The 141060-nt window shown below is 36.2% G+C and overlaps 25 non-coding genes across 25 annotated transcripts; all 25 read left to right on the plus strand.

Moving 5' to 3' along the window:
- Window positions 1–3028: 3028 nt before the first annotated feature.
- Window positions 3029–3100, plus strand: TRNAD-GUC (transfer RNA aspartic acid (anticodon GUC)). Its single transcript has one exon. It is a non-coding gene; the product is annotated as a tRNA-Asp (tRNA).
- Window positions 3101–7391: 4291 nt separating this feature from the next.
- TRNAD-GUC (transfer RNA aspartic acid (anticodon GUC)) lies at window positions 7392–7463 on the plus strand. The gene has a single exon. It is a non-coding gene; the product is annotated as a tRNA-Asp (tRNA).
- Window positions 7464–20103: 12640 nt separating this feature from the next.
- Window positions 20104–20175, plus strand: TRNAD-GUC (transfer RNA aspartic acid (anticodon GUC)). The gene has a single exon. It is a non-coding gene; the product is annotated as a tRNA-Asp (tRNA).
- A 619-nt stretch (window positions 20176–20794) lies between these two features.
- Window positions 20795–20866, plus strand: TRNAD-GUC (transfer RNA aspartic acid (anticodon GUC)). Its single transcript has one exon. It is a non-coding gene; the product is annotated as a tRNA-Asp (tRNA).
- Window positions 20867–24339: 3473 nt separating this feature from the next.
- Window positions 24340–24411, plus strand: TRNAD-GUC (transfer RNA aspartic acid (anticodon GUC)). The gene has a single exon. It is a non-coding gene; the product is annotated as a tRNA-Asp (tRNA).
- Window positions 24412–30720: 6309 nt separating this feature from the next.
- TRNAD-GUC (transfer RNA aspartic acid (anticodon GUC)) lies at window positions 30721–30792 on the plus strand. Its single transcript has one exon. It is a non-coding gene; the product is annotated as a tRNA-Asp (tRNA).
- Window positions 30793–33560: 2768 nt separating this feature from the next.
- Window positions 33561–33632, plus strand: TRNAD-GUC (transfer RNA aspartic acid (anticodon GUC)). The gene has a single exon. It is a non-coding gene; the product is annotated as a tRNA-Asp (tRNA).
- Window positions 33633–34951: 1319 nt separating this feature from the next.
- TRNAD-GUC (transfer RNA aspartic acid (anticodon GUC)) lies at window positions 34952–35023 on the plus strand. Its single transcript has one exon. It is a non-coding gene; the product is annotated as a tRNA-Asp (tRNA).
- Window positions 35024–36372: 1349 nt separating this feature from the next.
- On the plus strand, window positions 36373–36444 carry TRNAD-GUC (transfer RNA aspartic acid (anticodon GUC)). Its single transcript has one exon. It is a non-coding gene; the product is annotated as a tRNA-Asp (tRNA).
- Window positions 36445–39923: 3479 nt separating this feature from the next.
- TRNAD-GUC (transfer RNA aspartic acid (anticodon GUC)) lies at window positions 39924–39995 on the plus strand. Its single transcript has one exon. It is a non-coding gene; the product is annotated as a tRNA-Asp (tRNA).
- A 2021-nt stretch (window positions 39996–42016) lies between these two features.
- Window positions 42017–42088, plus strand: TRNAD-GUC (transfer RNA aspartic acid (anticodon GUC)). Its single transcript has one exon. It is a non-coding gene; the product is annotated as a tRNA-Asp (tRNA).
- A 1319-nt stretch (window positions 42089–43407) lies between these two features.
- Window positions 43408–43479, plus strand: TRNAD-GUC (transfer RNA aspartic acid (anticodon GUC)). Its single transcript has one exon. It is a non-coding gene; the product is annotated as a tRNA-Asp (tRNA).
- A 20427-nt stretch (window positions 43480–63906) lies between these two features.
- TRNAD-GUC (transfer RNA aspartic acid (anticodon GUC)) lies at window positions 63907–63978 on the plus strand. The gene has a single exon. It is a non-coding gene; the product is annotated as a tRNA-Asp (tRNA).
- A 4145-nt stretch (window positions 63979–68123) lies between these two features.
- On the plus strand, window positions 68124–68195 carry TRNAD-GUC (transfer RNA aspartic acid (anticodon GUC)). Its single transcript has one exon. It is a non-coding gene; the product is annotated as a tRNA-Asp (tRNA).
- Window positions 68196–69512: 1317 nt separating this feature from the next.
- On the plus strand, window positions 69513–69584 carry TRNAD-GUC (transfer RNA aspartic acid (anticodon GUC)). The gene has a single exon. It is a non-coding gene; the product is annotated as a tRNA-Asp (tRNA).
- A 7715-nt stretch (window positions 69585–77299) lies between these two features.
- Window positions 77300–77371, plus strand: TRNAD-GUC (transfer RNA aspartic acid (anticodon GUC)). Its single transcript has one exon. It is a non-coding gene; the product is annotated as a tRNA-Asp (tRNA).
- Window positions 77372–80849: 3478 nt separating this feature from the next.
- TRNAD-GUC (transfer RNA aspartic acid (anticodon GUC)) lies at window positions 80850–80921 on the plus strand. The gene has a single exon. It is a non-coding gene; the product is annotated as a tRNA-Asp (tRNA).
- A 10600-nt stretch (window positions 80922–91521) lies between these two features.
- On the plus strand, window positions 91522–91593 carry TRNAD-GUC (transfer RNA aspartic acid (anticodon GUC)). Its single transcript has one exon. It is a non-coding gene; the product is annotated as a tRNA-Asp (tRNA).
- A 7031-nt stretch (window positions 91594–98624) lies between these two features.
- Window positions 98625–98696, plus strand: TRNAD-GUC (transfer RNA aspartic acid (anticodon GUC)). The gene has a single exon. It is a non-coding gene; the product is annotated as a tRNA-Asp (tRNA).
- Window positions 98697–100738: 2042 nt separating this feature from the next.
- TRNAD-GUC (transfer RNA aspartic acid (anticodon GUC)) lies at window positions 100739–100810 on the plus strand. Its single transcript has one exon. It is a non-coding gene; the product is annotated as a tRNA-Asp (tRNA).
- A 7435-nt stretch (window positions 100811–108245) lies between these two features.
- Window positions 108246–108317, plus strand: TRNAD-GUC (transfer RNA aspartic acid (anticodon GUC)). The gene has a single exon. It is a non-coding gene; the product is annotated as a tRNA-Asp (tRNA).
- Window positions 108318–115321: 7004 nt separating this feature from the next.
- TRNAD-GUC (transfer RNA aspartic acid (anticodon GUC)) lies at window positions 115322–115393 on the plus strand. The gene has a single exon. It is a non-coding gene; the product is annotated as a tRNA-Asp (tRNA).
- A 2042-nt stretch (window positions 115394–117435) lies between these two features.
- TRNAD-GUC (transfer RNA aspartic acid (anticodon GUC)) lies at window positions 117436–117507 on the plus strand. The gene has a single exon. It is a non-coding gene; the product is annotated as a tRNA-Asp (tRNA).
- A 12721-nt stretch (window positions 117508–130228) lies between these two features.
- TRNAD-GUC (transfer RNA aspartic acid (anticodon GUC)) lies at window positions 130229–130300 on the plus strand. The gene has a single exon. It is a non-coding gene; the product is annotated as a tRNA-Asp (tRNA).
- Window positions 130301–138743: 8443 nt separating this feature from the next.
- TRNAD-GUC (transfer RNA aspartic acid (anticodon GUC)) lies at window positions 138744–138815 on the plus strand. The gene has a single exon. It is a non-coding gene; the product is annotated as a tRNA-Asp (tRNA).
- Window positions 138816–141060: the final 2245 nt, after the last annotated feature.

A 141060-nucleotide genomic window follows, 5' to 3' on the forward strand; every position in this document is an offset into this window, starting at 1 on the left:
ATCGATAGATATTTATTTCAATGAAATAATTTCTTCATAAAACTGATTGTTTTTGGCTAGGAATTTCTGTATTGTAATAATTTAGGAAAAAAGATTACTTGTCCTAACCAAAAGCAGCAATTCTGCCTATTACAATACTGAGAATTGATCGAGGGCATGCCTTAACCCCAGGGAGGTGAGCACTGTTTAACTGAAGCCAATAAGTCCTCGTTAGTATAGTGGTCAGTATCCCCGCCTGTCACGCGGGAGACCGGCGTTCAATTCCCCGACGGGGAGGCGATTCCTTTTGTTCACACAATTAAATAAAATGATGTACTTTCTAACATTGTAAAATATATCTGTCATTATCCTTGCCTATTCCGATTGAGAAAAAAGGTTGAATTCACTGATGGCCAAAATGCTTACTGATGTGTTAACTGAAATTCAGAATATGCTCTGAATATTTCAGCATGCACAGGCGTACCATCAAAACCAATTTACGTCTACAATCTGTTGGAAAATGAGATGAAGCAGTGGTGAATCCTAGGCTGCTGTTCCACTCGATTGGCACGATTTACAAGTAGAATGACTGCTTTTGGTTAGTAGTGACCCCTGGTGGCTAATAGTTATAAGCTGCAAATGGTAAAGTGAGCTGATTATATATATATATATATATAAATATATATATTGATGAATAGAAAGATAGCTAGATAGAAAGATCGATAGATATTTATTTCAATGAATATAATTTCTTCATAAAACTGATTGTTTTTGGCTAGGAATTTCTGTATTGTAATAATTTAGGAAAAAAGATTACTTGTCCTAACCAAAAGCAGCAATTCTGCCTATTACAATACTGAGAATTGATCGAGGGCATGCCTTAACCCCAGGGAGGTGAGCACTGTTTAACTGAAGCCAATAAGTCCTCGTTAGTATAGTGGTCAGTATCCCCGCCTGTCACGCCAGAGACCGGGGTTCAATTCCCCGATGGGGAGGCGATTCCTTTTATTCACACAATTAAATAAAATGATGTACTTTCTAACATTGTAAAATATATCTGTCATTATCCTTGCCTATTCCGATTGAGAAAAAAGGTTGAATTCACTGATGGCCAAAATGCTTACTGATGTGTTAACTGAAATTCAGAATATGATCTGAATATTTCAGCATGCACAGGCGTACCATCAAAACCAATTTACGTCTACAATCTGTTGGAAAATGAGATGAAGCAGTGGTGAATCCTAGGCTGCTGTTCCACTCGATTGGCACGATTTACAAGTAGAATGACTGCTTTTGGTTAGTAGTGACCCCTGGTGGCTAATAGTTATAAGCTGCAAATGGTAAAGTGAGCTGATTATATATATATATATATATATAAATATATATATTGATGAATAGAAAGATAGCTAGATAGACAGATCGATCGATATTTATTTCAATGAAATAATTTCTTCATAAAACTAATTGTTTTTGGCTAGGAATTTCTGTATTGTAATAATTTAGGAAAAAAGATTACTTGTCCTAACCAAAAGCAGCAATTCTGCCTATTACAATACTGAGAATTGATCGAGGGCATGCCTTAACCCCAGGGAGGTGAGCACTGTTTAACTGAAGCCAATAAGTCCTCGTTAGTATAGTGGTCAGTATCCCCGCCTGTCACGCCAGAGACCGGGGTTCAATTCCCCGACGGGGAGGCGATTCCTTTTATTCACACAATTAAATAAAATGATGTACTTTCTAACATTGTAAAATATATCTGTCATCATCCTTGCCTATTCCGATTGAGAAAAAAGGTTGAATTCACTGATGGCCAAAATGCTTACTGATGTGTTAACTGAAATTCAGAATATGATCTGAATATTTCAGCATGCACAGGCGTACCATCAAAACCAATTTACGTCTACAATCTGTTGGAAAATGAGATGAAGCAGTCGTGAATCCTAGGCTGCTGTTCCACTCGATTGGCACGATTTACAAGGAGAATGACTGCTTTTGGTTAGTAGTGACCCGTGGTGGCTAATAGTTTTAAGCTGTAAATGGTAAAGTGAGCTGATTATATATATATATATATATATATATATATATATATATATATATATATATATATATATATATATATATTGATGAATAGAAAGATAGCTAGATAGAAAGATCGATAGATATTTATTTCAATGAATATAATTTCTTCCTAAAACTGATTGTTTTTGGCTAGGAATTTCTGTATTGTAATAATTTAGGAAAAAAGATTACTTGTCCTAACCAAAAGCAGCAATTCTGCCTATTACAATACTGAGAATTGATCGAGGGCATGCCTTAACCCCAGGGAGGTGAGCACTGTTTAACTTAAGCCAATAAGTCCTTGTTAGTATAGTGGTCAATATCCCCGCCTGTCACGCCAGAGACCGGGGTTCAATTCCCCGACGGGGAGGCGATTCCTTTTATTCACACAATTAAATAAAATGATGTACTTTCTAACATTGTAAAATATATCTGTCATTATCCTTGCCTATTCCGATTGAGAAAAAAGGTTGAATTCACTGATGGCCAAAATGCTTACTGATGTGTTAACTGAAATTCAGAATATGATCTGAATATTTCAGCATGCACAGGCGTACCATCAAAACCAATTTACGTCTACAATCTGTTGGAAAATGAGATGAAGCAGTTGTGAATCCTAGGCTGCTGTTCCACTCGATTGGCACGATTTACAAGGAGAATGAGTGCTTTTGGTTAGTAGTGACCCGTGGTGGCTAATAGTTATAAGCTGCAAATGGTAAAGTGAGCTGATTATATATATATATATATATATATATATTGATGAATAGAAAGATAGCTAGATAGACAGATCGATAGATATTTATTTCAATGAAATAATTTCTTCATAAAACTGATTGTTTTTGGCTAGGAATTTCTGTATTGTAATAATTTAGGAAAAACGATTACTTGTCCTAACCAAAAGCAGCAATTCTGCCTATTACAATACTGAGAATTGATCGAGGGCATGCCTTAACCCCAGGGAGGTGAGCACTGTTTAACTGAAGCCAATAAGTCCTCGTTAGTATAGTGGTCAGTATCCCCGCCTGTCACGCGGGAGACCGGGGTTCAATTCCCCGACGGGGAGGCGATTCCTTATATTCACACAATTAAATAAAATGATGTACTTTCTAACATTGTAAAATATATCTGTCATCATCCTTGCCTATTCCGATTGAGAAAAAAGGTTGAATTCACTGATGGCCAAAATGCTTACTGATGTGTTAACTGAAATTCAGAATATGCTCTGAATATTTCAGCATGCACAGGCGTACCATCAACACCAATTTACGTCTACAATCTGTTGGAAAATGAGATGAAGCAGTGGTGAATCCTAGGCTGCTGTTCCACTCGATTGGCACGATTTACAAGTAGAATGACTGCTTTTGGTTAGTAGTGACCCCTGGTGGCTAATAGTTATAAGCTGCAAATGGTAAAGTGAGCTGATTATATATATATATATATATATATAAATATATATATTGATGAATAGAAAGATAGCTAGATAGAAAGATCGATAGATATTTATTTCAATGAATATAATTTCTTCATAAAACTGATTGTTTTTGGCTAGGAATTTCTGTATTGTAATAATTTAGGAAAAAAGATTACTTGTCCTAACCAAAAGCAGCAATTCTGCCTATTACAATACTGAGAATTGATCGAGGGCATGCCTTAACCCCAGGGAGGTGAGCACTGTTTAACTGAAGCCAATAAGTCCTCGTTAGTATAGTGGTCAGTATCCCCGCCTGTCACGCCAGAGACCGGGGTTCAATTCCCCGACGGGGAGGCGATTCCTTTTATTCACACAATTAAATAAAATGATGTACTTTCTAACATTGTAAAATATATCTGTCATTATCCTTGCCTATTCCGATTGAGAAAAAAGGTTGAATTCACTGATGGCCAAAATGCTTACTGATGTGTTAACTGAAATTCAGAATATGATCTGAATATTTCAGCATGCACAGGCGTACCATCAAAACCAATTTACGTCTACAATCTGTTGGAAAATGAGATGAAGCAGTGGTGAATCCTAGGCTGCTGTTCCACTCGATTGGCACGATTTACAAGTAGAATGACTGCTTTTGGTTAGTAGTGACCCCTGGTGGCTAATAGTTATAAGCTGAAAATGGTAAAGTGAGCTGATTATATATATATATATATATATAAATATATATATTGATGAATAGAAAGATAGCTAGATAGACAGATCGATCGATATTTATTTCAATGAAATAATTTCTTCATAAAACTAATTGTTTTTGGCTAGGAATTTCTGTATTGTAATAATTTAGGAAAAAAGATTACTTGTCCTAACCAAAAGCAGCAATTCTGCCTATTACAATACTGAGAATTGATCGAGGGCATGCCTTAACCCCAGGGAGGTGAGCACTGTTTAACTGAAGCCAATAAGTCCTCGTTAGTATAGTGGTCAGTATCCCCGCCTGTCACGCCAGAGACCGGGGTTCAATTCCCCGACGGGGAGGCGATTCCTTTTATTCACACAATTAAATAAAATGATGTACTTTCTAACATTGTAAAATATATCTGTCATCATCCTTGCCTATTCCGATTGAGAAAAAAGGTTGAATTCACTGATGGCCAAAATGCTTACTGATGTGTTAACTGAAATTCAGAATATGATCTGAATATTTCAGCATGCACAGGCGTACCATCAAAACCAATTTACGTCTACAATCTGTTGGAAAATGAGATGAAGCAGTCGTGAATCCTAGGCTGCTGTTCCACTCGATTGGCACGATTTACAAGGAGAATGACTGCTTTTGGTTAGTAGTGACCCGTGGTGGCTAATAGTTTTAAGCTGTAAATGGTAAAGTGAGCTGATTATATATATATATATATATATATATATATATATATATATATATATATATATATATATATATATATATATATATATATATATATATATATATATATATATATATATATATATATATATATATATTGATGAATAGAAAGATAGCTAGATAGAAAGATCGATAGATATTTATTTCAATGAATATAATTTCTTCCTAAAACTGATTGTTTTTGGCTAGGAATTTCTGTATTGTAATAATTTAGGAAAAAAGATTACTTGTCCTAACCAAAAGCAGCAATTCTGCCTATTACAATACTGAGAATTGATCGAGGGCATGCCTTAACCCCAGGGAGGTGAGCACTGTTTAACTTAAGCCAATAAGTCCTCGTTAGTATAGTGGTCAATATCCCTGCCTGTCACGCCAGAGACCGGGGTTCAATTCCCCGACGGGGAGGCGATTCCTTTTATTCACACAATTAAATAAAATGATGTACTTTCTAACATTGTAAAATATATCTGTCATTATCCTTGCCTATTCCGATTGAGAAAAAAGGTTGAATTCACTGATGGCCAAAATGCTTACTGATGTGTTAACTGAAATTCAGAATATGCTCTGAATATTTCAGCATGCACAGGCGTACCATCAAAACCAATTTACGTCTACAATCTGTTGGAAAATGAGATGAAGCAGTGGTGAATCCTAGGCTGCTGTTCCACTCGATTGGCACGATTTACAAGTAGAATGACTGCATTTGGTTAGTAGTGACCCCTGGTGGCTAATAGTTATAAGCTGCAAATGGTAAAGTGAGCTGATTATATATATATATATATATATAAATATATATATTGATGAATAGAAAGATAGCTAGATAGACAGATCGATAGATATTTATTTCAATGAAATAATTTCTTCATAAAACTAATTGTTTTTGGCTAGGAATTCCTGTATTGTAATAATTTAGGAAAAAAGATTACTTGTCCTAACCAAAAGCAGCAATTCTGCCTATTACAATACTGAGAATTGATCGAGGGCATGCCTTAACCCCAGGGAGGTGAGCACTGTTTAACTTAAGCCAATAAGTCCTCGTTAGTATAGTGGTCAGTATCCCCGCCTGTCACGCCAGAGACCGGGGTTCAATTCCCCGACGGGGAGGCGATTCCTTTTATTCACACAATTAAATAAAATGATGTACTTTCTAACATTGTAAAATATATCTGTCATCATCCTTGCCTATTCCGATTGAGAAAAAAGGTTGAATTCACTGATGGCCAAAATGCTTACTGATGTGTTAACTGAAATTCAGAATATGATCTGAATATTTCAGCATGCACAGGCGTACCATCAAAACCAATTTACGTCTACAATCTGTTGGAAAATGAGATGAAGCAGTCGTGAATCCTAGGCTGCTGTTCCACTCGATTGGCACGATTTACAAGGAGAATGACTGCTTTTGGTTAGTAGTGACCCGTGGTGGCTAATAGTTTTAAGCTGTAAATGGTAAAGTGAGCTGATTATATATATATATATATATATATATATATATATATATATATATATATATATATATATATATATATATATATATATATATATATATATATATATATATATATATATATATTGATGAATAGAAAGATAGCTAGATAGAAAGATCGATAGATATTTATTTCAATGAATATAATTTCTTCCTAAAACTGATTGTTTTTGGCTAGGAATTTCTGTATTGTAATAATTTAGGAAAAAAGATTACTTGTCCTAACCAAAAGCAGCAATTCTGCCTATTACAATACTGAGAATTGATCGAGGGCATGCCTTAACCCCAGGGAGGTGAGCACTGTTTAACTGAAGCCAATAAGTCCTCGGTAGTATAGTGGTCAGTATCCCCGCCTGTCACGCCAGAGACCGGGGTTCAATTCCCCGACGGGGAGGCGATTCCTTTTATTCACACAATTAAATAAAATGATGTACTTTCTAACATTGTAAAATATATCTGTCATTATCCTTGCCTATTCCGATTGAGAAAAAAGGTTGAATTCACTGATGGCCAAAATGCTTACTGATGTGTTAACTGAAATTCAGAATATGATCTGAATATTTCAGCATGCACAGGCGTACCATCAAAACCAATTTACGTCTACAATCTGTTGGAAAATGAGATGAAGCAGTTGTGAATCCTAGGCTGCTGTTCCACTCGATTGGCACGATTTACAAGGAGAATGACTGCTTTTGGTTAGTAGTGACCCCTGGTGGCTAATAGTTATAAGCTGCAAATGGTAAAGTGAGCTGATTATATATATATATATATATAAATATTTATATTGATGAATAGAAAGATAGCTAGATAGACAGATCGATAGATATTTATTTCAATGAAATAATTTCTTCATAAAACTAATTGTTTTTGGCTAGGAATTTCTGTATTGTAATAATTTAGGAAAAAAGATTACTTGTCCTAACCAAAAGCAGCAATTCTGCCTATTACAATACTGAGAATTGATCGAGGGCATGCCTTAACCCCAGGGAGGTGAGCACTGTTTAACTGAAGCCAATAAGTCCTCGTTAGTATAGTGGTCAGTATCCCCGCCTGTCACGCGGGAGACCGGGGTTCAATTCCCCGACGGGGAGGTGATTCCTTTTATTCACACAATTAAATAAAATGATGTACTTTCTAACATTGTAAAATATATCTGTCATTATCCTTGCCTATTCCGATTGAGAAAAAAGGTTGAATTCACTGATGGCCAAAATGCTTACTGATGTGTTAACTGAAATTCAGAATATGCTCTGAATATTTCAGCATGCACAGGCGTACCATCAAAACCAATTTACGTCTACAATCTGTTGGAAAATGAGATGAAGCAGTGGTGAATCCTAGGCTGCTGTTCCACTCGATTGGCACGATTTACAAGTAGAATGACTGCATTTGGTTAGTAGTGACCCCTGGTGGCTAATAGTTATAAGCTGCAAATGGTAAAGTGAGCTGATTATATATATATATATATATATAAATATATATATTGATGAATAGAAAGATAGCTAGATAGAAAGATCGATAGATATTTATTTCAATGAATATAATTTCTTCATAAAACTGATTGTTTTTGGCTAGGAATTTCTGTATTGTAATAATTTAGGAAAAAAGATTACTTGTCCTAACCAAAAGCAGCAATTCTGCCTATTACAATACTGAGAATTGATCGAGGGCATGCCTTAACCCCAGGGAGGTGAGCACTGTTTAACTTAAGCCAATAAGTCCTCGTTAGTATAGTGGTCAATATCCCCGCCTGTCACGCCAGAGACCGGGGTTCAATTCCCCGACGGGGAGGCGATTCCTTTTATTCACACATTTAAATAAAATGATGTACTTTCTAACATTGTAAAATATATCTGTCATTATCCTTGCCTATTCCGATTGAGAAAAAAGGTTGAATTCACTGATGGCCAAAATGCTTACTGATGTGTTAACTGAAATTCAGAATATGATCTGAATATTTCAGCATGCACAGGCGTACCATCAAAACCAATTTACGTCTACAATCTGTTGGAAAATGAGATGAAGCAGTTGTGAATCCTAGGCTGCTGTTCCACTCGATTGGCACGATTTACAAGGAGAATGAGTGCTTTTGGTTAGTAGTTACCCGTGGTGGCTAATAGTTATAAGCTGCAAATGGTAAAGTGAGCTGATTATATATATATATATATATATATATTGATGAATAGAAAGATAGCTAGATAGACAGATCGATAGATATTTATTTCAATGAAATAATTTCTTCATAAAACTGATTGTTTTTGGCTAGGAATTTCTGTATTGTAATAATTTAGGAAAAAAGATTACTTGTCCTAACCAAAAGCAGCAATTCTGCCTATTACAATACTGAGAATTGATCGAGGGCATGCCTTAACCCCAGGGAGGTGAGCACTGTTTAACTGAAGCCAATAAGTCCTCATTAGTATAGTGGTCAGTATCCCCGCCTGTCACGCGGGAGACCGGGGTTCAATTCCCCGACGGGGAGGCGATTCCTTTTATTCACACAATTAAATAAAATGATGTACTTTCTAACATTGTAAAATATATCTGTCATTATCCTTGCCTATTCCGATTGAGAAAAAAGGTTGAATTCACTGATGGCCAAAATGCTTACTGATGTGTTAACTGAAATTCAGAATATGCTCTGAATATTTCAGCATGCACAGGCGTACCATCAAAACCAATTTACGTCTACAATCTGTTGGAAAATGAGATGAAGCAGTGGTGAATCCTAGGCTGCTGTTCCACTCGATTGGCACGATTTACAAGTAGAATGACTGCTTTTGGTTAGTAGTGACCCCTGGTGGCTAATAGTTATAAGCTGCAAATGGTAAAGTGAGCTGATTATATATATATATATATATATATATAAATATATATATTGATGAATAGAAAGATAGCTAGATAGACAGATCGATAGATATTTATTTCAATGAAATAATTTCTTCATAAAACTAATTGTTTTTGGCTAGGAATTCCTGTATTGTAATAATTTAGGAAAAAAGATTACTTGTCCTAACCAAAAGCAGCAATTCTGCCTATTACAATACTGAGAATTGATCGAGGGCATGCCTTAACCCCAGGGAGGTGAGCACTGTTTAACTGAAGCCAATAAGTCCTTGTTAGTATAGTGGTCAGTATCCCTGCCTGTCACGCGGGAGACCGGGGTTCAATTCCCCGACGGGGAGGCGATTCCTTTTATTCACACAATTAAATAAAATGATGTACTTTCTAACATTGTAAAATATATCTGTCATTATCCTTGCCTATTCCGATTGAGAAAAAAGGTTGAATTCACTGATGGCCAAAATGCTTACTGATGTGTTAACTGAAATTCAGAATATGCTCTGAATATTTCAGCATGCACAGGCGTACCATCAAAACCAATTTACGTCTACAATCTGTTGGAAAATGAGATGAAGCAGTGGTGAATCCTAGGCTGCTGTTCCACTCGATTGGCACGATTTACAAGGAGAATGACTGCTTTTGGTTAGTAGTGACCCGTGGTGGCTAATAGTTTTAAGCTGTAAATGGTAAAGTGAGCTGATATATATATATATATATATATATATATATATATATATATATATATATATATATATATATATATTGATGAATAGAAAGATAGCTAGATAGAAAGATCGATAGATATTTATTTCAATGAATATAATTTCTTCCTAAAACTGATTGTTTTTGGCTAGGAATTTCTGTATTGTAATAATTTAGGAAAAAAGATTACTTGTCCTAACCAAAAGCAGCAATTCTGCCTATTACAATACTGAGAATTGATCGAGGGCATGCCTTAACCCCAGGGAGGTGAGCACTGTTTAACTTAAGCCAATAAGTCCTCGTTAGTATAGTGGTCAATATCCCCGCCTGTCACGCCAGAGACCGGGGTTCAATTCCCCGACGGGGAGGCGATTCCTTTTATTCACACAATTAAATAAAATGATGTACTTTCTAACATTGTAAAATATATCTGTCATTATCCTTGCCTATTCCGATTGAGAAAAAAGGTTGAATTCACTGATGGCCAAAATGCTTACTGATGTGTTAACTGAAATTCAGAATATGATCTGAATATTTCAGCATGCACAGGCGTACCATCAAAACCAATTTACGTCTACAATCTGTTGGAAAATGAGATGAAGCAGTTGTGAATCCTAGGCTGCTGTTCCACTCGATTGGCACGATTTACAAGGAGAATGAGTGCTTTTGGTTAGTAGTGACCCGTGGTGGCTAATAGTTATAAGCTGCAAATGGTAAAGTGAGCTGATTATATATATATATATATATATATATATTGATGAATAGAAAGATAGCTAGATAGACAGATCGATAGATATTTATTTCAATGAAATAATTTCTTCATAAAACTGATTGTTTTTGGCTAGGAATTTCTGTATTGTAATAATTTAGGAAAAAAGATTACTTGTCCTAACCAAAAGCAGCAATTCTGCCTATTACAATACTGAGAATTGATCGAGGGCATGCCTTAACCCCAGGGAGGTGAGCACTGTTTAACTGAAGCCAATAAGTCCTTGTTAGTATAGTGGTCAGTATCCCTGCCTGTCACACGGGAGACCGGGGTTCAATTCCCCGACGGGGAGGCGATTCCTTTTATTCACACAATTAAATAAAATGATGTACTTTCTAACATTGTAAAATATATCTGTCATTATCCTTGCCTATTCCGATTGAGAAAAAAGGTTGAATTCACTGATGGCCAAAATGCTTACTGATGTGTTAACTGAAATTCAGAATATGCTCTGAATATTTCAGCATGCACAGGCGTACCATCAAAACCAATTTACGTCTACAATCTGTTGGAAAATGAGATGAAGCAGTGGTGAATCCTAGGCTGCTGTTCCACTCGATTGGCACGATTTACAAGGAGAATGACTGCTTTTGGTTAGTAGTGACCCGTGGTGGCTAATAGTTTTAAGCTGTAAATGGTAAAGTGAGCTGATTATATATATATATATATATATATATATATATATATATATATATATTGATGAATAGAAAGATAGCTAGATAGAAAGATCGATAGATATTTATTTCAATGAATATAATTTCTTCCTAAAACTGATTGTTTTTGGCTAGGAATTTCTGTATTGTAATAATTTAGGAAAAAAGATTACTTGTCCTAACCAAAAGCAGCAATTCTGCCTATTACAATACTGAGAATTGATCGAGGGCATGCCTTAACCCCAGGGAGGTGAGCACTGTTTAACTTAAGCCAATAAGTCCTCGTTAGTATAGTGGTCAATATCCCCGCCTGTCACGCCAGAGACCGGGGTTCAATTCCCCGACGGGGAGGCGATTCCTTTTATTCACACAATTAAATAAAATGATGTACTTTCTAACATTGTAAAATATATCTGTCATTATCCTTGCCTATTCCGATTGAGAAAAAAGGTTGAATTCACTGATGGCCAAAATGCTTACTGATGTGTTAACTGAAATTCAGAATATGATCTGAATATTTCAGCATGCACAGGCGTACCATCAAAACCAATTTACGTCTACAATCTGTTGGAAAATGAGATGAAGCAGTTGTGAATCCTAGGCTGCTGTTCCACTCGATTGGCACGATTTACAAGGAGAATGAGTGCTTTTGGTTAGTAGTGACCCGTGGTGGCTAATAGTTATAAGCTGCAAATGGTAAAGTGAGCTGATTATATATATATATATATATATATATTGATGAATAGAAAGATAGCTAGATAGACAGATCGATAGATATTTATTTCAATGAAATAATTTCTTCATAAAACTGATTGTTTTTGGCTAGGAATTTCTGTATTGTAATAATTTAGGAAAAAAGATTACTTGTCCTAACCAAAAGCAGCAATTCTGCCTATTACAATACTGAGAATTGATCGAGGGCATGCCTTAACCCCAGGGAGGTGAGCACTGTTTAACTGAAGCCAATAAGTCCTCATTAGTATAGTGGTCAGTATCCCCGCCTGTCACGCGGGAGACCGGGGTTCAATTCCCCGACGGGGAGGCGATTCCTTTTATTCACACAATTAAATAAAATGATGTACTTTCTAACATTGTAAAATATATCTGTCATTATCCTTGCCTATTCCGATTGAGAAAAAAGGTTGAATTCACTGATGGCCAAAATGCTTACTGATGTGTTAACTGAAATTCAGAATATGCTCTGAATATTTCAGCATGCACAGGCGTACCATCAAAACCAATTTACGTCTACAATCTGTTGGAAAATGAGATGAAGCAGTGGTGAATCCTAGGCTGCTGTTCCACTCGATTGGCACGATTTACAAGTAGAATGACTGCTTTTGGTTAGTAGTGACCCCTGGTGGCTAATAGTTATAAGCTGCAAATGGTAAAGTGAGCTGATTATATATATATATATATATATATATATATATAAATATATATATTGATGAATAGAAAGATAGCTAGATAGACAGATCGATAGATATTTATTTCAATGAAATAATTTCTTCATAAAACTAATTGTTTTTGGCTAGGAATTCCTGTATTGTAATAATTTAGGAAAAAAGATTACTTGTCCTAACCAAAAGCAGCAATTCTGCCTATTACAATACTGAGAATTGATCGAGGGCATGCCTTAACCCCAGGGAGGTGAGCACTGTTTAACTGAAGCCAATAAGTCCTTGTTAGTATAGTGGTCAGTATCCCTGCCTGTCACGCGGGAGACCGGGGTTCAATTCCCCGACGGGGAGGCGATTCCTTTTATTCACACAATTAAATAAAATGATGTACTTTCTAACATTGTAAAATATATCTGTCATTATCCTTGCCTATTCCGATTGAGAAAAAAGGTTGAATTCACTGATGGCCAAAATGCTTACTGATGTGTTAACTGAAATTCAGAATATGCTCTGAATATTTCAGCATGCACAGGCGTACCATCAAAACCAATTTACGTCTACAATCTGTTGGAAAATGAGATGAAGCAGTGGTGAATCCTAGGCTGCTGTTCCACTCGATTGGCACGATTTACAAGGAGAATGACTGCTTTTGGTTAGTAGTGACCCGTGGTGGCTAATAGTTTTAAGCTGTAAATGGTAAAGTGAGCTGATTATATATATATATATATATATATATATATATATATATATATATATATATATATATATATATATATATATATATATATTGATGAATAGAAAGATAGCTAGATAGAAAGATCGATAGATATTTATTTCAATGAATATAATTTCTTCCTAAAACTGATTGTTTTTGGCTAGGAATTTCTGTATTGTAATAATTTAGGAAAAAAGATTACTTGTCCTAACCAAAAGCAGCAATTCTGCCTATTACAATACTGAGAATTGATCGAGGGCATGCCTTAACCCCAGGGAGGTGAGCACTGTTTAACTTAAGCCAATAAGTCCTCGTTAGTATAGTGGTCAATATCCCCGCCTGTCACGCCAGAGACCGGGGTTCAATTCCCCGACGGGGAGGCGATTCCTTTTATTCACACAATTAAATAAAATGATGTACTTTCTAACATTGTAAAATATATCTGTCATTATCCTTGCCTATTCCGATTGAGAAAAAAGGTTGAATTCACTGATGGCCAAAATGCTTACTGATGTGTTAACTGAAATTCAGAATATGATCTGAATATTTCAGCATGCACAGGCGTACCATCAAAACCAATTTACGTCTACAATCTGTTGGAAAATGAGATGAAGCAGTTGTGAATCCTAGGCTGCTGTTCCACTCGATTGGCACGATTTACAAGGAGAATGAGTGCTTTTGGTTAGTAGTGACCCGTGGTGGCTAATAGTTATAAGCTGCAAATGGTAAAGTGAGCTGATTATATATATATATATATATATATATATTGATGAATAGAAAGATAGCTAGATAGACAGATCGATAGATATTTATTTCAATGAAATAATTTCTTCATAAAACTGATTGTTTTTGGCTAGGAATTTCTGTATTGTAATAATTTAGGAAAAAAGATTACTTGTCCTAACCAAAAGCAGCAATTCTGCCTATTACAATACTGAGAATTGATCGAGGGCATGCCTTAACCCCAGGGAGGTGAGCACTGTTTAACTGAAGCCAATAAGTCCTTGTTAGTATAGTGGTCAGTATCCCTGCCTGTCACACGGGAGACCGGGGTTCAATTCCCCGACGGGGAGGCGATTCCTTTTATTCACACAATTAAATAAAATGATGTACTTTCTAACATTGTAAAATATATCTGTCATTATCCTTGCCTATTCCGATTGAGAAAAAAGGTTGAATTCACTGATGGCCAAAATGCTTACTGATGTGTTAACTGAAATTCAGAATATGCTCTGAATATTTCAGCATGCACAGGCGTACCATCAAAACCAATTTACGTCTACAATCTGTTGGAAAATGAGATGAAGCAGTGGTGAATCCTAGGCTGCTGTTCCACTCGATTGGCACGATTTACAAGGAGAATGACTGCTTTTGGTTAGTAGTGACCCGTGGTGGCTAATAGTTTTAAGCTGTAAATGGTAAAGTGAGCTGATTATATATATATATATATATATATATATATATATATATATATATATATATATATATATATATTGATGAATAGAAAGATAGCTAGATAGAAAGATCGATAGATATTTATTTCAATGAATATAATTTCTTCCTAAAACTGATTGTTTTTGGCTAGGAATTTCTGTATTGTAATAATTTAGGAAAAAAGATTACTTGTCCTAACCAAAAGCAGCAATTCTGCCTATTACAATACTGAGAATTGATCGAGGGCATGCCTTAACCCCAGGGAGGTGAGCACTGTTTAACTTAAGCCAATAAGTCCTCGTTAGTATAGTGGTCAATATCCCCGCCTGTCACGCCAGAGACCGGGGTTCAATTCCCCGACGGGGAGGCGATTCCTTTTATTCACACAATTAAATAAAATGATGTACTTTCTAACATTGTAAAATATATCTGTCATTATCCTTGCCTATTCCGATTGAGAAAAAAGGTTGAATTCACTGATGGCCAAAATGCTTACTGATGTGTTAACTGAAATTCAGAATATGATCTGAATATTTCAGCATGCACAGGCGTACCATCAAAACCAATTTACGTCTACAATCTGTTGGAAAATGAGATGAAGCAGTTGTGAATCCTAGGCTGCTGTTCCACTCGATTGGCACGATTTACAAGGAGAATGAGTGCTTTTGGTTAGTAGTGACCCGTGGTGGCTAATAGTTATAAGCTGCAAATGGTAAAGTGAGCTGATTATATATATATATATATATATATATATATTGATGAATAGAAAGATAGCTAGATAGACAGATCGATAGATATTTATTTCAATGAAATAATTTCTTCATAAAACTGATTGTTTTTGGCTAGGAATTTCTGTATTGTAATAATTTAGGAAAAAAGATTACTTGTCCTAACCAAAAGCAGCAATTCTGCCTATTACAATACTGAGAATTGATCGAGGGCATGCCTTAACCCCAGGGAGGTGAGCACTGTTTAACTGAAGCCAATAAGTCCTCGTTAGTATAGTGGTCAGTATCCCCGCCTGTCATGCGGGAGACCGGGGTTCAATTCCCCGACGGGGAGGCGATTCCTTTTATTCACACAATTAAATAAAATGATGTACTTTCTAACATTGTAAAATATATCTGTCATTATCCTTGCCTATTCCGATTGAGAAAAAAGGTTGAATTCACTGATGGCCAAAATGCTTACTGATGTGTTAACTGAAATTCAGAATATGCTCTGAATATTTCAGCATGCACAGGCGTACCATCAAAACCAATTTACGTCTACAATCTGTTGGAAAATGAGATGAAGCAGTGGTGAATCCTAGGCTGCTGTTCCACTCGATTGGCACAATTTACAAGTAGAATGACTGCTTTTGGTTAGTAGTGACCCCTGGTGGCTAATAGTTATAAGCTGCAAATGGTAAAGTGAGCTGATTATATATATATATATATATATAAATATATATATTGATGAATAGAAAGATAGCTAGATAGACAGATCGATCGATATTTATTTCAATGAAATAATTTCTTCATAAAACTAATTGTTTTTGGCTAGGAATTTCTGTATTGTAATAATTTAGGAAAAAAGATTACTTGTCCTAACCAAAAGCAGCAATTCTGCCTATTACAATACTGAGAATTGATCGAGGGCATGCCTTAACCCCAGGGAGGTGAGCACTGTTTAACTGAAGCCAATAAGTCCTCGTTAGTATAGTGGTCAGTATCCCCGCCTGTCACGCGGGAGACCGGGGTTCAATTCCCCGACGGTGAGGCGATTCCTTTTATTCACACAATTAAATAAAATGATGTACTTTCTAACATTGTAAAATATATCTGTCATTATCCTTGCCTATTCCGATTGAGAAAAAAGGTTGAATTCACTGATGGCCAAAATGCTTACTGATGTGTTAACTGAAATTCAGAATATGCTCTGAATATTTCAGCATGCACAGGCGTACCATCAAAACCAATTTACGTCTACAATCTGTTGGAAAATGAGATGAAGCAGTCGTGAATCCTAGGCTGCTGTTCCACTCGATTGGCACGATTTACAAGGAGAATGACTGCTTTTGGTTAGTAGTGACCCGTGGTGGCTAATAGTTTTAAGCTGTAAATGGTAAAGTGAGCTGATTATATATATATATATATATATATATATATATATATATATATATATATATATATATATTGATGAATAGAAAGATAGCTAGATAGAAAGATCGATAGATATTTATTTCAATGAATATAATTTCTTCCTAAAACTGATTGTTTTTGGCTAGGAATTTCTGTATTGTAATAATTTAGGAAAAAAGATTACTTGTCCTAACCAAAAGCAGCAATTCTGCCTATTACAATACTGAGAATTGATCGAGGGCATGCCTTAACCCCAGGGAGGTGAGCACTGTTTAACTTAAGCCAATAAGTCCTCGTTAGTATAGTGGTCAATATCCCCGCCTGTCATGCCAGAGACCGGGGTTCAATTCCCTGACGGGGAGGCGATTCCCTTTATTCACACAATTAAATAAAATGATGTACTTTCTAACATTGTAAAATATATCTGTCATTATCCTTGCCTATTCCGATTGAGAAAAAAGGTTGAATTCACTGATGGCCAAAATGCTTACTGATGTGTTAACTGAAATTCAGAATATGATCTGAATATTTCAGCATGCACAGGCGTACCATCAAAACCAATTTACGTCTACAATCTGTTGGAAAATGAGATGAAGCAGTTGTGAATCCTAGGCTGCTGTTCCACTCGATTGGCACGATTTACAAGGAGAATGAGTGCTTTTGATTAGTAGTGACCCGTGGTGGCTAATAGTTATAAGCTGCAAATGGTAAAGTGAGCTGATTATATAAATATATATATATATATATATATATATTGATGAATAGAAAGATAGCTAGATAGACAGATCGATAGATATTTATTTCAATGAAATAATTTCTTCATAAAACTGATTGTTTTTGGCTAGGAATTTCTGTATTGTAATAATTTAGGAAAAAAGATTACTTGTCCTAACCAAAAGCAGCAATTCTGCCTATTACAATACTGAGAATTGATCGAGGGCATGCCTTAACCCCAGGGAGGTGAGCACTGTTTAACTGAAGCCAATAAGTCCTCGTTAGTATAGTGGTTAGTATCCCCGCCTGTCACGCGGGAGACCGGTGTTCAATTCCCCGACGGGGAGGCGATTCCTTTTATTCACACAATTAAATAAAATGATGTACTTTCTAACATTGTAAAATATATCTGTCATTATCCTTGCCTATTCCGATTGAGAAAAAAGGTTGAATTCACTGATGGCCAAAATGCTTACTGATGTGTTAACTGAAATTCAGAATATGCTCTGAATATTTCAGCATGCACAGGCGTACCATCAAAACCAATTTACGTCTACAATCTGTTGGAAAATGAGATGAAGCAGTGGTGAATCCTAGGCTGCTGTTCCACTCGATTGGCACGATTTACAAGTAGAATGACTGCTTTTGGTTAGTAGTGACCCCTGGTGGCTAATAGTTATAAGCTGCAAATGGTAAAGTGAGCTGATTATATATATATATATATATAAATATATATATTGATGAATAGAAAGATAGCTAGATAGACAGATCGATAGATATTTATTTCAATGAAATAATTTCTTCATAAAACTAATTGTTTTTGGCTAGGAATTTCTGTATTGTAATAATTTAGGAAAAAAGATTACTTGTCCTAACCAAAAGCAGCAATTCTGCCTATTACAATACTGAGAATTGATCGAGGGCATGCCTTAACCCCAGGGAGGTGAGCACTGTTTAACTGAAGCCAATAAGTCCTCGTTAGTATAGTGGTCAGTATCCCCGCCTGTCACGCCAGAGACCGGGGTTCAATTCCCCGACGGGGAGGCGATTCCTTTTATTCACACAATTAAATAAAATGATGTACTTTCTAACATTGTAAAATATATCTGTCATTATCCTTGCCTATTCCGATTGAGAAAAAAGGTTGAATTCACTGATGGCCAAAATGCTTACTGATGTGTTAACTGAAATTCAGAATATGATCTGAATATTTCAGCATGCACAGGCGTACCATCAAAACCAATTTACGTCTACAATCTGTTGGAAAATGAGATGAAGCAGTCGTGAATCCTAGGCTGCTGTTCCACTCGATTGGCACGATTTACAAGTAGAATGACTGCTTTTGGTTAGTAGTGACCCCTGGTGGCTAATAGTTATAAGCTGCAAATGGTAAAGTGAGCTGATTATATATATATATATATATATATATATATAAATATATATATTGATGAATAGAAAGATAGCTAGATAGAAAGATCGATAGATATTTATTTCAATGAATATAATTTCTTCATAAAACTGATTGTTTTTGGCTAGGAATTTCTGTATTGTAATAATTTAGGAAAAAAGATTACTTGTCCTAACCAAAAGCAGCAATTCTGCCTATTACAATACTGAGAATTGATCGAGGGCATGCCTTAACCCCAGGGAGGTGAGCACTGTTTAACTGAAGCCAATAAGTCCTCGGTAGTATAGTGGTCAGTATCCCCGCCTGTCACGCCAGAGACCGGGGTTCAATTCCCCGACGGGGAGGCGATTCCTTTTATTCACACAATTAAATAAAATGATGTACTTTCTAACATTGTAAAATATATCTGTCATTATCCTTGCCTATTCCGATTGAGAAAAAAGGTTGAATTCACTGATGGCCAAAATGCTTACTGATGTGTTAACTGAAATTCAGAATATGATCTGAATATTTCAGCATGCACAGGCGTACCATCAAAACCAATTTACGTCTACAATCTGTTGGAAAATGAGATGAAGCAGTTGTGAATCCTAGGCTGCTGTTCCACTCGATTGGCACGATTTACAAGGAGAATGACTGCTTTTGGTTAGTAGTGACCCCTGGTGGCTAATAGTTATAAGCTGCAAATGGTAAAGTGAGCTGATTATATATATATATATATATAAATATTTATATTGATGAATAGAAAGATAGCTAGATAGACAGATCGATAGATATTTATTTCAATTAAATAATTTCTTCATAAAACTAATTGTTTTTGGCTAGGAATTTCTGTATTGTAATAATTTAGAAAAAAAGATTACTTGTCCTAACCAAAAGCAGCAATTCTGCCTATTACAATACTGAGAATTGATCGAGGGCATGCCTTAACCCCAGGGAGGTGAGCACTGTTTAACTGAAGCCAATAAGTCCTCGTTAGTATAGTGGTCAGTATCCCCGCCTGTCACGCGGGAGACCGGGGTTCAATTCCCCGACGGGGAGGTGATTCCTTTTATTCACACAATTAAATAAAATGATGTACTTTCTAACATTGTAAAATATATCTGTCATTATCCTTGCCTATTCCGATTGAGAAAAAAGGTTGAATTCACTGATGGCCAAAATGCTTACTGATGTGTTAACTGAAATTCAGAATATGCTCTGAATATTTCAGCATGCACAGGCGTACCATCAAAACCAATTTACGTCTACAATCTGTTGGAAAATGAGATGAAGCAGTGGTGAATCCTAGGCTGCTGTTCCACTCGATTGGCACGATTTACAAGTAGAATGACTGCATTTGGTTAGTAGTGACCCCTGGTGGCTAATAGTTATAAGCTGCAAATGGTAAAGTGAGCTGATTATATATATATATATATATATATATTGATGAATAGAAAGATAGCTAGATAGACAGATCGATAGATATTTATTTCAATGAAATAATTTCTTCATAAAACTGATTGTTTTTGGCTAGGAATTTCTGTATTGTAATAATTTAGGAAAAAAGATTACTTGTCCTAACCAAAAGCAGCAATTCTGCCTATTACAATACTGAGAATTGATCGAGGGCATGCCTTAACCCCAGGGAGGTGAGCACTGTTTAACTGAAGCCAATAAGTCCTCGTTAGTATAGTGGTCAGTATCCCCGCCTGTCACGCGGGAGACCGGGGTTCAATTCCCCGACGGGGAGGCGATTCCTTTTATTCACACAATTAAATAAAATGATGTACTTTCTAACATTGTAAAATATATCTGTCATTATCCTTGCCTATTCCGATTGAGAAAAAAGGTTGAATTCACTGATGGCCAAAATGCTTACTGATGTGTTAACTGAAATTCAGAATATGCTCTGAATATTTCAGCATGCACAGGCGTACCATCAAAACCAATTTACGTCTACAATCTGTTGGAAAATGAGATGAAGCAGTGGTGAATCCTAGGCTGCTGTTCCACTCGATTGGCACGATTTACAAGTAGAATGACTGCTTTTGGTTAGTAGTGACCCCTGGTGGCTAATAGTTATAAGCTGCAAATGGTAAAGTGAGCTGATTATATATATATATATATATATAAATATATATATTGATGAATAGAAAGATAGCTAGATAGACAGATCGATAGATATTTATTTCAATGAAATAATTTCTTCATAAAACTAATTGTTTTTGGCTAGGAATTCCTGTATTGTAATAATTTAGGAAAAAAGATTACTTGTCCTAACCAAAAGCAGCAATTCTGCCTATTACAATACTGAGAATTGATCGAGGGCATGCCTTAACCCCAGGGAGGTGAGCACTGTTTAACTGAAGCCAATAAGTCCTTGTTAGTATAGTGGTCAGTATCCCTGCCTGTCACGCGGGAGACCGGGGTTCAATTCCCCGACGGGGAGGCGATTCCTTTTATTCACACAATTAAATAAAATGATGTACTTTCTAACATTGTAAAATATATCTGTCATTATCCTTGCCTATTCCGATTGAGAAAAAAGGTTGAATTCACTGATGGCCAAAATGCTTACTGATGTGTTAACTGAAATTCAGAATATGCTCTGAATATTTCAGCATGCACAGGCGTACCATCAAAACCAATTTACGTCTACAATCTGTTGGAAAATGAGATGAAGCAGTGGTGAATCCTAGGCTGCTGTTCCACTCGATTGGCACGATTTACAAGGAGAATGACTGCTTTTGGTTAGTAGTGACCCGTGGTGGCTAATAGTTTTAAGCTGTAAATGGTAAAGTGAGCTGATTATATATATATATATATATATATATATATATATATATATATATATATATATATATATATATATATATATATATATATATATATATATATATTGATGAATAGAAAGATAGCTAGATAGAAAGATCGATAGATATTTATTTCAATGAATATAATTTCTTCCTAAAACTGATTGTTTTTGGCTAGGAATTTCTGTATTGTAATAATTTAGGAAAAAAGATTACTTGTCCTAACCAAAAGCAGCAATTCTGCCTATTACAATACTGAGAATTGATCGAGGGCATGCCTTAACCCCAGGGAGGTGAGCACTGTTTAACTTAAGCCAATAAGTCCTCGTTAGTATAGTGGTCAATATCCCCGCCTGTCACGCCAGAGACCGGGGTTCAATTCCCCGACGGGGAGGCGTTTCCTTTTATTCACACAATTAAATAAAATGATGTACTTTCTAACATTGTAAAATATATCTGTCATTATCCTTGCCTATTCCGATTGAGAAAAAAGGTTGAATTCACTGATGGCCAAAATGCTTACTGATGTGTTAACTGAAATTCAGAATATGATCTGAATATTTCAGCATGCACAGGCGTACCATCAAAACCAATTTACGTCTACAATCTGTTGGAAAATGAGATGAAGCAGTTGTGAATCCTAGGCTGCTGTTCCACTCGATTGGCACGATTTACAAGGAGAATGAGTGCTTTTGGTTAGTAGTGACCCGTGGTGGCTAATAGTTATAAGCTGCAAATGGTAAAGTGAGCTGATTATATATATATATATATATATATATATTGATGAATAGAAAGATAGCTAGATAGACAGATCGATAGATATTTATTTCAATGAAATAATTTCTTCATAAAACTGATTGTTTTTGGCTAGGAATTTCTGTATTGTAATAATTTAGGAAAAAAGATTACTTGTCCTAACCAAAAGCAGCAATTCTGCCTATTACAATACTGAGAATTGATCGAGGGCATGCCTTAACCCCAGGGAGGTGAGCACTGTTTAACTGAAGCCAATAAGTCCTCGTTAGTATAGTGGTCAGTATCCCCGCCTGTCATGCGGGAGTCCGGGGTTCAATTCCCCGACGGGGAGGCGATTCCTTTTATTCACACAATTAAATAAAATGATGTACTTTCTAACATTGTAAAATATATCTGTCATTATCCTTGCCTATTCCGATTGAGAAAAAAGGTTGAATTCACTGATGGCCAAAATGCTTACTGATGTGTTAACTGAAATTCAGAATATGCTCTGAATATTTCAGCATGCACAGGCGTACCATCAAAACCAATTTACGTCTACAATCTGTTGGAAAATGAGATGAAGCAGTGGTGAATCCTAGGCTGCTGTTCCACTCGATTGGCACAATTTACAAGTAGAATGACTGCTTTTGGTTAGTAGTGACCCCTGGTGGCTAATAGTTATAAGCTGCAAATGGTAAAGTGAGCTGATTATATATATATATATATATAAATATATATATTGATGAATAGAAAGATAGCTAGATAGAAAGATCGATAGATATTTATTTCAATGAATATAATTTCTTCATAAAACTGATTGTTTTTGGCTAGGAATTTCTGTATTGTAATAATTTAGGAAAAAAGATTACTTGTCCTAACCAAAAGCAGCAATTCTGCCTATTACAATACTGAGAATTGATCGAGGGCATGCCTTAACCCCAGGGAGGTGAGCACTGTTTAACTGAAGCCAATAAGTCCTCGGTAGTATAGTGGTCAGTATCCCCGCCTGTCACGCCAGAGACCGGGGTTCAATTCCCCGACGGGGAGGCGATTCCTTTTATTCACACAATTAAATAAAATGATGTACTTTCTAACATTGTAAAATATATCTGTCATTATCCTTGCCTATTCCGATTGAGAAAAAAGGTTGAATTCACTGATGGCCAAAATGCTTACTGATGTGTTAACTGAAATTCAGAATATGATCTGAATATTTCAGCATGCACAGGCGTACCATCAAAACCAATTTACGTCTACAATCTGTTGGAAAATGAGATGAAGCAGTTGTGAATCCTAGGCTGCTGTTCCACTCGATTGGCACGATTTACAAGGAGAATGACTGCTTTTGGTTAGTAGTGACCCCTGGTGGCTAATAGTTATAAGCTGCAAATGGTAAAGTGAGCTGATTATATATATATATATATATAAATATTTATATTGATGAATAGAAAGATAGCTAGATAGACAGATCGATAGATATTTATTTCAATGAAATAATTTCTTCATAAAACTAATTGTTTTTGGCTAGGAATTTCTGTATTGTAATAATTTAGGAAAAAAGATTACTTGTCCTAACCAAAAGCAGCAATTCTGCCTATTACAATACTGAGAATTGATCGAGGGCATGCCTTAACCCCAGGGAGGTGAGCACTGTTTAACTGAAGCCAATAAGTCCTCGTTAGTATAGTGGTCAGTATCCCCGCCTGTCACGCGGGAGACCGGGGTTCAATTCCCCGACGGGGAGGCGATTCCTTTTATTCACACAATTAAATAAAATGATGTACTTTCTAACATTGTAAAATATATCTGTCATTATCCTTGCCTATTCCGATTGAGAAAAAAGGTTGAATTCACTGATGGCCAAAATGCTTACTGATGTGTTAACTGAAATTCAGAATATGCTCTGAATATTTCAGCATGCACAGGCGTACCATCAAAACCAATTTACGTCTACAATCTGTTGGAAAATGAGATGAAGCAGTGGTGAATCCTAGGCTGCTGTTCCACTCGATTGGCACGATTTACAAGTAGAATGACTGCTTTTGGTTAGTAGTGACCCCTGGTGGCTAATAGTTATAAGCTGCAAATGGTAAAGTGAGCTGATTATATATATATATATATATATATAAATATATATATTGATGAATAGAAAGATAGCTAGATAGACAGATCGATAGATATTTATTTCAATGAAATAATTTCTTCATAAAACTAATTGTTTTTGGCTAGGAATTCCTGTATTGTAATAATTTAGGAAAAAAGATTACTTGTCCTAACCAAAAGCAGCAATTCTGCCTATTACAATACTGAGAATTGATCGAGGGCATGCCTTAACCCCAGGGAGGTGAGCACTGTTTAACTGAAGCCAATAAGTCCTTGTTAGTATAGTGGTCAGTATCCCTGCCTGTCACGCGGGAGACCGGGGTTCAATTCCCCGACGGGGAGGCGATTCCTTTTATTCACACAATTAAATAAAATGATGTACTTTCTAACATTGTAAAATATATCTGTCATTATCCTTGCCTATTCCGATTGAGAAAAAAGGTTGAATTCACTGATGGCCAAAATGCTTACTGATGTGTTAACTGAAATTCAGAATATGCTCTGAATATTTCAGCATGCACAGGCGTACCATCAAAACCAATTTACGTCTACAATCTGTTGGAAAATGAGATGAAGCAGTGTGAATCCTAGGCTGCTGTTCCACTCGATTGGCACGATTTACAAGGAGAATGACTGCTTTTGGTTAGTAGTGACCCGTGGTGGCTAATAGTTTTAAGCTGTAAATGGTAAAGTGAGCTGATTATATATATATATATATATATATATATATATATATATATATATATATATATATATATATATATATATATATATATATATATATATATATATATTGATGAATAGAAAGATAGCTAGATAGAAAGATCGATAGATATTTATTTCAATGAATATAATTTCTTCCTAAAACTGATTGTTTTTGGCTAGGAATTTCTGTATTGTAATAATTTAGGAAAAAAGATTACTTGTCCTAACCAAAAGCAGCAATTCTGCCTATTACAATACTGAGAATTGATCGAGGGCATGCCTTAACCCCAGGGAGGTGAGCACTGTTTAACTTAAGCCAATAAGTCCTCGTTAGTATAGTGGTCAATATCCCCGCCTGTCACGCCAGAGACCGGGGTTCAATTCCCCGACGGGGAGGCGTTTCCTTTTATTCACACAATTAAATAAAATGATGTACTTTCTAACATTGTAAAATATATCTGTCATTATCCTTGCCTATTCCGATTGAGAAAAAAGGTTGAATTCACTGATGGCCAAAATGCTTACTGATGTGTTAACTGAAATTCAGAATATGATCTGAATATTTCAGCATGCACAGGCGTACCATCAAAACCAATTTACGTCTACAATCTGTTGGAAAATGAGATGAAGCAGTTGTGAATCCTAGGCTGCTGTTCCACTCGATTGGCACGATTTACAAGGAGAATGAGTGCTTTTGGTTAGTAGTGACCCGTGGTGGCTAATAGTTATAAGCTGCAAATGGTAAAGTGAGCTGATTATATATATATATATATATATATATATTGATGAATAGAAAGATAGCTAGATAGACAGATCGATAGATATTTATTTCAATGAAATAATTTCTTCATAAAACTGATTGTTTTTGGCTAGGAATTTCTGTATTGTAATAATTTAGGAAAAAAGATTACTTGTCCTAACCAAAAGCAGCAATTCTGCCTATTACAATACTGAGAATTGATCGAGGGCATGCCTTAACCCCAGGGAGGTGAGCACTGTTTAACTGAAGCCAATAAGTCCTCGTTAGTATAGTGGTCAGTATCCCCGCCTGTCATGCGGGAGTCCGGGGTTCAATTCCCCGACGGGGAGGCGATTCCTTTTATTCACACAATTAAATAAAATGATGTACTTTCTAACATTGTAAAATATATCTGTCATTATCCTTGCCTATTCCGATTGAGAAAAAAGGTTGAATTCACTGATGGCCAAAATGCTTACTGATGTGTTAACTGAAATTCAGAATATGCTCTGAATATTTCAGCATGCACAGGCGTACCATCAAAACCAATTTACGTCTACAATCTGTTGGAAAATGAGATGAAGCAGTGGTGAATCCTAGGCTGCTGTTCCACTCGATTGGCACAATTTACAAGTAGAATGACTGCTTTTGGTTAGTAGTGACCCCTGGTGGCTAATAGTTATAAGCTGCAAATGGTAAAGTGAGCTGATTATATATATATATATATATAAATATATATATTGATGAATAGAAAGATAGCTAGATAGAAAGATCGATAGATATTTATTTCAATGAATATAATTTCTTCATAAAACTGATTGTTTTTGGCTAGGAATTTCTGTATTGTAATAATTTAGGAAAAAAGATTACTTGTCCTAACCAAAAGCAGCAATTCTGCCTATTACAATACTGAGAATTGATCGAGGGCATGCCTTAACCCCAGGGAGGTGAGCACTGTTTAACTGAAGCCAATAAGTCCTCGGTAGTATAGTGGTCAGTATCCCCGCCTGTCACGCCAGAGACCGGGGTTCAATTCCCCGACGGGGAGGCGATTCCTTTTATTCACACAATTAAATAAAATGATGTACTTTCTAACATTGTAAAATATATCTGTCATTATCCTTGCCTATTCCGATTGAGAAAAAAGGTTGAATTCACTGATGGCCAAAATGCTTACTGATGTGTTAACTGAAATTCAGAATATGATCTGAATATTTCAGCATGCACAGGCGTACCATCAAAACCAATTTACGTCTACAATCTGTTGGAAAATGAGATGAAGCAGTTGTGAATCCTAGGCTGCTGTTCCACTCGATTGGCACGATTTACAAGGAGAATGACTGCTTTTGGTTAGTAGTGACCCCTGGTGGCTAATAGTTATAAGCTGCAAATGGTAAAGTGAGCTGATTATATATATATATATATATAAATATTTATATTGATGAATAGAAAGATAGCTAGATAGACAGATCGATAGATATTTATTTCAATGAAATAATTTCTTCATAAAACTAATTGTTTTTGGCTAGGAATTCCTGTATTGTAATAATTTAGGAAAAAAGATTACTTGTCCTAACCAAAAGCAGCAATTCTGCCTATTACAATACTGAGAATTGATCAAGGGCATGCCTTAACCCCAGGGAGGTGAGCACTGTTTAACTGAAGCCAATAAGTCCTTGTTAGTATAGTGGTCAGTATCCCTGCCTGTCACGCGGGAGACCGGGGTTCAATTCCCCGACGGGGAGGCGATTCCTTTTATTCACACAATTAAATAAAATGATGTACTTTCTAACATTGTAAAATATATCTGTCATTATCCTTGCCTATTCCGATTGAGAAAAAAGGTTGAATTCACTGATGGCCAAAATGCTTACTGATGTGTTAACTGAAATTCAGAATATGCTCTGAATATTTCAGCATGCACAGGCGTACCATCAAAACCAATTTACGTCTACAATCTGTTGGAAAATGAGATGAAGCAGTGGTGAATCCTAGGCTGCTGTTCCACTCGATTGGCACGATTTACAAGGAGAATGACTGCTTTTGGTTAGTAGTGACCCGTGGTGGCTAATAGTTTTAAGCTGTAAATGGTAAAGTGAGCTGATATATATATATATATATATATATATATATATATATATATATATATATATATATATATATATATATATATATATATATATTGATGAATAGAAAGATAGCTAGATAGAAAGATCGATAGATATTTATTTCAATGAATATAATTTCTTCCTAAAACTGATTGTTTTTGGCTAGGAATTTCTGTATTGTAATAATTTAGGAAAAAAGATTACTTGTCCTAACCAAAAGCAGCAATTCTGCCTATTACAATACTGAGAATTGATCGAGGGCATGCCTTAACCCCAGGGAGGTGAGCACTGTTTAACTTAAGCCAATAAGTCCTCGTTAGTATAGTGGTCAATATCCCCGCCTGTCACGCCAGAGACCGGGGTTCAATTCCCCGACGGGGAGGCGTTTCCTTTTATTCACACAATTAAATAAAATGATGTACTTTCTAACATTGTAAAATATATCTGTCATTATCCTTGCCTATTCCGATTGAGAAAAAAGGTTGAATTCACTGATGGCCAAAATGCTTACTGATGTGTTAACTGAAATTCAGAATATGATCTGAATATTTCAGCATGCACAGGCGTACCATCAAAACCAATTTACGTCTACAATCTGTTGGAAAATGAGATGAAGCAGTTGTGAATCCTAGGCTGCTGTTCCACTCGATTGGCACGATTTACAAGGAGAATGAGTGCTTTTGGTTAGTAGTGACCCGTGGTGGCTAATAGTTATAAGCTGCAAATGGTAAAGTGAGCTGATTATATATATATATATATATATATATATTGATGAATAGAAAGATAGCTAGATAGACAGATCGATAGATATTTATTTCAATGAAATAATTTCTTCATAAAACTGATTGTTTTTGGCTAGGAATTTCTGTATTGTAATAATTTAGGAAAAAAGATTACTTGTCCTAACCAAAAGCAGCAATTCTGCCTATTACAATACTGAGAATTGATCGAGGGCATGCCTTAACCCCAGGGAGGTGAGCACTGTTTAACTGAAGCCAATAAGTCCTCGTTAGTATAGTGGTCAGTATCCCCGCCTGTCATGCGGGAGTCCGGGGTTCAATTCCCCGACGGGGAGGCGATTCCTTTTATTCACACAATTAAATAAAATGATGTACTTTCTAACATTGTAAAATATATCTGTCATTATCCTTGCCTATTCCGATTGAGAAAAAAGGTTGAATTCACTGATGGCCAAAATGCTTACTGATGTGTTAACTGAAATTCAGAATATGCTCTGAATATTTCAGCATGCACAGGCGTACCATCAAAACCAATTTACGTCTACAATCTGTTGGAAAATGAGATGAAGCAGTGGTGAATCCTAGGCTGCTGTTCCACTCGATTGGCACAATTTACAAGTAGAATGACTGCTTTTGGTTAGTAGTGACCCCTGGTGGCTAATAGTTATAAGCTGCAAATGGTAAAGTGAGCTGATTATATATATATATATATATAAATATATATATTGATGAATAGAAAGATAGCTAGATAGAAAGATCGATAGATATTTATTTCAATGAATATAATTTCTTCATAAAACTGATTGTTTTTGGCTAGGAATTTCTGTATTGTAATAATTTAGGAAAAAAGATTACTTGTCCTAACCAAAAGCAGCAATTCTGCCTATTACAATACTGAGAATTGATCGAGGGCATGCCTTAACCCCAGGGAGGTGAGCACTGTTTAACTGAAGCCAATAAGTCCTCGGTAGTATAGTGGTCAGTATCCCCGCCTGTCACGCCAGAGACCGGGGTTCAATTCCCCGACGGGGAGGCGATTCCTTTTATTCACACAATTAAATAAAATGATGTACTTTCTAACATTGTAAAATATATCTGTCATTATCCTTGCCTATTCCGATTGAGAAAAAAGGTTGAATTCACTGATGGCCAAAATGCTTACTGATGTGTTAACTGAAATTCAGAATATGATCTGAATATTTCAGCATGCACAGGCGTACCATCAAAACCAATTTACGTCTACAATCTGTTGGAAAATGAGATGAAGCAGTTGTGAATCCTAGGCTGCTGTTCCACTCGATTGGCACGATTTACAAGGAGAATGACTGCTTTTGGTTAGTAGTGACCCCTGGTGGCTAATAGTTATAAGCTGCAAATGGTAAAGTGAGCTGATTATATATATATATATATATAAATATTTATATTGATGAATAGAAAGATAGCTAGATAGACAGATCGATAGATATTTATTTCAATGAAATAATTTCTTCATAAAACTAATTGTTTTTGGCTAGGAATTTCTGTATTGTAATAATTTAGGAAAAAAGATTACTTGTCCTAACCAAAAGCAGCAATTCTGCCTATTACAATACTGAGAATTGATCGAGGGCATGCCTTAACCCCAGGGAGGTGAGCACTGTTTAACTGAAGCCAATAAGTCCTCGTTAGTATAGTGGTCAGTATCCCCGCCTGTCACGCGGGAGACCGGGGTTCAATTCCCCGACGGGGAGGCGATTCCTTTTATTCACACAATTAAATAAAATGATGTACTTTCTAACATTGTAAAATATATCTGTATTATCCTTGCCTATTCCGATTGAGAAAAAAGGTTGAATTCACTGATGGCCAAAATGCTTACTGATGTGTTAACTGAAATTCAGAATATGCTCTGAATATTTCAGCATGCACAGGCGTACCATCAAAACCAATTTACGTCTACAATCTGTTGGAAAATGAGATGAAGCAGTGGTGAATCCTAGGCTGCTGTTCCACTCGATTGGCACGATTTACAAGTAGAATGACTGCTTTTGGTTAGTAGTGACCCCTGGTGGCTAATAGTTATAAGCTGCAAATGGTAAAGTGAGCTGATTATATATATATATATATATATAAATATATATATTGATGAATAGAAAGATAGCTAGATAGACAGATCGATAGATATTTATTTCAATGAAATAATTTCTTCATAAAACTAATTGTTTTTGGCTAGGAATTCCTGTATTGTAATAATTTAGGAAAAAAGATTACTTGTCCTAACCAAAAGCAGCAATTCTGCCTATTACAATACTGAGAATTGATCGAGGGCATGCCTTAACCCCAGGGAGGTGAGCACTGTTTAACTGAAGCCAATAAGTCCTTGTTAGTATAGTGGTCAGTATCCCTGCCTGTCACGCGGGAGACCGGGGTTCAATTCCCCGACGGGGAGGCGATTCCTTTTATTCACACAATTAAATAAAATGATGTACTTTCTAACATTGTAAAATATATCTGTCATTATCCTTGCCTATTCCGATTGAGAAAAAAGGTTGAATTCACTGATGGCCAAAATGCTTACTGATGTGTTAACTGAAATTCAGAATATGCTCTGAATATTTCAGCATGCACAGGCGTACCATCAAAACCAATTTACGTCTACAATCTGTTGGAAAATGAGATGAAGCAGTGGTGAATCCTAGGCTGCTGTTCCACTCGATTGGCACGATTTACAAGGAGAATGACTGCTTTTGGTTAGTAGTGACCCGTGGTGGCTAATAGTTTTAAGCTGTAAATGGTAAAGTGAGCTGATTATATATATATATATATATATATATATATATATATATATATATATATATATATATATATATATATATATATATATATATATATATTGATGAATAGAAAGATAGCTAGATAGAAAGATCGATAGATATTTATTTCAATGAATATAATTTCTTCCTAAAACTGATTGTTTTTGGCTAGGAATTTCTGTATTGTAATAATTTAGGAAAAAAGATTACTTGTCCTAACCAAAAGCAGCAATTCTGCCTATTACAATACTGAGAATTGATCGAGGGCATGCCTTAACCCCAGGGAGGTGAGCACTGTTTAACTTAAGCCAATAAGTCCTCGTTAGTATAGTGGTCAATATCCCCGCCTGTCACGCCAGAGACCGGGGTTCAATTCCCCGACGGGGAGGCGTTTCCTTTTATTCACACAATTAAATAAAATGATGTACTTTCTAACATTGTAAAATATATCTGTCATTATCCTTGCCTATTCCGATTGAGAAAAAAGGTTGAATTCACTGATGGCCAAAATGCTTACTGATGTGTTAACTGAAATTCAGAATATGATCTGAATATTTCAGCATGCACAGGCGTACCATCAAAACCAATTTACGTCTACAATCTGTTGGAAAATGAGATGAAGCAGTTGTGAATCCTAGGCTGCTGTTCCACTCGATTGGCACGATTTACAAGGAGAATGAGTGCTTTTGGTTAGTAGTGACCCGTGGTGGCTAATAGTTATAAGCTGCAAATGGTAAAGTGAGCTGATTATATATATATATATATATATATATATTGATGAATAGAAAGATAGCTAGATAGACAGATCGATAGATATTTATTTCAATGAAATAATTTCTTCATAAAACTGATTGTTTTTGGCTAGGAATTTCTGTATTGTAATAATTTAGGAAAAAAGATTACTTGTCCTAACCAAAAGCAGCAATTCTGCCTATTACAATACTGAGAATTGATCGAGGGCATGCCTTAACCCCAGGGAGGTGAGCACTGTTTAACTGAAGCCAATAAGTCCTCGTTAGTATAGTGGTCAGTATCCCCGCCTGTCATGCGGGAGTCCGGGGTTCAATTCCCCGACGGGGAGGCGATTCCTTTTATTCACACAATTAAATAAAATGATGTACTTTCTAACATTGTAAAATATATCTGTCATTATCCTTGCCTATTCCGATTGAGAAAAAAGGTTGAATTCACTGATGGCCAAAATGCTTACTGATGTGTTAACTGAAATTCAGAATATGCTCTGAATATTTCAGCATGCACAGGCGTACCATCAAAACCAATTTACGTCTACAATCTGTTGGAAAATGAGATGAAGCAGTGGTGAATCCTAGGCTGCTGTTCCACTCGATTGGCACAATTTACAAGGAGAATGACTGCTTTTGGTTAGTAGTGACCCCTGGTGGCTAATAGTTATAAGCTGCAAATGGTAAAGTGAGCTGATTATATATATATATATATATAAATATTTATATTGATGAATAGAAAGATAGCTAGATAGACAGATCGATAGATATTTATTTCAATGAAATAATTTCTTCATAAAACTAATTGTTTTTGGCTAGGAATTTCTGTATTGTAATAATTTAGGAAAAAAGATTACTTGTCCTAACCAAAAGCAGCAATTCTGCCTATTACAATACTGAGAATTGATCGAGGGCATGCCTTAACCCCAGGGAGGTGAGCACTGTTTAACTGAAGCCAATAAGTCCTCGTTAGTATAGTGGTCAGTATCCCCGCCTGTCACGCGGGAGACCGGGGTTCAATTCCCCGACGGGGAGGTGATTCCTTTTATTCACACAATTAAATAAAATGATGTACTTTCTAACATTGTAAAATATATCTGTCATTATCCTTGCCTATTCCGATTGAGAAAAAAGGTTGAATTCACTGATGGCCAAAATGCTTACTGATGTGTTAACTGAAAATCAGAATATGCTCTGAATATTTCAGCATGCACAGGCGTACCATCAAAACCAATTTACGTCTACAATCTGTTGGAAAATGAGATGAAGCAGTGGTGAATCCTAGGCTGCTGTTCCACTCGATTGGCACGATTTACAAGTAGAATGACTGCATTTGGTTAGTAGTTACCCCTGGTGGCTAATAGTTATAAGCTGCAAATGGTAAAGTGAGCTGATTATATATATATATATATATAAATATATATATTGATGAATAGAAAGATAGCTAGATAGAAAGATCGATAGATATTTATTTCAATGAATATAATTTCTTCATAAAACTGATTGTTTTTGGCTAGGAATTTCTGTATTGTAATAATTTAGGAAAAAAGATTACTTGTCCTAACCAAAAGCAGCAATTCTGCCTATTACAATACTGAGAATTGATCGAGGGCATGCCTTAACCCCAGGGAGGTGAGCACTGTTTAACTTAAGCCAATAAGTCCTCGTTAGTATAGTGGTCAATATCCCCGCCTGTCACGCCAGAGACCGGGGTTCAATTCCCCGACGGGGAGGCGATTCCTTTTATTCACACATTTAAATAAAATGATGTACTTTCTAACATTGTAAAATATATCTGTCATTATCCTTGCCTATTCCGATTGAGAAAAAAGGTTGAATTCACTGATGGCCAAAATGCTTACTGATGTGTTAACTGAAATTCAGAATATGATCTGAATATTTCAGCATGCACAGGCGTACCATCAAAACCAATTTACGTCTACAATCTGTTGGAAAATGAGATGAAGCAGTTGTGAATCCTAGGCTGCTGTTCCACTCGATTGGCACGATTTACAAGGAGAATGAGTGCTTTTGGTTAGTAGTGACCCGTGGTGGCTAATAGTTATAAGCTGCAAATGGTAAAGTGAGCTGATTATATATATATATATATATATATATATTGATGAATAGAAAGATAGCTAGATAGACAGATCGATAGATATTTATTTCAATGAAATAATTTCTTCATAAAACTGATTGTTTTTGGCTAGGAATTTCTGTATTGTAATAATTTAGGAAAAAAGATTACTTGTCCTAACCAAAAGCAGCAATTCTGCCTATTACAATACTGAGAATTGATCGAGGGCATGCCTTAACCCCAGGGAGGTGAGCACTGTTTAACTGAAGCCAATAAGTCCTCGTTAGTATAGTGGTCAGTATCCCCGCCTGTCACGCGGGAGACCGGGGTTCAATTCCCCGACGGGGAGGCGATTCCTTTTATTCACACAATTAAATAAAATGATGTACTTTCTAACATTGTAAAATATATCTGTCATTATCCTTGCCTATTCCGATTGAGAAAAAAGGTTGAATTCACTGATGGCCAAAATGCTTACTGATGTGTTAACTGAAATTCAGAATATGCTCTGAATATTTCAGCATGCACAGGCGTACCATCAAAACCAATTTACGTCTACAATCTGTTGGAAAATGAGATGAAGCAGTGGTGAATCCTAGGCTGCTGTTCCACTCGATTGGCACGATTTACAAGGAGAATGACTGCTTTTGGTTAGTAGTGACCCGTGGTGGCTAATAGTTTTAAGCTGTAAATGGTAAAGTGAGCTGATTATATATATATATATATATATATATATATATATATATATATATATATATATATATATTGATGAATAGAAAGATAGCTAGATAGAAAGATCGATAGATATTTATTTCAATGAATATAATTTCTTCCTAAAACTGATTGTTTTTGGCTAGGAATTTCTGTATTGTAATAATTTAGGAAAAAAGATTACTTGTCCTAACCAAAAGCAGCAATTCTGCCTATTACAATACTGAGAATTGATCGAGGGCATGCCTTAACCCCAGGGAGGTGAGCACTGTTTAACTTAAGCCAATAGGTCCTCGTTAGTATAGTGGTCAATATCCCCGCCTGTCACGCCAGAGACCGGGGTTCAATTCCCCGACGGGGAGGCGATTCCTTTTATTCACACAATTAAATAAAATGATGTACTTTCTAACATTGTAAAATATATCTGTCATTATCCTTGCCTATTCCGATTGAGAAAAAAGGTTGAATTCACTGATGGCCAAAATGCTTACTGATGTGTTAACTGAAATTCAGAATATGATCTGAATATTTCAGCATGCACAGGCGTACCATCAAAACCAATTTACGTCTACAATCTGTTGGAAAATGAGATGAAGCAGTTGTGAATCCTAGGCTGCTGTTCCACTCGATTGGCACGATTTACAAGGAGAATGAGTGCTTTTGGTTAGTAGTGACCCCTGGTGGCTAATAGTTATAAGCTGCAAATGGTAAAGTGAGCTGATTATATATATATATATATATAAATATTTATATTGATGAATAGAAAGATAGCTAGATAGACAGATCGATAGATATTTATTTCAATGAAATAATTTCTTCATAAAACTAATTGTTTTTGGCTAGGAATTTCTGTATTGTAATAATTTAGGAAAAAAGATTACTTGTCCTAACCAAAAGCAGCAATTCTGCCTATTACAATACTGAGAATTGATCGAGGGCATGCCTTAACCCCAGGGAGGTGAGCACTGTTTAACTGAAGCCAATAAGTCCTCGTTAGTATAGTGGTCAGTATCCCCGCCTGTCACGCGGGAGACCGGGGTTCAATTCCCCGACGGGGAGGCGATTCCTTTTATTCACACAATTAAATAAAATGATGTACTTTCTAACATTGTAAAATATATCTGTCATTATCCTTGCCTATTCCGATTGAGAAAAAAGGTTGAATTCACTGATGGCCAAAATGCTTACTGATGTGTTAACTGAAATTCAGAATATGCTCTGAATATTTCAGCATGCACAGGCGTACCATCAAAACCAATTTACGTCTACAATCTGTTGGAAAATGAGATGAAGCAGTGGTGAATCCTAGGCTGCTGTTCCACTCGATTGGCACGATTTACAAGTAGAATGACTGCTTTTGGTTAGTAGTGACCCCTGGTGGCTAATAGTTATAAGCTGCAAATGGTAAAGTGAGCTGATTATATATATATATATATATATAAATATATATATTGATGAATAGAAAGATAGCTAGATAGACAGATCGATAGATATTTATTTCAATGAAATAATTTCTTCATAAAACTAATTGTTTTTGGCTAGGAATTCCTGTATTGTAATAATTTAGGAAAAAAGATTACTTGTCCTAACCAAAAGCAGCAATTCTGCCTATTACAATACTGAGAATTGATCGAGGGCATGCCTTAACCCCAGGGAGGTGAGCACTGTTTAACTGAAGCCAATAAGTCCTTGTTAGTATAGTGGTCAGTATCCCTGCCTGTCACGCGGGAGACCGGGGTTCAATTCCCCGACGGGGAGGCGATTCCTTTTATTCACACAATTAAATAAAATGATGTACTTTCTAACATTGTAAAATATATCTGTCATTATCCTTGCCTATTCCGATTGAGAAAAAAGGTTGAATTCACTGATGGCCAAAATGCTTACTGATGTGTTAACTGAAATTCAGAATATGCTCTGAATATTTCAGCATGCACAGGCGTACCATCAAAACCAATTTACGTCTACAATCTGTTGGAAAATGAGATGAAGCAGTGGTGAATCCTAGGCTGCTGTTCCACTCGATTGGCACGATTTACAAGGAGAATGACTGCTTTTGGTTAGTAGTGACCCGTGGTGGCTAATAGTTTTAAGCTGTAAATGGTAAAGTGAGCTGATTATATATATATATATATATATATATATATATATATATATATATATATATATATATATATATATATATATATATATATATATATATATATATATATATTGATGAATAGAAAGATAGCTAGATAGAAAGATCGATAGATATTTATTTCAATGAATATAATTTCTTCCTAAAACTGATTGTTTTTGGCTAGGAATTTCTGTATTGTAATAATTTAGGAAAAAAGATTACTTGTCCTAACCAAAAGCAGCAATTCTGCCTATTACAATACTGAGAATTGATCGAGGGCATGCCTTAACCCCAGGGAGGTGAGCACTGTTTAACTTAAGCCAATAAGTCCTCGTTAGTATAGTGGTCAATATCCCCGCCTGTCACGCCAGAGACCGGGGTTCAATTCCCCGACGGGGAGGCGTTTCCTTTTATTCACACAATTAAATAAAATGATGTACTTTCTAACATTGTAAAATATATCTGTCATTATCCTTGCCTATTCCGATTGAGAAAAAAGGTTGAATTCACTGATGGCCAAAATGCTTACTGATGTGTTAACTGAAATTCAGAATATGATCTGAATATTTCAGCATGCACAGGCGTACCATCAAAACCAATTTACGTCTACAATCTGTTGGAAAATGAGATGAAGCAGTTGTGAATCCTAGGCTGCTGTTCCACTCGATTGGCACGATTTACAAGGAGAATGAGTGCTTTTGGTTAGTAGTGACCCATGGTGGCTAATAGTTATAAGCTGCAAATGGTAAAGTGAGCTGATTATATATATATATATATATATATATATTGATGAATAGAAAGATAGCTAGATAGACAGATCGATAGATATTTATTTCAATGAAATAATTTCTTCATAAAACTGATTGTTTTTGGCTAGGAATTTCTGTATTGTAATAATTTAGGAAAAAAGATTACTTGTCCTAACCAAAAGCAGCAATTCTGCCTATTACAATACTGAGAATTGATCGAGGGCATGCCTTAACCCCAGGGAGGTGAGCACTGTTTAACTGAAGCCAATAAGTCCTCGTTAGTATAGTGGTCAGTATCCCCGCCTGTCATGCGGGAGTCCGGGGTTCAATTCCCCGACGGGGAGGCGATTCCTTTTATTCACACAATTAAATAAAATGATGTACTTTCTAACATTGTAAAATATATCTGTCATTATCCTTGCCTATTCCGATTGAGAAAAAAGGTTGAATTCACTGATGGCCAAAATGCTTACTGATGTGTTAACTGAAATTCAGAATATGCTCTGAATATTTCAGCATGCACAGGCGTACCATCAAAACCAATTTACGTCTACAATCTGTTGGAAAATGAGATGAAGCAGTGGTGAATCCTAGGCTGCTGTTCCACTCGATTGGCACAATTTACAAGTAGAATGACTGCTTTTGGTTAGTAGTGACCCCTGGTGGCTAATAGTTATAAGCTGCAAATGGTAAAGTGAGCTGATTATATATATATATATATATAAATATATATATTGATGAATAGAAAGATAGCTAGATAGAAAGATCGATAGATATTTATTTCAATGAATATAATTTCTTCATAAAACTGATTGTTTTTGGCTAGGAATTTCTGTATTGTAATAATTTAGGAAAAAAGATTACTTGTCCTAACCAAAAGCAGCAATTCTGCCTATTACAATACTGAGAATTGATCGAGGGCATGCCTTAACCCCAGGGAGGTGAGCACTGTTTAACTGAAGCCAATAAGTCCTCGGTAGTATAGTGGTCAGTATCCCCGCCTGTCACGCCAGAGACCGGGGTTCAATTCCCCGACGGGGAGGCGATTCCTTTTATTCACACAATTAAATAAAATGATGTACTTTCTAACATTGTAAAATATATCTGTCATTATCCTTGCCTATTCCGATTGAGAAAAAAGGTTGAATTCACTGATGGCCAAAATGCTTACTGATGTGTTAACTGAAATTCAGAATATGATCTGAATATTTCAGCATGCACAGGCGTACCATCAAAACCAATTTACGTCTACAATCTGTTGGAAAATGAGATGAAGCAGTTGTGAATCCTAGGCTGCTGTTCCACTCGATTGGCACGATTTACAAGGAGAATGACTGCTTTTGGTTAGTAGTGACCCCTGGTGGCTAATAGTTATAAGCTGCAAATGGTAAAGTGAGCTGATTATATATATATATATATATAAATATTTATATTGATGAATAGAAAGATAGCTAGATAGACAGATCGATAGATATTTATTTCAATGAAATAATTTCTTCATAAAACTAATTGTTTTTGGCTAGGAATTTCTGTATTGTAATAATTTAGGAAAAAAGATTACTTGTCCTAACCAAAAGCAGCAATTCTGCCTATTACAATACTGAGAATTGATCGAGGGCATGCCTTAACCCCAGGGAGGTGAGCACTGTTTAACTGAAGCCAATAAGTCCTCGTTAGTATAGTGGTCAGTATCCCCGCCTGTCACGCGGGAGACCGGGGTTCAATTCCCCGACGGGGAGGTGATTCCTTTTATTCACACAATTAAATAAAATGATGTACTTTCTAACATTGTAAAATATATCTGTCATTATCCTTGCCTATTCCGATTGAGAAAAAAGGTTGAATTCACTGATGGCCAAAATGCTTACTGATGTGTTAACTGAAAATCAGAATATGCTCTGAATATTTCAGCATGCACAGGCGTACCATCAAAACCAATTTACGTCTACAATCTGTTGGAAAATGAGATGAAGCAGTGGTGAATCCTAGGCTGCTGTTCCACTCGATTGGCACGATTTACAAGTAGAATGACTGCATTTGGTTAGTAGTTACCCCTGGTGGCTAATAGTTATAAGCTGCAAATGGTAAAGTGAGCTGATTATATATATATATATATATAAATATATATATTGATGAATAGAAAGATAGCTAGATAGAAAGATCGATAGATATTTATTTCAATGAATATAATTTCTTCATAAAACTGATTGTTTTTGGCTAGGAATTTCTGTATTGTAATAATTTAGGAAAAAAGATTACTTGTCCTAACCAAAAGCAGCAATTCTGCCTATTACAATACTGAGAATTGATCGAGGGCATGCCTTAACCCCAGGGAGGTGAGCACTGTTTAACTGAAGCCAATAAGTCCTCGTTAGTATAGTGGTCAGTATCCCCGCCTGTCATGCGGGAGTCCGGGGTTCAATTCCCCGACGGGGAGGCGATTCCTTTTATTCACACAATTAAATAAAATGATGTACTTTCTAACATTGTAAAATATATCTGTCATTATCCTTGCCTATTCCGATTGAGAAAAAAGGTTGAATTCACTGATGGCCAAAATGCTTACTGATGTGTTAACTGAAATTCAGAATATGCTCTGAATATTTCAGCATGCACAGGCGTACCATCAAAACCAATTTACGTCTACAATCTGTTGGAAAATGAGATGAAGCAGTGGTGAATCCTAGGCTGCTGTTCCACTCGATTGGCACAATTTACAAGTAGAATGACTGCTTTTGGTTAGTAGTGACCCCTGGTGGCTAATAGTTATAAGCTGCAAATGGTAAAGTGAGCTGATTATATATATATATATATATAAATATATATATTGATGAATAGAAAGATAGCTAGATAGAAAGATCGATAGATATTTATTTCAATGAATATAATTTCTTCATAAAACTGATTGTTTTTGGCTAGGAATTTCTGTATTGTAATAATTTAGGAAAAAAGATTACTTGTCCTAACCAAAAGCAGCAATTCTGCCTATTACAATACTGAGAATTGATCGAGGGCATGCCTTAACCCCAGGGAGGTGAGCACTGTTTAACTGAAGCCAATAAGTCCTCGGTAGTATAGTGGTCAGTATCCCCGCCTGTCACGCCAGAGACCGGGGTTCAATTCCCCGACGGGGAGGCGATTCCTTTTATTCACACAATTAAATAAAATGATGTACTTTCTAACATTGTAAAATATATCTGTCATTATCCTTGCCTATTCCGATTGAGAAAAAAGGTTGAATTCACTGATGGCCAAAATGCTTACTGATGTGTTAACTGAAATTCAGAATATGATCTGAATATTTCAGCATGCACAGGCGTACCATCAAAACCAATTTACGTCTACAATCTGTTGGAAAATGAGATGAAGCAGTTGTGAATCCTAGGCTGCTGTTCCACTCGATTGGCACGATTTACAAGGAGAATGACTGCTTTTGGTTAGTAGTGACCCCTGGTGGCTAATAGTTATAAGCTGCAAATGGTAAAGTGAGCTGATTATATATATATATATATATAAATATTTATATTGATGAATAGAAAGATAGCTAGATAGACAGATCGATAGATATTTATTTCAATGAAATAATTTCTTCATAAAACTAATTGTTTTTGGCTAGGAATTTCTGTATTGTAATAATTTAGGAAAAAAGATTACTTGTCCTAACCAAAAGCAGCAATTCTGCCTATTACAATACTGAGAATTGATCGAGGGCATGCCTTAACCCCAGGGAGGTGAGCACTGTTTAACTGAAGCCAATAAGTCCTCGTTAGTATAGTGGTCAGTATCCCCGCCTGTCACGCGGGAGACCGGGGTTCAATTCCCCGACGGGGAGGTGATTCCTTTTATTCACACAATTAAATAAAATGATGTACTTTCTAACATTGTAAAATATATCTGTCATTATCCTTGCCTATTCCGATTGAGAAAAAAGGTTGAATTCACTGATGGCCAAAATGCTTACTGATGTGTTAACTGAAAATCAGAATATGCTCTGAATATTTCAGCATGCACAGGCGTACCATCAAAACCAATTTACGTCTACAATCTGTTGGAAAATGAGATGAAGCAGTGGTGAATCCTAGGCTGCTGTTCCACTCGATTGGCACGATTTACAAGTAGAATGACTGCATTTGGTTAGTAGTTACCCCTGGTGGCTAATAGTTATAAGCTGCAAATGGTAAAGTGAGCTGATTATATATATATATATATATAAATATATATATTGATGAATAGAAAGATAGCTAGATAGAAAGATCGATAGATATTTATTTCAATGAATATAATTTCTTCATAAAACTGATTGTTTTTGGCTAGGAATTTCTGTATTGTAATAATTTAGGAAAAAAGATTACTTGTCCTAACCAAAAGCAGCAATTCTGCCTATTACAATACTGAGAATTGATCGAGGGCATGCCTTAACCCCAGGGAGGTGAGCACTGTTTAACTTAAGCCAATAAGTCCTCGTTAGTATAGTGGTCAATATCCCCGCCTGTCACGCCAGAGACCGGGGTTCAATTCCCCGACGGGGAGGCGATTCCTTTTATTCACACATTTAAATAAAATGATGTACTTTCTAACATTGTAAAATATATCTGTCATTATCCTTGCCTATTCCGATTGAGAAAAAAGGTTGAATTCACTGATGGCCAAAATGCTTACTGATGTGTTAACTGAAATTCAGAATATGATCTGAATATTTCAGCATGCACAGGCGTACCATCAAAACCAATTTACGTCTACAATCTGTTGGAAAATGAGATGAAGCAGTTGTGAATCCTAGGCTGCTGTTCCACTCGATTGGCACGATTTACAAGGAGAATGAGTGCTTTTGGTTAGTAGTGACCCGTGGTGGCTAATAGTTATAAGCTGCAAATGGTAAAGTGAGCTGATTATATATATATATATATATATATATATTGATGAATAGAAAGATAGCTAGATAGACAGATCGATAGATATTTATTTCAATGAAATAATTTCTTCATAAAACTGATTGTTTTTGGCTAGGAATTTCTGTATTGTAATAATTTAGGAAAAAAGATTACTTGTCCTAACCAAAAGCAGCAATTCTGCCTATTACAATACTGAGAATTGATCGAGGGCATGCCTTAACCCCAGGGAGGTGAGCACTGTTTAACTGAAGCCAATAAGTCCTCGTTAGTATAGTGGTCAGTATCCCCGCCTGTCACGCGGGAGACCGGGGTTCAATTCCCCGACGGGGAGGCGATTCCTTTTATTCACACAATTAAATAAAATGATGTACTTTCTAACATTGTAAAATATATCTGTCATTATCCTTGCCTATTCCGATTGAGAAAAAAGGTTGAATTCACTGATGGCCAAAATGCTTACTGATGTGTTAACTGAAATTCAGAATATGCTCTGAATATTTCAGCATGCACAGGCGTACCATCAAAACCAATTTACGTCTACAATCTGTTGGAAAATGAGATGAAGCAGTGGTGAATCCTAGGCTGCTGTTCCACTCGATTGGCACGATTTACAAGGAGAATGACTGCTTTTGGTTAGTAGTGACCCGTGGTGGCTAATAGTTTTAAGCTGTAAATGGTAAAGTGAGCTGATTATATATATATATATATATATATATATATATATATATATATATATATATATATATATTGATGAATAGAAAGATAGCTAGATAGAAAGATCGATAGATATTTATTTCAATGAATATAATTTCTTCCTAAAACTGATTGTTTTTGGCTAGGAATTTCTGTATTGTAATAATTTAGGAAAAAAGATTACTTGTCCTAACCAAAAGCAGCAATTCTGCCTATTACAATACTGAGAATTGATCGAGGGCATGCCTTAACCCCAGGGAGGTGAGCACTGTTTAACTTAAGCCAATAGGTCCTCGTTAGTATAGTGGTCAATATCCCCGCCTGTCACGCCAGAGACCGGGGTTCAATTCCCCGACGGGGAGGCGATTCCTTTTATTCACACAATTAAATAAAATGATGTACTTTCTAACATTGTAAAATATATCTGTCATTATCCTTGCCTATTCCGATTGAGAAAAAAGGTTGAATTCACTGATGGCCAAAATGCTTACTGATGTGTTAACTGAAATTCAGAATATGATCTGAATATTTCAGCATGCACAGGCGTACCATCAAAACCAATTTACGTCTACAATCTGTTGGAAAATGAGATGAAGCAGTTGTGAATCCTAGGCTGCTGTTCCACTCGATTGGCACGATTTACAAGGAGAATGAGTGCTTTTGGTTAGTAGTGACCCGTGGTGGCTAATAGTTATAAGCTGCAAATGGTAAAGTGAGCTGATTATATATATATATATATATATATATATTGATGAATAGAAAGATAGCTAGATAGACAGATCGATAGATATTTATTTCAATGAAATAATTTCTTCATAAAACTGATTGTTTTTGGCTAGGAATTTCTGTATTGTAATAATTTAGGAAAAAAGATTACTTGTCCTAACCAAAAGCAGCAATTCTGCCTATTACAATACTGAGAATTGATCGAGGGCATGCCTTAACCCCAGGGAGGTGAGCACTGTTTAACTGAAGCCAATAAGTCCTTGTTAGTATAGTGGTCAGTATCCCTGCCTGTCACACGGGAGACCGGGGTTCAATTCCCCGACGGGGAGGCGATTCCTTTTATTCACACAATTAAATAAAATGATGTACTTTCTAACATTGTAAAATATATCTGTCATTATCCTTGCCTATTCCGATTGAGAAAAAAGGTTGAATTCACTGATGGCCAAAATGCTTACTGATGTGTTAACTGAAATTCAGAATATGCTCTGAATATTTCAGCATGCACAGGCGTACCATCAAAACCAATTTACGTCTACAATCTGTTGGAAAATGAGATGAAGCAGTGGTGAATCCTAGGCTGCTGTTCCACTCGATTGGCACGATTTACAAGGAGAATGACTGCTTTTGGTTAGTAGTGACCCGTGGTGGCTAATAGTTTTAAGCTGTAAATGGTAAAGTGAGCTGATTATATATATATATATATATATATATATATATATATATATATATATATATATATATATATATATATATATATATATATATATATATTGATGAATAGAAAGATAGCTAGATAGAAAGATCGATAGATATTTATTTCAATGAATATAATTTCTTCCTAGAACTGATTGTTTTTGGCTAGGAATTTCTGTATTGTAATAATTTAGGAAAAAAGATTACTTGTCCTAACCAAAAGCAGCAATTCTGCCTATTACAATACTGAGAATTGATCGAGGGCATGCCTTAACCCCAGGGAGGTGAGCACTGTTTAACTTAAGCCAATAAGTCCTCGTTAGTATAGTGGTCAATATCCCCGCCTGTCACGCCAGAGACCGGGGTTCAATTCCCCGACGGGGAGGCGATTCCTTTTATTCACACAATTAAATAAAATGATGTACTTTCTAACATTGTAAAATATATCTGTCATTATCCTTGCCTATTCCGATTGAGAAAAAAGGTTGAATTCACTGATGGCCAAAATGCTTACTGATGTGTTAACTGAAATTCAGAATATGATCTGAATATTTCAGCATGCACAGGCGTACCATCAAAACCAATTTACGTCTACAATCTGTTGGAAAATGAGATGAAGCAGTTGTGAATCCTAGGCTGCTGTTCCACTCGATTGGCACGATTTACAAGGAGAATGAGTGCTTTTGGTTAGTAGTGACCCGTGGTGGCTAATAGTTATAAGCTGCAAATGGTAAAGTGAGCTGATTATATATATATATATATATATATATATTGATGAATAGAAAGATAGCTAGATAGACAGATCGATAGATATTTATTTCAATGAAATAATTTCTTCATAAAACTGATTGTTTTTGGCTAGGAATTTCTGTATTGTAATAATTTAGGAAAAAAGATTACTTGTCCTAACCAAAAGCAGCAATTCTGCCTATTACAATACTGAGAATTGATCGAGGGCATGCCTTAACCCCAGGGAGGTGAGCACTGTTTAACTGAAGCCAATAAGTCCTCGTTAGTATAGTGGTCAGTATCCCCGCCTGTCATGCGGGAGACCGGGGTTCAATTCCCCGACGGGGAGGCGATTCCTTTTATTCACACAATTAAATAAAATGATGTACTTTCTAACATTGTAAAATATATCTGTCATTATCCTTGCCTATTCCGATTGAGAAAAAAGGTTGAATTCACTGATGGCCAAAATGCTTACTGATGTGTTAACTGAAATTCAGAATATGCTCTGAATATTTCAGCATGCACAGGCGTACCATCAAAACCAATTTACGTCTACAATCTGTTGGAAAATGAGATGAAGCAGTGGTGAATCCTAGGCTGCTGTTCCACTCGATTGGCACGATTTACAAGTAGAATGACTGCTTTTGGTTAGTAGTGACCCCTGGTGGCTAATAGTTATAAGCTGCAAATGGTAAAGTGAGCTGATTATATATATATATATATATATATAAATATATATATTGATGAATAGAAAGATAGCTAGATAGACAGATCGATAGATATTTATTTCAATGAAATAATTTCTTCATAAAACTAATTGTTTTTGGCTAGGAATTCCTGTATTGTAATAATTTAGGAAAAAAGATTACTTGTCCTAACCAAAAGCAGCAATTCTGCCTATTACAATACTGAGAATTGATCGAGGGCATGCCTTAACCCCAGGGAGGTGAGCACTGTTTAACTGAAGCCAATAAGTCCTTGTTAGTATAGTGGTCAGTATCCCTGCCTGTCACGCGGGAGACCGGGGTTCAATTCCCCGACGGGGAGGCGATTCCTTTTATTCACACAATTAAATAAAATGATGTACTTTCTAACATTGTAAAATATATCTGTCATTATCCTTGCCTATTCCGATTGAGAAAAAAGGTTGAATTCACTGATGGTCAAAATGCTTACTGATGTGTTAACTGAAATTCAGAATATGCTCTGAATATTTCAGCATGCACAGGCGTACCATCAAAACCAATTTACGTCTACAATCTGTTGGAAAATGAGATGAAGCAGTGGTGAATCCTAGGCTGCTGTTCCACTCGATTGGCACGATTTACAAGGAGAATGACTGCTTTTGGTTAGTAGTGACCCGTGGTGGCTAATAGTTTTAAGCTGTAAATGGTAAAGTGAGCTGATTATATATATATATATATATATATATATATATATATATATATATATATATATATATATATATATATATATATATTGATGAATAGAAAGATAGCTAGATAGAAAGATCGATAGATATTTATTTCAATGAATATAATTTCTTCCTAAAACTGATTGTTTTTGGCTAGGAATTTCTGTATTGTAATAATTTAGGAAAAAAGATTACTTGTCCTAACCAAAAGCAGCAATTCTGCCTATTACAATACTGAGAATTGATCGAGGGCATGCCTTAACCCCAGGGAGGTGAGCACTGTTTAACTTAAGCCAATAAGTCCTCGTTAGTATAGTGGTCAATATCCCCGCCTGTCACGCCAGAGACCGGGGTTCAATTCCCCGACGGGGAGGCGATTCCTTTTATTCACACAATTAAATAAAATGATGTACTTTCTAACATTGTAAAATATATCTGTCATTATCCTTGCCTATTCCGATTGAGAAAAAAGGTTGAATTCACTGATGGCCAAAATGCTTACTGATGTGTTAACTGAAATTCAGAATATGATCTGAATATTTCAGCATGCACAGGCGTACCATCAAAACCAATTTACGTCTACAATCTGTTGGAAAATGAGATGAAGCAGTTGTGAATCCTAGGCTGCTGTTCCACTCGATTGGCACGATTTACAAGGAGAATGAGTGCTTTTGGTTAGTAGTGACCCGTGGTGGCTAATAGTTATAAGCTGCAAATGGTAAAGTGAGCTGATTATATATATATATATATATATATATATTGATGAATAGAAAGATAGCTAGATAGACAGATCGATAGATATTTATTTCAATGAAATAATTTCTTCATAAAACTGATTGTTTTTGGCTAGGAATTTCTGTATTGTAATAATTTAGGAAAAAAGATTACTTGTCCTAACCAAAAGCAGCAATTCTGCCTATTACAATACTGAGAATTGATCGAGGGCATGCCTTAACCCCAGGGAGGTGAGCACTGTTTAACTGAAGCCAATAAGTCCTTGTTAGTATAGTGGTCAGTATCCCTGCCTGTCACACGGGAGACCGGGGTTCAATTCCCCGACGGGGAGGCGATTCCTTTTATTCACACAATTAAATAAAATGATGTACTTTCTAACATTGTAAAATATATCTGTCATTATCCTTGCCTATTCCGATTGAGAAAAAAGGTTGAATTCACTGATGGCCAAAATGCTTACTGATGTGTTAACTGAAATTCAGAATATGCTCTGAATATTTCAGCATGCACAGGCGTACCATCAAAACCAATTTACGTCTACAATCTGTTGGAAAATGAGATGAAGCAGTGGTGAATCCTAGGCTGCTGTTCCACTCGATTGGCACGATTTACAAGGAGAATGACTGCTTTTGGTTAGTAGTGACCCGTGGTGGCTAATAGTTTTAAGCTGTAAATGGTAAAGTGAGCTGATTATATATATATATATATATATATATATATATATATATATATATTGATGAATAGAAAGATAGCTAGATAGAAAGATCGATAGATATTTATTTCAATGAATATAATTTCTTCCTAAAACTGATTGTTTTTGGCTAGGAATTTCTGTATTGTAATAATTTAGGAAAAAAGATTACTTGTCCTAACCAAAAGCAGCAATTCTGCCTATTACAATACTGAGAATTGATCGAGGGCATGCCTTAACCCCAGGGAGGTGAGCACTGTTTAACTTAAGCCAATAAGTCCTCGTTAGTATAGTGGTCAATATCCCCGCCTGTCACGCCAGAGACCGGGGTTCAATTCCCCGACGGGGAGGCGATTCCTTTTATTCACACAATTAAATAAAATGATGTACTTTCTAACATTGTAAAATATATCTGTCATTATCCTTGCCTATTCCGATTGAGAAAAAAGGTTGAATTCACTGATGGCCAAAATGCTTACTGATGTGTTAACTGAAATTCAGAATATGATCTGAATATTTCAGCATGCACAGGCGTACCATCAAAACCAATTTACGTCTACAATCTGTTGGAAAATGAGATGAAGCAGTTGTGAATCCTAGGCTGCTGTTCCACTCGATTGGCACGATTTACAAGGAGAATGAGTGCTTTTGGTTAGTAGTGACCCGTGGTGGCTAATAGTTATAAGCTGCAAATGGTAAAGTGAGCTGATTATATATATATATATATATATATATTGATGAATAGAAAGATAGCTAGATAGACAGATCGATAGATATTTATTTCAATGAAATAATTTCTTCATAAAACTGATTGTTTTTGGCTAGGAATTTCTGTATTGTAATAATTTAGGAAAAAAGATTACTTGTCCTAACCAAAAGCAGCAATTCTGCCTATTACAATACTGAGAATTGATCGAGGGCATGCCTTAACCCCAGGGAGGTGAGCACTGTTTAACTGAAGCCAATAAGTCCTCATTAGTATAGTGGTCAGTATCCCCGCCTGTCACGCGGGAGACCGGGGTTCAATTCCCCGACGGGGAGGCGATTCCTTTTATTCACACAATTAAATAAAATGATGTACTTTCTAACATTGTAAAATATATCTGTCATTATCCTTGCCTATTCCGATTGAGAAAAAAGGTTGAATTCACTGATGGCCAAAATGCTTACTGATGTGTTAACTGAAATTCAGAATATGCTCTGAATATTTCAGCATGCACAGGCGTACCATCAAAACCAATTTACGTCTACAATCTGTTGGAAAATGAGATGAAGCAGTGGTGAATCCTAGGCTGCTGTTCCACTCGATTGGCACGATTTACAAGTAGAATGACTGCTTTTGGTTAGTAGTGACCCCTGGTGGCTAATAGTTATAAGCTGCAAATGGTAAAGTGAGCTGATTATATATATATATATATATATATATAAATATATATATTGATGAATAGAAAGATAGCTAGATAGACAGATCGATAGATATTTATTTCAATGAAATAATTTCTTCATAAAACTAATTGTTTTTGGCTAGGAATTCCTGTATTGTAATAATTTAGGAAAAAAGATTACTTGTCCTAACCAAAAGCAGCAATTCTGCCTATTACAATACTGAGAATTGATCGAGGGCATGCCTTAACCCCAGGGAGGTGAGCACTGTTTAACTGAAGCCAATAAGTCCTTGTTAGTATAGTGGTCAGTATCCCTGCCTGTCACGCGGGAGACCGGGGTTCAATTCCCCGACGGGGAGGCGATTCCTTTTATTCACACAATTAAATAAAATGATGTACTTTCTAACATTGTAAAATATATCTGTCATTATCCTTGCCTATTCCGATTGAGAAAAAAGGTTGAATTCACTGATGGCCAAAATGCTTACTGATGTGTTAACTGAAATTCAGAATATGCTCTGAATATTTCAGCATGCACAGGCGTACCATCAAAACCAATTTACGTCTACAATCTGTTGGAAAATGAGATGAAGCAGTGGTGAATCCTAGGCTGCTGTTCCACTCGATTGGCACGATTTACAAGGAGAATGACTGCTTTTGGTTAGTAGTGACCCGTGGTGGCTAATAGTTTTAAGCTGTAAATGGTAAAGTGAGCTGATTATATATATATATATATATATATTACCTACTGGCGGTCGCCAGTAGGTAGTTATAGTTAGGATAATTTTCAATGTTAAATCTCAACATTCTATTTTGAATAACTTTGGCGCCGGTTGACGAATCTGCCTGAAATTTTCAGGAAAATGGTCTCATGGCGGTCCGGTCCTTCCCTGAAAGTTTGGGGGGGATTCATCAAGCGGGGGCCGAGATAAAAGGGGGGTCCCAAAACGCGTTTTCCCCATGTTAATTTCCATAGGGCGGTCGATTTCACTTTTAGCCCGAACGGCTGAATGGATTTCCACCAAACTTGGCAAAATTGTAGGGACTGGTAGCCCGATGTGCCTTTGCTATGTCTCAAGATATGTGCTCCAGTGGATTTTGAGTAATTAAGGTTCAAAAAAATATATATATCTATAGCAGCGCTCCGGTAAGCGCACCGGTACGCGCACCGGGCGCGTCACGCGACTTGCGCGGAGAAAGCTGATTGGCTCTGGGGTGTCTGTAAACATTCTAAACAGTCCGGAGCGGCCGCCATCTTGTGTCTCGGTAGGATCGAGACACAAGAGGTGGCCAAAACAAAGGGGGAAATGACCATAAGGGGGCAGAGTAGACCCCCCTTGACCCCCTAGGTTTGATGTGGGGGCCATAAAAGGGCCCCACGGGGCAAAAAAAAAATAAAAAAAAATTTTGATTTTCGCGGGGTGAGCGCCCGGTACGCGCACCGGGCGCGTCACGCGACTTGCGCGGAGAAAGCTGATTGGCTCTGGGGTGTCTGTAAACATTCTAAACAGTCCGGAGCGGCCGCCATCTTGTGTCTCGGTAGGATCGAGACACAAGAGGTGGCCAAAACAAAGGGGGAAATGACCATAAGGGGGCAGAGTAGACCCCCCTTGACCCCCTAGGTTTGATGTGGGGGCCATAAAAGGGCCCCACGGGGCAAAAAAAAAATAAAAAAAAATTTTGATTTTCGCGGGGTGAGCGCCCGGTACGCGCACCGGGCGCGTCACGCGACTTGCGCGGAGAAAGCTGATTGGCTCTGGGGGGTCTGTAAACATTCTAAACAGTCCGGAGCGGCCGCCATCTTGTGTCTCGGTAGGATCGAGACACAAGAGGTGGCCAAAACAAAGGGGGAAATGACCATAAGGGGGCAGAGTAGACCCCCCTTGACCCCCTAGGTTTGATGTGGGGGCCATAAAAGGGCCCCACGGGGCCAAAAAAAAATAAAAAAAATTTTTGATTTTCGCGGGGTGAGCGCCCGGTACGCGCACCGGTAAGCGTACCGGGGAGTGTACCATGGGGAAAAAGAATGACAGTTTTAAAAGTAGCTGATTAGAAAAAAAAATGTTTAGTTGTTTTTTTTATATATACACATACATATATATAAATGCATATGCACATATATATATGCATATATGTCTATATGTGTGCGTGTAGAGAGAGGTAGAGAGGTAGAGGTGTAGAGGTAGAGAGGTAGAGAGGTAGAGAGTAGAGAGTGAGTAATAGAGAGTAGAGAGTGAGTAGTAGAGAGTAGTAGAGAGCAGTAGAGAGAGTAGCAGAGTGAGTAGTAGAGAGTAGTAGAGTGAATAGTAGAGTGAGTAGTAGAGAGTAGTAGAGAGTGAGTAGTAGAGACTGAGTAGTAGAGAGTAGTAGAGAGTAAGTAGTAGAGTGAGTAGTAGAGAGCAGTAGAGAGTGAGTAGTAGAGAGTGGGAGAGAGTAAGTAGTAGAGAGTAGTGGAGAATATTCCAAAGTTTGGCACAGCACCACTTTCACAATGAGTCCAATCAAATCATATCACTTAGAGTACTTATTGAAGCGCTGAATCTTGGTGTATATTCAAATGCTTTTATTTTCCTTAAGTTTATGTACCACAGCCAGCCGAAACGTTTCGTTCTGTACAACAGAACTTCTTCAGGGCGTTCTTATTTCCTTCAAGTTATGTCGGTATCCCGTTGTCATATAACTAGATATTTCTTCCAAATGTTAGACGAGACATAAGTATATTCCTATTCAAAGTGACTAGGTATCAATTTTACCCACACAATTCGGGCAGACTTGAGTAATTTATAGCATCCTCAAAGTCAGTCTTTCAAAAATTCCAAAGTATAGGACATGATAATCCAAATCCAAATGTTTCTCAAGAAAAGTCATTTACAATCGTTCGGAATATCGGTGTTTGGGCAGATATGATCCAGGGACCCCCAGTATGCAAGGGGAATTAGTCCCCCCTCTGCAAAGGCGCCAGTGGCCTGCATTGCAGAGAGGTGTAACAAGGGTGTGGCCTCATTACACTTCTCTGCAATGCAGCTCCCTCGTGCATACTGGAGGCTCCTGGTGGACTAGTTGACCCCAGGGACCCCCAGTATGCAAGGGGAATTAGTTCCCCCTCTGCAAACGCGGCAGTGGGCTGCGTTGCAGAGAGGTGTAACAAGGGGCATAGTCTCATTACACCTCTGCAATGCAGCCCCAGGCGCATACTGGAGGTTCCAGGTGGGCTAATAGGCCCCCAGGGGCCCCCAGTATGCAAGGGGAATTAGTTTCCCCTCTTCAAACATGCACGGGGGCTGCGTTGCAGAGAGGTGTAAAAAGGGTTGTGGCTTCATTACACCTCTCTGCAATGCAGTCCCCTGGCGCATACTGGAGATTCCTGGTGGGCTTTCAGGTCTTATATAGTTAGGAATTAGCATTAAAAAAACCTTTGAAATTCACTGAAAAAACCACAGGTTTCACACCAGTTATAGTTAGGAATTAGCATTTAAAAAACCTTTGAAATTCACTGAAAAAACCATAGGTTTCACACCAGTTATAGTTAGGAATTAGCATTTAAAAAACCTATTAAATTCACTGACAAAACCAGTTATAGTTAGCTGGAAATTTTACTGATATAAAACCAATGAAATTCCACGTTATAGTTAGTTGGACTCACTATAACTTGCGCGTGCAATGCACTGCTGATGACGTCACATATTACATCACTCATGACATGGTCAGTGACATCACTCATGACATCACTGATGACACCATCCTTGTGACATAGTGACAGACCTCCTTTCACTGTAATGTAACCCTTGAAACACATATTCAAAAATAGAAACTGAAATTTAAAAAAAAATGGAGATACCCATATCAGTTACAACAAGCAATTCAGTAATTCCACCATCTATATGCACATCCAGTCATTCACCAACAGTTCTATATAGTCACTCATACATATACTCACTTATCATATGAAGTGATACACCTATACATCCTGTTACACACCGACAGTCATCCAAAAGTTACTCACACACATACTCACACGTGCAAATAAACTATTGAACATCCATTTATTTGAATATAGAGTTATACACACACTTCCACCTTACTTGTATTGAAAATTACACATATTTATTCTCTTAAACAATCACTTATAGAAACACATACTTATTTAAACAGGAACTCTTACAATCTCTTACTCTCACATATACTCACTTATATACATCAATATTCACATATACTAGATTAAAACATATGTAGTTACTGATAAAGACACTAGTGAGACAGTCATTCACTCACTAACAAACACATATACACACTCATCCATCCATACAGTCCTGCACATATGCTGTCTTCAAAACACATACAAACAGCGAGTTAGTCACTCATGCATCTATGTGCTAAGTAATACCCCCACCAAACCATATAGACACTCATACTGATACTAAGAGAAACATCTAATAACCCATATACATACGCATGTAGCTACTTACCAACACATGTAGCCACTTATACACAAAGTGAAACAATAATATATATATTTAAATATTTAAACATTACTCACTAATATTTATTTTTCAGAAAGACACATATTCACTGGATGGTGTCATCAGTGATGTCATGAGTGATGTCACTGACCATGTCATGAGTGATGTAATATGTGACGTCATCAGCAGTGCATTGCACGCGCAAGTTATAGTGAGTCCAACTAACTATAACGTGGAATTTCATTGGTTTTATATCAGTAAAATTTCCAGCTAACTATAACTGGTTTTGTCAGTGAATTTAATAGGTTTTTTAAATGCTAATTCCTAACTATAACTGGTGTGAAACCTATGGTTTTTTCAGTGAATTTCAAAGGTTTTTTAAATGCTAATTCCTAACTATAACTGGTGTGAAACCTGTGGTTTTTTCAGTGAATATATATATATATATATATATATATATATATATATATATATATATATATATATATTGATGAATAGAAAGATAGCTAGATAGAAAGATCGATAGATATTTATTTCAATGAATATAATTTCTTCCTAAAACTGATTGTTTTTGGCTAGGAATTTCTGTATTGTAATAATTTAGGAAAAAAGATTACTTGTCCTAACCAAAAGCAGCAATTCTGCCTATTACAATACTGAGAATTGATCGAGGGCATGCCTTAACCCCAGGGAGGTGAGCACTGTTTAACTTAAGCCAATAAGTCCTCGTTAGTATAGTGGTCAATATCCCCGCCTGTCACGCCAGAGACCGGGGTTCAATTCCCCGACGGGGAGGCGATTCCTTTTATTCACACAATTAAATAAAATGATGTACTTTCTAACATTGTAAAATATATCTGTCATTATCCTTGCCTATTCCGATTGAGAAAAAAGGTTGAAATCACTGATGGCCAAAATGCTTACTGATGTGTTAACTGAAATTCAGAATATGATCTGAATATTTCAGCATGCACAGGCGTACCATCAAAACCAATTTACGTCTACAATCTGTTGGAAAATGAGATGAAGCAGTTGTGAATCCTAGGCTGCTGTTCCACTCGATTGGCACGATTTACAAGGAGAATGAGTGCTTTTGGTTAGTAGTGACCCGTGGTGGCTAATAGTTATAAGCTGCAAATGGTAAAGTGAGCTGATTATATATATATATATATATATATATATATATTGATGAATAGAAAGATAGCTAGATAGACAGATCAATAGATATTTATTTCAATGAAATAATTTCTTCATAAAACTGATTGTTTTTGGCTAGGAATTTCTGTATTGTAATAATTTAGGAAAAAAGATTACTTGTCCTAACCAAAAGCAGCAATTCTGCCTATTACAATACTGAGAATTGATCGAGGGCATGCCTTAACCCCAGGGAGGTGAGCACTGTTTAACTGAAGCCAATAAGTCCTTGTTAGTATAGTGGTCAGTATCCCTGCCTGTCACACGGGAGACCGGGGTTCAATTCCCCGACGGGGAGGCGATTCCTTTTATTCACACAATTAAATAAAATGATGTACTTTCTAACATTGTAAAATATATCTGTCATTATCCTTGCCTATTCCGATTGAGAAAAAAGGTTGAATTCACTGATGGCCAAAATGCTTACTGATGTGTTAACTGAAATTCAGAATATGCTCTGAATATTTCAGCATGCACAGGCGTACCATCAAAACCAATTTACGTCTACAATCTGTTGGAAAATGAGATGAAGCAGTGGTGAATCCTAGGCTGCTGTTCCACTCGATTGGCACGATTTACAAGGAGAATGACTGCTTTTGGTTAGTAGTGACCCGTGGTGGCTAATAGTTTTAAGCTGTAAATGGTAAAGTGAGCTGATTATATATATATATATATATATATATATATATATATATATATATATATATATATATATATATTGATGAATAGAAAGATAGCTAGATAGAAAGATCGATAGATATTTATTTCAATGAATATAATTTCTTCCTAAAACTGATTGTTTTTGGCTAGGAATTTCTGTATTGTAATAATTTAGGAAAAAAGATTACTTGTCCTAACCAAAAGCAGCAATTCTGCCTATTACAATACTGAGAATTGATCGAGGGCATGCCTTAACCCCAGGGAGGTGAGCACTGTTTAACTGAAGCCAATAAGTCCTTGTTAGTATAGTGGTCAGTATCCCTGCCTGTCACGCGGGAGACCGGGGTTCAATTCCCCGACGGGGAGGCGATTCCTTTTATTCACACAATTAAATAAAATGATGTACTTTCTAACATTGTAAAATATATCTGTCATTATCCTTGCCTATTCCGATTGAGAAAAAAGGTTGAATTCACTGATGGCCAAAATGCTTACTGATGTGTTAACTGAAATTCAGAATATGCTCTGAATATTTCAGCATGCACAGGCGTACCATCAAAACCAATTTACGTCTACAATCTGTTGGAAAATGAGATGAAGCAGTGGTGAATCCTAGGCTGCTGTTCCACTCGATTGGCACGATTTACAAGGAGAATGACTGCTTTTGGTTAGTAGTGACCCGTGGTGGCTAATAGTTTTAAGCTGTAAATGGTAAAGTGAGCTGATTATATATATATATATATATATATATATATATATATATATATATATATATATATATATATATATATATTGATGAATAGAAAGATAGCTAGATAGAAAGATCGATAGATATTTATTTCAATGAATATAATTTCTTCCTAAAACTGATTGTTTTTGGCTAGGAATTTCTGTATTGTAATAATTTAGGAAAAAAGATTACTTGTCCTAACCAAAAGCAGCAATTCTGCCTATTACAATACTGAGAATTGATCGAGGGCATGCCTTAACCCCAGGGAGGTGAGCACTGTTTAACTTAAGCCAATAAGTCCTCGTTAGTATAGTGGTCAATATCCCCGCCTGTCACGCCAGAGACCGGGGTTCAATTCCCCGACGGGGAGGCGATTCCTTTTATTCACACAATTAAATAAAATGATGTACTTTCTAACATTGTAAAATATATCTGTCATTATCCTTGCCTATTCCGATTGAGAAAAAAGGTTGAATTCACTGATGGCCAAAATGCTTACTGATGTGTTAACTGAAATTCAGAATATGATCTGAATATTTCAGCATGCACAGGCGTACCATCAAAACCAATTTACGTCTACAATCTGTTGGAAAATGAGATGAAGCAGTTGTGAATCCTAGGCTGCTGTTCCACTCGATTGGCACGATTTACAAGGAGAATGAGTGCTTTTGGTTAGTAGTGACCCGTGGTGGCTAATAGTTATAAGCTGCAAATGGTAAAGTGAGCTGATTATATATATATATATATATATATATATTGATGAATAGAAAGATAGCTAGATAGACAGATCGATAGATATTTATTTCAATGAAATAATTTCTTCATAAAACTGATTGTTTTTGGCTAGGAATTTCTGTATTGTAATAATTTAGGAAAAAAGATTACTTGTCCTAACCAAAAGCAGCAATTCTGCCTATTACAATACTGAGAATTGATCGAGGGCATGCCTTAACCCCAGGGAGGTGAGCACTGTTTAACTGAAGCCAATAAGTCCTTGTTAGTATAGTGGTCAGTATCCCTGCCTGTCACACGGGAGACCGGGGTTCAATTCCCCGACGGGGAGGCGATTCCTTTTATTCACACAATTAAATAAAATGATGTACTTTCTAACATTGTAAAATATATCTGTCATTATCCTTGCCTATTCCGATTGAGAAAAAAGGTTGAATTCACTGATGGCCAAAATGCTTACTGATGTGTTAACTGAAATTCAGAATATGCTCTGAATATTTCAGCATGCACAGGCGTACCATCAAAACCAATTTACGTCTACAATCTGTTGGAAAATGAGATGAAGCAGTGGTGAATCCTAGGCTGCTGTTCCACTCGATTGGCACGATTTACAAGGAGAATGACTGCTTTTGGTTAGTAGTGACCCGTGGTGGCTAATAGTTTTAAGCTGTAAATGGTAAAGTGAGCTGATTATATATATATATATATATATATATATATATATATATATATATATATATATATATATATATATTGATGAATAGAAAGATAGCTAGATAGAAAGATCGATAGATATTTATTTCAATGAATATAATTTCTTCCTAAAACTGATTGTTTTTGGCTAGGAATTTCTGTATTGTAATAATTTAGGAAAAAAGATTACTTGTCCTAACCAAAAGCAGCAATTCTGCCTATTACAATACTGAGAATTGATCGAGGGCATGCCTTAACCCCAGGGAGGTGAGCACTGTTTAACTTAAGCCAATAAGTCCTCGTTAGTATAGTGGTCAATATCCCCGCCTGTCACGCCAGAGACCGGGGTTCAATTCCCCGACGGGGAGGCGATTCCTTTTATTCACACAATTAAATAAAATGATGTACTTTCTAACATTGTAAAATATATCTGTCATTATCCTTGCCTATTCCGATTGAGAAAAAAGGTTGAATTCACTGATGGCCAAAATGCTTACTGATGTGTTAACTGAAATTCAGAATATGATCTGAATATTTCAGCATGCACAGGCGTACCATCAAAACCAATTTACGTCTACAATCTGTTGGAAAATGAGATGAAGCAGTTGTGAATCCTAGGCTGCTGTTCCACTCGATTGGCACGATTTACAAGGAGAATGAGTGCTTTTGGTTAGTAGTGACCCGTGGTGGCTAATAGTTATAAGCTGCAAATGGTAAAGTGAGCTGATTATATATATATATATATATATATATATATTGATGAATAGAAAGATAGCTAGATAGACAGATCGATAGATATTTATTTCAATGAAATAATTTCTTCATAAAACTGATTGTTTTTGGCTAGGAATTTCTGTATTGTAATAATTTAGGAAAAAAGATTACTTGTCCTAACCAAAAGCAGCAATTCTGCCTATTACAATACTGAGAATTGATCGAGGGCATGCCTTAACCCCAGGGAGGTGAGCACTGTTTAACTGAAGCCAATAAGTCCTCGTTAGTATAGTGGTCAGTATCCCCGCCTGTCATGCGGGAGACCGGGGTTCAATTCCCCGACGGGGAGGCGATTCCTTTTATTCACACAATTAAATAAAATGATGTACTTTCTAACATTGTAAAATATATCTGTCATTATCCTTGCCTATTCCGATTGAGAAAAAAGGTTGAATTCACTGATGGCCAAAATGCTTACTGATGTGTTAACTGAAATTCAGAATATGCTCTGAATATTTCAGCATGCACAGGCGTACCATCAAAACCAATTTACGTCTACAATCTGTTGGAAAATGAGATGAAGCAGTGGTGAATCCTAGGCTGCTGTTCCACTCGATTGGCACAATTTACAAGTAGAATGACTGCTTTTGGTTAGTAGTGACCCCTGGTGGCTAATAGTTATAAGCTGCAAATGGTAAAGTGAGCTGATTATATATATATATATATATATAAATATATATATTGATGAATAGAAAGATAGCTAGATAGACAGATCGATCGATATTTATTTCAATGAAATAATTTCTTCATAAAACTAATTGTTTTTGGCTAGGAATTTCTGTATTGTAATAATTTAGGAAAAAAGATTACTTGTCCTAACCAAAAGCAGCAATTCTGCCTATTACAATACTGAGAATTGATCGAGGGCATGCCTTAACCCCAGGGAGGTGAGCACTGTTTAACTGAAGCCAATAAGTCCTCGTTAGTATAGTGGTCAGTATCCCCGCCTGTCACGCGGGAGACCGGGGTTCAATTCCCCGACGGTGAGGCGATTCCTTTTATTCACACAATTAAATAAAATGATGTACTTTCTAACATTGTAAAATATATCTGTCATTATCCTTGCCTATTCCGATTGAGAAAAAAGGTTGAATTCACTGATGGCCAAAATGCTTACTGATGTGTTAACTGAAATTCAGAATATGCTCTGAATATTTCAGCATGCACAGGCGTACCATCAAAACCAATTTACGTCTACAATCTGTTGGAAAATGAGATGAAGCAGTCGTGAATCCTAGGCTGCTGTTCCACTCGATTGGCACGATTTACAAGGAGAATGACTGCTTTTGGTTAGTAGTGACCCGTGGTGGCTAATAGTTTTAAGCTGTAAATGGTAAAGTGAGCTGATTATATATATATATATATATATATATATATATATATATATATATATATATATATATATATTGATGAATAGAAAGATAGCTAGATAGAAAGATCGATAGATATTTATTTCAATGAATATAATTTCTTCCTAAAACTGATTGTTTTTGGCTAGGAATTTCTGTATTGTAATAATTTAGGAAAAAAGATTACTTGTCCTAACCAAAAGCAGCAATTCTGCCTATTACAATACTGAGAATTGATCGAGGGCATGCCTTAACCCCAGGGAGGTGAGCACTGTTTAACTTAAGCCAATAAGTCCTCGTTAGTATAGTGGTCAATATCCCCGCCTGTCATGCCAGAGACCGGGGTTCAATTCCCTGACGGGGAGGCGATTCCCTTTATTCACACAATTAAATAAAATGATGTACTTTCTAACATTGTAAAATATATCTGTCATTATCCTTGCCTATTCCGATTGAGAAAAAAGGTTGAATTCACTGATGGCCAAAATGCTTACTGATGTGTTAACTGAAATTCAGAATATGATCTGAATATTTCAGCATGCACAGGCGTACCATCAAAACCAATTTACGTCTACAATCTGTTGGAAAATGAGATGAAGCAGTTGTGAATCCTAGGCTGCTGTTCCACTCGATTGGCACGATTTACAAGGAGAATGAGTGCTTTTGATTAGTAGTGACCCGTGGTGGCTAATAGTTATAAGCTGCAAATGGTAAAGTGAGCTGATTATATAAATATATATATATATATATATATATATTGATGAATAGAAAGATAGCTAGATAGACAGATCGATAGATATTTATTTCAATGAAATAATTTCTTCATAAAACTGATTGTTTTTGGCTAGGAATTTCTGTATTGTAATAATTTAGGAAAAAAGATTACTTGTCCTAACCAAAAGCAGCAATTCTGCCTATTACAATACTGAGAATTGATCGAGGGCATGCCTTAACCCCAGGGAGGTGAGCACTGTTTAACTGAAGCCAATAAGTCCTCGTTAGTATAGTGGTTAGTATCCCCGCCTGTCACGCGGGAGACCGGTGTTCAATTCCCCGACGGGGAGGCGATTCCTTTTATTCACACAATTAAATAAAATGATGTACTTTCTAACATTGTAAAATATATCTGTCATTATCCTTGCCTATTCCGATTGAGAAAAAAGGTTGAATTCACTGATGGCCAAAATGCTTACTGATGTGTTAACTGAAATTCAGAATATGCTCTGAATATTTCAGCATGCACAGGCGTACCATCAAAACCAATTTACGTCTACAATCTGTTGGAAAATGAGATGAAGCAGTGGTGAATCCTAGGCTGCTGTTCCACTCGATTGGCACGATTTACAAGTAGAATGACTGCTTTTGGTTAGTAGTGACCCCTGGTGGCTAATAGTTATAAGCTGCAAATGGTAAAGTGAGCTGATTATATATATATATATATATAAATATATATATTGATGAATAGAAAGATAGCTAGATAGACAGATCGATAGATATTTATTTCAATGAAATAATTTCTTCATAAAACTAATTGTTTTTGGCTAGGAATTTCTGTATTGTAATAATTTAGGAAAAAAGATTACTTGTCCTAACCAAAAGCAGCAATTCTGCCTATTACAATACTGAGAATTGATCGAGGGCATGCCTTAACCCCAGGGAGGTGAGCACTGTTTAACTGAAGCCAATAAGTCCTCGTTAGTATAGTGGTCAGTATCCCCGCCTGTCACGCCAGAGACCGGGGTTCAATTCCCCGACGGGGAGGCGATTCCTTTTATTCACACAATTAAATAAAATGATGTACTTTCTAACATTGTAAAATATATCTGTCATTATCCTTGCCTATTCCGATTGAGAAAAAAGGTTGAATTCACTGATGGCCAAAATGCTTACTGATGTGTTAACTGAAATTCAGAATATGATCTGAATATTTCAGCATGCACAGGCGTACCATCAAAACCAATTTACGTCTACAATCTGTTGGAAAATGAGATGAAGCAGTCGTGAATCCTAGGCTGCTGTTCCACTCGATTGGCACGATTTACAAGTAGAATGACTGCTTTTGGTTAGTAGTGACCCCTGGTGGCTAATAGTTATAAGCTGCAAATGGTAAAGTGAGCTGATTATATATATATATATATATATATATATATAAATATATATATTGATGAATAGAAAGATAGCTAGATAGAAAGATCGATAGATATTTATTTCAATGAATATAATTTCTTCATAAAACTGATTGTTTTTGGCTAGGAATTTCTGTATTGTAATAATTTAGGAAAAAAGATTACTTGTCCTAACCAAAAGCAGCAATTCTGCCTATTACAATACTGAGAATTGATCGAGGGCATGCCTTAACCCCAGGGAGGTGAGCACTGTTTAACTGAAGCCAATAAGTCCTCGGTAGTATAGTGGTCAGTATCCCCGCCTGTCACGCCAGAGACCGGGGTTCAATTCCCCGACGGGGAGGCGATTCCTTTTATTCACACAATTAAATAAAATGATGTACTTTCTAACATTGTAAAATATATCTGTCATTATCCTTGCCTATTCCGATTGAGAAAAAAGGTTGAATTCACTGATGGCCAATATGCTTACTGATGTGTTAACTGAAATTCAGAATATGATCTGAATATTTCAGCATGCACAGGCGTACCATCAAAACCAATTTACGTCTACAATCTGTTGGAAAATGAGATGAAGCAGTTGTGAATCCTAGGCTGCTGTTCCACTCGATTGGCACGATTTACAAGGAGAATGACTGCTTTTGGTTAGTAGTGACCCCTGGTGGCTAATAGTTATAAGCTGCAAATGGTAAAGTGAGCTGATTATATATATATATATATATAAATATTTATATTGATGAATAGAAAGATAGCTAGATAGACAGATCGATAGATATTTATTTCAATGAAATAATTTCTTCATAAAACTAATTGTTTTTGGCTAGGAATTTCTGTATTGTAATAATTTAGAAAAAAAGATTACTTGTCCTAACCAAAAGCAGCAATTCTGCCTATTACAATACTGAGAATTGATCGAGGGCATGCCTTAACCCCAGGGAGGTGAGCACTGTTTAACTGAAGCCAATAAGTCCTCGTTAGTATAGTGGTCAGTATCCCCGCCTGTCACGCGGGAGACCGGGGTTCAATTCCCCGACGGGGAGGGGATTCCTTTTATTCACACAATTAAATAAAATGATGTACTTTCTAACATTGTAAAATATATCTGTCATTATCCTTGCCTATTCCGATTGAGAAAAAAGGTTGAATTCACTGATGGCCAAAATGCTTACTGATGTGTTAACTGAAATTCAGAATATGCTCTGAATATTTCAGCATGCACAGGCGTACCATCAAAACCAATTTACGTCTACAATCTGTTGGAAAATGAGATGAAGCAGTGGTGAATCCTAGGCTGCTGTTCCACTCGATTGGCACGATTTACAAGTAGAATGACTGCATTTGGTTAGTAGTGACCCCTGGTGGCTAATAGTTATAAGCTGCAAATGGTAAAGTGAGCTGATTATATATATATATATATATATAAATATATATATTGATGAATAGAAAGATAGCTAGATAGAAAGATCGATAGATATTTATTTCAATGAATATAATTTCTTCATAAAACTGATTGTTTTTGGCTAGGAATTTCTGTATTGTAATAATTTAGGAAAAAAGATTACTTGTCCTAACCAAAAGCAGCAATTCTGCCTATTACAATACTGAGAATTGATCGAGGGCATGCCTTAACCCCAGGGAGGTGAGCACTGTTTAACTTAAGCCAATAAGTCCTCGTTAGTATAGTGGTCAATATCCCCGCCTGTCACGCCAGAGACCGGGGTTCAATTCCCCGACGGGGAGGTGATTCCTTTTATTCACACATTTAAATAAAATGATGTACTTTCTAACATTGTAAAATATATCTGTCATTATCCTTGCCTATTCCGATTGAGAAAAAAGGTTGAATTCACTGATGGCCAAAATGCTTACTGATGTGTTAACTGAAATTCAGAATATGATCTGAATATTTCAGCATGCACAGGCGTACCATCAAAACCAATTTACGTCTACAATCTGTTGGAAAATGAGATGAAGCAGTTGTGAATCCTAGGCTGCTGTTCCACTCGATTGGCACGATTTACAAGGAGAATGAGTGCTTTTGGTTAGTAGTGACCCGTGGTGGCTAATAGTTATAAGCTGCAAATGGTAAAGTGAGCTGATTATATATATATATATATATATATATTGATGAATAGAAAGATAGCTAGATAGACAGATCGATAGATATTTATTTCAATGAAATAATTTCTTCATAAAACTAATTGTTTTTGGCTAGGAATTCCTGTATTGTAATAATTTAGGAAAAAAGATTACTTGTCCTAACCAAAAGCAGCAATTCTGCCTATTACAATACTGAGAATTGATCGAGGGCATGCCTTAACCCCAGGGAGGTGAGCACTGTTTAACTGAAGCCAATAAGTCCTTGTTAGTATAGTGGTCAGTATCCCTGCCTGTCACGCGGGAGACCGGGGTTCAATTCCCCGACGGGGAGGCGATTCCTTTTATTCACACAATTAAATAAAATGATGTACTTTCTAACATTGTAAAATATATCTGTCATTATCCTTGCCTATTCCGATTGAGAAAAAAGGTTGAATTCACTGATGGCCAAAATGCTTACTGATGTGTTAACTGAAATTCAGAATATGCTCTGAATATTTCAGCATGCACAGGCGTACCATCAAAACCAATTTACGTCTACAATCTGTTGGAAAATGAGATGAAGCAGTGGTGAATCCTAGGCTGCTGTTCCACTCGATTGGCACGATTTACAAGGAGAATGACTGCTTTTGGTTAGTAGTGACCCGTGGTGGCTAATAGTTTTAAGCTGTAAATGGTAAAGTGAGCTGATTATATATATATATATATATATATATATATATATATATATATATATATATATATATATATATATATATATATTGATGAATAGAAAGATAGCTAGATAGAAAGATCGATAGATATTTATTTCAATGAATATAATTTCTTCCTACAACTGATTGTTTTTGGCTAGGAATTTCTGTATTGTAATAATTTAGGAAAAAAGATTACTTGTCCTAACCAAAAGCAGCAATTCTGCCTATTACAATACTGAGAATTGATCGAGGGCATGCCTTAACCCCAGGGAGGTGAGCACTGTTTAACTTAAGCCAATAAGTCCTCGTTAGTATAGTGGTCAATATCCCCGCCTGTCACGCCAGAGACCGGGGTTCAATTCCCCGACGGGGAGGCGTTTCCTTTTATTCACACAATTAAATAAAATGATGTACTTTCTAACATTGTAAAATATATCTGTCATTATCCTTGCCTATTCCGATTGAGAAAAAAGGTTGAATTCACTGATGGCCAAAATGCTTACTGATGTGTTAACTGAAATTCAGAATATGATCTGAATATTTCAGCATGCACAGGCGTACCATCAAAACCAATTTACGTCTACAATCTGTTGGAAAATGAGATGAAGCAGTTGTGAATCCTAGGCTGCTGTTCCACTCGATTGGCACGATTTACAAGGAGAATGAGTGCTTTTGGTTAGTAGTGACCCGTGGTGGCTAATAGTTATAAGCTGCAAATGGTAAAGTGAGCTGATTATATATATATATATATATATATATATTGATGAATAGAAAGATAGCTAGATAGACAGATCGATAGATATTTATTTCAATGAAATAATTTCTTCATAAAACTGATTGTTTTTGGCTAGGAATTTCTGTATTGTAATAATTTAGGAAAAAAGATTACTTGTCCTAACCAAAAGCAGCAATTCTGCCTATTACAATACTGAGAATTGATCGAGGGCATGCCTTAACCCCAGGGAGGTGAGCACTGTTTAACTGAAGCCAATAAGTCCTCGTTAGTATAGTGGTCAGTATCCCCGCCTGTCATGCGGGAGTCCGGGGTTCAATTCCCCGACGGGGAGGCGATTCCTTTTATTCACACAATTAAATAAAATGATGTACTTTCTAACATTGTAAAATATATCTGTCATTATCCTTGCCTATTCCGATTGAGAAAAAAGGTTGAATTCACTGATGGCCAAAATGCTTACTGATGTGTTAACTGAAATTCAGAATATGCTCTGAATATTTCAGCATGCACAGGCGTACCATCAAAACCAATTTACGTCTACAATCTGTTGGAAAATGAGATGAAGCAGTGGTGAATCCTAGGCTGCTGTTCCACTCGATTGGCACAATTTACAAGTAGAATGACTGCTTTTGGTTAGTAGTGACCCCTGGTGGCTAATAGTTATAAGCTGCAAATGGTAAAGTGAGCTGATTATATATATATATATATATAAATATATATATTGATGAATAGAAAGATAGCTAGATAGAAAGATCGATAGATATTTATTTCAATGAATATAATTTCTTCATAAAACTGATTGTTTTTGGCTAGGAATTTCTGTATTGTAATAATTTAGGAAAAAAGATTACTTGTCCTAACCAAAAGCAGCAATTCTGCCTATTACAATACTGAGAATTGATCGAGGGCATGCCTTAACCCCAGGGAGGTGAGCACTGTTTAACTGAAGCCAATAAGTCCTCGGTAGTATAGTGGTCAGTATCCCCGCCTGTCACGCCAGAGACCGGGGTTCAATTCCCCGACGGGGAGGCGATTCCTTTTATTCACACAATTAAATAAAATGATGTACTTTCTAACATTGTAAAATATATCTGTCATTATCCTTGCCTATTCCGATTGAGAAAAAAGGTTGAATTCACTGATGGCCAAAATGCTTACTGATGTGTTAACTGAAATTCAGAATATGATCTGAATATTTCAGCATGCACAGGCGTACCATCAAAACCAATTTACGTCTACAATCTGTTGGAAAAGGAGATGAAGCAGTTGTGAATCCTAGGCTGCTGTTCCACTCGATTGGCACGATTTACAAGGAGAATGACTGCTTTTGGTTAGTAGTGACCCCTGGTGGCTAATAGTTATAAGCTGCAAATGGTAAAGTGAGCTGATTATATATATATATATATATAAATATTTATATTGATGAATAGAAAGATAGCTAGATAGACAGATCGATAGATATTTATTTCAATGAAATAATTTCTTCATAAAACTAATTGTTTTTGGCTAGGAATTTCTGTATTGTAATAATTTAGGAAAAAAGATTACTTGTCCTAACCAAAAGCAGCAATTCTGCCTATTACAATACTGAGAATTGATCGAGGGCATGCCTTAACCCCAGGGAGGTGAGCACTGTTTAACTGAAGCCAATAAGTCCTCGTTAGTATAGTGGTCAGTATCCCCGCCTGTCACGCGGGAGACCGGGGTTCAATTCCCCGACGGGGAGGTGATTCCTTTTATTCACACAATTAAATAAAATGATGTACTTTCTAACATTGTAAAATATATCTGTCATTATCCTTGCCTATTCCGATTGAGAAAAAAGGTTGAATTCACTGATGGCCAAAATGCTTACTGATGTGTTAACTGAAAATCAGAATATGCTCTGAATATTTCAGCATGCACAGGCGTACCATCAAAACCAATTTACGTCTACAATCTGTTGGAAAATGAGATGAAGCAGTGGTGAATCCTAGGCTGCTGTTCCACTCGATTGGCACGATTTACAAGTAGAATGACTGCATTTGGTTAGTAGTTACCCCTGGTGGCTAATAGTTATAAGCTGCAAATGGTAAAGTGAGCTGATTATATATATATATATATATAAATATATATATTGATGAATAGAAAGATAGCTAGATAGAAAGATCGATAGATATTTATTTCAATGAATATAATTTCTTCATAAAACTGATTGTTTTTGGCTAGGAATTTCTGTATTGTAATAATTTAGGAAAAAAGATTACTTGTCCTAACCAAAAGCAGCAATTCTGCCTATTACAATACTGAGAATTGATCGAGGGCATGCCTTAACCCCAGGGAGGTGAGCACTGTTTAACTTAAGCCAATAAGTCCTCGTTAGTATAGTGGTCAATATCCCCGCCTGTCACGCCAGAGACCGGGGTTCAATTCCCCGACGGGGAGGCGATTCCTTTTATTCACACATTTAAATAAAATGATGTACTTTCTAACATTGTAAAATATATCTGTCATTATCCTTGCCTATTCCGATTGAGAAAAAAGGTTGAATTCACTGATGGCCAAAATGCTTACTGATGTGTTAACTGAAATTCAGAATATGATCTGAATATTTCAGCATGCACAGGCGTACCATCAAAACCAATTTACGTCTACAATCTGTTGGAAAATGAGATGAAGCAGTTGTGAATCCTAGGCTGCTGTTCCACTCGATTGGCACGATTTACAAGGAGAATGAGTGCTTTTGGTTAGTAGTGACCCGTGGTGGCTAATAGTTATAAGCTGCAAATGGTAAAGTGAGCTGATTATATATATATATATATATATATATTGATGAATAGAAAGATAGCTAGATAGACAGATCGATAGATATTTATTTCAATGAAATAATTTCTTCATAAAACTGATTGTTTTTGGCTAGGAATTTCTGTATTGTAATAATTTAGGAAAAAAGATTACTTGTCCTAACCAAAAGCAGCAATTCTGCCTATTACAATACTGAGAATTGATCGAGGGCATGCCTTAACCCCAGGGAGGTGAGCACTGTTTAACTGAAGCCAATAAGTCCTCGTTAGTATAGTGGTCAGTATCCCCGCCTGTCACGCGGGAGACCGGGGTTCAATTCCCCGACGGGGAGGCGATTCCTTTTATTCACACAATTAAATAAAATGATGTACTTTCTAACATTGTAAAATATATCTGTCATTATCCTTGCCTATTCCGATTGAGAAAAAAGGTTGAATTCACTGATGGCCAAAATGCTTACTGATGTGTTAACTGAAATTCAGAATATGCTCTGAATATTTCAGCATGCACAGGCGTACCATCAAAACCAATTTACGTCTACAATCTGTTGGAAAATGAGATGAAGCAGTGGTGAATCCTAGGCTGCTGTTCCACTCGATTGGCACGATTTACAAGTAGAATGACTGCTTTTGGTTAGTAGTGACCCCTGGTGGCTAATAGTTATAAGCTGCAAATGGTAAAGTGAGCTGATTATATATATATATATATATATAAATATATATATTGATGAATAGAAAGATAGCTAGATAGACAGATCGATAGATATTTATTTCAATGAAATAATTTCTTCATAAAACTAATTGTTTTTGGCTAGGAATTCCTGTATTGTAATAATTTAGGAAAAAAGATTACTTGTCCTAACCAAAAGCAGCAATTCTGCCTATTACAATACTGAGAATTGATCGAGGGCATGCCTTAACCCCAGGGAGGTGAGCACTGTTTAACTGAAGCCAATAAGTCCTTGTTAGTATAGTGGTCAGTATCCCTGCCTGTCACGCGGGAGACCGGGGTTCAATTCCCCGACGGGGAGGCGATTCCTTTTATTCACACAATTAAATAAAATGATGTACTTTCTAACATTGTAAAATATATCTGTCATTATCCTTGCCTATTCCGATTGAGAAAAAAGGTTGAATTCACTGATGGCCAAAATGCTTACTGATGTGTTAACTGAAATTCAGAATATGCTCTGAATATTTCAGCATGCACAGGCGTACCATCAAAACCAATTTACGTCTACAATCTGTTGGAAAATGAGATGAAGCAGTGGTGAATCCTAGGCTGCTGTTCCACTCGATTGGCACGATTTACAAGGAGAATGACTGCTTTTGGTTAGTAGTGACCCGTGGTGGCTAATAGTTTTAAGCTGTAAATGGTAAAGTGAGCTGATTATATATATATATATATATATATATATATATATATATATATATATATATATATATATTGATGAATAGAAAGATAGCTAGATAGAAAGATCGATAGATATTTATTTCAATGAATATAATTTCTTCCTAAAACTGATTGTTTTTGGCTAGGAATTTCTGTATTGTAATAATTTAGGAAAAAAGATTACTTGTCCTAACCAAAAGCAGCAATTCTGCCTATTACAATACTGAGAATTGATCGAGGGCATGCCTTAACCCCAGGGAGGTGAGCACTGTTTAACTTAAGCCAATAGGTCCTCGTTAGTATAGTGGTCAATATCCCCGCCTGTCACGCCAGAGACCGGGGTTCAATTCCCCGACGGGGAGGCGATTCCTTTTATTCACACAATTAAATAAAATGATGTACTTTCTAACATTGTAAAATATATCTGTCATTATCCTTGCCTATTCCGATTGAGAAAAAAGGTTGAATTCACTGATGGCCAAAATGCTTACTGATGTGTTAACTGAAATTCAGAATATGATCTGAATATTTCAGCATGCACAGGCGTACCATCAAAACCAATTTACGTCTACAATCTGTTGGAAAATGAGATGAAGCAGTTGTGAATCCTAGGCTGCTGTTCCACTCGATTGGCACGATTTACAAGGAGAATGAGTGCTTTTGGTTAGTAGTGACCCGTGGTGGCTAATAGTTATAAGCTGCAAATGGTAAAGTGAGCTGATTATATATATATATATATATATATATATTGATGAATAGAAAGATAGCTAGATAGACAGATCGATAGATATTTATTTCAATGAAATAATTTCTTCATAAAACTGATTGTTTTTGGCTAGGAATTTCTGTATTGTAATAATTTAGGAAAAAAGATTACTTGTCCTAACCAAAAGCAGCAATTCTGCCTATTACAATACTGAGAATTGATCGAGGGCATGCCTTAACCCCAGGGAGGTGAGCACTGTTTAACTGAAGCCAATAAGTCCTTGTTAGTATAGTGGTCAGTATCCCTGCCTGTCACACGGGAGACCGGGGTTCAATTCCCCGACGGGGAGGCAATTCCTTTTATTCACACAATTAAATAAAATGATGTACTTTCTAACATTGTAAAATATATCTGTCATTATCCTTGCCTATTCCGATTGAGAAAAAAGGTTGAATTCACTGATGGCCAAAATGCTTACTGATGTGTTAACTGAAATTCAGAATATGCTCTGAATATTTCAGCATGCACAGGCGTACCATCAAAACCAATTTACGTCTACAATCTGTTGGAAAATGAGATGAAGCAGTGGTGAATCCTAGGCTGCTGTTCCACTCGATTGGCACGATTTACAAGGAGAATGACTGCTTTTGGTTAGTAGTGACCCGTGGTGGCTAATAGTTTTAAGCTGTAAATGGTAAAGTGAGCTGATTATATATATATATATATATATATATATATATATATATATATATATATATATATATATATATATATATATATATATTGATGAATAGAAAGATAGCTAGATAGAAAGATCGATAGATATTTATTTCAATGAATATAATTTCTTCCTAAAACTGATTGTTTTTGGCTAGGAATTTCTGTATTGTAATAATTTAGGAAAAAAGATTACTTGTCCTAACCAAAAGCAGCAATTCTGCCTATTACAATACTGAGAATTGATCGAGGGCATGCCTTAACCCCAGGGAGGTGAGCACTGTTTAACTTAAGCCAATAAGTCCTCGTTAGTATAGTGGTCAATATCCCCGCCTGTCACGCCAGAGACCGGGGTTCAATTCCCCGACGGGGAGGCGATTCCTTTTATTCACACAATTAAATAAAATGATGTACTTTCTAACATTGTAAAATATATCTGTCATTATCCTTGCCTATTCCGATTGAGAAAAAAGGTTGAATTCACTGATGGCCAAAATGCTTACTGATGTGTTAACTGAAATTCAGAATATGATCTGAATATTTCAGCATGCACAGGCGTACCATCAAAACCAATTTACGTCTACAATCTGTTGGAAAATGAGATGAAGCAGTTGTGAATCCTAGGCTGCTGTTCCACTCGATTGGCACGATTTACAAGGAGAATGAGTGCTTTTGGTTAGTAGTGACCCGTGGTGGCTAATAGTTATAAGCTGCAAATGGTAAAGTGAGCTGATTATATATATATATATATATATATATATATTGATGAATAGAAAGATAGCTAGATAGACAGATCGATAGATATTTATTTCAATGAAATAATTTCTTCATAAAACTGATTGTTTTTGGCTAGGAATTTCTGTATTGTAATAATTTAGGAAAAAAGATTACTTGTCCTAACCAAAAGCAGCAATTCTGCCTATTACAATACTGAGAATTGATCGAGGGCATGCCTTAACCCCAGGGAGGTGAGCACTGTTTAACTGAAGCCAATAAGTCCTCGTTAGTATAGTGGTCAGTATCCCCGCCTGTCATGCGGGAGACCGGGGTTCAATTCCCCGACGGGGAGGCGATTCCTTTTATTCACACAATTAAATAAAATGATGTACTTTCTAACATTGTAAAATATATCTGTCATTATCCTTGCCTATTCCGATTGAGAAAAAAGGTTGAATTCACTGATGGCCAAAATGCTTACTGATGTGTTAACTGAAATTCAGAATATGCTCTGAATATTTCAGCATGCACAGGCGTACCATCAAAACCAATTTACGTCTACAATCTGTTGGAAAATGAGATGAAGCAGTCGTGAATCCTAGGCTGCTGTTCCACTCGATTGGCACGATTTACAAGGAGAATGACTGCTTTTGGTTAGTAGTGACCCGTGGTGGCTAATAGTTTTAAGCTGTAAATGGTAAAGTGAGCTGATTATATAAATATATATATATATATATATATTGATGAATAGAAAGATAGCTAGATAGACAGATCGATAGATATTTATTTCAATGAAATAATTTCTTCATAAAACTGATTGTTTTTGGCTAGGAATTTCTGTATTGTAATAATTTAGGAAAAAAGATTACTTGTCCTAACCAAAAGCAGCAATTCTGCCTATTACAATACTGAGAATTGATCGAGGGCATGCCTTAACCCCAGGGAGGTGAGCACTGTTTAACTGAAGCCAATAAGTCCTCGTTAGTATAGTGGTCAGTATCCCCGCCTGTCACGCGGGAGACCGGGGTTCAATTCCCCGACGGTGAGGCGATTCCTTTTATTCACACAATTAAATAAAATGATGTACTTTCTAACATTGTAAAATATATCTGTCATTATCCTTGCCTATTCCGATTGAGAAAAAAGGTTGAATTCACTGATGGCCAAAATGCTTACTGATGTGTTAACTGAAATTCAGAATATGCTCTGAATATTTCAGCATGCACAGGCGTACCATCAAAACCAATTTACGTCTACAATCTGTTGGAAAATGAGATGAAGCAGTCGTGAATCCTAGGCTGCTGTTCCACTCGATTGGCACGATTTACAAGGAGAATGACTGCTTTTGGTTAGTAGTGACCCGTGGTGGCTAATAGTTTTAAGCTGTAAATGGTAAAGTGAGCTGATTATATATATATATATATATATATATATATATATATATATATATATATATATATATATATATATATATATTGATGAATAGAAAGATAGCTAGATAGAAAGATCGATAGATATTTATTTCAATGAATATAATTTCTTCCTAAAACTGATTGTTTTTGGCTAGGAATTTCTGTATTGTAATAATTTAGGAAAAAAGATTACTTGTCCTAACCAAAAGCAGCAATTCTGCCTATTACAATACTGAGAATTGATCGAGGGCATGCCTTAACCCCAGGGAGGTGAGCACTGTTTAACTTAAGCCAATAAGTCCTCGTTAGTATAGTGGTCAATATCCCCGCCTGTCATGCCAGAGACCGGGGTTCAATTCCCTGACGGGGAGGCGATTCCTTTTATTCACACAATTAAATAAAATGATGTACTTTCTAACATTGTAAAATATATCTGTCATTATCCTTGCCTATTCCGATTGAGAAAAAAGGTTGAATTCACTGATGGCCAAAATGCTTACTGATGTGTTAACTGAAATTCAGAATATGATCTGAATATTTCAGCATGCACAGGCGTACCATCAAAACCAATTTACGTCTACAATCTGTTGGAAAATGAGATGAAGCAGTTGTGAATCCTAGGCTGCTGTTCCACTCGATTGGCACGATTTACAAGGAGAATGAGTGCTTTTGATTAGTAGTGACCCGTGGTGGCTAATAGTTATAAGCTGCAAATGGTAAAGTGAGCTGATTATATAAATATATATATATATATATATATTGATGAATAGAAAGATAGCTAGATAGACAGATCGATAGATATTTATTTCAATGAAATAATTTCTTCATAAAACTGATTGTTTTTGGCTAGGAATTTCTGTATTGTAATAATTTAGGAAAAAAGATTACTTGTCCTAACCAAAAGCAGCAATTCTGCCTATTACAATACTGAGAATTGATCGAGGGCATGCCTTAACCCCAGGGAGGTGAGCACTGTTTAACTGAAGCCAATAAGTCCTCGTTAGTATAGTGGTTAGTATCCCCGCCTGTCACGCGGGAGACCGGTGTTCAATTCCCCGACGGGGAGGCGATTCCTTTTATTCACACAATTAAATAAAATGATGTACTTTCTAACATTGTAAAATATATCTGTCATTATCCTTGCCTATTCCGATTGAGAAAAAAGGTTGAATTCACTGATGGCCAAAATGCTTACTGATGTGTTAACTGAAATTCAGAATATGCTCTGAATATTTCAGCATGCACAGGCGTACCATCAAAACCAATTTACGTCTACAATCTGTTGGAAAATGAGATGAAGCAGTGGTGAATCCTAGGCTGCTGTTCCACTCGATTGGCACGATTTACAAGTAGAATGACTGCTTTTGGTTAGTAGTGACCCCTGGTGGCTAATAGTTATAAGCTGCAAATGGTAAAGTGAGCTGATTATATATATATATATATATAAATATATATATTGATGAATAGAAAGATAGCTAGATAGACAGATCGATAGATATTTATTTCAATGAAATAATTTCTTCATAAAACTAATTGTTTTTGGCTAGGAATTTCTGTATTGTAATAATTTAGGAAAAAAGATTACTTGTCCTAACCAAAAGCAGCAATTCTGCCTATTACAATACTGAGAATTGATCGAGGGCATGCCTTAACCCCAGGGAGGTGAGCACTGTTTAACTGAAGCCAATAAGTCCTCGTTAGTATAGTGGTCAGTATCCCCGCCTGTCACGCCAGAGACCGGGGTTCAATTCCCCGACGGGGAGGCGATTCCTTTTATTCACACAATTAAATAAAATGATGTACTTTCTAACATTGTAAAATATATCTGTCATTATCCTTGCCTATTCCGATTGAGAAAAAAGGTTGAATTCACTGATGGCCAAAATGCTTACTGATGTGTTAACTGAAATTCAGAATATGATCTGAATATTTCAGCATGCACAGGCGTACCATCAAAACCAATTTACGTCTACAATCTGTTGGAAAATGAGATGAAGCAGTCGTGAATCCTAGGCTGCTGTTCCACTCGATTGGCACGATTTACAAGTAGAATGACTGCTTTTGGTTAGTAGTGACCCCTGGTGGCTAATAGTTATAAGCTGCAAATGGTAAAGTGAGCTGATTATATATATATATATATATATATATATATATATATAAATATATATATTGATGAATAGAAAGATAGCTAGATAGAAAGATCGATAGATATTTATTTCAATGAATATAATTTCTTCATAAAACTGATTGTTTTTGGCTAGGAATTTCTGTATTGTAATAATTTAGGAAAAAAGATTACTTGTCCTAACCAAAAGCAGCAATTCTGCCTATTACAATACTGAGAATTGATCGAGGGCATGCCTTAACCCCAGGGAGGTGAGCACTGTTTAACTGAAGCCAATAAGTCCTCGGTAGTATAGTGGTCAGTATCCCCGCCTGTCACGCCAGAGACCGGGGTTCAATTCCCCGACGGGGAGGCGATTCCTTTTATTCACACAATTAAATAAAATGATGTACTTTCTAACATTGTAAAATATATCTGTCATTATCCTTGCCTATTCCGATTGAGAAAAAAGGTTGAATTCACTGATGGCCAAAATGCTTACTGATGTGTTAACTGAAATTCAGAATATGATCTGAATATTTCAGCATGCACAGGCGTACCATCAAAACCAATTTACGTCTACAATCTGTTGGAAAATGAGATGAAGCAGTTGTGAATCCTAGGCTGCTGTTCCACTCGATTGGCACGATTTACAAGGAGAATGACTGCTTTTGGTTAGTAGTGACCCCTGGTGGCTAATAGTTATAAGCTGCAAATGGTAAAGTGAGCTGATTATATATATATATATATATAAATATTTATATTGATGAATAGAAAGATAGCTAGATAGACAGATCGATAGATATTTATTTCAATGAAATAATTTCTTCATAAAACTAATTGTTTTTGGCTAGGAATTTCTGTATTGTAATAATTTAGGAAAAAAGATTACTTGTCCTAACCAAAAGCAGCAATTCTGCCTATTACAATACTGAGAATTGATCGAGGGCATGCCTTAACCCCAGGGAGGTGAGCACTGTTTAACTGAAGCCAATAAGTCCTCGTTAGTATAGTGGTCAGTATCCCCGCCTGTCACGCGGGAGACCGGGGTTCAATTCCCCGACGGGGAGGCGATTCCTTTTATTCACACATTTAAATAAAATGATGTACTTTCTAACATTGTAAAATATATCTGTCATTATCCTTGCCTATTCCGATTGAGAAAAAAGGTTGAATTCACTGATGGCCAAAATGCTTACTGATGTGTTAACTGAAATTCAGAATATGCTCTGAATATTTCAGCATGCACAGGCGTACCATCAAAACCAATTTACGTCTACAATCTGTTGGAAAATGAGATGAAGCAGTGGTGAATCCTAGGCTGCTGTTCCACTCGATTGGCACGATTTACAAGTAGAATGACTGCTTTTGGTTAGTAGTGACCCCTGGTGGCTAATAGTTATAAGCTGCAAATGGTAAAGTGAGCTGATTATATATATATATATATATATATAAATATATATATTGATGAATAGAAAGATAGCTAGATAGACAGATCGATAGATATTTATTTCAATGAAATAATTTCTTCATAAAACTAATTGTTTTTGGCTAGGAATTCCTGTATTGTAATAATTTAGGAAAAAAGATTACTTGTCCTAACCAAAAGCAGCAATTCTGCCTATTACAATACTGAGAATTGATCGAGGGCATGCCTTAACCCCAGGGAGGTGAGCACTGTTTAACTGAAGCCAATAAGTCCTTGTTAGTATAGTGGTCAGTATCCCTGCCTGTCACGCGGGAGACCGGGGTTCAATTCCCCGACGGGGAGGCGATTCCTTTTATTCACACAATTAAATAAAATGATGTACTTTCTAACATTGTAAAATATATCTGTCATTATCCTTGCCTATTCCGATTGAGAAAAAAGGTTGAATTCACTGATGGCCAAAATGCTTACTGATGTGTTAACTGAAATTCAGAATATGCTCTGAATATTTCAGCATGCACAGGCGTACCATCAAAACCAATTTACGTCTACAATCTGTTGGAAAATGAGATGAAGCAGTGGTGAATCCTAGGCTGCTGTTCCACTCGATTGGCACGATTTACAAGGAGAATGACTGCTTTTGGTTAGTAGTGACCCGTGGTGGCTAATAGTTTTAAGCTGTAAATGGTAAAGTGAGCTGATTATATATATATATATATATATATATATATATATATATATATATATATATATATATATATATATATATATATATATATATATATATATATATATATTGATGAATAGAAAGATAGCTAGATAGAAAGATCGATAGATATTTATTTCAATGAATATAATTTCTTCCTAAAACTGATTGTTTTTGGCTAGGAATTTCTGTATTGTAATAATTTAGGAAAAAAGATTACTTGTCCTAACCAAAAGCAGCAATTCTGCCTATTACAATACTGAGAATTGATCGAGGGCATGCCTTAACCCCAGGGAGGTGAGCACTGTTTAACTTAAGCCAATAAGTCCTCGTTAGTATAGTGGTCAATATCCCTGCCTGTCACGCCAGAGACCGGGGTTCAATTCCCCGACGGGGAGGCGTTTCCTTTTATTCACACAATTAAATAAAATGATGTACTTTCTAACATTGTAAAATATATCTGTCATTATCCTTGCCTATTCCGATTGAGAAAAAAGGTTGAATTCACTGATGGCCAAAATGCTTACTGATGTGTTAACTGAAATTCAGAATATGATCTGAATATTTCAGCATGCACAGGCGTACCATCAAAACCAATTTACGTCTACAATCTGTTGGAAAATGAGATGAAGCAGTTGTGAATCCTAGGCTGCTGTTCCACTCGATTGGCACGATTTACAAGGAGAATGAGTGCTTTTGGTTAGTAGTGACCCGTGGTGGCTAATAGTTATAAGCTGCAAATGGTAAAGTGAGCTGATTATATATATATATATATATATATATATTGATGAATAGAAAGATAGCTAGATAGACAGATCGATAGATATTTATTTCAATGAAATAATTTCTTCATAAAACTGATTGTTTTTGGCTAGGAATTTCTGTATTGTAATAATTTAGGAAAAAAGATTACTTGTCCTAACCAAAAGCAGCAATTCTGCCTATTACAATACTGAGAATTGATCGAGGGCATGCCTTAACCCCAGGGAGGTGAGCACTGTTTAACTGAAGCCAATAAGTCCTCGTTAGTATAGTGGTCAATATCCCCGCCTGTCACGCCAGAGACCGGGGTTCAATTCCCCGACGGGGAGGCGTTTCCTTTTATTCACACAATTAAATAAAATGATGTACTTTCTAACATTGTAAAGTATATCTGTCATTATCCTTGCCTATTCCGATTGAGAAAAAAGGTTGAATTCACTGATGGCCAAAATGCTTACTGATGTGTTAACTGAAATTCAGAATATGATCTGAATATTTCAGCATGCACAGGCGTACCATCAAAACCAATTTACGTCTACAATCTGTTGGAAAATGAGATGAAGCAGTTGTGAATCCTAGGCTGCTGTTCCACTCGATTGGCACGATTTACAAGGAGAATGAGTGCTTTTGGTTAGTAGTGACCCGTGGTGGCTAATAGTTATAAGCTGCAAATGGTAAAGTGAGCTGATTATATATATATATATATATATATATATATATTGATGAATAGAAAGATAGCTAGATAGACAGATCGATAGATATTTATTTCAATGAAATAATTTCTTCATAAAACTGATTGTTTTTGGCTAGGAATTTCTGTATTGTAATAATTTAGGAAAAAAGATTACTTGTCCTAACCAAAAGCAGCAATTCTGCCTATTACAATACTGAGAATTGATCGAGGGCATGCCTTAACCCCAGGGAGGTGAGCACTGTTTAACTGAAGCCAATAAGTCCTTGTTAGTATAGTGGTCAGTATCCCTGCCTGTCACGCGGGAGACCGGGGTTCAATTCCCCGACGGGGAGGCGATTCCTTTTATTCACACAATTAAATAAAATGATGTACTTTCTAACATTGTAAAATATATCTGTCATTATCCTTGCCTATTCCGATTGAGAAAAAAGGTTGAATTCACTGATGGCCAAAATGCTTACTGATGTGTTAACTGAAATTCAGAATATGATCTGAATATTTCAGCATGCACAGGCGTACCATCAAAACCAATTTACGTCTACAATCTGTTGGAAAATGAGATGAAGCAGTTGTGAATCCTAGGCTGCTGTTCCACTCGATTGGCACGATTTACAAGGAGAATGACTGCTTTTGGTTAGTAGTGACCCCTGGTGGCTAATAGTTATAAGCTGCAAATGGTAAAGTGAGCTGATTATATATATATATATATATAAATATTTATATTGATGAATAGAAAGATAGCTAGATAGACAGATCGATAGATATTTATTTCAATGAAATAATTTCTTCATAAAACTAATTGTTTTTGGCTAGGAATTTCTGTATTGTAATAATTTAGGAAAAAAGATTACTTGTCCTAACCAAAAGCAGCAATTCTGCCTATTACAATACTGAGAATTGATCGAGGGCATGCCTTAACCCCAGGGAGGTGAGCACTGTTTAACTGAAGCCAATAAGTCCTCGTTAGTATAGTGGTCAGTATCCCCGCCTGTCACGCGGGAGACCGGGGTTCAATTCCCCGACGGGGAGGCGATTCCTTTTATTCACACATTTAAATAAAATGATGTACTTTCTAACATTGTAAAATATATCTGTCATTATCCTTGCCTATTCCGATTGAGAAAAAAGGTTGAATTCACTGATGGCCAAAATGCTTACTGATGTGTTAACTGAAATTCAGAATATGCTCTGAATATTTCAGCATGCACAGGCGTACCATCAAAACCAATTTACGTCTACAATCTGTTGGAAAATGAGATGAAGCAGTGGTGAATCCTAGGCTGCTGTTCCACTCGATTGGCACGATTTACAAGTAGAATGACTGCTTTTGGTTAGTAGTGACCCCTGGTGGCTAATAGTTATAAGCTGCAAATGGTAAAGTGAGCTGATTATATATATATATATATATATATAAATATATATATTGATGAATAGAAAGATAGCTAGATAGACAGATCGATAGATATTTATTTCAATGAAATAATTTCTTCATAAAACTAATTGTTTTTGGCTAGGAATTCCTGTATTGTAATAATTTAGGAAAAAAGATTACTTGTCCTAACCAAAAGCAGCAATTCTGCCTATTACAATACTGAGAATTGATCGAGGGCATGCCTTAACCCCAGGGAGGTGAGCACTGTTTAACTGAAGCCAATAAGTCCTTGTTAGTATAGTGGTCAGTATCCCTGCCTGTCACGCGGGAGACCGGGGTTCAATTCCCCGACGGGGAGGCGATTCCTTTTATTCACACAATTAAATAAAATGATGTACTTTCTAACATTGTAAAATATATCTGTCATTATCCTTGCCTATTCCGATTGAGAAAAAAGGTTGAATTCACTGATGGCCAAAATGCTTACTGATGTGTTAACTGAAATTCAGAATATGCTCTGAATATTTCAGCATGCACAGGCGTACCATCAAAACCAATTTACGTCTACAATCTGTTGGAAAATGAGATGAAGCAGTGGTGAATCCTAGGCTGCTGTTCCACTCGATTGGCACGATTTACAAGGAGAATGACTGCTTTTGGTTAGTAGTGACCCGTGGTGGCTAATAGTTTTAAGCTGTAAATGGTAAAGTGAGCTGATTATATATATATATATATATATATATATATATATATATATATATATATATATATATATATATATATATATATATATATATATATATATATATATATTGATGAATAGAAAGATAGCTAGATAGAAAGATCGATAGATATTTATTTCAATGAATATAATTTCTTCCTAAAACTGATTGTTTTTGGCTAGGAATTTCTGTATTGTAATAATTTAGGAAAAAAGATTACTTGTCCTAACCAAAAGCAGCAATTCTGCCTATTACAATACTGAGAATTGATCGAGGGCATGCCTTAACCCCAGGGAGGTGAGCACTGTTTAACTTAAGCCAATAAGTCCTCGTTAGTATAGTGGTCAATATCCCTGCCTGTCACGCCAGAGACCGGGGTTCAATTCCCCGACGGGGAGGCGTTTCCTTTTATTCACACAATTAAATAAAATGATGTACTTTCTAACATTGTAAAATATATCTGTCATTATCCTTGCCTATTCCGATTGAGAAAAAAGGTTGAATTCACTGATGGCCAAAATGCTTACTGATGTGTTAACTGAAATTCAGAATATGATCTGAATATTTCAGCATGCACAGGCGTACCATCAAAACCAATTTACGTCTACAATCTGTTGGAAAATGAGATGAAGCAGTTGTGAATCCTAGGCTGCTGTTCCACTCGATTGGCACGATTTACAAGGAGAATGAGTGCTTTTGGTTAGTAGTGACCCGTGGTGGCTAATAGTTATAAGCTGCAAATGGTAAAGTGAGCTGATTATATATATATATATATATATATATATTGATGAATAGAAAGATAGCTAGATAGACAGATCGATAGATATTTATTTCAATGAAATAATTTCTTCATAAAACTGATTGTTTTTGGCTAGGAATTTCTGTATTGTAATAATTTAGGAAAAAAGATTACTTGTCCTAACCAAAAGCAGCAATTCTGCCTATTACAATACTGAGAATTGATCGAGGGCATGCCTTAACCCCAGGGAGGTGAGCACTGTTTAACTGAAGCCAATAAGTCCTCGTTAGTATAGTGGTCAATATCCCCGCCTGTCACGCCAGAGACCGGGGTTCAATTCCCCGACGGGGAGGCGTTTCCTTTTATTCACACAATTAAATAAAATGATGTACTTTCTAACATTGTAAAGTATATCTGTCATTATCCTTGCCTATTCCGATTGAGAAAAAAGGTTGAATTCACTGATGGCCAAAATGCTTACTGATGTGTTAACTGAAATTCAGAATATGATCTGAATATTTCAGCATGCACAGGCGTACCATCAAAACCAATTTACGTCTACAATCTGTTGGAAAATGAGATGAAGCAGTTGTGAATCCTAGGCTGCTGTTCCACTCGATTGGCACGATTTACAAGGAGAATGAGTGCTTTTGGTTAGTAGTGACCCGTGGTGGCTAATAGTTATAAGCTGCAAATGGTAAAGTGAGCTGATTATATATATATATATATATATATATATATATTGATGAATAGAAAGATAGCTAGATAGACAGATCGATAGATATTTATTTCAATGAAATAATTTCTTCATAAAACTGATTGTTTTTGGCTAGGAATTTCTGTATTGTAATAATTTAGGAAAAAAGATTACTTGTCCTAACCAAAAGCAGCAATTCTGCCTATTACAATACTGAGAATTGATCGAGGGCATGCCTTAACCCCAGGGAGGTGAGCACTGTTTAACTGAAGCCAATAAGTCCTTGTTAGTATAGTGGTCAGTATCCCTGCCTGTCACGCGGGAGACCGGGGTTCAATTCCCCGACGGGGAGGCGATTCCTTTTATTCACACAATTAAATAAAATGATGTACTTTCTAACATTGTAAAATATATCTGTCATTATCCTTGCCTATTCCGATTGAGAAAAAAGGTTGAATTCACTGAATGCTTACTGATGTGTTAACTGAAATTCAGAATATGCTCTGAATATTTCAGCATGCACAGGCGTACCATCAAAACCAATTTACGTCTACAATCTGTTGGAAAATGAGATGAAGCAGTGGTGAATCCTAGGCTGCTGTTCCACTCGATTGGCACGATTTACAAGGAGAATGACTGCTTTTGGTTAGTAGTGACCCGTGGTGGCTAATAGTTTTAAGCTGTAAATGGTAAAGTGAGCTGATTATATATATATATATATATATATATATATATATATATATATATATATATATATATATATATATATATATATATATATATATATATATATATTGATGAATAGAAAGATAGCTAGATAGAAAGATCGATAGATATTTATTTCAATGAATATAATTTCTTCCTAAAACTGATTGTTTTTGGCTAGGAATTTCTGTATTGTAATAATTTAGGAAAAAAGATTACTTGTCCTAACCAAAAGCAGCAATTCTGCCTATTACAATACTGAGAATTGATCGAGGGCATGCCTTAACCCCAGGGAGGTGAGCACTGTTTAACTTAAGCCAATAAGTCCTCGTTAGTATAGTGGTCAATATCCCCGCCTGTCACGCCAGAGACCGGGGTTCAATTCCCCGACGGGGAGGCGTTTCCTTTTATTCACACAATTAAATAAAATGATGTACTTTCTAACATTGTAAAATATATCTGTCATTATCCTTGCCTATTCCGATTGAGAAAAAAGGTTGAATTCACTGATGGCCAAAATGCTTACTGATGTGTTAACTGAAATTCAGAATATGATCTGAATATTTCAGCATGCACAGGCGTACCATCAAAACCAATTTACGTCTACAATCTGTTGGAAAATGAGATGAAGCAGTTGTGAATCCTAGGCTGCTGTTCCACTCGATTGGCACGATTTACAAGGAGAATGAGTGCTTTTGGTTAGTAGTGACCCGTGGTGGCTAATAGTTATAAGCTGCAAATGGTAAAGTGAGCTGATTATATATATATATATATATATATATATTGATGAATAGAAAGATAGCTAGATAGACAGATCGATAGATATTTATTTCAATGAAATAATTTCTTCATAAAACTGATTGTTTTTGGCTAGGAATTTCTGTATTGTAATAATTTAGGAAAAAAGATTACTTGTCCTAACCAAAAGCAGCAATTCTGCCTATTACAATACTGAGAATTGATCGAGGGCATGCCTTAACCCCAGGGAGGTGAGCACTGTTTAACTAAAGCCAATAAGTCCTCGTTAGTATAGTGGTCAGTATCCCCGCCTGTCATGCGGGAGTCCGGGGTTCAATTCCCCGACGGGGAGGCGATTCCTTTTATTCACACAATTAAATAAAATGATGTACTTTCTAACATTGTAAAATATATCTGTCATTATCCTTACCTATTCCGATTGAGAAAAAAGGTTGAATTCACTGATGGCCAAAATGCTTACTGATGTGTTAACTGAAATTCAGAATATGCTCTGAATATTTCAGCATGCACAGGCGTACCATCAAAACCAATTTACGTCTACAATCTGTTGGAAAATGAGATGAAGCAGTGGTGAATCCTAGGCTGCTGTTCCACTCGATTGGCACAATTTACAAGTAGAATGACTGCTTTTGGTTAGTAGTGACCCCTGGTGGCTAATAGTTATAAGCTGCAAATGGTAAAGTGAGCTGATTATATATATATATATATATAAATATATATATTGATGAATAGAAAGATAGCTAGATAGAAAGATCGATAGATATTTATTTCAATGAATATAATTTCTTCATAAAACTGATTGTTTTTGGCTAGGAATTTCTGTATTGTAATAATTTAGGAAAAAAGATTACTTGTCCTAACCAAAAGCAGCAATTCTGCCTATTACAATACTGAGAATTGATCGAGGGCATGCCTTAACCCCAGGGAGGTGAGCACTGTTTAACTGAAGCCAATAAGTCCTCGGTAGTATAGTGGTCAGTATCCCCGCCTGTCACGCCAGAGACCGGGGTTCAATTCCCCGACGGGGAGGCGATTCCTTTTATTCACACAATTAAATAAAATGATGTACTTTCTAACATTGTAAAATATATCTGTCATTATCCTTGCCTATTCCGATTGAGAAAAAAGGTTGAATTCACTGATGGCCAAAATGCTTACTGATGTGTTAACTGAAATTCAGAATATGATCTGAATATTTCAGCATGCACAGGCGTACCATCAAAACCAATTTACGTCTACAATCTGTTGGAAAATGAGATGAAGCAGTTGTGAATCCTAGGCTGCTGTTCCACTCGATTGGCACGATTTACAAGGAGAATGACTGCTTTTGGTTAGTAGTGACCCCTGGTGGCTAATAGTTATAAGCTGCAAATGGTAAAGTGAGCTGATTATATATATATATATATATATAAATATATATATTGATGAATAGAAAGATAGCTAGATAGAAAGATCGATAGATATTTATTTCAATGAATATAATTTCTTCATAAAACTGATTGTTTTTGGCTAGGAATTTCTGTATTGTAATAATTTAGGAAAAAAGATTACTTGTCCTAACCAAAAGCAGCAATTCTGCCTATTACAATACTGAGAATTGATCGAGGGCATGCCTTAACCCCAGGGAGGTGAGCACTGTTTAACTGAAGCCAATAAGTCCTCGTTAGTATAGTGGTCAGTATCCCCGCCTGTCACGCGGGAGACCGGGGTTCAATTCCCCGACGGTGAGGCGATTCCTTTTATTCACACAATTAAATAAAATGATGTACTTTCTAACATTGTAAAATATATCTGTCATTATCCTTGCCTATTCCGATTGAGAAAAAAGGTTGAATTCACTGATGGCCAAAATGCTTACTGATGTGTTAACTGAAATTCAGAATATGCTCTGAATATTTCAGCATGCACAGGCGTACCATCAAAACCAATTTACGTCTACAATCTGTTGGAAAATGAGATGAAGCAGTCGTGAATCCTAGGCTGCTGTTCCACTCGATTGGCACGATTTACAAGGAGAATGACTGCTTTTGGTTAGTAGTGACCCGTGGTGGCTAATAGTTTTAAGCTGTAAATGGTAAAGTGAGCTGATTATATATATATATATATATATATATATATATATATATATATATATATATATATATATATATATATATATATTGATGAATAGAAAGATAGCTAGATAGAAAGATCGATAGATATTTATTTCAATGAATATAATTTCTTCCTAAAACTGATTGTTTTTGGCTAGGAATTTCTGTATTGTAATAATTTAGGAAAAAAGATTACTTGTCCTAACCAAAAGCAGCAATTCTGCCTATTACAATACTGAGAATTGATCGAGGGCATGCCTTAACCCCAGGGAGGTGAGCACTGTTTAACTTAAGCCAATAAGTCCTCGTTAGTATAGTGGTCAATATCCCCGCCTGTCATGCCAGAGACCGGGGTTCAATTCCCTGACGGGGAGGCGATTCCTTTTATTCACACAATTAAATAAAATGATGTACTTTCTAACATTGTAAAATATATCTGTCATTATCCTTGCCTATTCCGATTGAGAAAAAAGGTTGAATTCACTGATGGCCAAAATGCTTACTGATGTGTTAACTGAAATTCAGAATATGATCTGAATATTTCAGCATGCACAGGCGTACCATCAAAACCAATTTACGTCTACAATCTGTTGGAAAATGAGATGAAGCAGTTGTGAATCCTAGGCTGCTGTTCCACTCGATTGGCACGATTTACAAGGAGAATGAGTGCTTTTGATTAGTAGTGACCCGTGGTGGCTAATAGTTATAAGCTGCAAATGGTAAAGTGAGCTGATTATATAAATATATATATATATATATATATTGATGAATAGAAAGATAGCTAGATAGACAGATCGATAGATATTTATTTCAATGAAATAATTTCTTCATAAAACTGATTGTTTTTGGCTAGGAATTTCTGTATTGTAATAATTTAGGAAAAAAGATTACTTGTCCTAACCAAAAGCAGCAATTCTGCCTATTACAATACTGAGAATTGATCGAGGGCATGCCTTAACCCCAGGGAGGTGAGCACTGTTTAACTGAAGCCAATAAGTCCTCGTTAGTATAGTGGTCAGTATCCCCGCCTGTCACGCGGGAGACCGGGGTTCAATTCCCCGACGGTGAGGCGATTCCTTTTATTCACACAATTAAATAAAATGATGTACTTTCTAACATTGTAAAATATATCTGTCATTATCCTTGCCTATTCCGATTGAGAAAAAAGGTTGAATTCACTGATGGCCAAAATGCTTACTGATGTGTTAACTGAAATTCAGAATATGCTCTGAATATTTCAGCATGCACAGGCGTACCATCAAAACCAATTTACGTCTACAATCTGTTGGAAAATGAGATGAAGCAGTCGTGAATCCTAGGCTGCTGTTCCACTCGATTGGCACGATTTACAAGGAGAATGACTGCTTTTGGTTAGTAGTGACCCGTGGTGGCTAATAGTTTTAAGCTGTAAATGGTAAAGTGAGCTGATTATATATATATATATATATATATATATATATATATATATATATATATATATATATATATATATATATATATATATTGATGAATAGAAAGATAGCTAGATAGAAAGATCGATAGATATTTATTTCAATGAATATAATTTCTTCCTAAAACTGATTGTTTTTGGCTAGGAATTTCTGTATTGTAATAATTTAGGAAAAAAGATTACTTGTCCTAACCAAAAGCAGCAATTCTGCCTATTACAATACTGAGAATTGATCGAGGGCATGCCTTAACCCCAGGGAGGTGAGCACTGTTTAACTTAAGCCAATAAGTCCTCGTTAGTATAGTGGTCAATATCCCCGCCTGTCATGCCAGAGACCGGGGTTCAATTCCCTGACGGGGAGGCGATTCCTTTTATTCACACAATTAAATAAAATGATGTACTTTCTAACATTGTAAAATATATCTGTCATTATCCTTGCCTATTCCGATTGAGAAAAAAGGTTGAATTCACTGATGGCCAAAATGCTTACTGATGTGTTAACTGAAATTCAGAATATGATCTGAATATTTCAGCATGCACAGGCGTACCATCAAAACCAATTTACGTCTACAATCTGTTGGAAAATGAGATGAAGCAGTTGTGAATCCTAGGCTGCTGTTCCACTCGATTGGCACGATTTACAAGGAGAATGAGTGCTTTTGATTAGTAGTGACCCGTGGTGGCTAATAGTTATAAGCTGCAAATGGTAAAGTGAGCTGATTATATAAATATATATATATATATATATATTGATGAATAGAAAGATAGCTAGATAGACAGATCGATAGATATTTATTTCAATGAAATAATTTCTTCATAAAACTGATTGTTTTTGGCTAGGAATTTCTGTATTGTAATAATTTAGGAAAAAAGATTACTTGTCCTAACCAAAAGCAGCAATTCTGCCTATTACAATACTGAGAATTGATCGAGGGCATGCCTTAACCCCAGGGAGGTGAGCACTGTTTAACTGAAGCCAATAAGTCCTCGTTAGTATAGTGGTTAGTATCCCCGCCTGTCACGCGGGAGACCGGTGTTCAATTCCCCGACGGGGAGGCGATTCCTTTTATTCACACAATTAAATAAAATGATGTACTTTCTAACATTGTAAAATATATCTGTCATTATCCTTGCCTATTCCGATTGAGAAAAAAGGTTGAATTCACTGATGGCCAAAATGCTTACTGATGTGTTAACTGAAATTCAGAATATGCTCTGAATATTTCAGCATGCACAGGCGTACCATCAAAACCAATTTACGTCTACAATCTGTTGGAAAATGAGATGAAGCAGTGGTGAATCCTAGGCTGCTGTTCCACTCGATTGGCACGATTTACAAGTAGAATGACTGCTTTTGGTTAGTAGTGACCCCTGGTGGCTAATAGTTATAAGCTGCAAATGGTAAAGTGAGCTGATTATATATATATATATATATAAATATATATATTGATGAATAGAAAGATAGCTAGATAGACAGATCGATAGATATTTATTTCAATGAAATAATTTCTTCATAAAACTAATTGTTTTTGGCTAGGAATTTCTGTATTGTAATAATTTAGGAAAAAAGATTACTTGTCCTAACCAAAAGCAGCAATTCTGCCTATTACAATACTGAGAATTGATCGAGGGCATGCCTTAACCCCAGGGAGGTGAGCACTGTTTAACTGAAGCCAATAAGTCCTCGTTAGTATAGTGGTCAGTATCCCCGCCTGTCACGCCAGAGACCGGGGTTCAATTCCCCGACGGGGAGGCGATTCCTTTTATTCACACAATTAAATAAAATGATGTACTTTCTAACATTGTAAAATATATCTGTCATTATCCTTGCCTATTCCGATTGAGAAAAAAGGTTGAATTCACTGATGGCCAAAATGCTTACTGATGTGTTAACTGAAATTCAGAATATGATCTGAATATTTCAGCATGCACAGGCGTACCATCAAAACCAATTTACGTCTACAATCTGTTGGAAAATGAGATGAAGCAGTCGTGAATCCTAGGCTGCTGTTCCACTCGATTGGCACGATTTACAAGTAGAATGACTGCTTTTGGTTAGTAGTGACCCCTGGTGGCTAATAGTTATAAGCTGCAAATGGTAAAGTGAGCTGATTATATATATATATATATATATATATATATATATATAAATATATATATTGATGAATAGAAAGATAGCTAGATAGAAAGATCGATAGATATTTATTTCAATGAATATAATTTCTTCATAAAACTGATTGTTTTTGGCTAGGAATTTCTGTATTGTAATAATTTAGGAAAAAAGATTACTTGTCCTAACCAAAAGCAGCAATTCTGCCTATTACAATACTGAGAATTGATCGAGGGCATGCCTTAACCCCAGGGAGGTGAGCACTGTTTAACTGAAGCCAATAAGTCCTCGGTAGTATAGTGGTCAGTATCCCCGCCTGTCACGCCAGAGACCGGGGTTCAATTCCCCGACGGGGAGGCGATTCCTTTTATTCACACAATTAAATAAAATGATGTACTTTCTAACATTGTAAAATATATCTGTCATTATCCTTGCCTATTCCGATTGAGAAAAAAGGTTGAATTCACTGATGGCCAAAATGCTTACTGATGTGTTAACTGAAATTCAGAATATGATCTGAATATTTCAGCATGCACAGGCGTACCATCAAAACCAATTTACGTCTACAATCTGTTGGAAAATGAGATGAAGCAGTTGTGAATCCTAGGCTGCTGTTCCACTCGATTGGCACGATTTACAAGGAGAATGACTGCTTTTGGTTAGTAGTGACCCCTGGTGGCTAATAGTTATAAGCTGCAAATGGTAAAGTGAGCTGATTATATATATATATATATATAAATATTTATATTGATGAATAGAAAGATAGCTAGATAGACAGATCGATAGATATTTATTTCAATGAAATAATTTCTTCATAAAACTAATTGTTTTTGGCTAGGAATTTCTGTATTGTAATAATTTAGGAAAAAAGATTACTTGTCCTAACCAAAAGCAGCAATTCTGCCTATTACAATACTGAGAATTGATCGAGGGCATGCCTTAACCCCAGGGAGGTGAGCACTGTTTAACTGAAGCCAATAAGTCCTCGTTAGTATAGTGGTCAGTATCCCCGCCTGTCACGCGGGAGACCGGGGTTCAATTCCCCGACGGGGAGGCGATTCCTTTTATTCACACATTTAAATAAAATGATGTACTTTCTAACATTGTAAAATATATCTGTCATTATCCTTGCCTATTCCGATTGAGAAAAAAGGTTGAATTCACTGATGGCCAAAATGCTTACTGATGTGTTAACTGAAATTCAGAATATGCTCTGAATATTTCAGCATGCACAGGCGTACCATCAAAACCAATTTACGTCTACAATCTGTTGGAAAATGAGATGAAGCAGTGGTGAATCCTAGGCTGCTGTTCCACTCGATTGGCACGATTTACAAGTAGAATGACTGCTTTTGGTTAGTAGTGACCCCTGGTGGCTAATAGTTATAAGCTGCAAATGGTAAAGTGAGCTGATTATATATATATATATATATATATAAATATATATATTGATGAATAGAAAGATAGCTAGATAGACAGATCGATAGATATTTATTTCAATGAAATAATTTCTTCATAAAACTAATTGTTTTTGGCTAGGAATTCCTGTATTGTAATAATTTAGGAAAAAAGATTACTTGTCCTAACCAAAAGCAGCAATTCTGCCTATTACAATACTGAGAATTGATCGAGGGCATGCCTTAACCCCAGGGAGGTGAGCACTGTTTAACTGAAGCCAATAAGTCCTTGTTAGTATAGTGGTCAGTATCCCTGCCTGTCACGCGGGAGACCGGGGTTCAATTCCCCGACGGGGAGGCGATTCCTTTTATTCACACAATTAAATAAAATGATGTACTTTCTAACATTGTAAAATATATCTGTCATTATCCTTGCCTATTCCGATTGAGAAAAAAGGTTGAATTCACTGATGGCCAAAATGCTTACTGATGTGTTAACTGAAATTCAGAATATGCTCTGAATATTTCAGCATGCACAGGCGTACCATCAAAACCAATTTACGTCTACAATCTGTTGGAAAATGAGATGAAGCAGTGGTGAATCCTAGGCTGCTGTTCCACTCGATTGGCACGATTTACAAGGAGAATGACTGCTTTTGGTTAGTAGTGACCCGTGGTGGCTAATAGTTTTAAGCTGTAAATGGTAAAGTGAGCTGATATATATATATATATATATATATATATATATATATATATATATATATATATATATATATATATATATATATATATATATATATATATATATATATATTGATGAATAGAAAGATAGCTAGATAGAAAGATCGATAGATATTTATTTCAATGAATATAATTTCTTCCTAAAACTGATTGTTTTTGGCTAGGAATTTCTGTATTGTAATAATTTAGGAAAAAAGATTACTTGTCCTAACCAAAAGCAGCAATTCTGCCTATTACAATACTGAGAATTGATCGAGGGCATGCCTTAACCCCAGGGAGGTGAGCACTGTTTAACTTAAGCCAATAAGTCCTCGTTAGTATAGTGGTCAATATCCCTGCCTGTCACGCCAGAGACCGGGGTTCAATTCCCCGACGGGGAGGCGTTTCCTTTTATTCACACAATTAAATAAAATGATGTACTTTCTAACATTGTAAAATATATCTGTCATTATCCTTGCCTATTCCGATTGAGAAAAAAGGTTGAATTCACTGATGGCCAAAATGCTTACTGATGTGTTAACTGAAATTCAGAATATGATCTGAATATTTCAGCATGCACAGGCGTACCATCAAAACCAATTTACGTCTACAATCTGTTGGAAAATGAGATGAAGCAGTTGTGAATCCTAGGCTGCTGTTCCACTCGATTGGCACGATTTACAAGGAGAATGAGTGCTTTTGGTTAGTAGTGACCCGTGGTGGCTAATAGTTATAAGCTGCAAATGGTAAAGTGAGCTGATTATATATATATATATATATATATATATTGATGAATAGAAAGATAGCTAGATAGACAGATCGATAGATATTTATTTCAATGAAATAATTTCTTCATAAAACTGATTGTTTTTGGCTAGGAATTTCTGTATTGTAATAATTTAGGAAAAAAGATTACTTGTCCTAACCAAAAGCAGCAATTCTGCCTATTACAATACTGAGAATTGATCGAGGGCATGCCTTAACCCCAGGGAGGTGAGCACTGTTTAACTGAAGCCAATAAGTCCTCGTTAGTATAGTGGTCAATATCCCCGCCTGTCACGCCAGAGACCGGGGTTCAATTCCCCGACGGGGAGGCGTTTCCTTTTATTCACACAATTAAATAAAATGATGTACTTTCTAACATTGTAAAGTATATCTGTCATTATCCTTGCCTATTCCGATTGAGAAAAAAGGTTGAATTCACTGATGGCCAAAATGCTTACTGATGTGTTAACTGAAATTCAGAATATGATCTGAATATTTCAGCATGCACAGGCGTACCATCAAAACCAATTTACGTCTACAATCTGTTGGAAAATGAGATGAAGCAGTTGTGAATCCTAGGCTGCTGTTCCACTCGATTGGCACGATTTACAAGGAGAATGAGTGCTTTTGGTTAGTAGTGACCCGTGGTGGCTAATAGTTATAAGCTGCAAATGGTAAAGTGAGCTGATTATATATATATATATATATATATATATATATTGATGAATAGAAAGATAGCTAGATAGACAGATCGATAGATATTTATTTCAATGAAATAATTTCTTCATAAAACTGATTGTTTTTGGCTAGGAATTTCTGTATTGTAATAATTTAGGAAAAAAGATTACTTGTCCTAACCAAAAGCAGCAATTCTGCCTATTACAATACTGAGAATTGATCGAGGGCATGCCTTAACCCCAGGGAGGTGAGCACTGTTTAACTGAAGCCAATAAGTCCTTGTTAGTATAGTGGTCAGTATCCCTGCCTGTCACGCGGGAGACCGGGGTTCAATTCCCCGACGGGGAGGCGATTCCTTTTATTCACACAATTAAATAAAATGATGTACTTTCTAACATTGTAAAATATATCTGTCATTATCCTTGCCTATTCCAATTGAGAAAAAAGGTTGAATTCACTGATGGCCAAAATGCTTACTGATGTGTTAACTGAAATTCAGAATATGCTCTGAATATTTCAGCATGCACAGGCGTACCATCAAAACCAATTTACGTCTACAATCTGTTGGAAAATGAGATGAAGCAGTGGTGAATCCTAGGCTGCTGTTCCACTCGATTGGCACGATTTACAAGGAGAATGACTGCTTTTGGTTAGTAGTGACCCGTGGTGGCTAATAGTTTTAAGCTGTAAATGGTAAAGTGAGCTGATTATATATATATATATATATATATATATATATATATATATATATATATATATATATATATATATATATATATATATATATATATATATATATATATATTGATGAATAGAAAGATAGCTAGATAGAAAGATCGATAGATATTTATTTCAATGAATATAATTTCTTCCTAAAACTGATTGTTTTTGGCTAGGAATTTCTGTATTGTAATAATTTAGGAAAAAAGATTACTTGTCCTAACCAAAAGCAGCAATTCTGCCTATTACAATACTGAGAATTGATCGAGGGCATGCCTTAACCCCAGGGAGGTGAGCACTGTTTAACTTAAGCCAATAAGTCCTCGTTAGTATAGTGGTCAATATCCCCGCCTGTCACGCCAGAGACCGGGGTTCAATTCCCCGACGGGGAGGCGTTTCCTTTTATTCACACAATTAAATAAAATGATGTACTTTCTAACATTGTAAAATATATCTGTCATTATCCTTGCCTATTCCGATTGAGAAAAAAGGTTGAATTCACTGATGGCCAAAATGCTTACTGATGTGTTAACTGAAATTCAGAATATGATCTGAATATTTCAGCATGCACAGGCGTACCATCAAAACCAATTTACGTCTACAATCTGTTGGAAAATGAGATGAAGCAGTTGTGAATCCTAGGCTGCTGTTCCACTCGATTGGCACGATTTACAAGGAGAATGAGTGCTTTTGGTTAGTAGTGACCCGTGGTGGCTAATAGTTATAAGCTGCAAATGGTAAAGTGAGCTGATTATATATATATATATATATATATATATTGATGAATAGAAAGATAGCTAGATAGACAGATCGATAGATATTTATTTCAATGAAATAATTTCTTCATAAAACTGATTGTTTTTGGCTAGGAATTTCTGTATTGTAATAATTTAGGAAAAAAGATTACTTGTCCTAACCAAAAGCAGCAATTCTGCCTATTACAATACTGAGAATTGATCGAGGGCATGCCTTAACCCCAGGGAGGTGAGCACTGTTTAACTAAAGCCAATAAGTCCTCGTTAGTATAGTGGTCAGTATCCCCGCCTGTCATGCGGGAGTCCGGGGTTCAATTCCCCGACGGGGAGGCGATTCCTTTTATTCACACAATTAAATAAAATGATGTACTTTCTAACATTGTAAAATATATCTGTCATTATCCTTACCTATTCCGATTGAGAAAAAAGGTTGAATTCACTGATGGCCAAAATGCTTACTGATGTGTTAACTGAAATTCAGAATATGCTCTGAATATTTCAGCATGCACAGGCGTACCATCAAAACCAATTTACGTCTACAATCTGTTGGAAAATGAGATGAAGCAGTGGTGAATCCTAGGCTGCTGTTCCACTCGATTGGCACAATTTACAAGTAGAATGACTGCTTTTGGTTAGTAGTGACCCCTGGTGGCTAATAGTTATAAGCTGCAAATGGTAAAGTGAGCTGATTATATATATATATATATATAAATATATATATTGATGAATAGAAAGATAGCTAGATAGAAAGATCGATAGATATTTATTTCAATGAATATAATTTCTTCATAAAACTGATTGTTTTTGGCTAGGAATTTCTGTATTGTAATAATTTAGGAAAAAAGATTACTTGTCCTAACCAAAAGCAGCAATTCTGCCTATTACAATACTGAGAATTGATCGAGGGCATGCCTTAACCCCAGGGAGGTGAGCACTGTTTAACTGAAGCCAATAAGTCCTCGGTAGTATAGTGGTCAGTATCCCCGCCTGTCACGCCAGAGACCGGGGTTCAATTCCCCGACGGGGAGGCGATTCCTTTTATTCACACAATTAAATAAAATGATGTACTTTCTAACATTGTAAAATATATCTGTCATTATCCTTGCCTATTCCGATTGAGAAAAAAGGTTGAATTCACTGATGGCCAAAATGCTTACTGATGTGTTAACTGAAATTCAGAATATGATCTGAATATTTCAGCATGCACAGGCGTACCATCAAAACCAATTTACGTCTACAATCTGTTGGAAAATGAGATGAAGCAGTTGTGAATCCTAGGCTGCTGTTCCACTCGATTGGCACGATTTACAAGGAGAATGACTGCTTTTGGTTAGTAGTGACCCCTGGTGGCTAATAGTTATAAGCTGCAAATGGTAAAGTGAGCTGATTATATATATATATATATATAAATATTTATATTGATGAATAGAAAGATAGCTAGATAGACAGATCGATAGATATTTATTTCAATGAAATAATTTCTTCATAAAACTAATTGTTTTTGGCTAGGAATTTCTGTATTGTAATAATTTAGGAAAAAAGATTACTTGTCCTAACCAAAAGCAGCAATTCTGCCTATTACAATACTGAGAATTGATCGAGGGCATGCCTTAACCCCAGGGAGGTGAGCACTGTTTAAGTGAAGCCAATAAGTCCTCGTTAGTATAGTGGTCAGTATCCCTGCCTGTCACGCGGGAGACCGGGGTTCAATTCCCCGACGGGGAGGTGATTCCTTTTATTCACACAATTAAATAAAATGATGTACTTTCTAACATTGTAAAATATATCTGTCATTATCCTTGCCTATTCCGATTGAGAAAAAAGGTTGAATTCACTGATGGCCAAAATGCTTACTGATGTGTTAACTGAAATTCAGAATATGCTCTGAATATTTCAGCATGCACAGGCGTACCATCAAAACCAATTTACGTCTACAATCTGTTGGAAAATGAGATGAAGCAGTGGTGAATCCTAGGCTGCTGTTCCACTCGATTGGCACGATTTACAAGTAGAATGACTGCATTTGGTTAGTAGTGACCCCTGGTGGCTAATAGTTATAAGCTGCAAATGGTAAAGTGAGCTGATTATATATATATATATATATATAAATATATATATTGATGAATAGAAAGATAGCTAGATAGAAAGATCGATAGATATTTATTTCAATGAATATAATTTCTTCATAAAACTGATTGTTTTTGGCTAGGAATTTCTGTATTGTAATAATTTAGGAAAAAAGATTACTTGTCCTAACCAAAAGCAGCAATTCTGCCTATTACAATACTGAGAATTGATCGAGGGCATGCCTTAACCCCAGGGAGGTGAGCACTGTTTAACTGAAGCCAATAAGTCCTCGTTAGTATAGTGGTCAATATCCCCGCCTGTCACGCCAGAGACCGGGGTTCAATTCCCCGACGGGGAGGCGATTCCTTTTATTCACACATTTAAATAAAATGATGTACTTTCTAACATTGTAAAATATATCTGTCATTATCCTTGCCTATTCCGATTGAGAAAAAAGGTTGAATTCACTGATGGCCAAAATGCTTACTGATGTGTTAACTGAAATTCAGAATATGATCTGAATATTTCAGCATGCACAGGCGTACCATCAAAACCAATTTACGTCTACAATCTGTTGGAAAATGAGATGAAGCAGTTGTGAATCCTAGGCTGCTGTTCCACTCGATTGGCACGATTTACAAGGAGAATGAGTGCTTTTGGTTAGTAGTGACCCGTGGTGGCTAATAGTTATAAGCTGCAAATGGTAAAGTGAGCTGATTATATATATATATATATATATATATATATATTGATGAATAGAAAGATAGCTAGATAGACAGATCGATAGATATTTATTTCAATGAAATAATTTCTTCATAAAACTGATTGTTTTTGGCTAGGAATTTCTGTATTGTAATAATTTAGGAAAAAAGATTACTTGTCCTAACCAAAAGCAGCAATTCTGCCTATTACAATACTGAGAATTGATCGAGGGCATGCCTTAACCCCAGGGAGGTGAGCACTGTTTAACTGAAGCCAATAAGTCCTCGTTAGTATAGTGGTCAGTATCCCCGCCTGTCACGCGGGAGACCGGGGTTCAATTCCCCGACGGGGAGGCGATTCCTTTTATTCACACAATTAAATAAAATGATGTACTTTCTAACATTGTAAAATATATCTGTCATTATCCTTGCCTATTCCGATTGAGAAAAAAGGTTGAATTCACTGATGGCCAAAATGCTTACTGATGTGTTAACTGAAATTCAGAATATGCTCTGAATATTTCAGCATGCACAGGCGTACCATCAAAACCAATTTACGTCTACAATCTGTTGGAAAATGAGATGAAGCAGTGGTGAATCCTAGGCTGCTGTTCCACTCGATTGGCACGATTTACAAGTAGAATGACTGCTTTTGGTTAGTAGTGACCCCTGGTGGCTAATAGTTATAAGCTGCAAATGGTAAAGTGAGCTGATTATATATATATATATATATATAAATATATATATTGATGAATAGAAAGATAGCTAGATAGACAGATCGATAGATATTTATTTCAATGAAATAATTTCTTCATAAAACTAATTGTTTTTGGCTAGGAATTCCTGTATTGTAATAATTTAGGAAAAAAGATTACTTGTCCTAACCAAAAGCAGCAATTCTGCCTATTACAATACTGAGAATTGATCGAGGGCATGCCTTAACCCCAGGGAGGTGAGCACTGTTTAACTGAAGCCAATAAGTCCTTGTTAGTATAGTGGTCAGTATCCCTGCCTGTCACGCGGGAGACCGGGGTTCAATTCCCCGACGGGGAGGCGATTCCTTTTATTCACACAATTAAATAAAATGATGTACTTTCTAACATTGTAAAATATATCTGTCATTATCCTTGCCTATTCCGATTGAGAAAAAAGGTTGAATTCACTGATGGCCAAAATGCTTACTGATGTGTTAACTGAAATTCAGAATATGCTCTGAATATTTCAGCATGCACAGGCGTACCATCAAAACCAATTTACGTCTACAATCTGTTGGAAAATGAGATGAAGCAGTGGTGAATCCTAGGCTGCTGTTCCACTCGATTGGCACGATTTACAAGGAGAATGACTGCTTTTGGTTAGTAGTGACCCGTGGTGGCTAATAGTTTTAAGCTGTAAATGGTAAAGTGAGCTGATTATATATATATATATATATATATATATATATATATATATATATATAAATATATATATTGATGAATAGAAAGATAGCTAGATAGAAAGATCGATAGATATTTATTTCAATGAATATAATTTCTTCATAAAACTGATTGTTTTTGGCTAGGAATTTCTGTATTGTAATAATTTAGGAAAAAAGATTACTTGTCCTAACCAAAAGCAGCAATTCTGCCTATTACAATACTGAGAATTGATCGAGGGCATGCCTTAACCCCAGGGAGGTGAGCACTGTTTAACTTAAGCCAATAAGTCCTCGTTAGTATAGTGGTCAATATCCCCGCCTGTCACGCCAGAGACCGGGGTTCAATTCCCCGACGGGGAGGCGATTCCTTTTATTCACACATTTAAATAAAATGATGTACTTTCTAACATTGTAAAATATATCTGTCATTATCCTTGCCTATTCCGATTGAGAAAAAAGGTTGAATTCACTGATGGCCAAAATGCTTACTGATGTGTTAACTGAAATTCAGAATATGATCTGAATATTTCAGCATGCACAGGCGTACCATCAAAACCAATTTACGTCTACAATCTGTTGGAAAATGAGATGAAGCAGTTGTGAATCCTAGGCTGCTGTTCCACTCGATTGGCACGATTTACAAGGAGAATGAGTGCTTTTGGTTAGTAGTGACCCGTGGTGGCTAATAGTTATAAGCTGCAAATGGTAAAGTGAGCTGATTATATATATATATATATATATATATTGATGAATAGAAAGATAGCTAGATAGACAGATCGATAGATATTTATTTCAATGAAATAATTTCTTCATAAAACTGATTGTTTTTGGCTAGGAATTTCTGTATTGTAATAATTTAGGAAAAAAGATTACTTGTCCTAACCAAAAGCAGCAATTCTGCCTATTACAATACTGAGAATTGATCGAGGGCATGCCTTAACCCCAGGGAGGTGAGCACTGTTTAACTGAAGCCAATAAGTCCTCGTTAGTATAGTGGTCAGTATCCCCGCCTGTCACGCGGGAGACCGGGGTTCAATTCCCCGACGGGGAGGCGATTCCTTTTATTCACACAATTAAATAAAATGATGTACTTTCTAACATTGTAAAATATATCTGTCATTATCCTTGCCTATTCCGATTGAGAAAAAAGGTTGAATTCACTGATGGCCAAAATGCTTACTGATGTGTTAACTGAAATTCAGAATATGCTCTGAATATTTCAGCATGCACAGGCGTACCATCAAAACCAATTTACGTCTACAATCTGTTGGAAAATGAGATGAAGCAGTGGTGAATCCTAGGCTGCTGTTCCACTCGATTGGCACGATTTACAAGTAGAATGACTGCTTTTGGTTAGTAGTGACCCCTGGTGGCTAATAGTTATAAGCTGCAAATGGTAAAGTGAGCTGATTATATATATATATATATATATATAAATATATATATTGATGAATAGAAAGATAGCTAGATAGACAGATCGATAGATATTTATTTCAATGAAATAATTTCTTCATAAAACTAATTGTTTTTGGCTAGGAATTCCTGTATTGTAATAATTTAGGAAAAAAGATTACTTGTCCTAACCAAAAGCAGCAATTCTGCCTATTACAATACTGAGAATTGATCGAGGGCATGCCTTAACCCCAGGGAGGTGAGCACTGTTTAACTGAAGCCAATAAGTCCTTGTTAGTATAGTGGTCAGTATCCCTGCCTGTCACGCGGGAGACCGGGGTTCAATTCCCCGACGGGGAGGCGATTCCTTTTATTCACACAATTAAATAAAATGATGTACTTTCTAACATTGTAAAATATATCTGTCATTATCCTTGCCTATTCCGATTGAGAAAAAAGGTTGAATTCACTGATGGCCAAAATGCTTACTGATGTGTTAACTGAAATTCAGAATATGCTCTGAATATTTCAGCATGCACAGGCGTACCATCAAAACCAATTTACGTCTACAATCTGTTGGAAAATGAGATGAAGCAGTGGTGAATCCTAGGCTGCTGTTCCACTCGATTGGCACGATTTACAAGGAGAATGACTGCTTTTGGTTAGTAGTGACCCGTGGTGGCTAATAGTTTTAAGCTGTAAATGGTAAAGTGAGCTGATTATATATATATATATATATATATATATATATATATATATATATATATATATATTGATGAATAGAAAGATAGCTAGATAGAAAGATCGATAGATATTTATTTCAATGAATATAATTTCTTCCTAAAACTGATTGTTTTTGGCTAGGAATTTCTGTATTGTAATAATTTAGGAAAAAAGATTACTTGTCCTAACCAAAAGCAGCAATTCTGCCTATTACAATACTGAGAATTGATCGAGGGCATGCCTTAACCCCAGGGAGGTGAGCACTGTTTAACTTAAGCCAATAAGTCCTCGTTAGTATAGTGGTCAATATCCCCGCCTGTCACGCCAGAGACCGGGGTTCAATTCCCCGACGGGGAGGCGATTCCTTTTATTCACACAATTAAATAAAATGATGTACTTTCTAACATTGTAAAATATATCTGTCATTATCCTTGCCTATTCCGATTGAGAAAAAAGGTTGAATTCACTGATGGCCAAAATGCTTACTGATGTGTTAACTGAAATTCAGAATATGATCTGAATATTTCAGCATGCACAGGCGTACCATCAAAACCAATTTACGTCTACAATCTGTTGGAAAATGAGATGAAGCAGTTGTGAATCCTAGGCTGCTGTTCCACTCGATTGGCACGATTTACAAGGAGAATGAGTGCTTTTGGTTAGTAGTGACCCGTGGTGGCTAATAGTTATAAGCTGCAAATGGTAAAGTGAGCTGATTATATATATATATATATATATATATTGATGAATAGAAAGATAGCTAGATAGACAGATCGATAGATATTTATTTCAATGAAATAATTTCTTCATAAAACTGATTGTTTTTGGCTAGGAATTTCTGTATTGTAATAATTTAGGAAAAAAGATTACTTGTCCTAACCAAAAGCAGCAATTCTGCCTATTACAATACTGAGAATTGATCGAGGGCATGCCTTAACCCCAGGGAGGTGAGCACTGTTTAACTGAAGCCAATAAGTCCTCGTTAGTATAGTGGTTAGTATCCCCGCCTGTCATGCGGGAGTCCGGGGTTCAATTCCCCGACGGGGAGGCGATTCCTTTTATTCACACAATTAAATAAAATGATGTACTTTCTAACATTGTAAAATATATCTGTCATTATCCTTGCCTATTCCGATTGAGAAAAAAGGTTGAATTCACTGATGGCCAAAATGCTTACTGATGTGTTAACTGAAATTCAGAATATGCTCTGAATATTTCAGCATGCACAGGCGTACCATCAAAACCAATTTACGTCTACAATCTGTTGGAAAATGAGATGAAGCAGTGGTGAATCCTAGGCTGCTGTTCCACTCGATTGGCACAATTTACAAGTAGAATGACTGCTTTTGGTTAGTAGTGACCCCTGGTGGCTAATAGTTATAAGCTGCAAATGGTAAAGTGAGCTGATTATATATATATATATATATAAATATATATATTGATGAATAGAAAGATAGCTAGATAGACAGATCGATCGATATTTATTTCAATGAAACAATTTCTTCATAAAACTAATTGTTTTTGGCTAGGAATTTCTGTATTGTAATAATTTAGGAAAAAAGATTACTTGTCCTAACCAAAAGCAGCAATTCTGCCTATTACAATACTGAGAATTGATCGAGGGCATGCCTTAACCCCAGGGAGGTGAGCACTGTTTAACTGAAGCCAATAAGTCCTCGTTAGTATAGTGGTCAGTATCCCCGCCTGTCACGCGGGAGACCGGGGTTCAATTCCCCGACGGTGAGGCGATTCCTTTTATTCACACAATTAAATAAAATGATGTACTTTCTAACATTGTAAAATATATCTGTCATTATCCTTGCCTATTCCGATTGAGAAAAAAGGTTGAATTCACTGATGGCCAAAATGCTTACTGATGTGTTAACTGAAATTCAGAATATGCTCTGAATATTTCAGCATGCACAGGCGTACCATCAAAACCAATTTACGTCTACAATCTGTTGGAAAATGAGATGAAGCAGTCGTGAATCCTAGGCTGCTGTTCCACTCGATTGGCACGATTTACAAGGAGAATGACTGCTTTTGGTTAGTAGTGACCCGTGGTGGCTAATAGTTTTAAGCTGTAAATGGTAAAGTGAGCTGATTATATATATATATATATATATATATATATATATATATATATATATATATATATATATATATATATATATATATATATATATATATATATATATATATATATTACCTACTGGCGATAGCCAGTAGGTATATATAGTTAGGATTTTTTTCCTATGGGACTTTTGAAAATTCTATGTCTAATAACTTTGGCGTTTGTGGACGGAATCGGCTGAAATTTTCAGGAAAATGGCACATTTTGTTTCTGAGCAGCTCCTGAAAATTTGGGGGGGGTTCGTCAAGGGGGGGCCGAGAAAAAAGGGGGGTCCCAAAACGCGTTTTTCCCATGTTAATTTCCATAGGGCGGTTGGACTCACTTTTAGCCCGAACGGCTGAATGGATTTCCACGAAACTTGGCAAAATTGTAGGGACTGTTAGCCCGATGTGCCTTTGCTAGGTCTCAATATATGTGCTTCAGTGGATTTTGAGAAATTAACGTTTAAATCAAGATATATATCTGTAACAGCGCTCCGGGCAGCGCTCCGGTTCGCGAACTTTTCGCGTATCGGAACTTTGCGAAGCGAAGCTGATTGGCTCTCCGGTGTCTGTCAACATTCTAAACAGTCCGGTGCGGCCGCCATCTTGTCTCTCGGTAGGATCGAGAGACAAGAGGAGGCCAAAACAAAGGGGGAAATGAAGGAAAGGGGGCAAGGTAGACCCCTTCTGACCCCCTAGGATTGATGAGGGGGATATTATAGAGCCACGCCGGGCCCAAAAAAAAAAAAGAAAAAATCCGATTTTTTCGCCGTAGAGACGCGTCTTGGTTCGCGAACCGGGCAGCTAACCGGGCAGCTAACCGGGAAGCTAACCGTCAGTGTAACCCAAAAAAAAAAAAAAAAAAATCCGATTTTTTCGCCGTAGAGACGCGTCTTGGTTCGCGAACCGGGCAGCTAACCGGGCAGCTAACCGGGAAGCTAACCGTCAGTGTAACCCAAAAAAAAAAAAAAAAAAATCCGATTTTTTCGCCGTAGAGACGCGTCTTGGTACGCGAACCGGGCAGCTAACCGGGCAGCTAACCGGGAAGCTAACCGGCAGTGTAACGGGAGTCTGAGGAGTAGCTGATTGGCTGTCAATATTGTAAACAGTCCGGAGCGGCCGCCATCTTGTCTCTCGGTAGGATCGAGAGACAAGAGGAGGCCAAAACAAAGGGGGAAATGAAGGAAAGAGGGCAAGGTAGACCCCTTCTGACCCCCTAGGATTTATGAGGGGGATATTATAAAGCCACGTGGGGCCAAAAAAAAACAAACAAAAAAATCCGATTTTTTCGCCGTAGAGACGCGTCTTGGTACGCGAACTGGGCAGCTAACCGGGCAGCTACCAGGAAGCTAATCGGCAGTGTAACGGGAGTCTGAGGAGAAGCTGATTGGCTGTTATCATTGTAAACAGTCTGGAGCGGCCGCCATCTTGTCTCTCTGTGGGATCGAGAGACAAGAGGTGGAAAAAAAAAAGGTGTAAATGAATGAAAGGGGTAAGGCAGACCCCTCCTGAACCCCTAGGATTGATGAGGGGGCTATTAAAGTTCCCTGGGGGGTGAAAAAAAAAAATTGCGATTTTTCGCGGTAAAGGTGCTTCCTGGTACGTTAACCGGGCAGCTAACCGGCAGCGTAACGGGAGTCCGACATATTGTGTTTTTTGAACGTTTGTGATATGTGCACGTGTGGATTTTGTCTAATTAAGGTTAAAAAAATATATATATATCTTTAAGCGTGTTCTGGCGCGCTTACGTTTTGGGTTTGGTTTGCGCTGCAGAGACGATACGTCACGGTTATGCGATGCATCATGAGGCGTCTCACGGGCTACGTGATACGTCACTTAATAAAGAATATATTTTACAGCTATAGATATTAGCTTTTAAAAAACCAATGAAATTCACAGAAAAAACCATAGGTTATAGACCATATATAGTTAGGAATTTGCATTTACAAAACCTTGAAAATTCACTGAAAAAACCATAGGTTATAGACCATATATAGTTAGGGATTAGCATTTAAAAAACCTTATTTTATTTGCACAAAACCATTGAAATTCCATATATAGTTAGTTGCACTAACTATATATCGCGGACCCGCAATCCACTGCTAATGATGTCACATATTACATCATTCATGACATGGTCAGTGACATCACTGATGACATCACTGATGACATCTCAAATGACATCACTGATGACATCACTGATGACAACACCCAGTGACTGTATGTTTCTGTAAAGTTAAAATATGTCTTACATATTGAAGAATGAGTGGATGTATAAGTGTCTGGATGAAGGATTTAGTAGGTGCATGACTGACTGTATGAGAGAATGATTAAATGTGTCTCACTGAGTGCATGGGTTAGTGATTAAAGTGTCTTAATTTGGCAATCAATATTTATGTTCTTCTGTAAACTGCTGCATGTTTAAATCAGTAGCTATATCAGTAACTATATGGGTTATTGAATGGTTGCCCAAGTATTTGTATGGGAGACTGAGTGTGTGTGTGGGTGGCTGGGAGGTGTATAACTCTGTGCATAGATGTGTGAGCGGTTGATTCCCTAGGTGTATGGGTTCAAAAGTGCATGTAGAAACAGCTGTATGGACAGTTGACTGTGTGCATGAGTATATTGGTGAGTGAATGGATATCTCAGTTCTACATGTCAAAGTAAGTACATATGTAAAACACACTCCATGTGAGAGTTGACATATATAAATAACGGAACATAAGAGTCAGTGAATGTGAGAGTGGCTGTATGAATCATTGTGAACTTGTATCAAGGATTGTATAAGAGAGTAAATATGTGTTAGTATATGTTTGAATAAGTAAGGTGTGTATAACTGTATAGTTAAGGAAATGGAGATGTGATTGATTCTTTGCATGACTGAATAGGTGTGTGAGTAACTCCATGGATGTGTGACAGTCTGTGAGTGCCTGTTTACACTGAGTGTATCAAAGGTTATATTAGAGTCTGAAGATGTATTATCACATAAATGATATCATCAGTGATGTAATCAGTAATGTCAAATGAGATGTCAGTGATGTCATCAGTGATGTCATTTGAGATGTCATCAGTGATGTCATCAGTGATGTCATTTGAGATGTCATCAGTGATGTCATCAGTGATGTCACTGACCATGTCATGAATGATGTAATATGTGACATCATTAGCAGTGGATTGCGGGTCCGCGATATATAGTTAGTGCAACTAACTATATATGGAATTTCAATGGTTTTGTGCAAATAAAATAAGGTTTTTTAAATGCTAATCCCTAACTATATATGGTCTATAACCTATGGTTTTTTCAGTGAATATATATATATATATATATTGATGAATAGAAAGATAGCTAGATAGAAAGATCGATAGATATTTATTTCAATGAATATAATTTCTTCCTAAAACTGATTGTTTTTGGCTAGGAATTTCTGTATTGTAATAATTTAGGAAAAAAGATTACTTGTCCTAACCAAAAGCAGCAATTCTGCCTATTACAATACTGAGAATTGATCGAGGGCATGCCTTAACCCCAGGGAGGTGAGCACTGTTTAACTTAAGCCAATAGGTCCTCGTTAGTATAGTGGTCAATATCCCCGCCTGTCACGCCAGAGACCGGGGTTCAATTCCCCGACGGGGAGGCGATTCCTTTTATTCACACAATTAAATAAAATGATGTACTTTCTAACATTGTAAAATATATCTGTCATTATCCTTGCCTATTCCGATTGAGAAAAAAGGTTGAATTCACTGATGGCCAAAATGCTTACTGATGTGTTAACTGAAATTCAGAATATGATCTGAATATTTCAGCATGCACAGGCGTACCATCAAAACCAATTTACGTCTACAATCTGTTGGAAAATGAGATGAAGCAGTTGTGAATCCTAGGCTGCTGTTCCACTCGATTGGCACGATTTACAAGGAGAATGAGTGCTTTTGGTTAGTAGTGACCCGTGGTGGCTAATAGTTATAAGCTGCAAATGGTAAAGTGAGCTGATTATATATATATATATATATATATATATTGATGAATAGAAAGATAGCTAGATAGACAGATCGATAGATATTTATTTCAATGAAATAATTTCTTCATAAAACTAATTGTTTTTGGCTAGGAATTTCTGTATTGTAATAATTTAGGAAAAAAGATTACTTGTCCTAACCAAAAGCAGCAATTCTGCCTATTACAATACTGAGAATTGATCGAGGGCATGCCTTAACCCCAGGGAGGTGAGCACTGTTTAACTGAAGCCAATAAGTCCTCGTTAGTATAGTGGTCAGTATCCCCGCCTGTCACGCGGGAGACCGGGGTTCAATTCCCCGACGGGGAGGCGATTCCTTTTATTCACACATTTAAATAAAATGATGTACTTTCTAACATTGTAAAATATATCTGTCATTATCCTTGCCTATTCCGATTGAGAAAAAAGGTTGAATTCACTGATGGCCAAAATGCTTACTGATGTGTTAACTGAAATTCAGAATATGCTCTGAATATTTCAGCATGCACAGGCGTACCATCAAAACCAATTTACGTCTACAATCTGTTGGAAAATGAGATGAAGCAGTGGTGAATCCTAGGCTGCTGTTCCACTCGATTGGCACGATTTACAAGTAGAATGACTGCTTTTGGTTAGTAGTGACCCCTGGTGGCTAATAGTTATAAGCTGCAAATGGTAAAGTGAGCTGATTATATATATATATATATATATATAAATATATATATTGATGAATAGAAAGATAGCTAGATAGACAGATCGATAGATATTTATTTCAATGAAATAATTTCTTCATAAAACTAATTGTTTTTGGCTAGGAATTCCTGTATTGTAATAATTTAGGAAAAAAGATTACTTGTCCTAACCAAAAGCAGCAATTCTGCCTATTACAATACTGAGAATTGATCGAGGGCATGCCTTAACCCCAGGGAGGTGAGCACTGTTTAACTGAAGCCAATAAGTCCTTGTTAGTATAGTGGTCAGTATCCCTGCCTGTCACGCGGGAGACCGGGGTTCAATTCCCCGACGGGGAGGCGATTCCTTTTATTCACACAATTAAATAAAATGATGTACTTTCTAACATTGTAAAATATATCTGTCATTATCCTTGCCTATTCCGATTGAGAAAAAAGGTTGAATTCACTGATGGCCAAAATGCTTACTGATGTGTTAACTGAAATTCAGAATATGCTCTGAATATTTCAGCATGCACAGGCGTACCATCAAAACCAATTTACGTCTACAATCTGTTGGAAAATGAGATGAAGCAGTGGTGAATCCTAGGCTGCTGTTCCACTCGATTGGCACGATTTACAAGGAGAATGACTGCTTTTGGTTAGTAGTGACCCGTGGTGGCTAATAGTTTTAAGCTGTAAATGGTAAAGTGAGCTGATTATATATATATATATATATATATATATATATATATATATATATATATATATATATATATATATATATATATATATATATATATATTGATGAATAGAAAGATAGCTAGATAGAAAGATCGATAGATATTTATTTCAATGAATATAATTTCTTCCTAAAACTGATTGTTTTTGGCTAGGAATTTCTGTATTGTAATAATTTAGGAAAAAAGATTACTTGTCCTAACCAAAAGCAGCAATTCTGCCTATTACAATACTGAGAATTGATCGAGGGCATGCCTTAACCCCAGGGAGGTGAGCACTGTTTAACTTAAGCCAATAAGTCCTCGTTAGTATAGTGGTCAATATCCCTGCCTGTCACGCCAGAGACCGGGGTTCAATTCCCCGACGGGGAGGCGTTTCCTTTTATTCACACAATTAAATAAAATGATGTACTTTCTAACATTGTAAAATATATCTGTCATTATCCTTGCCTATTCCGATTGAGAAAAAAGGTTGAATTCACTGATGGCCAAAATGCTTACTGATGTGTTAACTGAAATTCAGAATATGATCTGAATATTTCAGCATGCACAGGCGTACCATCAAAACCAATTTACGTCTACAATCTGTTGGAAAATGAGATGAAGCAGTTGTGAATCCTAGGCTGCTGTTCCACTCGATTGGCACGATTTACAAGGAGAATGAGTGCTTTTGGTTAGTAGTGACCCGTGGTGGCTAATAGTTATAAGCTGCAAATGGTAAAGTGAGCTGATTATATATATATATATATATATATATTGATGAATAGAAAGATAGCTAGATAGACAGATCGATAGATATTTATTTCAATGAAATAATTTCTTCATAAAACTGATTGTTTTTGGCTAGGAATTTCTGTATTGTAATAATTTAGGAAAAAAGATTACTTGTCCTAACCAAAAGCAGCAATTCTGCCTATTACAATACTGAGAATTGATCGAGGGCATGCCTTAACCCCAGGGAGGTGAGCACTGTTTAACTGAAGCCAATAAGTCCTCGTTAGTATAGTGGTCAATATCCCCGCCTGTCACGCCAGAGACCGGGGTTCAATTCCCCGACGGGGAGGCGTTTCCTTTTATTCACACAATTAAATAAAATGATGTACTTTCTAACATTGTAAAGTATATCTGTCATTATCCTTGCCTATTCCGATTGAGAAAAAAGGTTGAATTCACTGATGGCCAAAATGCTTACTGATGTGTTAACTGAAATTCAGAATATGATCTGAATATTTCAGCATGCACAGGCGTACCATCAAAACCAATTTACGTCTACAATCTGTTGGAAAATGAGATGAAGCAGTTGTGAATCCTAGGCTGCTGTTCCACTCGATTGGCACGATTTACAAGGAGAATGAGTGCTTTTGGTTAGTAGTGACCCGTGGTGGCTAATAGTTATAAGCTGCAAATGGTAAAGTGAGCTGATTATATATATATATATATATATATATATATATTGATGAATAGAAAGATAGCTAGATAGACAGATCGATAGATATTTATTTCAATGAAATAATTTCTTCATAAAACTGATTGTTTTTGGCTAGGAATTTCTGTATTGTAATAATTTAGGAAAAAAGATTACTTGTCCTAACCAAAAGCAGCAATTCTGCCTATTACAATACTGAGAATTGATCGAGGGCATGCCTTAACCCCAGGGAGGTGAGCACTGTTTAACTGAAGCCAATAAGTCCTTGTTAGTATAGTGGTCAGTATCCCTGCCTGTCACGCGGGAGACCGGGGTTCAATTCCCCGACGGGGAGGCGATTCCTTTTATTCACACAATTAAATAAAATGATGTACTTTCTAACATTGTAAAATATATCTGTCATTATCCTTGCCTATTCCGATTGAGAAAAAAGGTTGAATTCACTGATGGCCAAAATGCTTACTGATGTGTTAACTGAAATTCAGAATATGCTCTGAATATTTCAGCATGCACAGGCGTACCATCAAAACCAATTTACGTCTACAATCTGTTGGAAAATGAGATGAAGCAGTGGTGAATCCTAGGCTGCTGTTCCACTCGATTGGCACGATTTACAAGGAGAATGACTGCTTTTGGTTAGTAGTGACCCGTGGTGGCTAATAGTTTTAAGCTGTAAATGGTAAAGTGAGCTGATTATATATATATATATATATATATATATATATATATATATATATATATATATATATATATATATATATATATATATATATATATTGATGAATAGAAAGATAGCTAGATAGAAAGATCGATAGATATTTATTTCAATGAATATAATTTCTTCCTAAAACTGATTGTTTTTGGCTAGGAATTTCTGTATTGTAATAATTTAGGAAAAAAGATTACTTGTCCTAACCAAAAGCAGCAATTCTGCCTATTACAATACTGAGAATTGATCGAGGGCATGCCTTAACCCCAGGGAGGTGAGCACTGTTTAACTTAAGCCAATAAGTCCTCGTTAGTATAGTGGTCAATATCCCCGCCTGTCACGCCAGAGACCGGGGTTCAATTCCCCGACGGGGAGGCGTTTCCTTTTATTCACACAATTAAATAAAATGATGTACTTTCTAACATTGTAAAATATATCTGTCATTATCCTTGCCTATTCCGATTGAGAAAAAAGGTTGAATTCACTGATGGCCAAAATGCTTACTGATGTGTTAACTGAAATTCAGAATATGATCTGAATATTTCAGCATGCACAGGCGTACCATCAAAACCAATTTACGTCTACAATCTGTTGGAAAATGAGATGAAGCAGTTGTGAATCCTAGGCTGCTGTTCCACTCGATTGGCACGATTTACAAGGAGAATGAGTGCTTTTGGTTAGTAGTGACCCGTGGTGGCTAATAGTTATAAGCTGCAAATGGTAAAGTGAGCTGATTATATATATATATATATATATATATATTGATGAATAGAAAGATAGCTAGATAGACAGATCGATAGATATTTATTTCAATGAAATAATTTCTTCATAAAACTGATTGTTTTTGGCTAGGAATTTCTGTATTGTAATAATTTAGGAAAAAAGATTACTTGTCCTAACCAAAAGCAGCAATTCTGCCTATTACAATACTGAGAATTGATCGAGGGCATGCCTTAACCCCAGGGAGGTGAGCACTGTTTAACTAAAGCCAATAAGTCCTCGTTAGTATAGTGGTCAGTATCCCCGCCTGTCATGCGGGAGTCCGGGGTTCAATTCCCCGACGGGGAGGCGATTCCTTTTATTCACACAATTAAATAAAATGATGTACTTTCTAACATTGTAAAATATATCTGTCATTATCCTTACCTATTCCGATTGAGAAAAAAGGTTGAATTCACTGATGGCCAAAATGCTTACTGATGTGTTAACTGAAATTCAGAATATGCTCTGAATATTTCAGCATGCACAGGCGTACCATCAAAACCAATTTACGTCTACAATCTGTTGGAAAATGAGATGAAGCAGTGGTGAATCCTAGGCTGCTGTTCCACTCGATTGGCACAATTTACAAGTAGAATGACTGCTTTTGGTTAGTAGTGACCCCTGGTGGCTAATAGTTATAAGCTGCAAATGGTAAAGTGAGCTGATTATATATATATATATATATAAATATATATATTGATGAATAGAAAGATAGCTAGATAGAAAGATCGATAGATATTTATTTCAATGAATATAATTTCTTCATAAAACTGATTGTTTTTGGCTAGGAATTTCTGTATTGTAATAATTTAGGAAAAAAGATTACTTGTCCTAACCAAAAGCAGCAATTCTGCCTATTACAATACTGAGAATTGATCGAGGGCATGCCTTAACCCCAGGGAGGTGAGCACTGTTTAACTGAAGCCAATAAGTCCTCGGTAGTATAGTGGTCAGTATCCCCGCCTGTCACGCCAGAGACCGGGGTTCAATTCCCCGACGGGGAGGCGATTCCTTTTATTCACACAATTAAATAAAATGATGTACTTTCTAACATTGTAAAATATATCTGTCATTATCCTTGCCTATTCCGATTGAGAAAAAAGGTTGAATTCACTGATGGCCAAAATGCTTACTGATGTGTTAACTGAAATTCAGAATATGATCTGAATATTTCAGCATGCACAGGCGTACCATCAAAACCAATTTACGTCTACAATCTGTTGGAAAATGAGATGAAGCAGTTGTGAATCCTAGGCTGCTGTTCCACTCGATTGGCACGATTTACAAGGAGAATGACTGCTTTTGGTTAGTAGTGACCCCTGGTGGCTAATAGTTATAAGCTGCAAATGGTAAAGTGAGCTGATTATATATATATATATATATAAATATTTATATTGATGAATAGAAAGATAGCTAGATAGACAGATCGATAGATATTTATTTCAATGAAATAATTTCTTCATAAAACTAATTGTTTTTGGCTAGGAATTTCTGTATTGTAATAATTTAGGAAAAAAGATTACTTGTCCTAACCAAAAGCAGCAATTCTGCCTATTACAATACTGAGAATTGATCGAGGGCATGCCTTAACCCCAGGGAGGTGAGCACTGTTTAACTGAAGCCAATAAGTCCTCGTTAGTATAGTGGTCAGTATCCCTGCCTGTCACGCGGGAGACCGGGGTTCAATTCCCCGACGGGGAGGTGATTCCTTTTATTCACACAATTAAATAAAATGATGTACTTTCTAACATTGTAAAATATATCTGTCATTATCCTTGCCTATTCCGATTGAGAAAAAAGGTTGAATTCACTGATGGCCAAAATGCTTACTGATGTGTTAACTGAAATTCAGAATATGCTCTGAATATTTCAGCATGCACAGGCGTACCATCAAAACCAATTTACGTCTACAATCTGTTGGAAAATGAGATGAAGCAGTGGTGAATCCTAGGCTGCTGTTCCACTCGATTGGCACGATTTACAAGTAGAATGACTGCATTTGGTTAGTAGTGACCCCTGGTGGCTAATAGTTATAAGCTGCAAATGGTAAAGTGAGCTGATTATATATATATATATATATATAAATATATATATTGATGAATAGAAAGATAGCTAGATAGAAAGATCGATAGATATTTATTTCAATGAATATAATTTCTTCATAAAACTGATTGTTTTTGGCTAGGAATTTCTGTATTGTAATAATTTAGGAAAAAAGATTACTTGTCCTAACCAAAAGCAGCAATTCTGCCTATTACAATACTGAGAATTGATCGAGGGCATGCCTTAACCCCAGGGAGGTGAGCACTGTTTAACTGAAGCCAATAAGTCCTCGTTAGTATAGTGGTCAATATCCCCGCCTGTCACGCCAGAGACCGGGGTTCAATTCCCCGACGGGGAGGCGATTCCTTTTATTCACACATTTAAATAAAATGATGTACTTTCTAACATTGTAAAATATATCTGTCATTATCCTTGCCTATTCCGATTGAGAAAAAAGGTTGAATTCACTGATGGCCAAAATGCTTACTGATGTGTTAACTGAAATTCAGAATATGATCTGAATATTTCAGCATGCACAGGCGTACCATCAAAACCAATTTACGTCTACAATCTGTTGGAAAATGAGATGAAGCAGTTGTGAATCCTAGGCTGCTGTTCCACTCGATTGGCACGATTTACAAGGAGAATGAGTGCTTTTGGTTAGTAGTGACCCGTGGTGGCTAATAGTTATAAGCTGCAAATGGTAAAGTGAGCTGATTATATATATATATATATATATATATATATATTGATGAATAGAAAGATAGCTAGATAGACAGATCGATAGATATTTATTTCAATGAAATAATTTCTTCATAAAACTGATTGTTTTTGGCTAGGAATTTCTGTATTGTAATAATTTAGGAAAAAAGATTACTTGTCCTAACCAAAAGCAGCAATTCTGCCTATTACAATACTGAGAATTGATCGAGGGCATGCCTTAACCCCAGGGAGGTGAGCACTGTTTAACTGAAGCCAATAAGTCCTCGTTAGTATAGTGGTCAGTATCCCCGCCTGTCACGCGGGAGACCGGGGTTCAATTCCCCGACGGGGAGGCGATTCCTTTTATTCACACAATTAAATAAAATGATGTACTTTCTAACATTGTAAAATATATCTGTCATTATCCTTGCCTATTCCGATTGAGAAAAAAGGTTGAATTCACTGATGGCCAAAATGCTTACTGATGTGTTAACTGAAATTCAGAATATGCTCTGAATATTTCAGCATGCACAGGCGTACCATCAAAACCAATTTACGTCTACAATCTGTTGGAAAATGAGATGAAGCAGTGGTGAATCCTAGGCTGCTGTTCCACTCGATTGGCACGATTTACAAGTAGAATGACTGCTTTTGGTTAGTAGTGACCCCTGGTGGCTAATAGTTATAAGCTGCAAATGGTAAAGTGAGCTGATTATATATATATATATATATATAAATATATATATTGATGAATAGAAAGATAGCTAGATAGACAGATCGATAGATATTTATTTCAATGAAATAATTTCTTCATAAAACTAATTGTTTTTGGCTAGGAATTCCTGTATTGTAATAATTTAGGAAAAAAGATTACTTGTCCTAACCAAAAGCAGCAATTCTGCCTATTACAATACTGAGAATTGATCGAGGGCATGCCTTAACCCCAGGGAGGTGAGCACTGTTTAACTGAAGCCAATAAGTCCTTGTTAGTATAGTGGTCAGTATCCCTGCCTGTCACGCGGGAGACCGGGGTTCAATTCCCCGACGGGGAGGCGATTCCTTTTATTCACACAATTAAATAAAATGATGTACTTTCTAACATTGTAAAATATATCTGTCATTATCCTTGCCTATTCCGATTGAGAAAAAAGGTTGAATTCACTGATGGCCAAAATGCTTACTGATGTGTTAACTGAAATTCAGAATATGCTCTGAATATTTCAGCATGCACAGGCGTACCATCAAAACCAATTTACGTCTACAATCTGTTGGAAAATGAGATGAAGCAGTGGTGAATCCTAGGCTGCTGTTCCACTCGATTGGCACGATTTACAAGGAGAATGACTGCTTTTGGTTAGTAGTGACCCGTGGTGGCTAATAGTTTTAAGCTGTAAATGGTAAAGTGAGCTGATTATATATATATATATATATATATATATATATATATATATATATATAAATATATATATTGATGAATAGAAAGATAGCTAGATAGAAAGATCGATAGATATTTATTTCAATGAATATAATTTCTTCATAAAACTGATTGTTTTTGGCTAGGAATTTCTGTATTGTAATAATTTAGGAAAAAAGATTACTTGTCCTAACCAAAAGCAGCAATTCTGCCTATTACAATACTGAGAATTGATCGAGGGCATGCCTTAACCCCAGGGAGGTGAGCACTGTTTAACTTAAGCCAATAAGTCCTCGTTAGTATAGTGGTCAATATCCCCGCCTGTCACGCCAGAGACCGGGGTTCAATTCCCCGACGGGGAGGCGATTCCTTTTATTCACACATTTAAATAAAATGATGTACTTTCTAACATTGTAAAATATATCTGTCATTATCCTTGCCTATTCCGATTGAGAAAAAAGGTTGAATTCACTGATGGCCAAAATGCTTACTGATGTGTTAACTGAAATTCAGAATATGATCTGAATATTTCAGCATGCACAGGCGTACCATCAAAACCAATTTACGTCTACAATCTGTTGGAAAATGAGATGAAGCAGTTGTGAATCCTAGGCTGCTGTTCCACTCGATTGGCACGATTTACAAGGAGAATGAGTGCTTTTGGTTAGTAGTGACCCGTGGTGGCTAATAGTTATAAGCTGCAAATGGTAAAGTGAGCTGATTATATATATATATATATATATATATTGATGAATAGAAAGATAGCTAGATAGACAGATCGATAGATATTTATTTCAATGAAATAATTTCTTCATAAAACTGATTGTTTTTGGCTAGGAATTTCTGTATTGTAATAATTTAGGAAAAAAGATTACTTGTCCTAACCAAAAGCAGCAATTCTGCCTATTACAATACTGAGAATTGATCGAGGGCATGCCTTAACCCCAGGGAGGTGAGCACTGTTTAACTGAAGCCAATAAGTCCTCGTTAGTATAGTGGTCAGTATCCCCGCCTGTCACGCGGGAGACCGGGGTTCAATTCCCCGACGGGGAGGCGATTCCTTTTATTCACACAATTAAATAAAATGATGTACTTTCTAACATTGTAAAATATATCTGTCATTATCCTTGCCTATTCCGATTGAGAAAAAAGGTTGAATTCACTGATGGCCAAAATGCTTACTGATGTGTTAACTGAAATTCAGAATATGCTCTGAATATTTCAGCATGCACAGGCGTACCATCAAAACCAATTTACGTCTACAATCTGTTGGAAAATGAGATGAAGCAGTGGTGAATCCTAGGCTGCTGTTCCACTCGATTGGCACGATTTACAAGTAGAATGACTGCTTTTGGTTAGTAGTGACCCCTGGTGGCTAATAGTTATAAGCTGCAAATGGTAAAGTGAGCTGATTATATATATATATATATATATAAATATATATATTGATGAATAGAAAGATAGCTAGATAGACAGATCGATAGATATTTATTTCAATGAAATAATTTCTTCATAAAACTAATTGTTTTTGGCTAGGAATTCCTGTATTGTAATAATTTAGGAAAAAAGATTACTTGTCCTAACCAAAAGCAGCAATTCTGCCTATTACAATACTGAGAATTGATCGAGGGCATGCCTTAACCCCAGGGAGGTGAGCACTGTTTAACTGAAGCCAATAAGTCCTTGTTAGTATAGTGGTCAGTATCCCTGCCTGTCACGCGGGAGACCGGGGTTCAATTCCCCGACGGGGAGGCGATTCCTTTTATTCACACAATTAAATAAAATGATGTACTTTCTAACATTGTAAAATATATCTGTCATTATCCTTGCCTATTCCGATTGAGAAAAAAGGTTGAATTCACTGATGGCCAAAATGCTTACTGATGTGTTAACTGAAATTCAGAATATGCTCTGAATATTTCAGCATGCACAGGCGTACCATCAAAACCAATTTACGTCTACAATCTGTTGGAAAATGAGATGAAGCAGTGGTGAATCCTAGGCTGCTGTTCCACTCGATTGGCACGATTTACAAGGAGAATGACTGCTTTTGGTTAGTAGTGACCCGTGGTGGCTAATAGTTTTAAGCTGTAAATGGTAAAGTGAGCTGATTATATATATATATATATATATATATATATATATATATATATATATATATATTGATGAATAGAAAGATAGCTAGATAGAAAGATCGATAGATATTTATTTCAATGAATATAATTTCTTCCTAAAACTGATTGTTTTTGGCTAGGAATTTCTGTATTGTAATAATTTAGGAAAAAAGATTACTTGTCCTAACCAAAAGCAGCAATTCTGCCTATTACAATACTGAGAATTGATCGAGGGCATGCCTTAACCCCAGGGAGGTGAGCACTGTTTAACTTAAGCCAATAAGTCCTCGTTAGTATAGTGGTCAATATCCCCGCCTGTCACGCCAGAGACCGGGGTTCAATTCCCCGACGGGGAGGCGATTCCTTTTATTCACACAATTAAATAAAATGATGTACTTTCTAACATTGTAAAATATATCTGTCATTATCCTTGCCTATTCCGATTGAGAAAAAAGGTTGAATTCACTGATGGCCAAAATGCTTACTGATGTGTTAACTGAAATTCAGAATATGATCTGAATATTTCAGCATGCACAGGCGTACCATCAAAACCAATTTACGTCTACAATCTGTTGGAAAATGAGATGAAGCAGTTGTGAATCCTAGGCTGCTGTTCCACTCGATTGGCACGATTTACAAGGAGAATGAGTGCTTTTGGTTAGTAGTGACCCGTGGTGGCTAATAGTTATAAGCTGCAAATGGTAAAGTGAGCTGATTATATATATATATATATATATATATTGATGAATAGAAAGATAGCTAGATAGACAGATCGATAGATATTTATTTCAATGAAATAATTTCTTCATAAAACTGATTGTTTTTGGCTAGGAATTTCTGTATTGTAATAATTTAGGAAAAAAGATTACTTGTCCTAACCAAAAGCAGCAATTCTGCCTATTACAATACTGAGAATTGATCGAGGGCATGCCTTAACCCCAGGGAGGTGAGCACTGTTTAACTGAAGCCAATAAGTCCTCGTTAGTATAGTGGTTAGTATCCCCGCCTGTCATGCGGGAGTCCGGGGTTCAATTCCCCGACGGGGAGGCGATTCCTTTTATTCACACAATTAAATAAAATGATGTACTTTCTAACATTGTAAAATATATCTGTCATTATCCTTGCCTATTCCGATTGAGAAAAAAGGTTGAATTCACTGATGGCCAAAATGCTTACTGATGTGTTAACTGAAATTCAGAATATGCTCTGAATATTTCAGCATGCACAGGCGTACCATCAAAACCAATTTACGTCTACAATCTGTTGGAAAATGAGATGAAGCAGTGGTGAATCCTAGGCTGCTGTTCCACTCGATTGGCACAATTTACAAGTAGAATGACTGCTTTTGGTTAGTAGTGACCCCTGGTGGCTAATAGTTATAAGCTGCAAATGGTAAAGTGAGCTGATTATATATATATATATATATAAATATATATATTGATGAATAGAAAGATAGCTAGATAGACAGATCGATCGATATTTATTTCAATGAAACAATTTCTTCATAAAACTAATTGTTTTTGGCTAGGAATTTCTGTATTGTAATAATTTAGGAAAAAAGATTACTTGTCCTAACCAAAAGCAGCAATTCTGCCTATTACAATACTGAGAATTGATCGAGGGCATGCCTTAACCCCAGGGAGGTGAGCACTGTTTAACTGAAGCCAATAAGTCCTCGTTAGTATAGTGGTCAGTATCCCCGCCTGTCACGCGGGAGACCGGGGTTCAATTCCCCGACGGTGAGGCGATTCCTTTTATTCACACAATTAAATAAAATGATGTACTTTCTAACATTGTAAAATATATCTGTCATTATCCTTGCCTATTCCGATTGAGAAAAAAGGTTGAATTCACTGATGGCCAAAATGCTTACTGATGTGTTAACTGAAATTCAGAATATGCTCTGAATATTTCAGCATGCACAGGCGTACCATCAAAACCAATTTACGTCTACAATCTGTTGGAAAATGAGATGAAGCAGTGGTGAATCCTAGGCTGCTGTTCCACTCGATTGGCACGATTTACAAGGAGAATGACTGCTTTTGGTTAGTAGTGACCCGTGGTGGCTAATAGTTTTAAGCTGTAAATGGTAAAGTGAGCTGATTATATATATATATATATATATATATATATATATATATATATATATATATATTGATGAATAGAAAGATAGCTAGATAGAAAGATCGATAGATATTTATTTCAATGAATATAATTTCTTCCTAAAACTGATTGTTTTTGGCTAGGAATTTCTGTATTGTAATAATTTAGGAAAAAAGATTACTTGTCCTAACCAAAAGCAGCAATTCTGCCTATTACAATACTGAGAATTGATCGAGGGCATGCCTTAACCCCAGGGAGGTGAGCACTGTTTAACTTAAGCCAATAAGTCCTCGTTAGTATAGTGGTCAATATCCCCGCCTGTCACGCCAGAGACCGGGGTTCAATTCCCCGACGGGGAGGCGATTCCTTTTATTCACACAATTAAATAAAATGATGTACTTTCTAACATTGTAAAATATATCTGTCATTATCCTTGCCTATTCCGATTGAGAAAAAAGGTTGAATTCACTGATGGCCAAAATGCTTACTGATGTGTTAACTGAAATTCAGAATATGATCTGAATATTTCAGCATGCACAGGCGTACCATCAAAACCAATTTACGTCTACAATCTGTTGGAAAATGAGATGAAGCAGTTGTGAATCCTAGGCTGCTGTTCCACTCGATTGGCACGATTTACAAGGAGAATGAGTGCTTTTGGTTAGTAGTGACCCGTGGTGGCTAATAGTTATAAGCTGCAAATGGTAAAGTGAGCTGATTATATATATATATATATATATATATTGATGAATAGAAAGATAGCTAGATAGACAGATCGATAGATATTTATTTCAATGAAATAATTTCTTCATAAAACTGATTGTTTTTGGCTAGGAATTTCTGTATTGTAATAATTTAGGAAAAAAGATTACTTGTCCTAACCAAAAGCAGCAATTCTGCCTATTACAATACTGAGAATTGATCGAGGGCATGCCTTAACCCCAGGGAGGTGAGCACTGTTTAACTGAAGCCAATAAGTCCTCGTTAGTATAGTGGTTAGTATCCCCGCCTGTCATGCGGGAGTCCGGGGTTCAATTCCCCGACGGGGAGGCGATTCCTTTTATTCACACAATTAAATAAAATGATGTACTTTCTAACATTGTAAAATATATCTGTCATTATCCTTGCCTATTCCGATTGAGAAAAAAGGTTGAATTCACTGATGGCCAAAATGCTTACTGATGTGTTAACTGAAATTCAGAATATGCTCTGAATATTTCAGCATGCACAGGCGTACCATCAAAACCAATTTACGTCTACAATCTGTTGGAAAATGAGATGAAGCAGTGGTGAATCCTAGGCTGCTGTTCCACTCGATTGGCACAATTTACAAGTAGAATGACTGCTTTTGGTTAGTAGTGACCCCTGGTGGCTAATAGTTATAAGCTGCAAATGGTAAAGTGAGCTGATTATATATATATATATATATAAATATATATATTGATGAATAGAAAGATAGCTAGATAGACAGATCGATCGATATTTATTTCAATGAAACAATTTCTTCATAAAACTAATTGTTTTTGGCTAGGAATTTCTGTATTGTAATAATTTAGGAAAAAAGATTACTTGTCCTAACCAAAAGCAGCAATTCTGCCTATTACAATACTGAGAATTGATCGAGGGCATGCCTTAACCCCAGGGAGGTGAGCACTGTTTAACTGAAGCCAATAAGTCCTCGTTAGTATAGTGGTCAGTATCCCCGCCTGTCACGCGGGAGACCGGGGTTCAATTCCCCGACGGTGAGGCGATTCCTTTTATTCACACAATTAAATAAAATGATGTACTTTCTAACATTGTAAAATATATCTGTCATTATCCTTGCCTATTCCGATTGAGAAAAAAGGTTGAATTCACTGATGGCCAAAATGCTTACTGATGTGTTAACTGAAATTCAGAATATGCTCTGAATATTTCAGCATGCACAGGCGTACCATCAAAACCAATTTACGTCTACAATCTGTTGGAAAATGAGATGAAGCAGTCGTGAATCCTAGGCTGCTGTTCCACTCGATTGGCACGATTTACAAGGAGAATGACTGCTTTTGGTTAGTAGTGACCCGTGGTGGCTAATAGTTTTAAGCTGTAAATGGTAAAGTGAGCTGATTATATATATATATATATATATATATATATATATATATATATATATATATATATATATATATATATATATATATATATATATATATATTGATGAATAGAAAGATAGCTAGATAGAAAGATCGATAGATATTTATTTCAATGAATATAATTTCTTCCTAAAACTGATTGTTTTTGGCTAGGAATTTCTGTATTGTAATAATTTAGGAAAAAAGATTACTTGTCCTAACCAAAAGCAGCAATTCTGCCTATTACAATACTGAGAATTGATCGAGGGCATGCCTTAACCCCAGGGAGGTGAGCACTGTTTAACTTAAGCCAATAGGTCCTCGTTAGTATAGTGGTCAATATCCCCGCCTGTCACGCCAGAGACCGGGGTTCAATTCCCCGACGGGGAGGCGATTCCTTTTATTCACACAATTAAATAAAATGATGTACTTTCTAACATTGTAAAATATATCTGTCATTATCCTTGCCTATTCCGATTGAGAAAAAAGGTTGAATTCACTGATGGCCAAAATGCTTACTGATGTGTTAACTGAAATTCAGAATATGATCTGAATATTTCAGCATGCACAGGCGTACCATCAAAACCAATTTACGTCTACAATCTGTTGGAAAATGAGATGAAGCAGTTGTGAATCCTAGGCTGCTGTTCCACTCGATTGGCACGATTTACAAGGAGAATGAGTGCTTTTGGTTAGTAGTGACCCGTGGTGGCTAATAGTTATAAGCTGCAAATGGTAAAGTGAGCTGATTATATATATATATATATATATATATATTGATGAATAGAAAGATAGCTAGATAGACAGATCGATAGATATTTATTTCAATGAAATAATTTCTTCATAAAACTGATTGTTTTTGGCTAGGAATTTCTGTATTGTAATAATTTAGGAAAAAAGATTACTTGTCCTAACCAAAAGCAGCAATTCTGCCTATTACAATACTGAGAATTGATCGAGGGCATGCCTTAACCCCAGGGAGGTGAGCACTGTTTAACTGAAGCCAATAAGTCCTTGTTAGTATAGTGGTCAGTATCCCTGCCTGTCACACGGGAGACCGGGGTTCAATTCCCCGACGGGGAGGCGATTCCTTTTATTCACACAATTAAATAAAATGATGTACTTTCTAACATTGTAAAATATATCTGTCATTATCCTTGCCTATTCCGATTGAGAAAAAAGGTTGAATTCACTGATGGCCAAAATGCTTACTGATGTGTTAACTGAAATTCAGAATATGCTCTGAATATTTCAGCATGCACAGGCGTACCATCAAAACCAATTTACGTCTACAATCTGTTGGAAAATGAGATGAAGCAGTGGTGAATCCTAGGCTGCTGTTCCACTCGATTGGCACGATTTACAAGGAGAATGACTGCTTTTGGTTAGTAGTGACCCGTGGTGGCTAATAGTTTTAAGCTGTAAATGGTAAAGTGAGCTGATTATATATATATATATATATATATATATATATATATATATATATATATATATATATATATATATATATATATATATATATATATATATATATATATATTGATGAATAGAAAGATAGCTAGATAGAAAGATCGATAGATATTTATTTCAATGAATATAATTTCTTCCTAAAACTGATTGTTTTTGGCTAGGAATTTCTGTATTGTAATAATTTAGGAAAAAAGATTACTTGTCCTAACCAAAAGCAGCAATTCTGCCTATTACAATACTGAGAATTGATCGAGGGCATGCCTTAACCCCAGGGAGGTGAGCACTGTTTAACTTAAGCCAATAAGTCCTCGTTAGTATAGTGGTCAATATCCCCGCCTGTCACGCCAGAGACCGGGGTTCAATTCCCCGACGGGGAGGCGATTCCTTTTATTCACACAATTAAATAAAATGATGTACTTTCTAACATTGTAAAATATATCTGTCATTATCCTTGCCTATTCCGATTGAGAAAAAAGGTTGAATTCACTGATGGCCAAAATGCTTACTGATGTGTTAACTGAAATTCAGAATATGATCTGAATATTTCAGCATGCACAGGCGTACCATCAAAACCAATTTACGTCTACAATCTGTTGGAAAATGAGATGAAGCAGTTGTGAATCCTAGGCTGCTGTTCCACTCGATTGGCACGATTTACAAGGAGAATGAGTGCTTTTGGTTAGTAGTGACCCGTGGTGGCTAATAGTTATAAGCTGCAAATGGTAAAGTGAGCTGATTATATATATATATATATATATATATATTGATGAATAGAAAGATAGCTAGATAGACAGATCGATAGATATTTATTTCAATGAAATAATTTCTTCATAAAACTGATTGTTTTTGGCTAGGAATTTCTGTATTGTAATAATTTAGGAAAAAAGATTACTTGTCCTAACCAAAAGCAGCAATTCTGCCTATTACAATACTGAGAATTGATCGAGGGCATGCCTTAACCCCAGGGAGGTGAGCACTGTTTAACTGAAGCCAATAAGTCCTCGTTAGTATAGTGGTCAGTATCCCCGCCTGTCATGCGGGAGACCGGGGTTCAATTCCCCGACGGGGAGGCGATTCCTTTTATTCACACAATTAAATAAAATGATGTACTTTCTAACATTGTAAAATATATCTGTCATTATCCTTGCCTATTCCGATTGAGAAAAAAGGTTGAATTCACTGATGGCCAAAATGCTTACTGATGTGTTAACTGAAATTCAGAATATGCTCTGAATATTTCAGCATGCACAGGCGTACCATCAAAACCAATTTACGTCTACAATCTGTTGGAAAATGAGATGAAGCAGTCGTGAATCCTAGGCTGCTGTTCCACTCGATTGGCACGATTTACAAGGAGAATGACTGCTTTTGGTTAGTAGTGACCCGTGGTGGCTAATAGTTTTAAGCTGTAAATGGTAAAGTGAGCTGATTATATATATATATATATATATATATATATATATATATATATATATATATATATATATATATATATATATTGATGAATAGAAAGATAGCTAGATAGAAAGATCGATAGATATTTATTTCAATGAATATAATTTCTTCCTAAAACTGATTGTTTTTGGCTAGGAATTTCTGTATTGTAATAATTTAGGAAAAAAGATTACTTGTCCTAACCAAAAGCAGCAATTCTGCCTATTACAATACTGAGAATTGATCGAGGGCATGCCTTAACCCCAGGGAGGTGAGCACTGTTTAACTTAAGCCAATAAGTCCTCGTTAGTATAGTGGTCAATATCCCCGCCTGTCATGCCAGAGACCGGGGTTCAATTCCCTGACGGGGAGGCGATTCCTTTTATTCACACAATTAAATAAAATGATGTACTTTCTAACATTGTAAAATATATCTGTCATTATCCTTGCCTATTCCGATTGAGAAAAAAGGTTGAATTCACTGATGGCCAAAATGCTTACTGATGTGTTAACTGAAATTCAGAATATGATCTGAATATTTCAGCATGCACAGGCGTACCATCAAAACCAATTTACGTCTACAATCTGTTGGAAAATGAGATGAAGCAGTTGTGAATCCTAGGCTGCTGTTCCACTCGATTGGCACGATTTACAAGGAGAATGAGTGCTTTTGATTAGTAGTGACCCGTGGTGGCTAATAGTTATAAGCTGCAAATGGTAAAGTGAGCTGATTATATAAATATATATATATATATATATATTGATGAATAGAAAGATAGCTAGATAGACAGATCGATAGATATTTATTTCAATGAAATAATTTCTTCATAAAACTGATTGTTTTTGGCTAGGAATTTCTGTATTGTAATAATTTAGGAAAAAAGATTACTTGTCCTAACCAAAAGCAGCAATTCTGCCTATTACAATACTGAGAATTGATCGAGGGCATGCCTTAACCCCAGGGAGGTGAGCACTGTTTAACTGAAGCCAATAAGTCCTCGTTAGTATAGTGGTCAGTATCCCCGCCTGTCACGCGGGAGACCGGGGTTCAATTCCCCGACGGTGAGGCGATTCCTTTTATTCACACAATTAAATAAAATGATGTACTTTCTAACATTGTAAAATATATCTGTCATTATCCTTGCCTATTCCGATTGAGAAAAAAGGTTGAATTCACTGATGGCCAAAATGCTTACTGATGTGTTAACTGAAATTCAGAATATGCTCTGAATATTTCAGCATGCACAGGCGTACCATCAAAACCAATTTACGTCTACAATCTGTTGGAAAATGAGATGAAGCAGTCGTGAATCCTAGGCTGCTGTTCCACTCGATTGGCACGATTTACAAGGAGAATGACTGCTTTTGGTTAGTAGTGACCCGTGGTGGCTAATAGTTTTAAGCTGTAAATGGTAAAGTGAGCTGATTATATATATATATATATATATATATATATATATATATATATATATATATATATATATATATATATATATATATATTGATGAATAGAAAGATAGCTAGATAGAAAGATCGATAGATATTTATTTCAATGAATATAATTTCTTCCTAAAACTGATTGTTTTTGGCTAGGAATTTCTGTATTGTAATAATTTAGGAAAAAAGATTACTTGTCCTAACCAAAAGCAGCAATTCTGCCTATTACAATACTGAGAATTGATCGAGGGCATGCCTTAACCCCAGGGAGGTGAGCACTGTTTAACTTAAGCCAATAAGTCCTCGTTAGTATAGTGGTCAATATCCCCGCCTGTCATGCCAGAGACCGGGGTTCAATTCCCTGACGGGGAGGCGATTCCTTTTATTCACACAATTAAATAAAATGATGTACTTTCTAACATTGTAAAATATATCTGTCATTATCCTTGCCTATTCCGATTGAGAAAAAAGGTTGAATTCACTGATGGCCAAAATGCTTACTGATGTGTTAACTGAAATTCAGAATATGATCTGAATATTTCAGCATGCACAGGCGTACCATCAAAACCAATTTACGTCTACAATCTGTTGGAAAATGAGATGAAGCAGTTGTGAATCCTAGGCTGCTGTTCCACTCGATTGGCACGATTTACAAGGAGAATGAGTGCTTTTGATTAGTAGTGACCCGTGGTGGCTAATAGTTATAAGCTGCAAATGGTAAAGTGAGCTGATTATATAAATATATATATATATATATATATTGATGAATAGAAAGATAGCTAGATAGACAGATCGATAGATATTTATTTCAATGAAATAATTTCTTCATAAAACTGATTGTTTTTGGCTAGGAATTTCTGTATTGTAATAATTTAGGAAAAAAGATTACTTGTCCTAACCAAAAGCAGCAATTCTGCCTATTACAATACTGAGAATTGATCGAGGGCATGCCTTAACCCCAGGGAGGTGAGCACTGTTTAACTGAAGCCAATAAGTCCTCGTTAGTATAGTGGTTAGTATCCCCGCCTGTCACGCGGGAGACCGGTGTTCAATTCCCCGACGGGGAGGCGATTCCTTTTATTCACACAATTAAATAAAATGATGTACTTTCTAACATTGTAAAATATATCTGTCATTATCCTTGCCTATTCCGATTGAGAAAAAAGGTTGAATTCACTGATGGCCAAAATGCTTACTGATGTGTTAACTGAAATTCAGAATATGCTCTGAATATTTCAGCATGCACAGGCGTACCATCAAAACCAATTTACGTCTACAATCTGTTGGAAAATGAGATGAAGCAGTGGTGAATCCTAGGCTGCTGTTCCACTCGATTGGCACGATTTACAAGTAGAATGACTGCTTTTGGTTAGTAGTGACCCCTGGTGGCTAATAGTTATAAGCTGCAAATGGTAAAGTGAGCTGATTATATATATATATATATATAAATATATATATTGATGAATAGAAAGATAGCTAGATAGACAGATCGATAGATATTTATTTCAATGAAATAATTTCTTCATAAAACTAATTGTTTTTGGCTAGGAATTTCTGTATTGTAATAATTTAGGAAAAAAGATTACTTGTCCTAACCAAAAGCAGCAATTCTGCCTATTACAATACTGAGAATTGATCGAGGGCATGCCTTAACCCCAGGGAGGTGAGCACTGTTTAACTGAAGCCAATAAGTCCTCGTTAGTATAGTGGTCAGTATCCCCGCCTGTCACGCCAGAGACCGGGGTTCAATTCCCCGACGGGGAGGCGATTCCTTTTATTCACACAATTAAATAAAATGATGTACTTTCTAACATTGTAAAATATATCTGTCATTATCCTTGCCTATTCCGATTGAGAAAAAAGGTTGAATTCACTGATGGCCAAAATGCTTACTGATGTGTTAACTGAAATTCAGAATATGATCTGAATATTTCAGCATGCACAGGCGTACCATCAAAACCAATTTACGTCTACAATCTGTTGGAAAATGAGATGAAGCAGTCGTGAATCCTAGGCTGCTGTTCCACTCGATTGGCACGATTTACAAGTAGAATGACTGCTTTTGGTTAGTAGTGACCCCTGGTGGCTAATAGTTATAAGCTGCAAATGGTAAAGTGAGCTGATTATATATATATATATATATATATATATATATATATATAAATATATATATTGATGAATAGAAAGATAGCTAGATAGAAAGATCGATAGATATTTATTTCAATGAATATAATTTCTTCATAAAACTGATTGTTTTTGGCTAGGAATTTCTGTATTGTAATAATTTAGGAAAAAAGATTACTTGTCCTAACCAAAAGCAGCAATTCTGCCTATTACAATACTGAGAATTGATCGAGGGCATGCCTTAACCCCAGGGAGGTGAGCACTGTTTAACTGAAGCCAATAAGTCCTCGGTAGTATAGTGGTCAGTATCCCCGCCTGTCACGCCAGAGACCGGGGTTCAATTCCCCGACGGGGAGGCGATTCCTTTTATTCACACAATTAAATAAAATGATGTACTTTCTAACATTGTAAAATATATCTGTCATTATCCTTGCCTATTCCGATTGAGAAAAAAGGTTGAATTCACTGATGGCCAAAATGCTTACTGATGTGTTAACTGAAATTCAGAATATGATCTGAATATTTCAGCATGCACAGGCGTACCATCAAAACCAATTTACGTCTACAATCTGTTGGAAAATGAGATGAAGCAGTTGTGAATCCTAGGCTGCTGTTCCACTCGATTGGCACGATTTACAAGGAGAATGACTGCTTTTGGTTAGTAGTGACCCCTGGTGGCTAATAGTTATAAGCTGCAAATGGTAAAGTGAGCTGATTATATATATATATATATATAAATATTTATATTGATGAATAGAAAGATAGCTAGATAGACAGATCGATAGATATTTATTTCAATGAAATAATTTCTTCATAAAACTAATTGTTTTTGGCTAGGAATTTCTGTATTGTAATAATTTAGGAAAAAAGATTACTTGTCCTAACCAAAAGCAGCAATTCTGCCTATTACAATACTGAGAATTGATCGAGGGCATGCCTTAACCCCAGGGAGGTGAGCACTGTTTAACTGAAGCCAATAAGTCCTCGTTAGTATAGTGGTCAGTATCCCCGCCTGTCACGCGGGAGACCGGGGTTCAATTCCCCGACGGGGAGGCGATTCCTTTTATTCACACATTTAAATAAAATGATGTACTTTCTAACATTGTAAAATATATCTGTCATTATCCTTGCCTATTCCGATTGAGAAAAAAGGTTGAATTCACTGATGGCCAAAATGCTTACTGATGTGTTAACTGAAATTCAGAATATGCTCTGAATATTTCAGCATGCACAGGCGTACCATCAAAACCAATTTACGTCTACAATCTGTTGGAAAATGAGATGAAGCAGTGGTGAATCCTAGGCTGCTGTTCCACTCGATTGGCACGATTTACAAGGAGAATGACTGCTTTTGGTTAGTAGTGACCCGTGGTGGCTAATAGTTTTAAGCTGTAAATGGTAAAGTGAGCTGATTATATATATATATATATATATATATATATATATATATATATATATATATATATATATATATATATATATATATATATATATATATATATATATATATATTGATGAATAGAAAGATAGCTAGATAGAAAGATCGATAGATATTTATTTCAATGAATATAATTTCTTCCTAAAACTGATTGTTTTTGGCTAGGAATTTCTGTATTGTAATAATTTAGGAAAAAAGATTACTTGTCCTAACCAAAAGCAGCAATTCTGCCTATTACAATACTGAGAATTGATCGAGGGCATGCCTTAACCCCAGGGAGGTGAGCACTGTTTAACTTAAGCCAATAAGTCCTCGTTAGTATAGTGGTCAATATCCCTGCCTGTCACGCCAGAGACCGGGGTTCAATTCCCCGACGGGGAGGCGTTTCCTTTTATTCACACAATTAAATAAAATGATGTACTTTCTAACATTGTAAAATATATCTGTCATTATCCTTGCCTATTCCGATTGAGAAAAAAGGTTGAATTCACTGATGGCCAAAATGCTTACTGATGTGTTAACTGAAATTCAGAATATGATCTGAATATTTCAGCATGCACAGGCGTACCATCAAAACCAATTTACGTCTACAATCTGTTGGAAAATGAGATGAAGCAGTTGTGAATCCTAGGCTGCTGTTCCACTCGATTGGCACGATTTACAAGGAGAATGAGTGCTTTTGGTTAGTAGTGACCCGTGGTGGCTAATAGTTATAAGCTGCAAATGGTAAAGTGAGCTGATTATATATATATATATATATATATATATTGATGAATAGAAAGATAGCTAGATAGACAGATCGATAGATATTTATTTCAATGAAATAATTTCTTCATAAAACTGATTGTTTTTGGCTAGGAATTTCTGTATTGTAATAATTTAGGAAAAAAGATTACTTGTCCTAACCAAAAGCAGCAATTCTGCCTATTACAATACTGAGAATTGATCGAGGGCATGCCTTAACCCCAGGGAGGTGAGCACTGTTTAACTGAAGCCAATAAGTCCTCGTTAGTATAGTGGTCAATATCCCCGCCTGTCACGCCAGAGACCGGGGTTCAATTCCCCGACGGGGAGGCGTTTCCTTTTATTCACACAATTAAATAAAATGATGTACTTTCTAACATTGTAAAGTATATCTGTCATTATCCTTGCCTATTCCGATTGAGAAAAAAGGTTGAATTCACTGATGGCCAAAATGCTTACTGATGTGTTAACTGAAATTCAGAATATGATCTGAATATTTCAGCATGCACAGGCGTACCATCAAAACCAATTTACGTCTACAATCTGTTGGAAAATGAGATGAAGCAGTTGTGAATCCTAGGCTGCTGTTCCACTCGATTGGCACGATTTACAAGGAGAATGAGTGCTTTTGGTTAGTAGTGACCCGTGGTGGCTAATAGTTATAAGCTGCAAATGGTAAAGTGAGCTGATTATATATATATATATATATATATATATATATTGATGAATAGAAAGATAGCTAGATAGACAGATCGATAGATATTTATTTCAATGAAATAATTTCTTCATAAAACTGATTGTTTTTGGCTAGGAATTTCTGTATTGTAATAATTTAGGAAAAAAGATTACTTGTCCTAACCAAAAGCAGCAATTCTGCCTATTACAATACTGAGAATTGATCGAGGGCATGCCTTAACCCCAGGGAGGTGAGCACTGTTTAACTGAAGCCAATAAGTCCTTGTTAGTATAGTGGTCAGTATCCCTGCCTGTCACGCGGGAGACCGGGGTTCAATTCCCCGACGGGGAGGCGATTCCTTTTATTCACACAATTAAATAAAATGATGTACTTTCTAACATTGTAAAATATATCTGTCATTATCCTTGCCTATTCCGATTGAGAAAAAAGGTTGAATTCACTGATGGCCAAAATGCTTACTGATGTGTTAACTGAAATTCAGAATATGCTCTGAATATTTCAGCATGCACAGGCGTACCATCAAAACCAATTTACGTCTACAATCTGTTGGAAAATGAGATGAAGCAGTGGTGAATCCTAGGCTGCTGTTCCACTCGATTGGCACGATTTACAAGGAGAATGACTGCTTTTGGTTAGTAGTGACCCGTGGTGGCTAATAGTTTTAAGCTGTAAATGGTAAAGTGAGCTGATTATATATATATATATATATATATATATATATATATATATATATATATATATATATATATATATATATATATATATATATATATATATATATATATTGATGAATAGAAAGATAGCTAGATAGAAAGATCGATAGATATTTATTTCAATGAATATAATTTCTTCCTAAAACTGATTGTTTTTGGCTAGGAATTTCTGTATTGTAATAATTTAGGAAAAAAGATTACTTGTCCTAACCAAAAGCAGCAATTCTGCCTATTACAATACTGAGAATTGATCGAGGGCATGCCTTAACCCCAGGGAGGTGAGCACTGTTTAACTTAAGCCAATAAGTCCTCGTTAGTATAGTGGTCAATATCCCCGCCTGTCACGCCAGAGACCGGGGTTCAATTCCCCGACGGGGAGGCGTTTCCTTTTATTCACACAATTAAATAAAATGATGTACTTTCTAACATTGTAAAATATATCTGTCATTATCCTTGCCTATTCCGATTGAGAAAAAAGGTTGAATTCACTGATGGCCAAAATGCTTACTGATGTGTTAACTGAAATTCAGAATATGATCTGAATATTTCAGCATGCACAGGCGTACCATCAAAACCAATTTACGTCTACAATCTGTTGGAAAATGAGATGAAGCAGTTGTGAATCCTAGGCTGCTGTTCCACTCGATTGGCACGATTTACAAGGAGAATGAGTGCTTTTGGTTAGTAGTGACCCGTGGTGGCTAATAGTTATAAGCTGCAAATGGTAAAGTGAGCTGATTATATATATATATATATATATATATATTGATGAATAGAAAGATAGCTAGATAGACAGATCGATAGATATTTATTTCAATGAAATAATTTCTTCATAAAACTGATTGTTTTTGGCTAGGAATTTCTGTATTGTAATAATTTAGGAAAAAAGATTACTTGTCCTAACCAAAAGCAGCAATTCTGCCTATTACAATACTGAGAATTGATCGAGGGCATGCCTTAACCCCAGGGAGGTGAGCACTGTTTAACTGAAGCCAATAAGTCCTCGTTAGTATAGTGGTCAATATCCCCGCCTGTCACGCCAGAGACCGGGGTTCAATTCCCCGACGGGGAGGCGTTTCCTTTTATTCACACAATTAAATAAAATGATGTACTTTCTAACATTGTAAAGTATATCTGTCATTATCCTTGCCTATTCCGATTGAGAAAAAAGGTTGAATTCACTGATGGCCAAAATGCTCACTGATGTGTTAACTGAAATTCAGAATATGATCTGAATATTTCAGCATGCACAGGCGTACCATCAAAACCAATTTACGTCTACAATCTGTTGGAAAATGAGATGAAGCAGTTGTGAATCCTAGGCTGCTGTTCCACTCGATTGGCACGATTTACAAGGAGAATGAGTGCTTTTGGTTAGTAGTGACCCGTGGTGGCTAATAGTTATAAGCTGCAAATGGTAAAGTGAGCTGATTATATATATATATATATATATATATATATATTGATGAATAGAAAGATAGCTAGATAGACAGATCGATAGATATTTATTTCAATGAAATAATTTCTTCATAAAACTGATTGTTTTTGGCTAGGAATTTCTGTATTGTAATAATTTAGGAAAAAAGATTACTTGTCCTAACCAAAAGCAGCAATTCTGCCTATTACAATACTGAGAATTGATCGAGGGCATGCCTTAACCCCAGGGAGGTGAGCACTGTTTAACTAAAGCCAATAAGTCCTCGTTAGTATAGTGGTCAGTATCCCCGCCTGTCATGCGGGAGTCCGGGGTTCAATTCCCCGACGGGGAGGCGATTCCTTTTATTCACACAATTAAATAAAATGATGTACTTTCTAACATTGTAAAATATATCTGTCATTATCCTTACCTATTCCGATTGAGAAAAAAGGTTGAATTCACTGATGGCCAAAATGCTTACTGATGTGTTAACTGAAATTCAGAATATGCTCTGAATATTTCAGCATGCACAGGCGTACCATCAAAACCAATTTACGTCTACAATCTGTTGGAAAATGAGATGAAGCAGTGGTGAATCCTAGGCTGCTGTTCCACTCGATTGGCACAATTTACAAGTAGAATGACTGCTTATGGTTAGTAGTGACCCCTGGTGGCTAATAGTTATAAGCTGCAAATGGTAAAGTGAGCTGATTATATATATATATATATATAAATATATATATTGATGAATAGAAAGATAGCTAGATAGAAAGATCGATAGATATTTATTTCAATGAATATAATTTCTTCATAAAACTGATTGTTTTTGGCTAGGAATTTCTGTATTGTAATAATTTAGGAAAAAAGATTACTTGTCCTAACCAAAAGCAGCAATTCTGCCTATTACAATACTGAGAATTGATCGAGGGCATGCCTTAACCCCAGGGAGGTGAGCACTGTTTAACTGAAGCCAATAAGTCCTCGGTAGTATAGTGGTCAGTATCCCCGCCTGTCACGCCAGAGACCGGGGTTCAATTCCCCGACGGGGAGGCGATTCCTTTTATTCACACAATTAAATAAAATGATGTACTTTCTAACATTGTAAAATATATCTGTCATTATCCTTGCCTATTCCGATTGAGAAAAAAGGTTGAATTCACTGATGGCCAAAATGCTTACTGATGTGTTAACTGAAATTCAGAATATGATCTGAATATTTCAGCATGCACAGGCGTACCATCAAAACCAATTTACGTCTACAATCTGTTGGAAAATGAGATGAAGCAGTTGTGAATCCTAGGCTGCTGTTCCACTCGATTGGCACGATTTACAAGGAGAATGACTGCTTTTGGTTAGTAGTGACCCCTGGTGGCTAATAGTTATAAGCTGCAAATGGTAAAGTGAGCTGATTATATATATATATATATATAAATATTTATATTGATGAATAGAAAGATAGCTAGATAGACAGATCGATAGATATTTATTTCAATGAAATAATTTCTTCATAAAACTAATTGTTTTTGGCTAGGAATTTCTGTATTGTAATAATTTAGGAAAAAAGATTACTTGTCCTAACCAAAAGCAGCAATTCTGCCTATTACAATACTGAGAATTGATCGAGGGCATGCCTTAACCCCAGGGAGGTGAGCACTGTTTAACTGAAGCCAATAAGTCCTCGTTAGTATAGTGGTCAGTATCACTGCCTGTCACGCGGGAGACCGGGGTTCAATTCCCCGACGGGGAGGTGATTCCTTTTATTCACACAATTAAATAAAATGATGTACTTTCTAACATTGTAAAATATATCTGTCATTATCCTTGCCTATTCCGATTGAGAAAAAAGGTTGAATTCACTGATGGCCAAAATGCTTACTGATGTGTTAACTGAAATTCAGAATATGCTCTGAATATTTCAGCATGCACAGGCGTACCATCAAAACCAATTTACGTCTACAATCTGTTGGAAAATGAGATGAAGCAGTGGTGAATCCTAGGCTGCTGTTCCACTCGATTGGCACGATTTACAAGTAGAATGACTGCATTTGGTTAGTAGTGACCCCTGGTGGCTAATAGTTATAAGCTGCAAATGGTAAAGTGAGCTGATTATATATATATATATATATATAAATATATATATTGATGAATAGAAAGATAGCTAGATAGAAAGATCGATAGATATTTATTTCAATGAATATAATTTCTTCATAAAACTGATTGTTTTTGGCTAGGAATTTCTGTATTGTAATAATTTAGGAAAAAAGATTACTTGTCCTAACCAAAAGCAGCAATTCTGCCTATTACAATACTGAGAATTGATCGAGGGCATGCCTTAACCCCAGGGAGGTGAGCACTGTTTAACTGAAGCCAATAAGTCCTCGTTAGTATAGTGGTCAATATCCCCGCCTGTCACGCCAGAGACCGGGGTTCAATTCCCCGACGGGGAGGCGATTCCTTTTATTCACACATTTAAATAAAATGATGTACTTTCTAACATTGTAAAATATATCTGTCATTATCCTTGCCTATTCCGATTGAGAAAAAAGGTTGAATTCACTGATGGCCAAAATGCTTACTGATGTGTTAACTGAAATTCAGAATATGATCTGAATATTTCAGCATGCACAGGCGTACCATCAAAACCAATTTACGTCTACAATCTGTTGGAAAATGAGATGAAGCAGTTGTGAATCCTAGGCTGCTGTTCCACTCGATTGGCACGATTTACAAGGAGAATGAGTGCTTTTGGTTAGTAGTGACCCGTGGTGGCTAATAGTTATAAGCTGCAAATGGTAAAGTGAGCTGATTATATATATATATATATATATATATATATATTGATGAATAGAAAGATAGCTAGATAGACAGATCGATAGATATTTATTTCAATGAAATAATTTCTTCATAAAACTGATTGTTTTTGGCTAGGAATTTCTGTATTGTAATAATTTAGGAAAAAAGATTACTTGTCCTAACCAAAAGCAGCAATTCTGCCTATTACAATACTGAGAATTGATCGAGGGCATGCCTTAACCCCAGGGAGGTGAGCACTGTTTAACTGAAGCCAATAAGTCCTTGTTAGTATAGTGGTCAGTATCCCTGCCTGTCACGCGGGAGACCGGGGTTCAATTCCCCGACGGGGAGGCGATTCCTTTTATTCACACAATTAAATAAAATGATGTACTTTCTAACATTGTAAAATATATCTGTCATTATCCTTGCCTATTCCGATTGAGAAAAAAGGTTGAATTCACTGATGGCCAAAATGCTTACTGATGTGTTAACTGAAATTCAGAATATGCTCTGAATATTTCAGCATGCACAGGCGTACCATCAAAACCAATTTACGTCTACAATCTGTTGGAAAATGAGATGAAGCAGTGGTGAATCCTAGGCTGCTGTTCCACTCGATTGGCACGATTTACAAGGAGAATGACTGCTTTTGGTTAGTAGTGACCCGTGGTGGCTAATAGTTTTAAGCTGTAAATGGTAAAGTGAGCTGATTATATATATATATATATATATATATATATATATATATATATATATAAATATATATATTGATGAATAGAAAGATAGCTAGATAGAAAGATCGATAGATATTTATTTCAATGAATATAATTTCTTCATAAAACTGATTGTTTTTGGCTAGGAATTTCTGTATTGTAATAATTTAGGAAAAAAGATTACTTGTCCTAACCAAAAGCAGCAATTCTGCCTATTACAATACTGAGAATTGATCGAGGGCATGCCTTAACCCCAGGGAGGTGAGCACTGTTTAACTTAAGCCAATAAGTCCTCGTTAGTATAGTGGTCAATATCCCCGCCTGTCACGCCAGAGACCGGGGTTCAATTCCCCGACGGGGAGGCGATTCCTTTTATTCACACATTTAAATAAAATGATGTACTTTCTAACATTGTAAAATATATCTGTCATTATCCTTGCCTATTCCGATTGAGAAAAAAGGTTGAATTCACTGATGGCCAAAATGCTTACTGATGTGTTAACTGAAATTCAGAATATGATCTGAATATTTCAGCATGCACAGGCGTACCATCAAAACCAATTTACGTCTACAATCTGTTGGAAAATGAGATGAAGCAGTTGTGAATCCTAGGCTGCTGTTCCACTCGATTGGCACGATTTACAAGGAGAATGAGTGCTTTTGGTTAGTAGTGACCCGTGGTGGCTAATAGTTATAAGCTGCAAATGGTAAAGTGAGCTGATTATATATATATATATATATATATATTGATGAATAGAAAGATAGCTAGATAGACAGATCGATAGATATTTATTTCAATGAAATAATTTCTTCATAAAACTGATTGTTTTTGGCTAGGAATTTCTGTATTGTAATAATTTAGGAAAAAAGATTACTTGTCCTAACCAAAAGCAGCAATTCTGCCTATTACAATACTGAGAATTGATCGAGGGCATGCCTTAACCCCAGGGAGGTGAGCACTGTTTAACTGAAGCCAATAAGTCCTCGTTAGTATAGTGGTCAGTATCCCCGCCTGTCACGCGGGAGACCGGGGTTCAATTCCCCGACGGGGAGGCGATTCCTTTTATTCACACAATTAAATAAAATGATGTACTTTCTAACATTGTAAAATATATCTGTCATTATCCTTGCCTATTCCGATTGAGAAAAAAGGTTGAATTCACTGATGGCCAAAATGCTTACTGATGTGTTAACTGAAATTCAGAATATGCTCTGAATATTTCAGCATGCACAGGCGTACCATCAAAACCAATTTACGTCTACAATCTGTTGGAAAATGAGATGAAGCAGTGGTGAATCCTAGGCTGCTGTTCCACTCGATTGGCACGATTTACAAGTAGAATGACTGCTTTTGGTTAGTAGTGACCCCTGGTGGCTAATAGTTATAAGCTGCAAATGGTAAAGTGAGCTGATTATATATATATATATATATATAAATATATATATTGATGAATAGAAAGATAGCTAGATAGACAGATCGATAGATATTTATTTCAATGAAATAATTTCTTCATAAAACTAATTGTTTTTGGCTAGGAATTCCTGTATTGTAATAATTTAGGAAAAAAGATTACTTGTCCTAACCAAAAGCAGCAATTCTGCCTATTACAATACTGAGAATTGATCGAGGGCATGCCTTAACCCCAGGGAGGTGAGCACTGTTTAACTGAAGCCAATAAGTCCTTGTTAGTATAGTGGTCAGTATCCCTGCCTGTCACGCGGGAGACCGGGGTTCAATTCCCCGACGGGGAGGCGATTCCTTTTATTCACACAATTAAATAAAATGATGTACTTTCTAACATTGTAAAATATATCTGTCATTATCCTTGCCTATTCCGATTGAGAAAAAAGGTTGAATTCACTGATGGCCAAAATGCTTACTGATGTGTTAACTGAAATTCAGAATATGCTCTGAATATTTCAGCATGCACAGGCGTACCATCAAAACCAATTTACGTCTACAATCTGTTGGAAAATGAGATGAAGCAGTGGTGAATCCTAGGCTGCTGTTCCACTCGATTGGCACGATTTACAAGGAGAATGACTGCTTTTGGTTAGTAGTGACCCGTGGTGGCTAATAGTTTTAAGCTGTAAATGGTAAAGTGAGCTGATTATATATATATATATATATATATATATATATATATATATATATATATATATATTGATGAATAGAAAGATAGCTAGATAGAAAGATCGATAGATATTTATTTCAATGAATATAATTTCTTCCTAAAACTGATTGTTTTTGGCTAGGAATTTCTGTATTGTAATAATTTAGGAAAAAAGATTACTTGTCCTAACCAAAAGCAGCAATTCTGCCTATTACAATACTGAGAATTGATCGAGGGCATGCCTTAACCCCAGGGAGGTGAGCACTGTTTAACTTAAGCCAATAAGTCCTCGTTAGTATAGTGGTCAATATCCCCGCCTGTCACGCCAGAGACCGGGGTTCAATTCCCCGACGGGGAGGCGATTCCTTTTATTCACACAATTAAATAAAATGATGTACTTTCTAACATTGTAAAATATATCTGTCATTATCCTTGCCTATTCCGATTGAGAAAAAAGGTTGAATTCACTGATGGCCAAAATGCTTACTGATGTGTTAACTGAAATTCAGAATATGATCTGAATATTTCAGCATGCACAGGCGTACCATCAAAACCAATTTACGTCTACAATCTGTTGGAAAATGAGATGAAGCAGTTGTGAATCCTAGGCTGCTGTTCCACTCGATTGGCACGATTTACAAGGAGAATGAGTGCTTTTGGTTAGTAGTGACCCGTGGTGGCTAATAGTTATAAGCTGCAAATGGTAAAGTGAGCTGATTATATATATATATATATATATATATTGATGAATAGAAAGATAGCTAGATAGACAGATCGATAGATATTTATTTCAATGAAATAATTTCTTCATAAAACTGATTGTTTTTGGCTAGGAATTTCTGTATTGTAATAATTTAGGAAAAAAGATTACTTGTCCTAACCAAAAGCAGCAATTCTGCCTATTACAATACTGAGAATTGATCGAGGGCATGCCTTAACCCCAGGGAGGTGAGCACTGTTTAACTGAAGCCAATAAGTCCTCGTTAGTATAGTGGTTAGTATCCCCGCCTGTCATGCGGGAGTCCGGGGTTCAATTCCCCGACGGGGAGGCGATTCCTTTTATTCACACAATTAAATAAAATGATGTACTTTCTAACATTGTAAAATATATCTGTCATTATCCTTGCCTATTCCGATTGAGAAAAAAGGTTGAATTCACTGATGGCCAAAATGCTTACTGATGT

Source organism: Lissotriton vulgaris, chromosome 1_1 (assembly GCF_964263255.1).
Source record: "Lissotriton vulgaris chromosome 1_1, aLisVul1.2, whole genome shotgun sequence".
Taxonomy (NCBI): domain Eukaryota; kingdom Metazoa; phylum Chordata; class Amphibia; order Caudata; family Salamandridae; genus Lissotriton; species Lissotriton vulgaris.